Genomic DNA, 139,857 nt, shown 5'->3' with positions numbered 1-139,857 from the left:
CTGCTTCTTCACACACCCAGCCGACCACTCAGGAAGAGACGGCCCCACCGCGACCTGCTCCCTCCCAGGGTGTAGCTGCTGGTCACACCGGAGCCTGGTCCAGGCAAGGAGTGCCGGCCTCAGTTTCCCCAAGGGCAAGGCAGGATTCAGGTTTAGTCCGAGATAGGAAGGTCCCCTGGAGGGGTGGCTCCCAGTGGCCACCCCGAGCCTCCCAGACTAGGCTGGGTGGGAGCAGTAGTGATCTCGGCCCAGCTTCCTGCAGCCTCCAGGAGCCAGGCACGCCCAGCATTCCAGCTGTCACGGGGCCCAGCTGGCTGCACTGTGGGAGCACCCAGGAGCGAGCCCAGGTGAGGGAAGGCGGGAGGCCAGGCCCCAGGGTGCAGCCCCAAAGACAACAGTCATTAGGCCAGATGCAGAAGGCCAGGGAGGGGTGGAGGAGGTTCCCACAAAGGACAGGAGGGTGGGGCCCTGCCGAGGCCTGAGCTGGGGTGGCCTGGCCCTCTTCCCTTCTCCCTCGGCTCCTGTCCTCCCCAGCCTGTCCCCCTTCTCCATCCTCAGGAAGCCCCCTGCCCCAGCCAGAGGAGACCACAGGGGTCGGGGAGGACTGAGCCGTCACTTGAAACAGGGACGCCCTGGCCCAGCCTCAGTGGGGCACCCCCCCGGGACGTCAGCCTCCTCTGGGGACTCGAAGCCTGGCCCACGCCGAGCCAGTGCAGAGCTACCTCTCCCTGCCCAGAGAGCCCGCGTGATGGCTGCGCAGAGCCTGGTGAGAACTCACCACAGCCCTTTCGCACCCTGCACCCCAGCTCCCATGCCTCTGCCGTGACACCCTCTGTGTGCCCTCACCCCACTGATTTCTCCTGCTCGGCTGTCTCTCCAGTGGGGGCCATGCCCCAGCGACCATTGCCCCGGGGGCAGCCTGCAGGCGGATCCCACCAACCCCACAGCTCTGGGCGGCCACGTGTCCCCTCAGCCTGAGCCTGAGTGCAAAGGACACGAGAAAGCTCACAGGACCAGAGACCAAGGCTGAAGGTGGCCCTGCTGCCCCCTACCCCCCAGCCTCCACCCCAAGAGAAAGATCCCAGGGCTGGGAAGTTCTTCCATTTCCTCCGGGACAGAAGCCCTTCTCGGAGGCAGGGGAATGGCCAGCATGACCTCTATGCAGCTCCTCCAGCACAGGGTGCTCGCCGGGTAGGACGAGGTTTTCCGTGGCCTCCCCATGTGGCAGAATTTCACTTCCTGCCCTCTGTACCACCCACCAGGCCCCTGTGACTCCAGCCTACATCAGGCCCAGCTAGGGGCCCCCTAGAAGCTTCCAATTCCCCCCAGATCCTGGAGGCCCGGTGGCCCCAACAAGAAGTGTGGGGCCTGGGGGCCGGCGCCGTGGCTCACTTGGTTGGTCCTCCGCCTGCCCTGCCGGCATCCCATATGGGCACCGGTTCTAGTCCCGGCTGCTCCTCTTCCAGTCCAGCTCTCTGCTGTGGCCTGGGAGGGCAGTGGAAGATGGCCCAGGTCCTTGGGCCCTGCACCGCATGGGAGACCAGGAGGAAGCACCTGGCTCCTGGCTTCGGATCGGGTAGCTCCGGCCGTGGCGGCCATTTGGGGGGTGAACCAACGGAGGGAGGACCTTTCTCTCTGTCTGTCTCTCTCACTGTCTAACTCTATCTGTCAAATAAAAGAAAAAAAAGTGTGGGGCCTGGCTGCAGCTGCCTGGGCTTAAGCCCAAGTGTTTTCTCTGCTCCTTTCCAACAGGTAACTAACTGGCTACTGGCCTCATACAAGCTGAAAACAAGAACCACCCAGGGGGCCGGCGTGTGGCATAGCAGGTAAAGCCATCACCTGCAGTGCCCAGTGCACATGTCCAGCAGCCTAGAAGCCTTGGGTGGAGGCCGCATTGGCACCTTGCAGGGGGCTGGTAGAAGCGTCACAGCCTGGGGCCAGCCAGGGCCCAGCTCCCTGGGAGGAAGGGACCTCAGCCCAGCCTACAGAGGGAAACAGAAACTGCTCACGCCCCACCGCGGGCGCCTTCCCTTCCCAGCACGGCAGGCCCGGGGGGCCCCTGCGCCGGCTACGCGCCATGAGTCACGGCCGCCCCGCCTCGGCCTCCTTGCCTGAGAAGCGGCCGGAGCCACACTGCCTTGCCCGGCTGTGAGGGGAAGCAAGCGAGCCAGCCTCCGGGAAGGCATTTTGGAAACTGTGAGGGGCCGGCCACGTGTAAAGAGCCCAGGTCACGGAGGAACAAGACCCACCCGTGCAGGGAGGTGAGCAGCCACCACCCACGTGGAGCCCCAGCCCACTCCCTCCCCAGGCACCGGGCCGCCCTGGGGCATTCTGCATCAGGAGCCCACTCCTCTCCCAGCCGAGGGCCAGCTTCACCCTCGGGGCTCTCCCTTCCTTGATGTCCCTCTGTCCCTGGCCCTGGGATTCCCCCCAACACTGGCTCATGGGGTGGCCACCTTCCTTCCGGGGAGCACCCACTCACAGGCCCCGCCTCTCGGCCCAGCTACACTTCCCTTCCTTGTCACCTTCTCCTGCCCTGCTAACAGAGCCCTGCTTTCCACAACCAAAGGCCCCTGCCGTGAGCCCAGGCCCGGAAGTGGCTGGGATCAGAAAGAAATGTTCTGGTTGCCTGTACCCCGGCGGGGTCGGGGTGGGGGGTGGTCTCTCAGGGCTCAGGCGCAGCATACGCTCCATCAGGGCTTGCAGAGCAGGGCGGCGTGGGGGCACCGGGGTGGGGGGCGTTCAGGGGTCAGCCACTCCACCTGGCGTGCCCCAGCACACCTGGCACTGCTCCAGGTTCCCAGGAGGCTGCCAGGCCCAGAGATGAAGGCCCATGGAGACTGCATTAGGATGGCACAGGATGGCTGTGAAGGATGGGTCACGCCCCTCTGTGCCTGGCTCCACCCACTTCGAGCCCGCCCCTCCAGCAGATTTGTCTGGCATCCACCCAGAAGCCACCCCAGGGGTAGCGCATACCATAGAGAGGGCCACAGGCTGCAGGGTCCTCTGTCTGAGGAGCAAGCCTCAGGCGTCAGGCTCCGGGGACGCCACGGCTGCTCTGGTCCCTTGCACACTCATCTCGCTCTCTGCTCTGTGTGGACACAGCCTCCCAGGTTCCCGCACCCTGGGCTTCCTGAGGGGTCAGCCAGGAGCCAGCAGCAGGCGGAGAGAGGGGAGAACCTCGGGTACCTCTGCCCCAGCTCCCCCCCCCCCACCCCGCGCCGTGACCTCAAGGTCTGGGCCAAGGCCAGGTGCCTGTGGGACTCCAGGGCTCTGAGGGTGCCCTCCCCTCTCCTTGTCCCCCCAGCTAAGTGTGGCAGTTGCTGTGTGGGCGAGGGCAGAAGTTGCACCCCTCGGGGAGTGGAGCCCAACACCCCACACGTTGTCAGCACCGGCCCTGCAGCAGCTACTGAGTTTCTGAGGGCGATACCCGGCCCTTTCTGTGGCGTCCCTTCTCTCCTGCCACGAATCCCAGGGCCCTTAAAGGCTCACAGAAAACGCAACAGTACGGGGAAGCTGTGCATGGGCTTCCAAAACTGTTTGCATCAACATAAACTCCTCTCACAACTGCGTTTTCCCACAGACTCGGAAGTGCCCTGCTGAGCCTGACTTACTCAACAGCAGCTGTGTTCCTTGGTGGTCTCGGGCTGGAAACGGCTGACGGCCCCTCCTCGATCCCCCTGTAGTGGCTAGAAGGAACTTTAAAAAATATATTTATTGATTTATTTATTTCAAAGGCAGAACATCAGAGAGGGGGGGAGAGAGAGAGAGAGAGAGAGAGTGTCCAAACGCTGGTTCACTCCCCAAAGGGCCCCCAGTGACCAGAGCTGGGCCAGGCTGAAGCCAGGAGCCTAGAACTCCATTCATGTGGGTGCAGGGGCCCAAGCACTTGGGCCATCCTCTGCTGCTTTCTCAAGCGCATTAGCAGGGAGCTGGATCAGAAGCGGAACCGCCAGGACTGGAACCAGATGCGGCGTCACAGGCAGCAGTTTAACCCGCTGCACCACAACGCTGGCTCCTGGAGTGCATGTCCTAAACTATAGGATTGCCCACGCCACACCACAGCACACCCTATTTGAAACTCTTCACCAGCACCCAGGTGTACAAGCAGGAATTTAATCTGGCTGACAGAACAGAGGTTCAGGGTTCAGTGAGCGTGCAGGAGCTCAGAACTGGCACGGAGGCCCCCGTCTTCAAAGCACCCAGGAATCCTACTCCTTCCATCCTGTAGCTCCGCTGTTTATAGTCTCCATTTCCAGGGTGGCTGCTCCAGCTCCCCCTTTCACATCAACATTCCAATCAGCAGAAAGCTGGAAGGAGGGCACTTCCGGAAAGTAGCACCATCGTTTTTGTGCCAGCCAGAACACGTCACCCAGCCACACCTGACCGTCACCCTGGGCAGCTTCGTGCCCGGCTGAAATTCCACAGTCTGTACCACAGCAAGCAAGCGTGTCAAAAATCTGATGCCATCTGACACTCAGGCAAGGTAATGGGAAGGCGGAATTCTGGGAACACTGGAAACAGAAAGACAGAACCCATCTCTACGGCAGCGAGTATCTGAGCCGCAACAAGGCAAGCAAGCCACACACACACGCACACACGCGCGCACACACGCGCACACACGTGCGCACCGGGGACAGCGGCTGTGCTTTATTGAGGGCGTGCTAGCCTTCCCTGAGAGCAAGAAAGAGCCGCAGGAGGAAGGAAGAAACCGTCCTTACGTGCACAACATGAGCCTGCCTGCCCGGAATCTGCAGATGCATCCCAACCCAATCACACACAGAGCTTTTACTTAACTTATTTGAGAGTCAGAGAGAGAGAGAGGCCTCAATATAGGCAGCTGGGAACTCAGCCTAGCCCTCTCGTGTGGGTGGCAAGGACCCAAACACTCGAGCCTTCATCACCTGCTGTCTCTCAGGGTGCACGCTGGCGGGAATGGGACCCCATCCCAGGCACTCTGATTACAGGGTGAGTGGAGGCATCCCCACTGATGTCTTAACCCAGTACACCAAACATCTACCACTGCAAGACTTTTTAATGGGCCCTGACAAGCTGGGGCCCTCCACAAAACAAGTGAAGATGCACTTTTAAATTAAGAGCAAAGATGGGGATTGGACAGCACTGTGGCGTAGCCGGTGAAGGCGCTGCCTGCAGTATCGGCATCCCATATGGGCACCAGTTCAAGTTCTGGCTGCTCCTCTTCCAATCCAGCTCTCTGCTATGGCCTGGGAAAGCAGTAGAAGATGGCCCAAGCGCTTGGGTCCCTGCACCCGCATGGGACACCTGGAGGAAGCTCCAGGCTTCGGATCCGCCCAGGCCCAGCATTGCAGCCAACTAGCGGATGGAGGCTCTCGCTCTCTCTGCCTCTGTCTTTCTGTAATCTGCCTTTCAAATAAATCTTAAAAAAAAAAAAAAGAACGTTTAGCCCAGCAGTTAAATGCTGGTTGAGACGTCTGCATTCCGGATCAAGAGTACCTGGGTTTCATACCCAGCCCCAGCCCCTGACTCCAGCTTCCTGTTAACACAGACCCTGGGAGGCAGCAGGAATGGCCCACATGATTGGGCTTCCATCACCACCTGGGAGACCTGGGTCGAGGTCTTGGGTCCCTGAAGGCATCTGGGAGTGAACCAGGGGGTGGGGTCTCTCTCTCTCTCTCTCTCTCTCTTTTTTTTTTTTTTGACAGGCAGAGTGAACAGTGAGAGAGAGAGAGACAGAGAGAAAGGTCTTCCTTTGCCATTGGTTCATTGGTTCACCCTCCAATGGCTGCCGCGACTGGCATGCTACGGCCGGCGCACCGCGCTGATCCGAACGCAGGAGCCAGGTGCTTCTCCTGGTCTCCCATGGGGTGCAGGGCCCAAGCACTTGGGCCATCCTCCACTGCACTCCAGGGCCACAGCAGAGAGCTGGCCTGGAAGAGGGGCAACTGGGACAGAATCCGGTGCCCCGACCGGGACTAGAACCCGGTGTGCCGGTGCCGCTAGGTGGAGCATTAGCCTAGTGAGCCGCGGCACTGGCCTCTCTTTCTCTCTCTCTCTCTCTCTCTCTCTCTCTATCTCTCTCTCTCCATCTTTCTCTCTGCCTCTCAAATAAATAAATATTTATAAAAGAAAAGAACAACGAAGACGGGGCTGGCGTGGGGCTTGGAGGATTAAGGACTTGGTATAAAAACAGATGATGAGAGTGAAGTCATTTTAGCAGGGTGGTTCCAGCATGGAAATAGAAAAACGGATTCTTGGAACCAGTCCATAAGTCCAACCACACAGTTAGGGAGAGGAGCAGCATTTCAGGCGCCCACGGAGCAGTCGCGGGCTTTTGCCATCCACGGCAGTAGCACAACTTATGTCTGAGCCATATTTTATATCACTTACAGAAGCACTCTTCATGCGGATTGAATCACTTGAAAAAAGACCAAACCTCACGAGGACAGGGAGAATGTAAGCTATAAGTCGCCGATGGCTTGGGGGCAGAGAAGGCATTCCTCGGGCACAGCACAAAACACTGAAGTCACGTGGGGAAAGAACTGAGACACCCGACCTTCTGTCAACGACAAGTGCCCGTCCGGTCAAGCTGGCCTTGAGCAGAGGGACAGAGCGAGCACCGGATGTGGAGGAAGTGCCCAAAACACAGAAGATTTTAGAAACGAGCGGGAGGGCCAAGGAGTGCCTGCTGCATGCCCGGCACAGGTGCTGCGAAGCTTGGCAGGAAGCCACAACACGCCTCCTGCTGTCCTGCCTCTGACACGGTAGTAGGGCGGGGGAGCCGGCAGTGAGGAGGTGGACATGCGTGTGTCACGGGGCAGTTACGGAGGAAGATCAAACACGCAGGGAGCCAACACTGTGGAGAAGAGGAACGGTGTGAGGCCATCCAGACCCCAGAGAGAAAAAGCTACGCACGACAGAAAAACGGGCAAGGACGTACAACACAGACTCGCTGGCCACGGCACGCAGCAGCCCTGGGCCGGCCACGAAAGCTGTGTGATGGGGCGAGTGGCAGGTGTTCCGGTGGGCGCTGGCAAGGGCAGACACACGAGGAATCTCACGCCCTTTTGTTGGGAGTGTAAATTGGTATTTTTAAAAAAAGATATTTATGGGCCGGTGCCGCGGCTCACTAGGCTAATCCTCCGCCTGCAGCGCCAGCACCCCGGGTTCTAGTCCCGGTTGGGGCGCCAGATTCTGTCCCGGTTGCCCCTCTTCCAGGCCAGCTCTCTGCTGTGGCCCCAGAGTGCAGTGGAGGATGGCCCAGGTCCTTGGGCCCTGCACCTGCATGGGAGACCAGGAGAAGCACCTGGCTCCTGGCTTCAGATCGGCGCAGCACGCCGGCCGCAACGTAGCGGCCATTTGGGGTGTGAACCAACGGAAAAAGGAAGACCTTTCTCTCTGTCTCTCTCTCTCTCTCTCTCTCTCTCTCACTGTCTAACTCTGCCTGTCAAAAAAAGAAAAAAAAAAGATATTTATTGAAAAAGCACAGCCATGGAGAAAGGGAAAGACAGAGAGAGAGAGAGCCAGATCTTCCATCTGCCGGTTCACTCCCCACATGGCCACAACCGTAAATACCAACAGCAGGCCCAGGGAGGTGACTCAGGACAGGTGGGCAGAGAAGCCACCAGCAGACCTCTCGGCGCCTCTTGGAGGAGGATTCCACTGGGAGTGACTTCTTCCACCCCTCACCTGCCATCCTCCTAGACTCCCATTGGGCCTCACTGCCTCCAGGAAGCCTTCCAGGATCTGCAGGCTGGAGCAAGGGCCTCTCCCGGGACCTCCCAGAGCTCCCGCTAACCCTGTGCCATTCACGGGCCTCCGCACAGCCATCCCTACCCCGACAACTGGGCCTCCTAGAAGTCAGGGAGTAGGCCTTGCAGGGGAGGGGATGGACCAGCCGACTCAAGCAGGCTGTCTAACGTGAGTGTTGGATGGACAGCCAGCCAGTGAGCTAATGGCTGTGTTCCTCCTTCATCTGGGGGTGAGCCCTTGGGGGAGCCAGGGGCCCTCGTGAAGATCCAAGGTGCCTGTCTCAGAAGTCAACATCCTGTCCTCTGCCACCCACCGCCGCCCACAGCCCAGGGGTCAGAGTGCGTGATGGCCTGGCGGGGAGCCGGCAGGGCTGGGGGCGGTCTGGTTGTGAGCAGGATGTGACAACTCCCACGCAGCCCAGGGTCTTTTTCCGCTGCTCAGAACACGCCGCACCAGGTGGCCGCCTCCGCCGGGAGCCACCTTGCTTCTCACGGCCTCCTCTCACATCCTGTTTCCACTGCCTGACACTGCCGGGGGCCCCAAGCCCTGGGCGCCCGCCCCTACCTGCTGGGTTTTCACAAGGCCTTTCCTGGGTTGCTCTGGGGGCACACACGCCTCTTATTTTTAGCTCTTTGGTGGTTGAATGAGTTTACACCCAAGTCTGCTCTCCTGAAGGGCAAGGAGGCTGCCTACTGTGTGGTCCCCGGGGCTCCGCCTCAGCCTGGGGAGAAGGAACAAGGCCCAGGTCGGGGTCAGTGTGGGGAGCCTGCTGGCACCTGCTTCTGTCACCACCATCGCGTGAGCTCAGGCAAGCCCAGGTCGCTGAGCCCATCTCGGCCACCAAGGGCTTAACCGGAAGGGGCTGCCACTGCGGCACGAGCCAGAAATCAGGACGCCCCAGGATGGGCCAGAGAGGCCCTGAGGTTCCCCAGTCAGGGTGAGAGACCCCCCACAGGACAGGAGCCTCGTCCCCCACCCCCTCTTATTCTCTTGGCTCAGGACAGCTGCTTTCCCGGATTGTCCCAGAGACCCGTCCACTCCAAAGGGAGTATGGGACAAGCAGCGGAGGGACAGTGAAGGGCCCAGGATGGCACAGCCTCGCCCGCTGCTCGCGTCCTTTCCTGGGCGAGCCCTCGGCAGCGCACTCAGCACAAGGGCGGGATGGGAAGTCGCAGCCTGCTGCTTGCCGGGAGGTGGCCCTGGCCCTGCATGGGATACCCCTACCCCCCTCAGGCGGCCCCCCAGGGCCCTACATGCTCCCCCTGCGTCAGCGTGCCCCAGGGCAGGGCAGTGTGTGGGGGGGCACAGCAACACACACCCGGTGGAGGGCTTGCCTGGGGGTTGCTGGTCTCCAGATCCCAGGTCTGCCTCGTGCGCTGAGGCCAGCCCTCCTCAGAACCCTGCACTCGGGTGCCACTTCCGGGCTGAGGCACCGAAAAAGCCCCGTATGCTTGTCCTAGCTCTCGCCCCCTGCTGTGCTATGATTTAGTCATTTATTTGAGAGGCAGAGTTACAGAAAGGGGGAGAGAGAGAGGGGGGGGGTCTTCCAACTGCTGGTTCACTCCCCAAATGGCTGCAATAGCTGGAACTGACCCGATCAAAGCCAGGAGCCAGAAACTTCTTCCGGGTCTCCCGTGTGGGTGCAGGGGCCCAAGAACTAGAACATCTTCTACTGCTTTCTCAGGTGCATTAGCAGGGAGCTGCATCAGAAGTGGAGCAGTCGGGACTCAAACCCATATGGGATACCAGCACCACAGCTGGTGGCTTTACCCACTATGCCACAGCGCCAGCCCCCAAAAGATTTGTTTCTATATTTATTTGAAAAGCAGAGTGATGCCCACAAGAGCCAGGCTGAAGCTATGAGCCAGCAGTTCTATCTGGGTCTCCCATATGTGTCCAGGAACCCAAGTACTTGGGCCGTCATCTGCTGCCTCCCAGATGCGTTAGCAGAAAACTGGATCAGAAGTGCAGAGTAACAGGGGCTCCGATACGGTGCAAGGTGTCCTGAGCTGTGGCTTCATCTTCTGTACCCCAATGCCCACCCTCACCCATACCTAAGAATGGAATGGCTAAGTCACAGAGTAGGAGTATGTTCAAATATTTTTAAATACCCCTGCTATTCCTTGGTTAATTTTATTTATTTTTTAATTATTTGAAAGGCAGAAAGACAAAGAGACAGATAGACAGACAAAGAGAGTTCCCAACCAGTGGTTCACTCCCCAAATACCTGAAACAATCAGGTCTGAACTGGGCTGCAGCTGGGAACGGGGCTGAGCCTCGAGGGGGAAGTCAGTGCCAGCGTCCCAGGCACATTAGCAGGGAGCGGGATTGGAAGCGCAGTAGATGGGACATCACAAGTGGTGACGTAACCCACTGCCGCACCATGCCAGCCCCAAAGGGAAAAAGATTTGAAGAATTCCAGTGTATCCATTTTTTAATTTTTATGTTTCAGGCTTTTTGTGGTCTAGGAAAACTTTGTCTAATTCAAGGCTGTACGTAATCTCTCCTGATACACTTTATAGTTTTGGATGTTTACATATGCAATCTGTCCCAGTGGATTTTGTATGTGGTGTAAGGTAAGGGTCCGGACTGGCATTAGGATGTTTTCAATGATGCTTTGTTCCCTTTATTACGGATGTTCACGCTGTGTCTCGTGTAAGACATGAGAGTGCCATCACTTTCTCCCCACCCCTTCACCCTATCCCCTCCACTTTACAGGAAAGTTTTGTTTTTGTTTTGATTTTGGTTTTGGTTTTGGTTTGGTTTGGTTCTCTGTAAAAACACAGAAAGGTTGTGTTAATGCGGAGGTGGCCAGCGTACCTTTTTGGATTCAGTATTGCCACATTGTTTTCCTCCATCTTAACCAACACTTGGTATAGTCTGGTTTTTACTTACTTATTTTTGAAATATTTCTTTTTTTAAAAGAATTATTTATTTGAAAGCCAGAGTTATTGGCCGGCGCCACGGCTTACTAGGCTAATCCTCCGCCTAGCGGCGCCGGCACACCGGGTTCTAGTCCCGGTTGGGGCGCCGGATTCTGTCCCGGTTGCCCCTCTTCCAGGCCAGCCCTCTGCTGTGGCCAGGGAGTGCAGTGGAGGATGGCCCAAGTGCTTGGGCCCTGCACCCCATGGGAGACCAGGAAAAGCACCTGGCTCCTGGCTCCTGCCATCGGATCAGCGCGGTGCGCCGGCCACAGCGCGCTGGCCGCGGCGGCCATTGGAGGGTGAACCAACGGCAAAGGAAGACCTTTCTCTCTGTCTCTCTCTCTCACTGTCCACTCTGCCTGTCAAAAAAAAAAAAAAAAGAAAAAAGAAAGCCAGAGTTACACAGAGAGAGAAGGAGAGGCAGAGAGAGAGAGAGGTCTTCCATTCTGCTGGTTCACTCCCCAAATGACCACAACAGCCAGAGCTGAGCTGATCCGAAGCCAGGAGCCAGGACCTTCTTCCAGGGGCGGGGGTGGGAGCGGGGCAGGGGCCCAAGGACTCGGGCCATCTTCTGCTTTCCCAGGTCACAGCAGAGAGCTGGATCAGAAGACAAGCAGCCAGGACTCGAACCGGTGCCCATATGGGATGCCGGCGCTGCAGGCTGGAGCTTTAACCCACTGCACCACAGTGCCGGCCCCTGAAATATTTCTTAAAGATTTATTTATTCTTTATTTGAAAGAAAGAGTTACAGAGATGGTGGGGAGAGGGAGACAGAGACAGAGAGAAAAAATGATCTTCCAACTACCACTTCACTCTGTAAATAGCTGCAACAGCCAGGACTGGGCCAGGCCAAAGCCAGGAGCCTGGAGCTCCATCCGGGCCTCCCTTATGGGTGGCAGAGGCCCACGTATTCAGGTCATCATCTACCGCTTTCCCAGGAATGAGCCGGGAGCTGGATTGGAAATGGAGCTACCAGGACACAAACCAGCACTCACGTGGGACGCCGGCATTGCAGGCAGAGGCTTAACCCACTGTGCCACACCACCAGCCCTTGGAATATTTATTTTCCACGTATTATTCTTATTTTTAAAATGTACATACTTCTTTGGCAAAAATAGAGAAAGAGAGACAGAGACAGATCTCCCATTCGCTGGTCCACTTCCCAAAAGCCCTCAACAGTTGGGGCTACCCCAGGCTGGAGCCAGAAGCTGCGAACTCCAGGTCTCACATGTGCAGGAGAGGGACCCAAACACTGGAGCCACCAGCTGCTGCCTGCCGGCATGCCCGTCCGCAGGAAGCTGGCATGCAGAACGGAGCTGAGATGCAAGCCCGGTACTCTGATAAGGCACGCAGATGTCTAACTGCTAAGTCAACCGTCTTTCTCTATTTTTAATTTTATTTCTCTATTTCGGAGGCCAATCTGGATGGCGTAAAGTGATAGCTCACGCATTTAATCCGATCTCTGTAGTTACCATGGAATTTAATAATCTCTTCACATACCTGTTAACCATCTTAATTTTTCTTACAGGAGGTGCTCAATATGGACATCCACTTTTCTGTTGCTATTTCTACAACTCCTCGAGTTTTCTTATGCACTTGCAATGATTCCTTGCATATACCAAAACAGAATTCCTTAATAGTTCCTTTTACTTATATTGAAAGTACACAGAATTTTGCCAGTTTCAGACATTATAAACATCTTTGGCATTGTGGCACAGAGACTAAGGCTGTGCCTCCAACACCGACATCCCATATGGGCGCCGGTTCATATCCCAGCTGCTCCATTTCCAAGCTAGCTCCCTGCTATGGCCTGGGGAAAACAGTGGAAGATGGTCCAATGCCGGTTCAAGTCCTGGCTGCTCCACTTCCAATCCAGCTCCCTGCTAATGCGCCTGGGAAAGCAGCAGAAGATGGCCCAAGTCCTTGGGTCTCTTCCCCAATGTGGGAGACCCGGAAGAAGCTCCAGGCTCCTGGCGTCAGCCTAGTCCAGTCCTGACTGTTGTGGTCGTTTGGGAGTGAACCAGCAGAAGGAAGATCTCAATCTTCTCTCTCCTCTCTCTGTAACTCTGACTTCCAAAATAAATAAATCTAAAAAAAAAAAAAAAAAAAAAAAAAAAAAAGCTTGGGGCATAGCTTGCCCACCAGAAAGTGACAAGGCGGACTTCCTGCGTGTGCTCACAGGCCACTGTGCAGCGTACGCGTCCACCTCCATAAAGCAGAGCGGTACGGAGCTACCGGTGGCCCCACCATTACTCTCTGGCCTGTCTGAATCTGAGCCTGATTTTCCTGGGCTGAGCTCCTGCGTTACCCTTGGTGTGGTCGGCAGGATTCGCAGACCAGTGTGGAGCCTTCTGCCCCAGTGGAGGGCATGATTCTGGGAGGCCAACCATGAGTACGGGGTCCATGGCAGCTATGGCCTTGTCTGCCTGAGCACCCCCAGGAGTGGGCTGAAGTGGATGCCTCACCAACTGGTATAGAGAAGGAAGATGCCTGGGCAGTGGCAGGACCCATGGGGTAGGTCTTTCTAACTCCCTTGCGGGCAGAAACCAATGCTAGGTTGCAGGTGGAGACCTGAGAGAGGGACTTGCAGCAAACCCTAGAGGAGGAGAGAGAATCAGAAGGCAACAGAAGCTACCATCTGCGCTGTGGAAACGAGGGTCACTGCCCTCCAACTACGCCCAACATCAGAACTAAATCAGACCGGTGCCGCAGCTCACTAGGCTAATCCTCCGCCTGCGGCGCCGGCACACCGGGTTCTAGTCCCGGTTGGGGCGCCGGATTCTGTCCCGGTTGCCCCTCTTCCAGGCCAGCTCTCTGCTGTGGCCAGGGAGTGGAGTGGAGGATGGCCCAAGTGCTTGGGCCCTGCACCCCATGGGAGACCAGGAGAAGTACCTGGCTCCTGGCTTTGGATCAGCGCGGTGCACCAGCCGCAGCGGCCATTGGAGGGTGAACCAACGGCAAAGGAAGACCTTTCTCTCTGTCTCTCTCTCTCTCTCACTGTCCACTCTGCCTGTCAAAAAAAAAAAAAAAAAAAAACCTAAATCAGCGGTCGTGTCCTCCAAGGATGAGGGTGTGGCTGGGCCTCTGGTACTGTTCAGTACCGGCCAGTAGCCACCCTGAGCAACACGGAGGTCCTCAGGGCACCCTCAGCACCACCCCCCCACCCACTCCCCCCGCAAAGCGGAACCAGTACAGATGGGATCCTGAGTCCGTTGCAGCTTGGCTGCTGCCATCATGGGATGTAGGGGTGGGCCAGGTCTCGCTCCTGAGCCCATGCAGGGACCAGAGCCCTGGACTCATGCAACAGCAGCTGTGCCTCAGCTAGGTGTCCCTATTCTTCAGGGCCCGTGCCAGCACCGTGCCCACCTCCTCCCCCATGCCGCACTCCCCGCCCCATCACTGGGGACCGGGGAGCCCACCAGTTCGATTTTGTGTGTGTATAGTTTCAGCAAAACTCCGAGGAAGCTGCTCCTTTTTGTCCACTGTAGAGATGATGTGATTTTTTAAAAAGATTTATTTTTGCTATTTAAAAGAGTTATAGAAAGAGGTAGAGACAGAGAGGGAGATCTTCTACCCGCTGGTTCGCTCCCCAGGTGGCCGCAATGGCTGGAGCCTAAGCCAAGAGCCATGAGCTTCTTCTGGGTCTCCCACGTGGGTGCAGGGGCCCAAGAAGTTGGGCCATCTTCCACTGCTTTCCCAGGCCACAGCAGAGAGCTGGATCAGAAGAGGAGCAGCTGGGACTAGAACCGGCGTCCATATGGGATGCGGGTGCTTCAGGACAGGGCTTTAACCCACAGCGCCACGGCGCCGGCCCTGAGATGATGTGATTTTAACCTGGGACTCCCCAGCAGGTTAGGAAGCTGCTCTGCCCACTTCGCAGAGCCATCTAAAGTCACGCAGCGGGGCAACGAGTCCAGAATGCAGGGACAGGGCTCTGTCAAAGTCTTAGGGGTTGTCTGTTCGGCTGAGGCGAAGGCAGTGAGAGGCAAAATCCAGGCCTTCTGCACCCCAGCGGCCGTGAGGCAGTTGCAGGAGTCTGTAGGCTTGTTGGGCTATTGGAGAGCGTTTATCCCACACTTAGCACAAAGCCCGAGGCCCCTACACCACTTGGTAAAGAAGGGCATCGGGTAGAAGTGGGGTCAGCAAGAGCAAGCGGCCTTCACGGCGGCCAGGTGCAACGTGCGGGCCGCCCGGCCCTCGCGTGTTTGCTCCGACCCTGCAGTGGGAGCCGGGCGTCCCCGTCTATGCAAAAGGCTTCGCTGCACCTTTGGCAGCTGCACGAAAGGCTGAGACAGCCCCTCGGGCTTTGGTCCCATTGTGGAATCAACTATGACGCCAGCATCTCATATGGGCCCGGTTTGAGTCCCGGCTGCTCCACTCCCCACCCAGCTCCCTGCTAATGCGCCTGGGAAAGAAGTGGAAGATGGCCCTAGTGCTTGAGCCCCTGGAGACCCAGATGGAGTTCGTGGCTGCCGGCTTCAGCCCAGCCCCAGCTATGGTGGCCATTTGGGTGGGGAGTGACGTGGCAGATGGAAGGTCTCTTTCTATCTCTGTCTCTCCCATAAATAAATCTTTTTTAAAATGTTACCTCTGGTAACATTACCTCTCCTTTGGCAAAAAAAAAAAAAAAAAAAAAAAAAAAACAAGAAAGGAGGACATGGGGAGAGCATGGATGACAGGAAGGAAGCCCAGGTAGACAGGGAGAGTTATCACAACACCGCCTGTGTGGGAACAGTGAGCTCCGTTGGCAGAAGGGGTGGGACTGATTTGTGACAAGAACACAACAAAGTAGACAGATGAAAAGCCAAGGACTCGCTCTAGGAAAACAAGAGCTGTGCAAGAAAGCAGTGCAGTGTCCTGCCTCGTCCATGAGGAGCGTCTCCCTGCTCATCCCAGTCCGGAACTGATTGGCTGGAACCACTCTGGGAGGAGGGGTTGGGAGGGGGGGCGGGGAGAAAGACATCTCCATACAATGCCTAACAGACACAGCAAAGTGTAGCAGTGTAGGCGCATTATTTAGAGACCTAGAAGTAGAACATCCACTGGCAGAGGTGAAATTGGCCATCCCTGGGGAGAGTAGGCAGACTTTGTAAGAACTATTTCTTTTTAAAATTGTTTATTTAATTATTTGAAAGAGTTACAAAGAAAGGGAGAAATAGAAAGAGAGAGGGACATCTTCCATCTGCTGATTCATTCCCGAAATGGTCACAATGGCCAGGGCTAGGCCAGTCCAAAGCCAGGAACCTGGCGCTCCAGCCGGGTCTCCCACAGGAATGCAAGGGCCCAAGCACTTGGGCCATCTTCTGCTACACTGCCAGGTGTATTAGCAGGGAGATGGATTGGAAGTGGAGCAGCTGGGACTCAAACCAGCTCCCATATGTGATGCTGGCAGTGCAGGCACTGGCTTAACCCACTATACCACAATGCCAGCTCCAGCTACTTGATTTATTAAACCACCCAACTTGAATACCTGGAGGAGATACAAGGAAAAAGAAAAAATGCTATGTACAGATGTAAGTTTAGAAAAATCTCTGGTTTTGGGAGTTGTACAGATGATAGCTAATTCTTTACCTTTTTATGTATAAAGTAAATGCATAAGTGCATTACCTTTTAATGGCTTGATTATTACCACAGAAAACAAAAGAATATGAAGGCAACATCCTAAGGAGTGAAGAATATTCTGAAGGGTAAACCATGATAGCATGACATTAGTTATGCAAAGTTAATTCAAAACATCCATGGAGGGCAGGCGCTGTGGCTCACTAGGCTAATCCTCCACCTTGCGGCGCCGGTACACCGGGTTCTAGTCCCGGTCAGGGCGCCAGATTCTGTCCCGGTAGCCCCTCTTCCAGGCCAGTTCTCTGCTGTGGCCAGGGAGTACAGTGGAGGATGGCCCAAGTGCTTGGGCCCTGCACCCCATGGGAGACCGGGAGAAGCACCTGGCTCCTGCCTTTGGATCAGCGCGGTGCGCTGGCTGCAGTGCGCCAGCCGCGGTGGCCATTGGAGGGTGAACCAACGGCAAAGGAAGACCTTTCTCTATGTCTCTCTCTCACTGTCCACTCTGCCTGTCAAAAAAAAAAAATCCATGGAAAAATGACATTAAAAGAGGTTTAGGGGCTGGTGCTGTGGCACAGCGGGTTAAGCCAATGCCTACAATGTCAGCACCCCATATGAGAGCTGTTTTGGATCCCAGCTGCTCCACTTCCAATCCAGCTTCCTGCTCAAGTGTCTGGGAAAGCAGCAGAAGATGGCCCAGTACTTGGGCCCCTGCAGCCATGTGGGAGACCTGCATGAAGCTCCTGGCTCCTGGTTCCGGCACTTAATCCTGCCCAGTCCCAGTCATTGAGGTCATTTACGGAGTAAACCAGAGGATGGACACTCTCTCCCTTGGCCTCTCCCTCCCTCTCTGTAACTCTGCCTTTCAAATAAAGGACTAAACCTTTAAAGACAGAGAAGTTTATCTGGATGCAAACATGTTTGTAGTCCATGCGTCATTTTTTAAAAAAGATTTATTTATTAATTTGAAAGAGTTACAGAGAGGGAGAGACACAGAGAGAGATCTTCCGTCTGCTGGTTCATGCCCCTAGACGATCACAATGGCCATGGCTTGGCCAAGCCAAAGCCAGGAGCCAGGAGCTTCTTCCAGCTCTCCTCCATGGGTGCCAGGGCCCAAGGACTGGGCCATCCTCCACTGCTTTCCCAGGCTACAGCAGAGAGCTGGATCAGAAGTGGAACAACCAGGGATGAAACTAGCACCCACATGGGTGCCGGCGCTGCAGGCGGCAGCTGTACCTGCTACACCACAGCACCAGCCCCTAGGGCTCATTTTTTGGTAACACGTTTTTCCCGGGAGCTTTTTGAAGACACTTCACTTGCATGGACTTCAAAGACTTTTGGGGATCCAGATGGACTTGTCTGTAGGCCTGGTACGTGGAGTCGCGGTTCGGGCCATCTTGCTCTATCCCTGCCACGCAGGACAAAGCGGCGCCGGCCCAGGGCTGAGCTACTTCTGTCTAGTTCGGTGCTGTCTCCCCAGCCACTTTGTGGTTCTTTTGAAAGTCTTCAGGCACACAGTGGGCCGCAGGAAATCCCGGCTGACTGTTGCCTCATCACGCTGTCTCTCTGAGACGCTGCAATACGGGAATGGCTGGTTGACCACCACGGGGCCCTCCTTTTGGCCTGCCCGTCCTGGCTAGATGTGGAGGAGCTGGCCCACTTTCCAAGCCTGGAAACTGGACTGGTCACCCCGAGCAGAAAGACAGTGAGGGAGCAAGCAATAAGCAGGCAGTAAGCACCTCTCTCTCTCTCCCCTGGTTACCCGGCTGGCATATGCCAACCTCCCAGTTGCCCAAAGGGACAAACCCCTCTTCCCACCAACCGACTATATCCGCCCACACAGGCTGTGGTCGTCTGACCCACTTCCTCTCATTTATTCACAGGACTTGATGCAAATCAGGCCTTGGAGGGGATGGGGGTGCCCACACTGACCTGTCAGTTCCTTGGAGCTGTAAAATCCTTCCAGCCCAAGGGCCGCCTGCACAACACTGCCCTCTGTTGTTCAACCCTGAGGCTGCAAGACAGGCGGCTGTGGCCAGGCTGGCAATTCTTACTGGCCCAGCCAGCATCCTCCCGATACTATGTTGAAAAGTCGCTTCTTAAGCTGGTTTTTTTCTGCAGCTCTTGCCTCACTATGGTTTGAATTTCACAGGGAGACTTTTTTTTTTTGACAGGCAGAGTTAGAGAGAAAGATCTTCCTTTTCCGTTGGTTCACCCCCAAATGGCCGCTACAGCTGACGCTGCGCCGATCCGAAGCCAGGAGCCAGGTGCTTCTGGTCTCCCATGGGGTGCAGGGCCCAAGGACTTGGGCCATCCTCCACTGCACTCCCGGGCCACAGCAGAGAGCTGGACTGGAAGAGGAGTAACCAGGACTAGAACCCGGTGCCCATATGGGATGCCAGCGCCGCAGGCAGAGGATTAACCAAGTGAGCTGCGGCGCCCGCCCCACAGGGAGACATTCTAACCCCCAGCACCTCAGCACATGGCCTTGCTTGGGGACAGTCATTACAGATATAATAATTAACACAAGGTCATAGTGGAAGAGGGTGGGCCCTGCCCCATATGACTGGGGTCTGCTAAAGGGGAAGTCTGGGCAAGGCACACACCCGGGGAACGAAGGCACAGAGCCAGGTGGTGCAGCTCCAAGCTAAGGAACGGCAAAGATCGGCAGCCACGGGAGCTGGGGGGGGAGGCCTGGAACATTCCTCGCTGCCCTCAGAGGAAGCCACCCTGCCTACGCTCTGATCTGACTTGCAGCCTCCAGAACTGTGATACAACCCCAAGTCACGCAGCTTCTGGCACTTTCTGACAGCAGCTGGTTCTCACCCCTTGTCTAACCTGCTCTTTTAGGGTAGTGGGGGGTGTTTCCCAGCATGCACATTGTAAGTTCTAAAGATTTCTTCAAAGTCTTCGCCAAAAAACTGCACAGTGAAATGGGAATCACAGGGCTGGCCACTGCAGTCACTCAGCCAGGCCCCAGACCTGCCCCCAGTTCTGCACAGCTTGCCACTTCTGTGTTTTCTGATGGAAAGGGAAAACTGGACAGATTTTAAAAGAGGAAATCAAATCCCAAAATGGCACTCGTATTGGGTGAGGACAAAGAGCCCAACTGGGTGCTGACACCAGAAATTTCCCGTATCCTTATCCCTGCTCCCACCGCCCAAACTCTTCCAGCCGCTGCTGCCCCTGGCCGAGGTGACTGTGAGAGTCGGTGTCCAAGCAGAGCCAGCTGCCCCTGTGAGTCCTGTCCTGCAGGCCTGGGTGAGCCCCGAAGTGTGATGCGGGACGGTCACAGCAGTCCGCAGTGGCCTGGGCAGCTGCGTCCCTTGCTCCACTTGCCTCGAGGAGCAGGAAGTGACGTCAAGTGCTGCTCAACCAGCAACCGGATGTGCCGGTGCCAAGTGGGCCACTTCTACCAGGAAGAAGCTCCTGGCTCCTGACTTTGGCCTGGTCCAGACCAGGCCGTTGCAGCCATTTGGGGAGTGAACCAGAGATGGAAGATCTGTTTTCCCACTGTACTCTTTCAAATAAACAAATAAATTCTTAAAGATTATTTATTTGAAAGTTAGAATTCTGGGCCGGCGCCGCGGCTCACTAGGCTAATCCTCCGCCTGTGGCGCCAGCACACCGGGTTCTAGTCCCGGTCGGGGCACCGGATTCTGTCCCGGTTGCCCCTCTTCCAGGCCAGCTCTCTGCTGTGGCCCGGGAAGGCAGTGGAGGATGGCCCAAGTGCTTGGGTCCTGCACCCCATGGGAGACCAGGAGAAGCACCTGGCTCCTGCCATCGGATCAGCACAGTGCACCAGCCGCAGTGCGCCAGCCGTGGCGGCCATTGGAGGGTGAACCAACGGCCTGTCCAAAAAAAAAAAAAAAAAAAAAAAAAGTTAGAATTCTGACAGAGAGATACCTCCCACCTGTTGGTTCCCTCCCCAAATGGCCCAACAGCTGGGGCTTGACCAGGGCAAGCCAGGAACTTATCTGGGTCTCCCATGTGGGTGCAGGGCTACTCTGTGCATGATTAATGCAGGGAGCTGGATCATAAGTGGAGCAGCTTGGACTTGACCCAATGCCCTTTTGGGAGGTAGGCATCACAGCCAGCAGCTTAACCTGCTATGCCACATTGCTGGCCCCTAAGTAAATAAATCTCTAAAAAAAAGATTGTTGGGGGCTGGTGCTGTGATGTAGCGGGTAAAGCCGCCACCTGCAGGGTTGGCATCTCATATGGGAGCCAGTTCGAGTCCTGGCTGCTCCACTTCGGATCCAGCTTTCTGTTATGGCCTGGGAAAGCAGTGGAAGATGGACCAAGTGATTAGGCCCCTGCACCCACGTGGGAAACCTGGAAGAAGCTCTGGGCTTCAGATCAGCTCAAGTGTGTCTGTTGCAGCCATTTGGAGAGTGAACCAGCAGATGGAAGACCTTTCTATTTGTCTCTACCTCTCAATTTTCTTTAAAGATTTATTTATTTGAGTCAGAGTTAGAGAGAGGAGAGGCAGAGAGAGAGACAGTCTTCCATCCGCTGGTTCACTCCCCAGTTGGCCGCAATGGCCAGAGCTGTGCCAATCCAAAGCCAGGAACCAGGAGCTTCTTCCAGGTCTCCCACGCAGGTGCAGGGACCCAAGGACTTGGACCATCCTCCACTGCTTTCCTAGGCTGTGGCAGAGAGCTGGATCAGAAGAGGAGCAGCCAGGTCTCCAACTGGCGCCCATATGGGATGCCAGCACCTCAGGCTAGGGCATTAACCTGCTGCACCACAGCGCCAGCCCCAATAAATTTTTTAAAATGTTATCTCAGGATGTCAAGAGTACCCCATCCCAGGGCCAGCATTATGGTGCAACAAGTTAAGCTATCATTTGTGACCTCAGTATTACAAATCAGAGTGCAGGTTTGCGTCCAAGCTGCTTCACTTCCAATCCAGCTCCCTGCTAACACGCCTGGGAAAGCAGTGGACAGCCCCTTCCACCCATGTGGGAGACAGGATGGAGTTTCTGGCTCATGGCTTTGCCTTGGCCCATCCCTGGCTGTTGCAGCCATCTGGGAAGTAAACCAGAAAATAGAAGTCCTTTCTCCATTTGTCATCGCTCTGCTTTCAAATTAATTAATTTGGGGGGGGGGGAACCACATCCCTTTATAGGAAACCATGTGTCCCTGGGCCTGGTGTACATCTTGCAGTTTTCAGGAGGAAAATGACAGTGATGTTCAAGCAACTGGCCAACCACTGGTGTGTGTCTAGAGGGTGGGGGGCCCCTGGGGAGAAACGTAAGATTTAACACGGATGAAGTCTATGATCCGAGCTTGAGAACAAGCCAACTGCACTAAGGGAAGGAGTTCAGCGTTGCATTTATGAGACACCACCCTAAGTTGTAAGCCATGCTATGAAGTGCCTTGGGAGAGGTTAAAGCTAGACCTGCATCCTAGTTCACTTCCTGTGGAGCTGGAGCAAGCACACGTCTTCGCCTCTGATGCCCTCATCCGTGAAACAAGGCTGGCTGCTACACATCCACGGGGCTGTTAGATGAGTGCACGAACCTCAGTCCTTGTGCAAGTGCTTCGTAAGGGCTGCTATTATTGGCTAATCCTGAGCTCGACGGAAGCTCTGCACCTCTAAGGAGACTGCCACCCTTCCACTGTCTCCCTCCGAACACATTCTACAGCTAACACTTTCACACCATGTGCTGTGACTCATCCCTCAGAAAGTCTGATGGCAGTAGGTGTTGGGCCACAGGGTACCCAGCACTGGGGATGCCCACATCCCATCCTGTATCACAGTGCCTGCAAGTCTTGCTTCTGCTTCCAATCCAGCTCCCTGCTAGTGCACCTGGGAGGAAACAGATGGTGGCTCAATACTGAGTACCTGTCATTCACATGGGAGACTTTTTTTTTCTTTGACAGAGTTATAGACAGCGAGAGAGCGAGAGACAGACAGACAGACAGACAGAAAGGTCTTCCTTCACTCTCCTAATAGCTGCTATAGCCGGCGCTGCACCAATCCAAAGCCAGGAGCTGGGTGCTTCCTCCCGGTCTCCCATGTGGGCACAGGGACCCAATCACCTGGGCCATCCTCCGCTGCTGGCGTCGTGGTTCACTTGGCTAATCCTCTGCCTGCAGCACCAGCACCCTGGGTTCTAGTCCCAGTTGGGGCGCCAGGTACTAGACCCGGTTGCTCCTCTTCCAGTCCAGTTCTCTGCTGTGGCCCTTTTGGGTGCTGGTTCGAGTCCCAGCTGTTCCTCTTCCGATCCAGCTTCCCGCTAATGCCCCTGGGAAACCAGTAGATTACCCAAGTGCTTGGGCCCCTGCTACCAACATAGGAGACCTGGAAGAAGCTCCTGGCTGGCCCAGCCCTGGCCATTGCGGTCATTTGGAGAGTGAACCAGTAGATGGAAGACCTCTCTCTCTGTCTCTCCCTCTTCTCTCTGCCTTTCAGCTTGGTCCAATCCCGTGTGTTGCAGGCATTTGGAAAGTGAACCAGCAGATCAAAGATCTGTTTCAAATAAAAAATGGAAATTTTTTCACAAAAAAACTCCAATGCCAAATGAGGGTAACCACACTTTGGGAACGTGCAATGTTCCCAGGCACAGCCCAGTTTGAGAACCACTGGACGATGTGGACATTGTATGAAGCACAGGTGAAGCTGCGTTACAAAGGGCAGGCCAGGTTTAGTCGAAGAGTCGGGCAGGTGTTTGGCCTAGCAGTTAACACGTCACTTGCGATGCCACATCCTGACCCCAGCTTCCTGCAAACGCAGGTTCAGGGAAGCAGAAGTGATGACTCAGACCCGGGTTCCTGTCACCCATGCGGGAAACCTGGATTGTGTTCCCAGTTCTCAGCTTCTGCCCCAGGCTCCCCACAGCATCACAGGCATTTCAGGTGATAAAGCTGAAGGTGACAGCTCTCTCTTACTAAAAATACATACATACAAGTGGGTTCCATAGCAGAGTGGACCAACTACAGTTCACAATGTTTATATTTATATAGAACAAGCACTCCTAGACTCAAAGAAAAGGAAATGAAAATGCTAATTAACTGATTTGATCAGTTTATGCTGTATATTATGTGTTGAAATACTGCGCTGTTTCACATAAGAATGTCTAAGAACTACATATTGAGCAAAACTAAGCCAAAAACATACAACATGTAATTATTGGACCCTGGATTTGCGGGGACTATGGAAGTCAAGTGCGAGGCAACAAGAGAAATTTTCAGGTGAATGGCATTATCAGACACTGTAACATTGTTACTTATCTTGTGTACTAGTGGCACTGTGGTCATGCAGGAAAACATTTTAAAAAACAGCACTGGGGCTAGGGCTAGGGTTTTGGTGTAGCGGGTAAAGCCACCACCTGCAGTGCCAGCATCCCATATGGGGGCCAGTTTAAGCCCCAGCTGCTCCACTTCCAATCTAGCTCTTGGCTGTGGCCTGGGAAAGGCAGTGGAAGATGGCCCAAGTCCTTGGGCCCCTGCACCCACATGGGAGACCTGGAAGAAGCTCCTGGCTCCTGGCTTCAGATCCACACAGCTCTGGCAATTGTGGTCATTTGGGGAGTGAACCAGTGGATGGAAGACATCTCCCTCTGCCTTTTCATAACTCTGCCTTTCAAGTAAAATAAGTAAATCTATAAAACAAAACCATGCTCCAGGGGCTGGCATTGTGGCATAGCAGGTTAAGCCACTGTCTGTGATGCCAGCATCCCATGTGGGGGCTAATTCGTGTCCCAACTGCTCCGCTTCCTATCCAGCTCCCTTCTAATAACCTGAGAAAAGCAGAGGAAGAGGGCTCAGGTGTCTGAGCCTCTGCCACCCACGTGGGAGACCCGGATGAAGCTCCTGGCTTTGGCCTGGCTTAGCCCTTGCTGTTGCGGCCATCTGGGGAGTGAACCAGAGGGGAAGATTGGTCTCTTCCTCTAATTCTTTTAAAACAAATAAATCTTAGAAACAAACAAAAAATGTATGCTCCAGAGTTTAGAGGAGGTGAGACAGTGATGCTAACAACTTGCTTTCCAAGGATCGTGAAAAAGTTTTACCTAGAAAGAGAAAACACACACCAAAGTGTTACCGACCAGTAAGGGCAGGGCAGCTTTTGAAAATTCACCTTTTCAATACATAGGTAATTTATCCAAACAAAACCCCCATGGCAACAGTCAACCCACAGCCACCACACTGAATTATGTGATGGCTAAGCCCACACTGGCTTGAAAGCAACCCTGCATTTCCGCCACACGGTGTTCCTGTTCATAGCACGGGCGGCAAGGCTGGAACACGACACGTGCTCCCAAGTAACTGCACTACACAAAAACCACACCCAGGGCTTGTGGAGAAGAGGGCGTAGGTGCCCAACTTTCAAACTTTGTGACACATAAAGAGGGTAGCAGTTTCATGTAGGTCAGATGGGTGAGAAATCGACAGGCAAGCACTTTGCCTTGAAAAACACCTGCAGTTCACTTGCCGGAGTCTGCTGGCCCACCCCTTGGCTCCCACACCCACCACCCTGTGTGGCGAGGGAGAGAATGAGAGATAAGACAAAGTGAGAGGTGTGGAGCGGAAAATCTGAGCAGACTGAGAAGAAAGGGGACTAGGGAGGGGGTGCAGGGCAGGCCCAGGACTGGGGTCACTGGAAAGACAGCAACTGTGATGGAGGGGTGGTTCCCTGACCTCAGAATCAAGGTGTGTGTGCCTCAGGGGAGGCTTGGCTCAGCTAGGTATGCTGCTATGTGTCCAGTGTTTCCCACAGGCAAAACACACAAGCTCAAAACTCAGCCTATGCTCAGAGCACTCTCTACTGTCAGTCCTCTCGGGATAAATGCATCTAGCAGAACTGCCCATGCGCAGCCCCCTCCTCCCAGGCCTCTCAGATGCTGAGCTGGCTCTCCTGGGCTCCACACACTGCACTTGCTCCTTCCTGTCTCGCCTGGTCTTCCCCACAAAGCTCTAGCACTGTTTCCTACAACTGGATCCTTCTTTAGAAGCAAAGGATATGGATTAGTAGATCAAAACCCACAAGTAGGGAGCCAGCGCTGTGGCGTAGCGGGTGAGGCTTCCGCCTGCAACACCTGCATCCCATGGGGCCGGCACTGTGGCGTAGCGGGTAAACCCGCCACCTGCAGTGCCAGCATCCCATATGATCACCAGTTTGGAGTCCTGGCTGCTCCACTTCCTATCCAGCTCTCTGCTGTGGCCTGGGAAAGCAGCAGAAGATGGCCCAAGTCCTTGGGCCCCTGCACCCTTCTTCTGGGAGACCCAGAGGAAGCTCCTGGCTCCTGATCAGCACAGCTCCGGACACTGTGGCCATCTGGGGAGTGAACCAGCAGATGGAGGACCTCTCTCTCTCTGCCTCTCCTTCTCTCTGTGTGTAACTCTTTCAAATAAATAAATTAAAAAAAAAAAAAAAAACATATCCCATACGGAAAACAGTTCAAGTTGCGGTTATCAAGTTCCAGTTAGGCCAGCGCCGCAGCTCACTAGGCTAATCCTCCGCCTAGCGGCGCCGGCACACGGGGTTCTAGCCCTGGTCGGGGCGCCAGATTCTGTCCCGGTTGCCCCTCTTCCAGGCCAGCTCTCTGCTGTGGCCCGGGAGTGCAGTGGAGGCTGGCCCAAGTGCTTGGGCCCTGCACCCCATGGGAGACCAGGAAAAGCACCTGGCTCCTGCCCTCGGATCAGTGCCAGCCGCGGCAGCCATTGGAAGGTGAACCAACGGCAAAAGGAAGACCTTTCTCTCTCTCTCTCACTGTCCACTCTGTCAAAAAATAAATAAAAATTAAAAAAAAAAAAAAGTTCCAGTTAATCCACTTCTGATCCAGCTCCCTGCTAATGTGCCTGGGAAAACAGATGGGCCAAGTGCTTGGGCTCCTGCACCGACATGGGAGACCTGGATGAAGCTCCTGGGTCCTGGCTTCAGTCTGACCCAGTCCTAGCCATTGTGGTCATTTGGGGAGTGAACCAATGGATGGAAGATCTCTCTGTCTCTGCTCTCTCTGTAACTCTGCCTTTCAAATAAACAATAAATAAATCTAAACAACAACAACAAAAGACCTACAACTGGAAACAGAGGGTTTACTTTCAGTTGCCAGAGTTACCTGCAAAGAGCTCACAGTGTAGCAGTGTGTGTCAGCCCCCACCCACCAAGGAAGCACAAGCCCCACTGCTGCCCCCTGCCAACTCTCAGAGAAACACTCCTTCTCAGCGTTGTAATCAGGAAGAAATGATAAGCTCATTATCACTAGTAAGATTTTCCTACCACCATTTGTCCAAAAACACTTTTTTGTATCAATCTTTGTAATTTTATTCACACCTGATAAAAATGTCAGAGTTAGGAGTGAAATTCCAATGACGTAAGGAACTGTACAGACAGACCCCTCGTGCAGAGTCAAACTGCCTTTAAGTCAGAACATGGAACCACCACAACTCCTTAGCACCTGTGCATACAGACGCGCAAATACACACACACACACACACACACACACACCCTCTCCTGCACACACCCATACACAATTACAGGTGCTAAGTTCGGACATAAACCAGGGAGTCCCTCTTCCCTGGCATGTCGGGTCCTGGGAAGAAGAGAAAATGATTAATGAAAAGAAGCTGGAGCTGGAACTGCTCGACACATCTCTCTGTTCTGCCAATGACCCAGAGACGTCATGAAACCCCGGGGCAGTTATTCCTTGGCACAAAACTGAATAGGCAAGAAGAAGGTCAAGGTGGGGTTTAAATTAGTCTCAAGTTTAGATCCCTTTTAACACCACAAAAGGAGAGCAAGCAGGGGGAAAAAGATGGAAAAATTTAGCTAAATATTTACACTCCAGGAAACAGGGAGGAAGAAGACTTAAATGGTGACACTTGATCCCCATTCTCCCAACAGGCTGCAGCATGACCAACGCAAAACCAGCCCAGCCAGGCTGTTCGTGAGCTTTTCTGAATAGCACGGTCTGCTTTTACTTTAGCTGGAAAGAGACAACGAAAAACATTTTAGAGGAACAAGAGGGTCATTTAAACCGCATCCCCACTATATCAGTATTTGGGGCAAGATTACATCTACTTGTTCACACAGCTTGTCTACAGTTCTGAGAACTCGGAGCGGGTGGCCCAGCACCCATTCCTCTGCCTTTAGTCTTCCCAAGAGGACAAGTCAAACCTGTGTATGGAAAATAATGACTGGATCAAAGTGTGCTTTATATACAGTGGGACTATGGAGAAATTCCTATCAGCTCCGCAACGCCTCATTTTTGACACAAGTTTAAAAGATTAAAATGTTAGTGTGTTTTGAGACTCTCCACTGACCCTATCAAAACACTAATGAGATAGAAAGCTACTGTCCCCTAGGGTTCCTCTCCAGTGCTCTTGGTAAACAGTGAGATGAGGAAAGGGGCAATGATCTCATGAACACAGGACACGGACACAGAGGAACTTGCTGACCCCAAGGAAATTACTTTGGGTAAGACGAGAGAGACAATGGGGTAGAATTTTGCAGGCAGGAAAGAAATTTCTCTGTACAAACTCCATGTCCCTAAAACAAAAGCAAGGTAAAGACAAGGCACTTAACACCGCCAAGTAACGCTCACACCCATTCACACTAAGACTGTTACCAAGAGCACCCCAGTGATCCCTGGCCAACTACACTTCCCAGGTGCACCCGCAGAACTGAAGGAAACCCAAACTCGCATAACTGATGGTGGGATTCGGAATGTCAGCGGAGGAACTTCGGAGGAAGCAGAGACAAGGCGTTCCCTTCTGGCCTGAGGTGAGAGGTTTGTTCCAGATTAGCCCAGTGCAACACTGACTTTCAACATGGTTGGCCTGAGAGCATGACAACGCCTTCCTGGGTGCTGCCGCCTTCTCTCCATTTTGATAAAGAGCAGTAACGGCTCCGAATGAAATCAGACACCGGTTATTAAATTCTCTCTCACTGGTGGTTACAGCAAATGTCTTCTAATAGATGCGGCTTGTCCCCAGTCTGTGACAGAGTGACGGAGGACTGAGACAGGGCTAGAAGCACCTGTTCTTTCTCAGCCCAAAGCCCTTCAGGCATACTCGATCCGAGCAGGGCCACAGCTACCCTCATTCTTCCGCTCGGGGGACTGAGCCGTGGCCTTGGCTTCACTACTCATTTCCAGAGGTTTAGCAGAGATGTAGTCCTTCACTTTGATCTCCATGTTCTTGGCTTTCAGCGTGGCCATGTGCAGCTTCTCCAGGAAATCTGGCATGCCTGTCAGGAGACAGGGGAATCTGGTTAAGCTGATATGCAAAACAGCAGTAGGCTCAAAATCAGGGCCCAACGTCTTTGATGAAACACAGCCAGTTTTTCCTTATAGAGACCCCAGCCTGAATGACAACTCTGAGCAACAGCTGTGTTCCAGAATGAGTTCCTATGTGTGGATTGCAAAAAAAATCAACCTATGATCCTTTGAAAAAGGGGTACTAGGGCTGGAGCTGTGGTGTAGTGGGTTAAACTGCCACCTGCAGCGCCGGCATGCCATGTGGGCACTGGTAATTCCAATCCAGCTCCCTGCTGGTACACCTGGGAAAGCAGCAAAGTATGGCCCAAGTCCTTGGGCCCCTGCACCCACATGGGAGACCTGGAAGAAGCTCCTGGCTTCAGATCGGCACAGCTCTGGCCGTTGCAGCCATTTGGGGAGTGAACCAGCAGATGGAAGACTGCTCTCTGTCTCTGTCTCTCCCTCTCTGTAACTCTACTTTTCAAATAAATAAATCTTAAAAAAAAAAAAAAAAAAAAAGGAGAGAGGAAAGGAATACTGATCAGACCATTTAGGCCCCCAAAGGCTCTCTTTCAGGCGATGAAAATGACCCAACAGTGGCTAGCTGAAATAGCTACCAATTCTATTTAGACAAATGTCAAACCAAACTAATTAATCTCTCATCTCCCCTGAGGTATAAGAAACTGCCTATAGCGAAGAAAGGAAATCCTACGGGGGTTCTTTCAAAGACAAGGAGTTGGAAGGGGAAGGTGCAGGTTCAGCTGTGACATACAGCCTTTGTTAAGATAGGTGGGAGCCCCTTTTCCTAGGTGACTGACCTACAATCACCACATTCTCCACCCTAGATCTTAAACAGTATCAAAGAAGAGTTTTAAATGTATCAATGTAAACAGTTTGTATTTAAAGCACCAAAGCAAATGTTTTGTTTTTTTTTTTTTTTTTTGACAGGCAGAGTGGACAGTGAGAGAGAGACAGAGAGAAAGGTCTTCCCTTGCCGTTGGTTCACCCTCCAATGGCCGCCGCGGCCGGCGCGCTGCGGCCGGCGCACCGCGCTGATCCGATGGCAGGAGCCAGGAGCCAGGTGCTTTTCCTGGTCTCCCATGGGGTGCAGGGCCCAAGCACCTGGGCCATCCTCCACTGCACTCCCTGGCCACAGCAGAGGGCTGGCCTGGAAGAGGGGCAACCGGGACAGAATCCGGCGCCCCGACCGGGACTAGAACCCGGTGTGCCGGCGCCGCTAGGCGGAGGATTAGCCTAGTGAGCCGCGGCGCCGGCCGCAAATGTTTTAATAACTCCTGTGTTGGGGGGGTGGAAGCACTGTGGCATGCCAAGTGAAGCTGCCACCTATGACACTGGCATCCCATAGGGGCAACGGTTCCAGTCCTGGCTGCGTCACTTCCATCCAGCTCCCTGCTAATGACCTAAGAAAAGCAGAAGATGCCCAAGTGTTTGGGCTTCTGCCAGCTATGTGGGAGATCTAGATCAAGCTCCTGGCTTCAGCCTGGCCCTGCCCTGGCACTTGAAGCCATCTAGGGAGTAAACCAGCAGATGGAAGATTTCTCTCTCTGTAACTCTTTTTAAAATAAATAAATCTTGGGGGAAATTAAAAAAAAAAAGAGAGAGACCAACCTCCAGGCACAAGCTCCATCCTGGAACCCTGTACTTTTCATGCCTTAAAATCTCACCCAGAGGCATGACATCTTTGTAGTATTCAAGAATGAGTTGAGGGGGATGGCACTGTGGCGCAGTGGATTAAGCTGCCGCCTACAGTGCTAGCATTCCATTATGGGTGCCAGCTTGAGTCCTAGCTGCTCCACTTCTGATCCAGCTATCTGCTAATGCACCTGGGAAAACAGTGGAGGATGGCCCAAGTACTAGGGCCCCCTAAATCCATGTGGGAGATCCAAAAAAAGCTCCTGGCTCCTGGCTTCAGCCTGGCCCATTCCTGGCTGTTGTGGCCATTTGGGAAGAGAACCAGCATATGGAAGCCCCTTCTCTGATCTCCCTCTCTAACTTTGTTTTTCAAATAAAGGGGGGGCCGGCGCTGTGGTGCAGTGGGTTAATGCCCTGGCCTGAAGCGACGGCATCCCATATGGTTCTAGTTCCCGGCTGCTCCTCTTCCAATCCAGCTCTCTGCTGTGGCCTGGGAAAGCAGGAGAAGATGGCCCAAGTCCTTGGGCCCCTGTACCCACACAGGAGACCCAGAAGAAGCTACTGGCTCCTGGTTTCAGATCGGCGCAGCTCCAGCAGTTGTGGGCTGCTGGGGAGTGAACCAGCAGATGGAAGACCTCTCTCTGTGTCTCTACCTCTCTCTGTAACTCTTTCAAATAAATAAAATAAATCTTTAGGGGCCGGCGCTGTGGTGCAGTGAGTTAACGCCCAGGTCTGAAGCACCAGCATCCCATATGGGTGCTGATTCTGGTCCCAGCTGCTCCACTTCCGATCCAGCTCTCTGCTGTGGCCTGGGAAAGCAGTGGAGGATGGCCCAAGTCCTTGGACCCCTGCACCTGCATAGGAGACGTGGAAGAAGCTCCTGGCCCTTGGCTTCAGATCAGCACAGCTCCGGCCATTGTGGCCAATTAGGGAGTGAACCATTGGATGGAAGATCTCTCTCTCTCTCTCTGCCTCTCCTCTCTCTCTATGTAATTCTGACTTTCAAATAAATACATCTTTAAAAAATAAAATAGAATAAATCTTTAAAAAAAGAATGAATTGAGAGGCACTGTCAATTTCCTCAACAGAGCGCCAGTGAGACAAGTATTAATCCTTGTGCTGCCATTAAGATGGAGAAAAACAAAACGCTCAGCTCTGGTTACAGGTCTTGTGTGTATGTCACTACTCACCACTGGAAACCATCCAACTAACACAGTAGCGAGGGAACACGGTCTGGGGATTGTCACTGTACGTTAACATGTAGTCGAAGCCATTCTGGAAAAGAAAAACAGCCAACATGAGGCTATTCAAATTATTCACACCACCTCCACATCCAGGGCTACAGAATCATCACGATCCAATTCTGAAGCAGGGAGTGCCCAGTCTTTACCCTGCTCAGAAACAGCTCCCGCTGAAGGCCTGGGAGACTGCTATTCAGGGAAAGTCCTGCTTGCAAGGCTGACCCTCGGCCCATCTGGCTCCCAGTCAACAGTTAACGGATAACGGTGGCTCCCCGTGTCCAGACTATGCAAGCAACGTGGTTTATGCTAAGTACAGGTTTTCCTTCAGATGTCTGGAATTTGCTGTGTGCTAAGCAGAAAGTGCTATTGACCAGCTCCCAATAAAAATTCTGGGTGCTGAGTCTCTAACTGGCCTTCTCAGGTAGAAACATGGCACACGTATTGCTGCTGCATTTTGCTGCCAGGCACGGAAGCCTCCCATAGACTCCTCCTGAGTCTTTTTTACTTACGATCCAGCTGTGTAGCTTTACTATGTTATTGTCAAAAATCCTGGCTAAGAAATGTTACTACATACAGAGTCCTGTCAGTACTTCCAGCAAATCTTCAAACATGAGGGTAGTCGTGAGGACCCTTAACACACATCCCCAGTGTTTGCCATTTAAAGTTCTTAATTTGGGGGCTGCGTTGTGGCACAGTAGGTTAAGCCTCCACAGGCAACATCAGCATCCCATATGGGCACCAGTTTGAGTCCCAGTTGCTCCCCTTCTGATCTAGCTCCCTCCTAATGCACCTGGGAAAGCAGCAGAGGATAGCCCAAGTACCTGGGGCCCTGAACCCATAAGGGGAGATCTAGATGAAGCTCCTGGCTTTAAAAAAAAAAAAAAAAAAAAAAAGGGCAGTATGAATGAACCTCAATGCCTGGATCTTATTTGGATCCTGATTCAAATAAACCAACTAAAAAAATCTGTAGGTTATCAGGAAAATTTGAACTTGATAGTAAGGACTATGACCAGTTATTCTGGGTGCAATTATGGTACTAGGCTATATTTTCAATAATTCCTTTTTGAGATACACCTTTCCTTCCCAAGCACCTGAGTCTCTAGTCATATCCTTGGCTCATTTCAATCTTTTGTCTCTGCTTGAATTTCTTCTTCTATCCCCAGAGCCCTTCTTATTCTCTTCCATTTATTTAATCTGCATTTGTACAGAAATTAACTGAAGTCCTACCTTTTTCATAAGGGCTTGCCATAAATATACCAGAAGAAAATTATTTGGTAATTCTTTTCATTTTCCCACCTCAACTAGAAGAAATATTTATTGGGTGCCTACCAGACACAACACACTCTGTTAAGTACTAAATTGGGCCTTAGCTATCTCAGGGTCATGGTTTCTAAAGACAACAATGTTGGAACTCAAATCACATTTTTTCAAACAGAAAAACACAGACACAGCCCAAATTTCAAGAGCAACATAAGGGAATACAGCAGGGCCTGTCTCCCTCCCACACTGTTCCCAGTCTCTCTTTCCTAAAGTTAACTTGACAGCAGGCTGACTTCCATCTTCTAAAACAAAGGACTTGCAAGTATTTTTTTTTAAAAAGATTATTTATTTGAAAGGCAGAGTGACAGAGAGGGAGGGAGAGACGGAGATCATCAATTCATTTAAACTGGCATTCTGATGTGGGATACTGGCTGGCACTGCAAACAGCAGCTTAACCCACTGTGCTGTAACATGCTGGCTCTGCAAGCGTTTTTAATTGCAGATAACCCTTTTTACATTGCAACCTAGTATGCGCGCGCTCTCTCTCTCACACACACACACCTGTGACACCAGAATCCCATATTTAAGTCCTGGCTGCTCCATTTCCTATCCAGCTCCCTGCTAATGCACCAAGGAAAACAGCAGAAGGTGGCTCTAGAATGTGGGCCCCTGCCACCCACACAAAGACCATGATGGAGTTCCTGGTTCCTGACTTTGGCCTGGCCCAGCCCTGGCCACTGTAGCCATTTGGGGAATAAACAGCAGATGGAAAATTTCTCAATATCTCTCTCTCTCTAACTCTGCCTTTCAAATAAATGCATACAAAGACATCTTTAAAAAAAAAAAAAAAAGCTTTGGGGCCAGCACTGTGGCATAGTGGGCTAAGCCTCCACTTGGGGCACTGCCACCCCATATGGGTGCCAGTCTGTGCCCCAGCTACTCCTCTTCTGATCCAGATCCCTCTTAATGGCCTGTAAAAGCAGTGGAAGATGGTTCAGGGACTTGGGTCCCTGCCACCCACATGGGAGAGCCAGATGAAGTTCCTGGCTCCAGTTTTGTTTTTTTTTTAAAGATTTATTTTATTTTTATTTGAAAGTCAGAGTTACACAGAGTGGAGAGGCAGAGAGAGAGAGAGATAGAGGTCTTCCATCTGATGGTTCACTCCCCACTTGACCGCAATGGCCAGAGCTGCGCCGATCCGAAGCTAGGAGCCAGGAGTTTCTTCCGGGTCTTCCACGGGGGTGCAGGGGCCCAAGGACTTGGGCCATCTTCCACAGCTCTCCCAGGCCATAGCACAGAGCTAGATCAGAAGTAGAGCAGCCGGGTCTCAAACCAGCACTCATATGGGATGCCAGTGCTTCAGGCCAGGGCGTTATCCTGCTGCACCACAGCGCTGGCACCCTGGCTCCAGTTTCAAATTGGCCTAGCCCTAACCACTGTGGTCATTTAGGGAGTGATGAAAGAAGATGGAAGATTTCTCTCTAACTCCGCCTTTCAAATAAATAAATAAATCTTTAAAATGGAAATACTTTATTATGTTTATTTTTTAAAAATTTCATTAAATACATCACAGTTTCTTTTAAATTTATTCTTTTTTTCAACTGTTTATAACCCCCACAATTAAAACATTGAGCTCGGGGCCAGCACTGTGGTGCAGTAGGCTAAGCCTCTATTTGTGACGCCCGCATCCCATGAGTGCTAGTTCTAGTCCCGAGTCTTCTCCTTCTGACCCAGCTCTCTGCTAAGGCCTGGGAGGGCAGTGGAGGATGGCCCAAGTGCTTGGGCCCCTGTACCCACGTGGGAGCCCTGGAAGAAGCTCCGGGCTCCTATCAGCTCAGCTCCAGCCATTGCGGTTATTTGTGGGGAATGAACCAGCAGATAGAAGACCTTTCTGTCTCTCCCTCTGTCTCTACCTCTCAAATAAATAAATAAAATCTTTAAAATAAATAAATAAAATATTGCACTAAGTTTAAAGAAATATTCTTTTCAAAGAAAGCTCACAAAATTTTCAAGAAGGCAGAAAGCATTAGTTCAACCCCCCTAATTTCATAGACAAGAAGCACAAATCCAAAAAGGTGTTTGGTGCTCTGCCCACTGTGATAAAATGCTGATGAATGGTACTCACTCTGGTTCTTGAAGGATACCAAGGGTATAGACTCAAGAGCCAGTGGCTATTATCTTCCAATAACTATTCTTTCAGATAAAAGGGACCCAATGGATCATCACTTCTTTGTCCTTGGGGATCCTCCAGATATTATCTCCAAAGCAGGGGTTTCTAAAATAGGGTCCCCAAACTAGCAGCATTAGCCTCTCCCTAGAAATTTTTTTTTAGGATTGATTTATTTATTTGAAAGTCAGAGTTACCGAGAAGGAAGGAAGGAAGGAAGGGGGGGGGGGGGGAGAGAGAGAGAGAGAAATCTTCATCCACTGGTTCACTCTCCAAATGGCCAAATGATTGGGGCTGGGCCAGGCCGAAGCCAAGAGGCAGGAGCTTTTTCTGGGTCTCCCAGGTGGGTGGCAGGGGCTCAGGGACTTGGGCCATTCTCCACTACTTTCTCAGGCACATCAGCAGGGAACTGGATCAGAAATGGAGCAGCCAGGATGCAAACCAGACCTCATGCAGGATGCCAGCACTGCAGGTGGGTGGTTTAACCTACTACATGAGAGCACTGGCCCCCTGAGGATTGTTTTAAAAGCAAATTTCTAAGCCACATCCTAGACCTGCTGAATCAAAAACAGGTTAGGGCCCAGCAATATATTCTAACAAGTTCCACTTGATTCTGACACACCAAGTTTGAGAACCTCTCTCTTTTAACACCGTACCCTCCCCCCAGTTGCAGTAAAAGGCACTCCTTGAGATAACTGTAAAGCTAAGAGCACATTATCTCTTAGATGAAGTAAAACTCACCTCATCAAATGACTTGTGGGGACGGATAACCATCTGGGATTCGTACGATCTGACCCTGACAAATTCCGGAGACTCTGGCACACTAGGGTGCTCCACAGCACTGATGGGGGAAAGGGGAAGCAAACTCTTAGTGATATCTGGATACGAAACAGAGAAGAGAGAGTCCTGAAGAGCTGGCTCCAACTATAAAGGTACTCGGAACAGAGGAGTCACAGAGATGAACGCACACAAACTTCTAAAAGTGAAGTGAGTTCCTCTGGTATTGGCAACATATAGTTCATTAGGCTTTGTGTCAAAGACAACACTTCTTTTTAAAATTACCAACATTAAGGAACCAGTGGAAACTATTTAACAATTGTTCCTGTTGAAAAGTTCACCTCTCTTCAAAATTCAGACAGAGCCCCTCATCTTCAAAGGCTGGACAGATGGGTGCTGGCCACTCGGAAGCCTAGGGGGACTCACCAGGGCCTGAGAACATGCAAACTGACAGACACATAAGGGAGAAGGGCACGGCTGAGGAATTCGGCCAGAGCCACAGGTAGCCACACATACCGTGACACCAACACCATCACGTTGTTTTCCTCATCTACGCTGTACCGCCGAACATAAACGTAATCCCGTGAGTACATTGGATACTAAAGAAACAGAGAGGCAGGATTAGGGTTCTGCATCACAGGACCTGACAGAAGTAAATCTAGAAGTGAAAGCACTCACAGGAAAATGGGTGACCCAGTGAAGAACCTCAGAGCCACTAACCACGTCCCTCTCGATCACCTCCAGCTTGATCACCAGGGCATCCCACTTTTTTCTGTACTCCGTGTCCAGCTGCGCAAAGGAAAAAGACAAGATCAAGATCGCAAACAAAGTGATCTGACCTAACAGTGCCAAAGTGAGAAAAACAGGGCTGTTGACATCTGGTTATTCTTCTCAAGTCCCTTCATATTGGTTAGTATCACTACATTCAAAGTCATTCTTAAAAAAGAAAAGGCAAGCCAAAGAAGTATGTAAGAAAAAATATTGTAATAGACACGTCTGGGGAAAATACAGTTATATAGTGATACAAACATAAGGGTGAGAAAATTCTAAAAAGTATTAAACAGACACCTCACATAAAAAAATCCAAGTAGTGTATTTTTCTTTGAAGTTTCTGGCATCACTAGCAACTGAGGGACTTCAAATTAAGACCAACATCTAAACCAACAAAAATTCAATACAAACTGATGAAATTCAGTGCTTAGGGGAAAGCACACTTGCATATTACCACCAGGTGTTACAATCAACTATTTTTACTAGTTACTGAAAGTCTGAAAAAACAAATGAAAACTCTAGTAAAAAAAAATTTTTGTAGAACTCTGTGTCCACTTCCCTTTTTCACTTTTGTTTTAAACATTTCTCATTATTCCAAAGATGAAGGCAGTTTTGAACAGACACTTTTCATCTTTATTAAATAAATACCTTCACTAGGGAAATGTTCCAGATCAAAAGCGGTTAAAAAGATGTGACCAATAATATAACCCAGATTGGTATCTGTTACCAGAGGAAAATGCTATAAAAGATACTACTGGGCCAATGGATAAAACTGGAATACAAAGAAAAGATTTCACACAAGTAATGTATCAATGTTCAATTAAACAACTTTGATAATGTTACCATTAAGAGACTATGTCTAGTTTCAGGTAATATAAACTGAGGGATTTAGGAATAAAAGACTATGATGTATTAACTTACCCTCAAACTGTTCAGGAAAAAACCAGTAATACCTCATGCAGTGAAGGGGCAGGCATTTGGTCTAGTCCTTAGAGGCTGGGTAACACACTCGTGTCCCACATCAGAGTACCTAAGTTTGATGTTTAGCTCCCAATTTCAGCCTCCTGCCCAGGCAGATCGGGAGGAGGGGACAGCAAATGATGGTTTGGATAGTTGGGTCCCTGCCACCCATGTGGAAGACTGAGTTTCTGGTCCCTGGCTTCAGCTTTACCTCTTACGGCCACATGAGTGAAACAGCACATGACAGCTGTCTCCGTGTTACTCTCTTGCATTAAAATTTGTTTTCAATAAACATTAGTAAAATGTTAAAATATACTCCTCTGTCTGACCTTCCCAACAGTCCTATGAAGGGGCTAGAATTAGTCTCATTCCATGGAAAAGATAATGAAATGTGGTTACCCAGAAGGTACATGATGCAAGAAGATAGGTTGGGAGACAGAGGACGTCTTGAAGTCAACGTCACCTGAATCAGAGAAATTATTCACATGACAGCGGTAACCGGCTTGCCAGGAGGTTCAAATTTGGAGAGAAAAATTAACTCACCTGAACATTGAAGAATTGCCGGGGCGTCACATCTGTGTATGTTCCGAAAACTAGAACGACAAGAAAGAAGAAGGGACGCTGGCCACGCTCCTGTGACCACCTATTCCTGTCACCTCACTGCAGTTCAGCTCTCAGGACTGACAGATCCTACAGGCAGGTTCAGAAACTGCAGGTTATAGTGAGGCAGCAAAATAAGAGATTAAGAGATTATCAATAGCAAGGAAGACACAGTGACGTCTGTCTTCTGGGGAAAGAGAAACAACAAAGAGAACAGTTTAGAGAAGCCAGAAGTATGAGCAACAGATGTCCTATGAGCCGGGGCCACCGTGGAACACACTTGAAAGGCAGTCACGCCAGGCTCACCTCGGTACTGGTAAAGGTGCGTGCCTGCAATTGGGCGGCGCCACAGCTTAAAATGTTTCTTATCCATCACCATCTCCCAGGGTTGCTCTTCTTTGTCTTTCGAATCTTCATTTCCGCTTGTTTGGGATTTCGATTCCGGAGGGTGGCGCTCGACTGCAGAACTCTGAAATACATTTGACATTTCCTCCAACCGTTTCATCTCATTAATGGACCTGAGAGAAAAACAGACACGGTGCACAGAGCTATCAACCCAGTGAAATGAAGCATCCATACAAACAGCTGTATAACAATTGGAATAGGTTTAAAATAGTATTCACAAATAAAATTTTTAAAGGCAGGGGCAGGGCAGGGGCAGGCTTGGCACAGTGGCAAGGACAACACTTGGGACACCCTGTATTCTACTTCTGAGGGTCCAGGCTGAATGCCTGGCTATGGCTCTAATTCCAGTTTCCTGCTGATGTGACCCCTGGGCTCATGTGGCTGGGTCCCTGACACCCACGTTAAAGATCCAGATTGAGTTCCAGGCTTCTGGCTTCAGCCTAATGCAGCTACAGCTGCTGCAAGCTTTTGGGAAGTGAACTAGCAGATAAGAAATCTCTCTTTGCCTTTCAAATAAATCAATACCATTTTTTTTAAAGATGTATTTATGAGGCTGGTGTTGTGGCATAGTAGGCTAAGCCTCTGACTGTGGCACTGGCATCCCATATGGGTGCCAGTTTATGTCCTGGCTGCTTCTCTTCAGATCCAGCTCTCTGCTTGGGAAAACAGTGGAAGATGGCCCAAGTCCCTGGGCCTCTGCACCCATAGGGGAGACACAGAAGAATCTCCTGGCTCCTGGTTTTGTATTGGCCCAGCTCCAGCCATTGCAGCCATCTGGGGAATGAACCAGCAGATGGGAGACCTCTCTGCTGTTTTTCAAATAAATAAATCTTAAAAAAGAAAAAAATTGGCCAGCGCCACGGCTTACTAGGCTAATCCTCCGCCTAGCGGCGCCGGCACACCGGGTTCTAGTCCCGGTCGGGGCACCGGATTCTGTCCCGGTTGCCCCTCTTCCAGGCCAGCTCTCTGTTGTGGCCAGGGAGTGCAGTGGAGGATGGCACAAGTGCTTGGGCCCTGCACCCCATGGGAGACCGGGAGAAGCACCTGGCTCCTGCCATCGGATCAGTGCGGTGCGCCGGCCGCAGCGCGCCGGCCGCGGCGGCCATTGGAGGGTGAACCAACGGCAAAGGAAGACCTTTCTCTCTGTCTCTCTCTCTCACTGTCCACTCTGCCTGTCAAAAAATAAAAAAAAAAAAAAAAGAAAAAAATTATACTCAGTGTAGTGAATAAAAACTGAGTTTCTGGAATTTAAATACTAGTCTAATAATCTTTAACTAGAATCTTAAATTCCTTAACTAGTTTCATTTTTTTAAAGACTTACTTATTTTAAAGTAAAGAGTTACACAGAGAGAGTTAGACAGAGAGTGAGAGAGGTCTTCCATCCACTGGTTCACTCCCCAAATGGCCACAATGGCCAGGGCTGGGTCAGGTCAAAATCAAGAGTCAGGAGCTTCCTCCAAGTCTCCCACGTGGTTGCGGGGGCCCAGGTACTTGGGCCATCTTCTGCTGCTTTCCCAGGCACATAAGCAGACAGCTGGATTGGAAGTAGAGGCCAGATCTTGAACCAGTGCCCACATGGAATGTAGGTATCACAGGCAGCAGCTTTACCCATGAAGTCACAGCACCGGCCTCTAGTTTCTATTTATAAATCTATAAAATGGGGATTAGTAGGCTAAGCCTCCACCTGTGGCACCAGCATCCCAAAGGGGCACCAGTTCTAGTCCCAGATGCTCCTCTTCCAATTCAGCTCTCTGCTATGGCCTGGGAAAGCAATGGAAGATGGCCCAAGTCCTTGGGCCCCCACACCTGCGTGGGAGACCTGGAAGAAACTCCTGGCTCCTGGCTTCGGATACACTTAGCTCTAGCCGTTGTGGTCATTTGGGGAGTGAACCAGTGGATGGAAGACTCCCTTCCTCCCTTTCTCCCTCCCTCTCTCTCTCTCTCTGGCTCTAACTCTCTCTGTAACTCTTTCAAATAACTAAAATAAATCTTTAAAAAAAATAAATCTAAGAGTTTATTTCTGGATTGTCAATTTCATGCCAAGAATCTGTATGTCCATCCTTATGCCAGTACCATAACATCCTCCTTATTGTAGCTTTGTAATTTTTTTTTTTTTTTTTTTTTTTTTTTGGAAAGGCAGAAATACAGAGAGGGGAGAGATAGGGGAAAAATAAAGAGAGAGAGAGAGAGAGAGAGAGAGAGAGAGAGAGAGAATCTCCCACCTGCTGGTTCACTCCCCAAACAGCCACAACGGTCAGGGCTGGGCCAGGCTGCAGCTAGGAGCCAGGAGCTTCTTCTGGGTCTCCCATGTGGTTGCAGGGCCCAACTACTTGACCATTTTCCACTGCCTTCCTAGGTGCATCACCAGGGAACCAGATCAGAAGTGCAACAGTGAGGACTTAACCCAGCGCTGACACTGTAGGCAGAGGCTTAACCTTCTATGACCCGGCACCAGCCCCTGTAATATTTTTGTACAGATTTATTTGAAAGGCAGAGATACAGAGATCTTCTACCTTCTGGTTTACTCCCCAAATGTTCTCAACAACCATGTCTGGGTTAGGCCAATGCCAGAAGCCAGAAACTCCATCCTGGTCTCCCACATGGGAGGCAGGGGCCCAGGTACCTAACCTACCTTCTGCTGTCTTCCTAGTAGGAAGTTGGATTGGAAATAGAGGAGCCAGGACTCAAGTGCCAGCATTACAAGCAGCAATTTAACCCACTGCACCACAAAGCAGACTCTCATAGTGTTTAATTATTTATATTATTTATTTGTAAGGCGGAGTAGGGGGAGAGGGGAAGAAGGAAGGGAGTGGAAGGCAGTGACAGATCTTCCACTAGTTTACTCCTGAAATGCCCCCAACAGTTCAGGCTAGGCCATGCTGAAGCCAGGAGCTAGGAAGTCAATCCAGGTCCCCCACATGAGTAGTAACGACCCAACTACTTAAGCCATCACTGGCTGATTCCTAGGGTGCACATGAGTAGGAAGCTGGAATCAGCAAAACCAGGACTCAAACCCAGCCACTCCAACACAGGATATGGATGCCCCAAGCAATGTCTTAACGGCCAAACGCCTGCCCCTGCAATAAGCTTTTAATCAAGAAAGGTGAGTCTTCATGGGATGTGGTACACAGCAAGGTTAAGTCACTGTACGGAGAGTGTGTTCAAGTCCTGGTTGCTCTGCTTCTGATCCATCTTACAACTAATGTGCCTGGGAAGGCAGAAGAATATGGCCCAAGTACTTGGGCCCCTGTCACTCATGTGGGAGTCCAGGATGGAGTTCCTGGTCCTGCTTTCAGCCTGGCCCAGACCTGACTGTTACAACCACTTGGGGAGTACACCAGTAGACTGAAGCTCGCTCTCTCTCTCTCGCTCTCTCTCTCTCTCTCTCTCTATCTCTCTATCGTTCTGCCTTTGAATAAATGAATAAACCTTTTTAAAAAAAAGAATGGTGAGTCCTCCAATTTTGGTATTTTCCAATCAAGACTGTTTGGATTATTCTGAGTCTCATCTCTGAGTATTAGAATTTGTTTTCTTCTGCAAAATAACCTGCTAGGATTTTGATAAGAATCGCAATGAATTTTGCAGATAAAATGAGTTAACAATATTAAGTGTTCCAATATGGGGCCGGTGCTGTGGCATAGAAGCTTAAGCCTCCGCCTGCATCATCCAACATCCCATATGGGTGCTGGTTTGAGTCCTGGCAGTTCCACTTCCAATCCCACTCCCTGCTAATGCACTTGGGAAAGCAGCAGAAGATGGCCCAAGTATGTGGGCCCCTATACCCATGTGGGAGACCCAGAAGAAGCTGCTGGCTCCTGGTTTCAGCGTGGCATAGCCCCGGTCATTATAGCCAATTTGGGCAATGAACCAGCAGATGGAAGATCTCTTTCTCTGTTTCTGGGTTTCCTTTGTAATTCTTTCAATTAAATAAATAAATCTTTAAAAAATAGTGTTCCATCCATGGACACCATATGTCTTCCCACTTGTTTAAGTCTTCTTTATTTTTTTAAAGATTCATTTATAGTAAAAAAAAAGATTTATTTATTGATTTGAAAGGCAGAGTGACAAAGAGAGATCTACTGACTGCTGGGTCACTCCCCAAATTTTTTTTTTTTTTTAAGATTTATTTATTTATTTGAAAGGCAGAGTTACACAGAGAAAGAGAGAGAGGTCTTCCATCCGCTGGTTCACTCCCCAACTGGCTGCAATGGCTGGAGCTGCGCCAATCCAAAGCCAGGAGCCAGGAGCTTCTTCCAGGTCTTCCATGCAGGTGTAGAGGTCCAAAGACTTGGGCCATCTTCCACTGCTTTCCCAGGCCATAGCAGAGAGCTAGAAAGGAAGTGCAGCAGCTGGGACTCAAACCGGCACAGATATGGGATGCCAGCACTGCAGGTGGTGGCTTTACTTGCTACACCAAAGCGCCGCCCCCCCCCCCCCAAATGGTTTTAACACCTGGGGTTGAGCTAGGCTGAAGCCAGGAACCAGAAACTCCACAGGGTCTCTCATATGGGTGGCAGGCACTCGCGTATTTGAGGTGTCACCTGCTGTTTCCCTGGTCCACTGCAGGAAGTTGGATCAGAACCAGAGTAGGTAGGACTCCAGCTGGCATTCTGCTAAGGGATGCAGGCATTCTAAGCTATGGGTTAACACTGAGCTACAATGCCCTCGCCTATGTCTTCTTTAATTTCTTTCAGTCTTTTAGAGGTAGTGTTGTGGCACAGCAGGTTAAGCTGCCACCTGCAACACCGGCAGTCCTGGCTGCTGCACTTCCCATCCAGCTCCCTGCTGAAGGCCTGGCAAAGAGCAGAAGGTGGCCCAAGTGCTTAGGGCACTGTTCCCACGTGAGAGACCTGGAAAAAGCTCCTGGCTTTGACCTGGCCCAGCTGTTGTGGCCATTTGGAGAGTGAGCCAGTGGATGGAAGACCTCTGTCTCTTCCACTCTCTAACTCTGCCTTTCAAAAAAAATAAGCAAATCTTTAAATTAAAAGTGGAGGAGGCAACACTGTGGTGTAGGGGGCAAAGACGCCATCATCCCAAATGGGCAATGGTACGAGACCTAGTGGCTCCACTTCCGATCCAGCTTTCTGCCATGGCCTGGGAAAGCAGTAGATAATGGCCCAATTGCGTGGGCCCCTGCATCCACATGGGAGACCCTGAAGAAGCTCCTGGCTCCAGACTGGCCCAGCTCTGGCCTTTGCGGTCATTTGGGGAGTACACCAGTGGCTGAAGATTCTTTCTCTCTCTCTCGCTCTCTTTCTGCCTCTCAAATAAATAAATCTTTAAAAAGAGAGAGAGAGAGAGAGAGAGAGAGAGAGAAAGAGAGAGGCCGGCACTGTGGCACAGCGGGTTAATGCCCTGGCCTGAAGCGCCGGCATCCCATATGGGTGCTGGTTCGAGATCCGGCTGCTCCACTTCTGATCCAGCTCTCTGTTATGGCCTGGGAAAGCAGTAGAAGATGCTCCAAGTCCCTGGGCCCCTGTACCCACATGGGAGGCCCAAAGAAGCTCTTGCCTCCTGGCCTCAGATTGGCACAGCTCCGGCCATTGCGGCCAAGTGGGGAGTGAACCATTGGATGGAAGACCTACCTCTCTCTCTCTGCCTCTCCTCTCTCTGTGTAACTCTGACTTTCAAATAAATAAATCTTTAAAAACAAATAAGAAAAAGAAAATTGTTTCACCCTTTAAAAGAGTCTTAAATTAAAAGTTGCAAAACAAATTCACAGTTGGCATTGCAAACTGGTTAAGTACAGAAATAGTGATGGAACCTTTGAGTACACAATAAAATCTTGAAGAAAAGAAAGCAAAAGCAAAACGACAGCTAGATGTGTCCAGAGAACAATTCAGTCATCACGTGGCATCAATTATGGCATTTTTTAGGGTGAGCAGAGCATCCTTGCATAGTAAGTAAGCAGCACTCCTCAGTGTCATTCTTATCACATTATAAAGACAGGCAAGGCCGGCGCCGCGGCTCACTAGGCTAATCCTCCGCCTAGCGGCGCCAGCACACCGGGTTCTAGTCCCGGTCGGGGCGCCGGATTCTGTCCCGGTTGCCCCTCTTCCAGGCCAGCCCTCTGCTGTGGCCAGGGAGTGCAGTGGAGGATGGCCCAGGTGCTTGGGCCCTGCACCCCATGGGAGACCAGGAAAAGCACCTGGCTCCTGGCTCCTGCCATCGGATCAGCGCGGTGCGCCGGCCGCAGCGCGCCGGCCGCGGCGGCCATTGGAGGGTGAACCAACGGCAAAGGAAGACCTTTCTCTCTGTCTCTCTCTCTCACTGTCCACTCTGCCTGTCAAAAAAAAAAATAAAAATAAAAAAATAAAAAAAAAAAAAAGAAAAGAAAAAAAAAAGACAGGCAAAAATATTTCCACTGGTGGAATATCTTATTAAAATATCAGGGTGGGGCCGGTGGTGTGGCGTAGCGGGTAAAGCCGCCGCCTGCAGTGCCAGCATCCCATATGGGCGCCAGTTTGAGTCCCGGCTGCTCCACTTCCGATCCAGCTCCCTGCTATAGCTGGGAAAGCAGTGGAAGATGGCCCAAGTCCTTGGGCCTCTGCCCCCACGTGGGAGACCCGGAAGAAGCTCCTGGCTCCTGGCTTCGGATCGGTCCAGCTCTGGCCATTGCGGCCCATTGGGGAGTGAACCAGCAGATGGAAGACCTCTCTCTCTCTGCCTCTCCTTCTCTCTCCGTGTAACTCTTTCAAATAAATAAATAAATATTTTTTAAAATATCACGGCTCATACAAGAAATTACATAGTCAGTAAGGTTTTAAGAAAATTAATGACTATCATTGACAAACTTCTAAGACCCAAGGTGACACAGAGCTTCCGACCTACTCCTATATCAGGCTCTCCTATATAATTAAAGATCACTAGGTGGCTTTGATTTAAAATTATGAGGCTAAGTCCCTGAAGAGGGATGGATAATCATTTGTGAAGGCATGACATTCACTCCTTGAACAGCACAGTACAAATGCTGGAGCAAGACTGCATCACAAAAATGTAAATGATTAATACTGCTATTCTGTCCCAAAGTTTAAGCGTCCTTGAAAGGTCTCAACTTCTAAACGCTAACATGATAGACATGCTTAGTATACAGGAACATGGTGACTCATTATCATCTATGTGGAGACAAACAGAGCCTCTCACTATACACCCTTTAGCCTGCTGTGCCAAATCTTGTTTGGGTGGCATGGGTGACTAAACCTTCACAACTAAGAGACTTAGCTAACAAGGAGAGGAATGAAGGACAAAAGAGATTATTCCCAAAATAGTAATGAAATGAGCAGATTAGCAAAAGGATGAAGCAAAGACAGTCAGTGCTTCCCTCTCTTTGAAAGGAAAATCATTACAATATTTGAGACAGGTTGGAGTGAAAGCTATGGAAACTGGAGGCACCCAACAAAGGATAGTGTTCAGCACATCTAGGGGTCCTGCCCCTCAGCACAGGGCTTGCTACAAGGCTCCAAAATGACTCAAATAAAGCCATTCCCACAAGCAGGAATTTCAGTAAGACAAATGCCTCACTTCCCAGCATCCCTCCCCCAAATTTCAAACTGATGTCACAGTCAGGGATTCTCATGTGCTACTGAGAGAGAACACACCTAGAAACACCAACTAGTTCGCGGCAATAATACCCTGGAAGACAGAAATGGGAAAAAAGCCAGCTTTCCTTATGAAACTTTATTGGCACATACTCCAATTTCTAGAGCAATGAACTGTAACTTTAAAAAAAAAAAAAAAAAAAGAAGAGGTTAATGGAACATTTTCTCCCAGCCTTTATTTCTTAACATCCTTCCTCTTTTTGTTCCTATAATTTTTTTTTTAACTGTTCCAAAGCAATCAAATTGTACGGCTGTATTTTTCCATAAGATTTGCCTTGGGCTCACAGAATGCCAACAAGCACCAAAAATAGTATTGAAGCTATTTTGTTCGACTGTTTAATTGAAGCCAACTGGTAAGAATACTAGAGCAAGTATTAACAGATCTGGTTTCTACATCTGGCCTCAGCAGCAGGTCAAAATCACTTTGTACAGATAACTACTTCTCTTGGATTTTCTTGCTGTTGCATGATCTGTAAGATCCTATTTGGTAGAGATGTTCTTACAAAAAAGCCAGGTTACTGTTTTTCATTCTGAATGGAAACTCTATTGGAGTGTTATTTACATAAGAAAATCTCAAGCCACTTTAAGGCATACATTCAAGAAGACACCCTGAACACTCCATCCCTTGTCTAACCAGGACACCAGGACAAGTGGGTACAGAAACAGCAGAGATAAGCCAAAGGCTGTGATTTAGGGGCCATGTGACAATCATGTTCTTCTTCCATCAAGAATGACAGAAATGCATTTGACCTGAGACATACATCTAACTGTGCTCCATTCTCAAAGCTACTCCAAATCATCTCATAAAATAAAATTTAGTAATGTTCTAAAGTGTCCACCTCAGTAGTGTTTAAGCAAACAGAATACTTAAACACCAAGCAAAAACTTAATCTGTGCTCAGAATGTTTTACCCAATAAAATGTAAACATGACAAGCTATCAAAGTCCTAAGGAACTATAGTACAACCAAGATCTATAAGGAGGCTTTGAAATGTTCATGGAAAATGGAATTTAGAAAATGAGCTTATTTCAGTGCAAAAAAGTTCTCAAATCCATACAGTTTTTTGTAAACACATTTTCCATGAACTTTTTGAAGATCCCTCAGGGCTGACTTGCCTATCAAGGTGACAGATGTGTTAAGACCCTTCCAGATGGACAATTTGATCAAATTTTAAGTATATGAACTGGACAGCAGTGTCAAATGAAGGCCTTGACTCTAACAACCTGAGGAAGGTCAAGAGGCAGCTGTCAGTGTTCTCACTGACCTTCATCTAAACTCTGGAAATTCCAAAACTGCTTAACCCAGAACAATGGTTCTTTAATTGGTTTAGAACCAAGAGTACTGGGGCCAGCGTGTGGCTTGGCAGGTTAAGCCTCTGCCTGCGACACCAACATCCCATACAGGCGCCAGTTCATGTCTCAGCTGCTCCACTCTGATCCAACTCCCTGCTAATGTCCTGGAAAAAGCAGCAGAAGATGGCCCAAGCGTCTGGGCCCCTGCCACCCACGTGAGAGACATGGATGAAACTCCCAGCTTCAGTTTGGCCCAGCCCTGGCCCTTGCAGCTATTTGGGGAATGAACCAGTGGGTGGAAGATGTCTCTCCTCTCTCTGTAACTCTTTCAAATAAATAAATCTTTTTTTAAATTAGGATTCATTTGTTTATCTGAAAGGCAGAGGCACAGAGAGGCAGAGGCACAGAGAGAGAGAGGTCTTCCATCCTCTGGTTCACTCCCCAAATGGCTGCAACAGCCAGAGCTGGGTTGATCTGAAGCCAGGAGCCTGGAGAGTCTTCCAGGTCTCCCATGTGCATGCAGGGGCCCAAGGACTCAGGCCATCTTCCACTGCTTTCCCAGGCCATAGCAGAGAGCTAGATTGGAAGTGGAGCAGCCGGGACTTGAACTGGTGCCCATATGGGATGCCAGCACCACACGTGGCGGCTTTACCCGCTATGCCACAGCACCAGCCCCCAAATAAATAAATAAATGTTAAAAAAAAAAAAAGTTTTCTTTCCAGGGTCAGCTTTGTGTAAGCCCACCGCTTACAGCGATGCTGGCATCCCACATCACAGCACTGGTTCAAGTATGGGCTGCTCTGCTTCCAATTCAGCTCCCTGCTAATGTGCTTGGGAAGGCAGAGAAAGATGGTCCAAGTACTTGGGCCCTTGCCACCCATACTGGAGACCTGGATGAGAGCTTCTGGCTCCTGGCTTCGGTCTGGGCCAGCCCCAGCCATTGCAGTCATTTGAGGAATGAACCAGCAGATGGAAAAACCTCTTTCTCTGTCACTCTAGCTTTCAGACAAATAAATCTTTAAAAAAAAAAAAAAAAAAGCTTTCCATTATTTTATTTCTCACATCTGGGAATATTTGATTAGAACAAATGGGCAAGTAGCAAAGAATGCTAACAAAAACTAGGCAGAGTAACTATCATCTTTAATATCTTGCCTTTTTAATGAGTGAGGGTGCTTGTGGTTATGATTTTAAACTGCCTCTACAAGTCGCCTTTCTTGCCAGGTGAGGTAGTCCCAGTTCTCAGGATAGACTTGTATTTACCCACAATTCATAAGGTTGTACAGCTGGCATCTGGCTGCTGCACTTCCCACATGGCCACGGTATAAATTTTATTGAGGTATTTCCATTTTTAACCTAACAAAAAATGTGGACTAACAGGTTGTCTCCCTGTTAAAGAAATACCTAGAACAGACCCACTCATTTGAGATCTATCTGGGGGAGGAGGCTGTCCCTCATTCCTAAAATCACAGTTGTAGATTAGAGTGGAGTGTTTGTGTGGAAGGGAGTCACCATTTAAGGATGCCTGTTAAAAAGAAAATGCATTTTAAAACAGGGGCTAAAGAAAAAAAAAATTCCCCACGAGATTAGCTACCAAATGCAATCAACGATACTGGGCTTTTCAAGAGCAAGTTCAGAATCTTAACAACACAGTGTCCCCCAAAGTTCCAGGTACAACAGCACAAACCTGACCTAATTCTTAACAGTTTAAAAGGTCTGGGCTACTGATCTGTGCAAGCAGGGCAAAATCCTTCGCAGCCTCTTAATTCTGTCACACCGGCAGAGTGACAGAGCGCTCTGCGGGCGTCTCTCACAAGGCCTGCCTCCCATCTGGAGTGCAGTCATTCCAAAACTGCAGACCTACACCGCAGATCGGGATGAAAATCTGTTGTGGATCCGCGCCTTTCCAGGCGTGTTAAAGATCATGTGGACAATGGCCTCGCTGTCTCCCATAGCGAATTGCAATCTCGTTCCGTGGAAGTGTCACGCTCCCCACTGTGGTCTCCCTCCTACCCTCACCCACGCTTCCAGTTCGTATTTCTACCCCGACAAAACAATAAACAACCCGGTTTGCTAAGTCAGGTTTAACCTACAGCACGCCACTTAAAGGACCACAGGGCATCGGGCGGCGCTGACCACCGGGCAGCCTCCAGGGTTCACAAGTTCCAACTCCCTGCCCCAGCCGACCCCCAACCCCACCGCCCAGGCACCAGCGACCACGCCGGCGGGCCCACCTCTGCAACTCCTCCTCCTGGATCCTCTCCTCGTCCCACACGAAGACACCGGCGAGCGCCGCCATCAAGGCAGAGGCATGGCCGGGGCGGCCGCGCAGCCGGCGCCACAGGCGTCCGAGGAGGACGCAGCGCGAGCTGTCCGAGTAGAGGCGGCCGTAGAGCTGCGCGATCTGCTGCGCGCGCCGCACGCGCAAGCCCGTCACGAAGCGGCACTGATTGGCCAGCAGGCCCAGCAGGCCCCCGCCCCGCGCGCCCGCCAGCCAGGCCGCCAGGGAGGCCGGCGGCCTCCGCGGGAACATGTCGCCGGCCCCGCTGTCCGCCGCGAGCCAGGAGCACGGGCGTGCACAGGCAGCCGTCCGCCGAGTCCCCCTAGCTAGCGGGCCCCGGGCGCGTCTCACGGTCCCGCGGCCAGGAGCCGCCTCTCATCTCTCTGCAGCCACCGCTGGAGGAAGAGTCCCCTCGGGAGACAGAGTGGCCCGTGGCAGCCGCTGCAGGTGATGGCCCTGCGACTGCTGCATGAGGAGCCCTCTGGCTCCTCAGCGTCGCCCAGGGGACATCTGGGGCCGTGGTGCAGGACGCGCGGGAAGCGGCGAGGCGGGAGGCCCTAGCCGGGCAGTAGGCAAGGTCCTCGGCGTTCCGTGTCCGCCACACGCGCCGCTAGCTCGCAACCTACTCTTGGTCTCCGCTGCTCGGGCACTGATTGGACGCGGCCTGTGCTTCCGAGTGCTTATTGGCGCTTCCAAGTGCTCGTCACCTCGCGCTCCCACCCCTTCGCGCCGCGCGCTGAGGCCGCCCACCAGCAAGGTAGGTGGCGCCGCGGCGAGAGCCAGTCAAGGGCGCCTGGGAGAGTGACCCTCGGGACCCTGCCGCCGCCGCCGCCGCCATTTCGGACCGCCCCGACCCCGCCCCTCGGAGGGGCGCGACCAGGTGCCTGTTAGAATCTTGCTGGGTGTTCAGTTCTGAGGGGCGGGGTCCGTCTCCCCAATTTCTAGTGAGAGGCCAGGTAGGGGTGGCGCTTGCAGGGCGCTGGGAGCATCCCGGGCTGGGGTGGGGGCGGTGGTGACGTCTCCGAGGACCCCACTCAGGCCTGGCGGGGATTGGCATCCAGACCTGGCTCTGCCTCCCCGCCCGGAATATCCCCGGCGCCGAAGTGGTTCCGCAGGATGAGGATCGGGGTTCTGAGCACTCATCTCTGGCGCTTGGAACCCCGCGGCCAGAGAGGGCACCGGACACATCCTGAGGGCGCAGGACACGGCACAGCCAGCCGGCCACGTGGGCAGGTGGCCTGGCGCAGTTTGAAAATGCGGAAGAGCCCTGTGGCAGGCAGGAGGAGGATCGTGGCTGCCCCTCGCCTGCTGACCCAAGGTGACAGCGTAGGACTGTAAACAAGTTTCTTAAAACTTGCCTGGAATCACACATGCGCAGACTGGCCCAGTGGTTTCCAAGGGTGTTGAGTTACTCTTCTGTATCCAGCCACGTTGAAACACAATTGCTGGGTTTCCAAAACGAAAACCTGGCAATACATTGTTTCCCTGTGTTTTTTTTTTTTTTTAACAGTTGTAATTTAAGTATTATATTGACAAACAAACAAAAAAATACGGTAAAAAAGGGTTTCTTGGTATGAAAGGGACTGTGCTTGTTTCAAGGTATTTGGGGATTTTATGGTACCTATAGGTTTGTGCAAGTGTAGATGTTCTTAATAAAAGTAGATATTTCTCCAAAGAGAGAAAAAAATGTTGTTTTGCTGAGTGCTGAAATTTAGGTCTTTCTTGCCCTGGATATTAGAGGTTGGTTTTGGTGTCTAGCAGGTGAGGAGAAATGTGACAGTAGTATCTGACAGCTTTGTTGAGCCAGGCTTTCTTTTAAGTTGGTGAGGTGGTGCCTGGTGGGGAGGTACCTTCCCTGCCCGTCCTCTTCCCTGGATTTAAAAGAGCTATTGAGGCTTGCGCAAGCCCGTGCCCACCCATGGTTTGGGGTTGCTATCCGCCTCATAGAGCAAAGTGGAGGGTTTGTTCTCTGGGAAGACAAAGTTGTCTTCTCTGACAAAGCCTCCTACACAGCGGCTTGGGCAGTCGCTGGAGTTCCAGGGCCGACTGAGGCCTGCTGAGGCAAGGTGTCCAGTCGAGGCGGAGAGAAAATACTGTGGTGGCAACTTGGAAATCAGAACCTGCCTACAGAACTCAGCCTGGGTTCCATGTGAAAAGGGAATTAAGAAGAGAAAAGTGTGCGGGGGCCAGGCCCTCTGGCTCATGGGTTAATCCTTTGCCTGTAGTGCTGGTATCCCATATGGGCGCTGGTTCTAGTCCCAGTTGCACCACATCTGATGTGGCTCTCTGCTGTGGCCTGGGAAAGCAGCAGAGGATGCCCCAAATCCTTGAACCCCTGCATCCACGTGGGAGACCTGGAAGAAGCTTCCGGTTCCTGGCTTCGGATCAGCCCAGCTCTGGCCATTGCAGCCATGTGGGGAGTGAACCAGCAGATGGAAGACCTCTCTCTCTGTTTCCTCACTATCTGTAACTCTACCTCTCAAATAAATAAATAAAAATCTTAAAAAAAAAAAAAAAATGGGGGGGGGGGCGGCGCTGTGGCGCAGTGGGTTAATGCCCTGGCCAGAAGCACCGGCATCCCATATGGGCGCCTGTTCGAGACCTGGCTACTCCACTTCCAATCCAGCTCTCTGCTATGGCATGGGATAGCAGTGGAGGATGATGGCCCAAGTCCTTGGGCCCCTGTGCCCCCATAGGAGACCTGGAAGAAGCTCCTGGCTTCAGATCGGTGCAACTCCAGCCATTGTGGCCAATTGGGGAGTGAACCATTGGATGGAAGACCTCTCTCTCTCTTTCTCTCTCTCTAACTCTAACTCTAACTCTGATTTTCAAATAAATAAATAAATCTTAAAAAGAGGGAGAGAGAAAAGTGGGCAGTCTAGTTGTCTAGTGGCGCTTTACTTTGTTTTTCAAAACAAAGTCCCGGGAACTCCCGCTGAGCCCCTCTCATTTGTCTGTCAAAAGAAGGCTATGTGGGGAAGCACTGATTCTTCCTCCTTCCTTTCACAGCTAAGATTTTGTTTTTGAAAGAATAGTATTCTGTTTCTGCGCATTCCTGTGAGATCGCCTTCAATTTAAAACCTCGGTTCTCGCGCCATTCTATCACTTCATTTTTTCGGGTCCTAACAGTGCCTTCTAGCATGACATCCTTTCAAATCCATTATCACAAACTTAGTTCACCAGTGTATCCCTAGAACAATGCTGAAAATTCTGTTTACTCTTTTTTTTTTTAAAGCTTTATTTACTTGAAAGGCAGAGAGACTGAGAGAGAGAGCTTTCATCCACTGGTTCACTCCCCTAAATGGCTGTAATGACAGGGGCTGGACCAGGCCAAAACCAGGAGCTAGGAGCTTCTTCCTGGTCTCCCATGTGGGTGCAGGGGCCCTAGTACTTGCCCTACTGCTTTCCCAGGCACATTGGCAGGGAGCTGGATGGGAAGTGGAGCAGCTGAAACTCAAACTGGTGCCCATGTGGGATGCCAGCACTGCAGGCAGAGGCTTAACCTGTGTCACAGTGCTGGTCACCAAAAGAAATCATAAAAAAGTAGGAAATTTTATATTTTTCCCTTACTTGTCTATATCCCCACAAAACTTTAAACTAATGAAATATGTTTACAGTATAAGCTCTTTTCCTCTTCTGTTATACACTGATATACACAAAATAGAAATTTAAAACTTTTTAAAATTTCTGTGTTCATTAGTTTTTTTGTTTGTTTGTTTGTTTTTGACAGGCAGATTTAGACAGTAAGAGAGAGAAAGAGACAGAAAGGTCTTCCTTCCATTGGTTCACCCCACAAATGGCTGCTACAGCCGGTGTGCTGCGCCAATCCAAAGCCAGGAGCCAGGCACTTCCTCCTGGTCTCCCATGTGGGTGCAGGGCCCAAGCACTTGGGCCATCCTCTATGCCTTCCCGTGCCACAGCAGAGAGCTGGACTGGAAGAGGAGCAACTGGGACAGAACCGGCGCCCCAACTGGGACTAGAACCCGGGGTACTGGCGCCGCAGGCGGAGGATTAGCCAAGTGAGCCACGGCGCTGGCCCATTATTTTCTTTCAGTATTTTTTCTGGACTGTGTTTTCCTTTCCATTATTAGTGTACATTAGAACAGTAACATGCATGTATCAAATGTCAATAAATAGTAAGGATAAAAATTTCTTAGATATAATGGACATAGTAATAATATAATAATTCATTAGACATAATGAGATAGACAGTACTGATAGTTCTTTTAAATTAATATATAATATATTAATTATATAATTATATATAAAAATTATAATAATATAATTCATTAGATATAATGAGATAGACAGGACTGATAGTTCTTTTAAATTAATATAAAATAATATGTTAATTATATAATTATATATAAAATTATAATAATATAATTCATTAGATATAATGAGATAGACAGGACTGATATTTCTTTTAAATAATATTCGTTGAATATTACTTGTATCTAGGCTAAAAAATAAAGTGTAAATCACTAGATATTTTCTAATTTTTCATTTTTATTGATGTAGCACCAAGAAAACTCACTCCCCTAAATAAATATTGGTAATGAAAGATGATTCCTTAAATTCTGTGTGCGTGTGGCACATTGTTCTGTTGTCAACTTGGTCAAGCTGCATATTACCCAGAATTCCCTTCCATATAATACAAGTCTTGTATGAGATTTGGGAGGCAGAGGGAAGCATTACTTTGAAACTTTGTGGTCAGATGGGATAGGCAAACACAGAGGTAACTGGTGGGTCCTAGCTTGTTCTCACTGTCTTTTGCTCTGCTTCCAGGGCTTCTTCCTGTCCATGGCCCTAATGACAACAAGGGTCCCAGCCTCAGCACCTGGCTACAGACCCGCAGAGGCAACAGCTTCTCACAGCTTCCCATGACTTTCCAGCTCCTGGTCCTCAGCTCAGGAAGTCAGCTGGACTCCCCTTGGGTCCCCCTGCCCGTGCTGCAGAGCGGACAGTTAGTCAAGGCAGCACACTGGGCAGAGGTTCACCGACACAGGCATGCTGTGAGGCATTCTGTTGCCATCACTCCGAACAGGTCCCTGGGCCCCTGCGTAGCCAGTGCCTTTCCCAAGCACCATTGATTGGCCTCTCACTGTAGTTTTACCTTTGCTTTGAATTCCATGTGAATGAAATCATGTAGGATGTATGTTATATCTGGCTCCTTTCTCTTGAAATAATGCTTTTGCAATTCTTCCATGTTATTGTGTGTTTCAGAAATTTGTTCCTTTTTATTGCTTAGTATTCTGTTGAATGGATACACTGACATTTGTGCATCCCTTGAATGTATATTCCTGTTGTTTCCAGTTTGGGCTGCTGTAAATATTCCCATAGGCGTCTTTGGAGTAAACACCTAGAAGAGGAATTGCTAGATTGTGTAAGTGTTTGTTGAACCTTTTACGACATTGCTGTTGTCCAAAGTAGTTGAACCATTTTGTATTCCCAGCAGCAGCAGCAGCCGTGTATGAGAACTCTGGTTATTTTAGATTCTTGCCAGTACAGGCACACCTCGTTTTAGTGTGCTTTGCAGATATAACCGATGGAAGGTTTGGGGCAACTTTGTCTCAAGCTTGTCTAGGGGCACCATTTTTCCCTCAGCCCAGATGATCTTCAGCATGATTTAGCAATAAAGTGTTTTTCAGTTAAGGTATATACATTGTGTTTTAGACATAATACTATATTGTACACTTAACAGACCAGGAAGTGGTATAGTGTAAACATCACGTTTATATGCACTGGGAAGCTTGCATTATTGCCATATTCACTTTATTGCAGTGGTCTGGAACCCAGCCCACACCATGCCTGAGGTATGCCTGTACTTGGTATTGCCAGTCCTCAGTGTAGCCATTCTCAAAGTGTATAGTGGTAGCTCTTTGTGGTTTTAATTTGCACTTCCTTGTTAACACATCATGTTAGCATCTCTTCATGTGCTTACTGAACATTTGAACATTTGTATGTCTTTTGTGACTTGTGTTTTGAAATATTTTGCCCATTTTAAAATTTAACAAAATTTTGTAATTTAAATTTTGTATTCTGGGTCCACACCTTTTGTTAGGTAAATATCTGGCAAATATTTTCTCTGATTCTGGGCTTGCTTTTTCATTCTCCTAATTATAAAGCATAAGTATTTGATTTTGATAAAGTCCAATGTATCAAGTTTTTAGTGGTTTATGTCCTAAGAAATCTTTGCTTGTCCAAATGTCACAAAGATTTCCTCTAGAAGTTTTATGGTTTTCACTGTCATGCTTATGTCAATGGTGCACTGTGAGTTAATTTTTGTGTACCTTGTCAGGTAAGGATTGGGATTCCCCTTACCCCTTAGATATCAAGGTATTCTAGCACTTGTTGAAAAATTATCCTTTCCTCCCATTAAATAACTTGGTACCATTGTTAAAACTCAGTTGCCCAAACCTGTGTGGGCCTATTTCAATACTCTAGTCTATTTCATTGATCAATATGTCTGTCCTTATGCCAGTACCACACAGTCTCGATTAATGTAGCTGTAAATTAAGTGTTGAAATCAGTAAGTGTAGGTCTTCCAATTTGGTTCCTAGTTTGCAGAATTATTTTAGTTATTCTGGAAGGCAGCTATGCTTACCTCCATAGCACCAATGCCAATTGTTTTAGTTATTCTGAGTTCTCTGTCTTTCCATATAAATTTTAGAATCACCTTGTCAATTTCTACAAAAATGCCTCATGAGATTTTGATTGGGATACATTGACTCTGAATATTTGGGGAGAATTGATATCTTAACAATATGGAATCTTCAGAATCCATGAACAGCATATAGTTCTCTATTCAATTACTTAAATCTCTTCATTTCTCATAGCAATGTTTTTCAGCTTTCAATGTTTAATATTTACAGGCCTTGTAAATATTTTGTTAAATTTATCCCTACGTATCCCAATTTTAATGCTATTACAAATATATTTTAAATTCCAAATTTTAATTCTTCATTGCTAGTGTATAGAAATACACTTGTCTTTATGTTGACTTCGTATCCTGCAATTGCTAAACTTACTTATTCATTCTTGTAGCTTATTTTTGTAGATTCCTTATAACTTTTTACATACATGCTCATGTTTTATGCAAATAAAGACCGTTTTACCTCATCCTTTCCAATCTGTACTTGTTTCCTTTTCTTGCTTCACTTCACAGACTAGAAACCCAGTACAGTGTTAGATGGAAGTAGTGTGAGCAGACACCCTGGCCTTGTTCCCAGTTTTAAAGACTAAGCATTGGGGCCAGCATTTGGCTTAGCAGTTAAGACACCTGCAAGCCATATCTGAGTGTCTAGGTTCAATTCCCAGCTCTAGCTCTTGAGTCTGGCTCCCTACCAGTACCAGTCCTGGAAGGCAGCAGGTGATGATTCAAGTAGCTGGATTCCTGCCACCCATGTGGGAAACCTGGAATGAGTTCCTGGCTCCTAGCTCCAGCCGGTCAGCCTGCCCAGTACTGGCCGTTTGGGGTATTTAGAGAGTAAATAGTAGATGGGAGTGTTCACACTCTCTCTCCCCCACCCCCAGAATAAATTTTTAAAACTCAAAAAAGTTTATAAAAATAAGAAAAGGGGAAAGCATTCAATATTTTACCCTTTTCCAGTCATGTTCCTTTACTGTAGATCTGCAACTCTAGCCACCTCTCCTTCCACGCAGAAGTAACAACCAGATGCTCTACGTCCAGGTCTGCCCCCTGGAGGATTTCCTTTGATTGCGCTGTGGTTGGTTTGAGGTTCATGTGCTGGAAGCGTGGTCCCTAACGTGGCAGTGTGAGGTGGTGGAACCTGGAAGAGGTGGGGCCTCGTAGACAGTGGTTACTGCTGTGGTGCTGCTGCTCTTAGGATCAGTGTAGTTCTCATGGGCCCTCACAAGGTTGCTCGAGAAAGGATCACTATAGAAAGCAAACCTGGCCCGAGTCACCACGGCTTCCTGTCCCACTGTGTGATCTCAGCCCCTTATCCTAAGGGACAGCCGAATGCCTTCGTGTCTGACTTGGGACCAGATGTGCCTCTCACAAGAAGCTTGTTATACTGGCAGATGCCCTGCCAACTCTTGTCTCACCTCCATCTGGTTTATTCCTACCAGGATAGCTTGGTCAAGTGGGATACGAGTGGGACACAACAAAATGCAGGAAATAAGAGAAGCAGTGTATTTCTTACAAATCCCAGAGAGAAGAAGGTGTGGCTTCCCTGGGCCAGTGGGAAGGGAGAGCCGCCCAGGACATTCACACTCTTGTCAGGGAACGAGAGAGGGGCCAAGGGACCAGTGGGCCAAGACCTTCACTGGTGTCCAGGGCATTACCTAAGCAGGTTTCCTGAAGGGAGCTGTAATTGGAAGGTTTCCAGCAGACATAAGTGCTGTGGCGTCACACTGTGCCTGAGAGCTGGTGCCTGCAGCACAGCTGGCACTCTGTAGGCTGAGAGGGTCAGGTAGCTGATACCAAGGCGTTCCATAGAGAAGTGGCCACCAGCAGGTGCTAGGACAAGGCAGGTCCCTGGAGGAGGCACAGTAAAGCTCTGGGGGGCCATGGAAAGCCGAAAAGTGTGTAAAAAGTGCTGGGCCCTCTTCTGCGATGGGACAGAGCTGACTTGTATTCAGAATGCATGTCGGGGCAACCTCAAATTCCAATCATTCACCAGAGACGGCACAGCTTGGCTCAGAGTCCTAACAGCCTGCCCTGTGGTCACACAGCCTCCTCTCCGCCACTGCCACTTGCAGCTTCGTCACTTCTGCTGGGTCACAGGCCAAGTGCGGAGCAGCTTGCTGAGCAGGCACTGCCTTCTTTTGTTCTGGGCCCTGTGCAAAACTGACAGCCTTTCAGTTTATTCAGAAAATGGGTCAGACAAGAACATCCACATGAGATCTCACCTCCAGTGTCTAAACCTACTGCCTCTCTCTGAGTGCCAGGAGGGGGCAGCTGCACTTCTCCTTCACCTTGAGAGAGATAGCCCGACATGCCCCAGGCCGAGTGACCCCCAGAAAGCTCACTGAGCGTGTGTATGTGTATGTGATTTATAACCCACTCTCTGGCAGACATTTGCTTCATCAAGTGGCTAGAGTAGCCGTTCCTTCCAGTCAGCATGACATCATCAGTGTATTAGACCTGTGTGGTGCCCTGTGGGGTGAGAAGAGAACCAGACTAGATGATGACAGATGACCAGGGAGCGAATACAGTCCTAAATTTAGATAAGCAACAGGGATTACTGGCCCGGCTAGCTCAAGGCAAACTGCTTGTGATGTCTTTACTGAAACTCATCAAGGGGAAAAAAATGTTCATCAGATCAATAGCGGGATGCTTTGTTCCAAGGGAGGCATTGATTTGTTCCAGCTATGAAACCATACCTGAAACAGCAGCTGCAATTGGAGTTACAACCTAATTAAGCGTAGAATAATGCACATCACTCTCTAAGATCCTTCTTGGGTCTGCACAGACCAGGGAGCTAAGCTGAATGGGAACATGGTAGAAATCCTTCCCGTTGGTGACTAGTGGGGGCACTGAGTCGGCAGTCCTCCAAAAGGAATGCCACGTTGCTTTGGGTTTACCATTTTGGTAATCAGAGGCTGATTGATGTTGATGGGTCCTCTTCTTCCACCCTTCATTTTCCATTTCCCCTCCCAGTTGAGTAGTTTGTCTTGTTTCTGAAACTTACACTTCCTCATCTGTAAAGTGGGTGGTGACGCCAGCCCTGCCTGTGTTGAGGGTTGTTGTAAGGCTCGCATGAGATTGCAAAAGACGCATTGTAAACAGCAGAACCCTCTACAGGGTGTCAGGAATAATTGCTGTAGTTATTATTACCTCTCCTCTCCCACTTACATAGAAAACTTGAGGTCCTAATCCCCGGGTTACTATTTCAGTCAGGATTCTTTTTATTGCCTTTTCTTGTTGCAAGTACTTGGAATCCACTCAGAGTAGCTGAAGCATAAATAGGGAACAGAACCTGAAACACACAGAAATGTCTCAAGAAACTCATGATTAAGGGGCTGAAAATGAACTAGAACTTCATGTGGTACTGAAGCAGGAACTGGAGAAGCATTAAGACCGTAGTGGTGCTGAGAGTGCACTTCTCAGATCTCTGGCTGTGGTGAGCACGATTAAGCTGCAGCCTCCAGCCCAGCCGCGGGGCTCTGAAATCCGTGGCCACATTGGCACTGAGACCTCCCTCCCCGAAGGCGGCTCCCGCCCAGTGCCTGCTGTGGCAGGGATACTAAGGCGGCCCGTTCTCGGAGGTGAGGGACTCCTCCAACGTTGGCTCAGCATCAGCTTTGTCACAGCCTTGTTGGAACTGCACAGCAGTCTCGGACCCCACCAACCGCTTCTTTCCTGCCTGCTCTACAGGGTCAGACCCACAGCGCGGCTCTCCTAAGCTCTCCTGGCGCCATAGTTCCTTCCTGTGTGTTCTCCCAGCACATAGCTTGGACATCCCATCCTGTCTGGGCATCTCCTCAGATGATTCAAACTAACACAGGAACCTTGATCTTTGCTATCTGACAATCCCAGGCTAGCTCGTCTCTTGTCTCTTTTCTTTATACTTTTCTGCTTTCTGCTTTATTCCTCACTCACCCAACCCTTTCCTGGTCTGCTGTGCTTTTTCATCCATACAAAGATGTCTGATCCAGTTTCTAAATTTACAGATCCTCCCAGTTTGAGCACTAAGGGATACTAATATCTTTGAATCCTGATTTTTAAGCTTGGAAAACTGCAATGTCCTCACTTGGATTGGGAGCCTAGCCCTGCTCCTATGGCCAAGGAGACAGAAATCATAACATAAACATTATTATTAAAACCCATTTCTCTTCTCTCTGTAACTCTTTCAAATAAATAAAATTAATCTTTAAAAAAATAAAGGGTATAGGGTGTCTTCATAAAACAAACAAACAAACAAACAAAAACGGGCCGCAAAGCGGAGTTCCCCTTCTGAGATCCCCTTCTGTCTGCATTGTTCAGCAAATGTTACTGAGAGCGGCACCAAGAAGGGACGATGACCACAAAGAAGAGTTCTCAGCACGCCAGCACCAAGCCTGCAGTGCTTAGTGCAGCGTGTCTGGGTGTGGGAAGTTAAAATAAGGACGTAGACAATGGTTTGGACATTGTAACTGGAATAGAATTCATTGTGTGGTTAGGAAGCTCATAAACAAAATTTTAAATAAAGAAAATATATATTAGGAAAAAAAAAGACCCATTTCCCAGCAAATGACTGCCTTGTTTAAATGAGAAAATAGGAAAAATCAGAAAGAACTACTTCATTTTCCCACCAGTAAATCTACCAATATATACCTGTGTTGTTTTTTTGTTTTTTTGTTGTTTTTTTTTTTTGTTAAAGCTATATATAACCTAAACACTCTTTTTAGGTAATTTTTGAAGCATTTTAAAATATTTATTCATTTATTTATTTAGAAGAGTGAGCAAGAGAGAGACAGGGAGAAGGGAGAGAGGGAGAGAGATCTTGCATCCACTGTCTTACTTCCCAAATGGTTGCAACAACTGAATGTGGGCCAGACCAAAGCCATGAGCCAGGAACTCCATCCAGGCCCTCACATGGGTGGTAGGGCCCCAAGCACTTGAGACATCTGCTGCTGCCTTTCCTAGTGCATGAGCAGGAAGCTAGATTGGAAGCAGAACAGTCAGGACTCAAACTGGCATTCCAATATGGGATGCTCACATTCCAAGTGGTAGCTTAACCCATTGTGCCACACCACCAGCCCCTTCAAATGTTTTTACTTATTCTGTTAGAGAGATCTTCCATTTGCCAATTCACTCTCCAAATGCCCACAACAGCCAGGGCTAGGCCAGGCCAAAGCTAAGATTCAGAAACTCAATCCCGATCTCCACGTGGTGGCAAGGTCCCAAGCAATTGAGCCATCACCTGCTGCCTCCCAGGGTGCACATTTGCAGAAACAGAGTGAGGACTCAAACCCAGACATTCCAATATGGGATGTGAGCATTCCAAGCAGTTACTTAACCACTGCACCAAACACCCACCCCTACCTCTACTCCTAAATTGGAACCCAGGATGACTATGTTCTGTGGGAAGGCCTAGAGGAGGCTTCATTTACATAGCAGTAGGAGAAGCCAGCACTGTGGCATGATGGGTAAAGCCGCAGCCTGCACCCCAGCTGCTCCACTGTCTTCAAATCCAGCTCCCTCTAATGGCTGGGAAAAGTGCCAGAAGATGGCCCACGTGTTCAGGCCTCTACCACCCATGTAGGATGAAGCTCCTGGCTTTGGTCTGGCCCAGCACTGGCTGTTGTGCATGTCTGGGGAGTCAACCAGCAGATGGAAGAAGCTCCTGGCTCCTGGCTTCGGATTGGTACAGTTCTGGCCATTGCAGCCATTTGGGGGAATGAACAAGCAGATGGAAGACTTTCCCTCTCTCTCTGCCTCTGCCTCTCTGTAACTCTGTCTTCCAAATAAATAAATGTATCTTTTTTTTTTCTTTCTTTTTTTTTTTTTTTTTACAGGCAGAGTAGACAGTGAGAGACAGAGAGAAAGGTCTTCCTTTGCCGTTGGTTCACCCCCCAATGGCCACCGTGGCCGGCGCACTGCACTGATCCGAAGCCAGGAGCCAGGTGCTTCTCCTGGTCTCCCATGGGGTGCAGGGCCCAAGCACTTGGGCCATCCTCCACTGCACTCCTGGGCCATAGCAGAGAGCTGGACTGGAAGAGGGGCAACCGGGACAGAATCTGGCGCCCAGACCAGGACTAGAACCCGGTGTGCCGGCGCCGCAGGCGGAGGATTAGCCTATTGAGCCGCGGCACCGACCAATAAATGAATCTTAAAAAAAAAAAAAAAAAAAAAAAAAAAGAGTTCATCTACCATGAAAGAGACACTAAACAGGGACTAGCATTGTGGCATAGCAGGTAAAGCCAGCGTCCCATACAGACACCAGTTCGAGTCTCAGCTGCTCCACTTCCAATCCAGCTCCCTGCTAATGGCCTGGAAAAAAGCAGCAGAGGATGGCCCAAGTGCTTGTGCCCCTGCACCCACGTGAGACACAGGAGAAGCTCCTGGCTCCTGGCTCTGGTTTGGCCCAGCCCTGGCTATTGTGGCCAGTTGGGGAGTGAATCAGCAGATAGAAAATTTCTCTGTCTCTTCCTGTCTTTTCTCTGTAAATCTGCCTTTCAAATAAATCAATATATCTGAGAGAGAAACAGACTAAACAAAGAAGTAGACAAAATGATCCAGTCAAGTTAATGTCAACCACATGCTATTGGCCACCCCAGTACTGGCACAATGGGCAGTGAGTGGGATAGTCATGGTGGCAGGGGAGGGGACAAAGCATGGACCCCATAGCATAGGCTCCCATTCAAAGACCGATGTACCTACTGCCACTACTCAAGGTCCAGACTGGCAGCAATGAAGTCAGTGCTGTTGCTCCAAAAACAGCAGCATCCCTCAAGGACAGCAGGTAGCCGCGTCCATGTCGAAGAAGGCAGCATTTATTTGGACTAGACTTAACGCATTCTGGATATGGTTTGCCTTTTCTGCCTGCAGAGCCATGGCCAGCACCAATGTCTGAGGGCTTACTGAGTGTTTCACGCATTGACCCAGGATCCCACAGAACGTCCTGTGACCCCTGAGGAAGGGTCTGCTGCACAGCCTAGGAGACACGATAGTGGCAGGTGACGAGGGAACCCACTGCACCACCCTGGAGAGCCCTGCTGAAGGAATAGCTGAGGCGCCAGCTTAGAGAGGATGCTTGTTAAGGCCAAGACATCGCCTTCCAAGACACAGTTTATACTCTATCAACAACCAGCTGGGTGTCATGTCCCACTAGGAAGAAGACTGAGGGCTAGGAACCAAGGTGGGAGTGGCTCCACTCTCTATTCGTCCCAAAATGGAGTGTTTCTATCACTACAACTTTGAAGTCTGAGGGTTTTGAGGTCCTGGTTTCCGAAGAGCAGAAGTATGCCAAGGGACCAATAAGCAGGAGTCACCATCCTGGCAGGAGTCATGTGTTTTAAAGATTATTTAGGGGCCAGCGCTGTGGCATAGCAGGTAAAGCTGCTGCTTGCAGTGCCGGCATCCCATATGGGCACCAGTTCGAGTCCCGGCTGTTCCACTTCCAATCCAGCTCTCTGCTATAGCCTGGGAACAGTGGAAGACGGCCCAGGTCCTTGGGCCCCTGCACCCACAAAGGAAACCCAGAAGTTCCTGACTCCTGGCTTCAGATTGGCCCAGCTCTGGCCGTTGCAGCCATCTGGGGAGTGAACCAGCATATGGAAGACCTCTCTCTCTGTCTCTGTCTACCTCTCTGTAACTCTTTCAAATAAATAAATAAAATTTTTAAAAGATTTATTTATTTATTTATAAGATGTGTTTGAAAGGCACAGTGACAGGGAGAAAGGGAAAGAGACAGAGAGAGATCTTTCAACCACTGGTTCATTCCCCAAATGGTTGCAACAGCCATGGCTGAACCAGGCCATAGCCAGTACCTGGAGCTCCATCCTGTTCTCCCACATGGGTGGCAGGCATCCAAGTACTTGACCCTTCATCTCCTGCCTTCTCAGGCACATTAGCAAGAAGTTGGATCAGAAGTGGCAGAGCCAGGATTCAAACTAGCACTCTGATATAGAACGCTGGTGTTCCAAGCAGTGGCTTAAACCACTGTGCCACAACACCCACCCTTGGCAGAAATAATTGACTCTAGGGGGTGGGAGGGCAGGTGTTGGGGGAAGAACCGCTATAATTCGAAAGTTGTACCTGTGAAATTTATATCTGGGCCAGTGCCATGGCACACTAGGTTGATCCTCCACCTGCGGTGCTGGCATCCCATAGGGTCGCCAGTTCTAGTCCCAGCTGCTCTTCTTCCTATCCAGCTCTCTGCTGTGGCCTGGGAAAGCAGTGGAGGATGGCCCAAGTGCTTGGGCCCCTGCACCCGCATGGGAGACCAGGAGGAAACTCCTGGCTCCTGGTTTCGGATCAGCACAGCTCCGGCCCTTGCAGCCATTTAGAATTAACCAACAGAAGGAGGTTCATTGGGAAGTGAACCAATGGATGTAAAACCTTTCTCTCTGTCTTTCCTTCTCACTGTCTGTAACTTACCTCTCAAATAAATAAATTTATATTTATTAAATGAAAACTCTCTATAACAAAAAGAAATAATTGATCAGCACGAAGAGGCAGGGCTTCAATTATACAAAGAAATCAAAAAGGACTGTTTGGCACCCGCCTGACTCACCCAGGTGTTTTTGTATGCCCTTGCTCCATTTTGATGATCGATGGACCAGTGCCGCAGCTGTGGCCTGAGAAGGTGATGGTGGCCAGGGGCTCAGCAGAAGTGAGAGTAAGTGAGGGTGGGGAGATCTAAACCGGGTGGCAGACAAGGGAGAGGGTGAGCTCTGTAGCTGCCTCCGGAAAGCTGTGGTGGTGGAGACTGGCTCATCTGATGCACGTCATTTTCCCCCAGAACTCGTGCCAAGGAGTGCACCTGCATGGCACATGGTGGTGAACGCCCACATCCCCTCGTGACGGAAGCACCGCTGCCCAACTGCCTCTTTGGGAACTGCACCCCAGTGAGTTTACTCAGCCAAGGTCACACACCTCCCCTCTGGGGACAATGACTGGCCCCTCGCTTGTACTCAGGACAACTCTGAAGGCCACCCCAGCTTCAGAGCTCTGTACAGGGCAGCTGAGGTGGCTATGAAAGTCCTCTTCAAACCAACTTCTCCTTCCAATCCCGGCTGCCTCCTTCCCTTCTGCCACAGGTGTTGAACTTGAGAGCACTTCCTGCATGCTGGTCTCCAAGACTGCTGCCGGAGGACCCGGCCTGAAACAGACTCTGTCCCAGAGCTCCAGCGTAGCCCTTGATCCTGGGCACCCTCTGCCTGGTCAGTGGGGAGGCTCAGCACACTCCCTCTCCAGTGTCCCTTGCCCTCTGTCCTGCGGGTCCCAGACTAGAGAGTGTGTCAGCCAGTTTGAGCCTCGGGCAGAGTTAGTAAGCACCTATGTATTGTCTTAGCAGCAACATGCCTAGAAATCACTTCTCAGGCATTACCCCCAAGGGCAGGCATTGCACCAAGGGCTAAATGGGCCTGCTCTCAGTTATCATTAGCTCTGATGCCTGGGCCTTGGTCCCTTTCCAACAGTAAGTTGTTTGAGTCTGATGCAACCCCTGGTCTCCAACTATTAGGCCAAAAGGCAGCAATAAGTGCCTTTTCTTTCCTTCAAAATGTGTATGCAACCCAAAGCTCTATCCATCTATTATTCATAATGGAAAGTGTTCACAATCTTCATCCACTTCTCCTCACTATGTGAAATCTCCTCAGAGCAGGCAATTTGCTCCAAATTCAGAATCTAAAACTTTTTGAAAGATTCTGTTTTCGTCATCAAGAATGAGGTTATACATGAACTGCAAGGCCAAAGACACCTCAGGTCGACTCCTCTCAGAACCAGGCCAGAACATCTAGTGATCAGCTGTTGTGTGATGGGCCCCTTCCCCAACACCTGGCTGAGACACTGGGCCTTGGGGGCCAATGGCTACCTTCCCCTTCTACCAGGTCCCAGGCCCTCCACACCACTAGCCCTCGGGAACAGTACTGGTTGCCTTCCACGTGCAGGGAGCTACACTAGGGGTGATGTCCCTTCTTCTCTCTATCCCTTGATTGGCCCAGGGAAAGCGAAAGATGACTACTCCAGTAGGCAGGTGGGGAGGGGGAGACTGGTCTTGACAGGCAGCTCCAGCCCTCCTTCCCCTTGGGAGTGGGCCGCCTGCAGGGAAGAGAATCCCACTGCTTGGCATAGGGGTGCAGTCCTGCAGAGGTCAGACTTTCTCTGGTCGAGTGCTGTCATGTTACGGGCAGGAGGCGGGGGGAAGTGGCTTAGCCTGCCTTGTGATAGGACTGTATGAGCAACCCACAAGCTGACAGACCTAAAGACAGGGCCTCCAACCCAGCCCATCTGCCACTCCTTTACTTCTCAGGGTCTTCAAAGAGACCCCAGGATAGCTTTCCTGACCCCTTCAGCCTTGCCCTTAGAATCCATGGCATTTCGTGGCATGTCTCTAGTATGAGTTTTCACCGTTTGGGTAGCCACCTTATGCCCTTCCCTTGCCAGCTGAGATCTCGAAGACTCGGGAGACGCCATATGATGACTGTGCCAATGGAGGCTGAAGAGCAGCAATGAGCAGTGGGGGGAGCGCTCGGGGGCATGCGGTGGCTTCACATCGCCGCTTCCGGGACATGTGTTGTGCCAGCATCGACTCCCCAACAAGGAAGTGAACCCCAGGGAAGCAGCTGGGCTACGTGGTGCACCTCACCAAGAAGTGAAGGTCCTTTACGGGGCTAGCCGCCATTTTCTAGAAACAGAAGTAAGGACAGAACCTTCTGAACAGGGCTGCTCATGGGCTGCATCCTCAGGGACTCACTCAACCCCTGAAACAAGATGGATCCACAGTTGTCTCTCAAGTTTCTTTAAAAAATCTATTTATTTGAAAGGTAGAGTGACAGGGAGAGGAGGACAGACAGAGGGAGAGAGATCTTCCATCTGCTGGTTCACTCCCCAAATGGTCGCAATGCCTGAGGCTGGGCCAGGAGCCTGGAACTCCTTCCAGGTCTCTCATGTGAATGGCAGGGGCCCAAACACTTGGGTCATCTTCCGCTGCTTTCCCAGGCGCATTAGCAGGGACTTGCACTGGTGCTCACATGGGGTGCCAGTGTCACAGGCGGCGGCTTAACCGCTGCACCATAATGCCAGTCCCTGAAAGTTCTTCCATTGCCAAACTCCTCAGATACATGGTTGGGCAGAGGGGCCTCTCCCTCTCTAATGCCTGCCCGCCCACCCAAATGGGCAGCCAGCCCAGCCCAGCAGTGTCCACTGACATTCTCCTGAGGAAACTTCCCTCTAGCAGCAACACAGCCTAGCATTTTCCCCAAAGCTTCCAGAGAAAAAAGGGTGTCTTAGCTCTCGAGCCAGCGTCCTTCACACAGTGCCTTCACTTCACGTGACTACAGGAGACATTTTTTTGTTCCCACCCCAATTACAAGGCTATGCCCACAAAAAATGCAGAGGCAGAGGAAAGACTGTAGTCTTTGAGCTCAAGGGCCACGGGCTTCACTCGTCCCTGGAGTCTCCACACAGATCCTCGTGTCCCCCGTATGCAGCGGCTGAGTGTGCGGACACCATGGGTGAGATGCCAGTGGAAGGCTTCCTCATTATCCAGTGGAGACCACCCCCCTACACACAATGCTCCTGCTCCCCAAGGGCCTTCCCTTGCTGCCCTGCACATCCCCCAGCTTCAAGTGTGGGAGCCACCCTGGGCCTGCACAGCCAACTCCACCTTACACCTGTTGTGTAGATCCCTATGGCAGCACCCAGCAGAGACACTGGGTCTTGGGGGCCAAGTGTGACTGCTCTCTTCCCCTTCTACCTTGTCCCCTCTGCCGCTCTGTAACTCTTTCAAATAAATAAATGTTTAAAGAAAAAAAAAAAAAAAGCTGAGCCCTTTTTCCTTCTCAAAACCCTTCCAGGGCTTCCCTCACCTTTCCAACCTCCTCCCTCAACCCCATCCTGGCCAATGTGCTTTTGTTTTGCCATCACCTCAGTGGGTCCTCCCAACCCCCAAATACTCTTCCACATCAAGCCCTCGGGGAAGCCTTTCCTAATCAGATCAGAAGTAGCACAGGGGTCTGCACTGTGGCAGCAGGTTAACGCCCTGGCCTGAGGTGCCAGCATCCCATATGTGTGCCGGTTCGTGTCCCGGCTGCTCCACTTCCGATCCAGCTCTCTGCTATGGCTTGGGAAAGCAGAGAGGATGGCCCAAGTGCTTGGGCCCCTGCACCCGCATGGGAGACCAGGAGGAAACTCCTGGCGCCCGGCTTCAGATCGGCCCAGCTCCAGCTGTTGCAGCCAATTGAGTGAAACACTGGATGGAAGACCTCTCTCTCTCTCCCTCTCTGCCTCTCCTCTATGTGTAACTCTTTCAAATAAATAAATATTAAAAAAAAAAAAAAAAAGTAGCACAGCACTTTCCCATTTCACTCTGCCTCCAGAGACAGGTCCACCTCCTGAACCAGGGCCATAAAAGCCTCACAGACAGGGCACCCATCAGCCACGTCTTTCTTGGGGTAAACTAACAGTGCTTTATGCACAACCAAAGGGGCCCTTCACAAGTGTCCGAACGGACCTGCAGTGACAGCAGGCACGTTCCCGGCTCCTGCAAAATGTGTGTATTGTCCCAGGAATGGAAACAGAATCCCAAAGTGGGCTGCTTCGAAAAGGAGCCCTAAGCCCTTTGACCATAGGCTTAGTGTGTGGGGGAGTGCTTGAGGGAGGGACCGGGGAGATTCTGGGCAACCACTGAGGTTTGACACTGCCCTGGAAGAGCTCTGCTACACATCACACTCCCACAACGGTTTTTACTCCCATGCCTTTCCCAGTATCCACTCCCAATGTTTCAAAGAAGGGATGGAGCACCAGGCACAGCCTGAAGAAGTCCACTGCCTCCCATACAGTGGCTACAGTTTGAAAGCAGCGGTCTCCTGCAGCTAACCTGGGAATGCAGAGGAGCTCAGGGTTTAAAGTTGAGAACGTGGGCAGAGTCTACTAAGTTGTGGGTGCTAGAAACTTCCTGTTGGAAGCTGTCAGGATCAGGGCACTCCTGGAGGTGAAAGTGGCGTGCATGGAGGGGTAGGTGTTTGGTTTAGTGGTTAAGAAGTAGAGGAGGGTGTATGTCGTGTAGCTGAGGACCTGGGTTTGACTCCCGGCGCCAGCTCCTGACTCCAGCTTCCTGCTAAAGCAGACCCTGGAAAGCAGCAGTGACGGCTCAAGCCATCAGCATCCTGCCACCCGTGAGGGAGAGCTGGATTGAAATCCCAGCTCTCCACTTCAGGCCGCCAGTCACGGAAGGTTTTTGGGGAGTGAAACAGCACAAGGAATGCTGTTTCTCAACCTAAAAAACTGTAAATGCCCTGCACGGAGAAGGCACAGGTACATGCTGATTATGCTTTAAATCATGAGCCGCTTGTCTAAGAGTTAAAGAACAAACCAAATCAGGAGATATGACAGAAAAATGACAGACAGCCATTGGAGTTTACATTCTCATTTGTGGTTTCTGCTGTTTTTGTTTTGCTTTTTAATTTTTTTCCTAGAAAAAAAAAAAAAAAAACACAACCAGGGGAATTTATATGACAAACTATCGGTGTCAGGATGGCTGGGGAAGAGAGAAAGAAAGGCCCGAGGCATGGGAGGCAAATAAAAACCGGGTTCTGAATCACGTGGAACGGTCCACAGGGTCATGTCCAGGTCCTCGTGAGATGACCGGGTCACTTTGGCATGCGTGTTTGGTGCCTGGTCTCCTGGCCTGCCCACTCAGACACCCACAGTCAAAGAGAGCTGGCCACACCTCAGGAATCTGCCAATGACAAACTCAGGGCTTCACAGAAAGTCAGACTTCATTCAGCTCCGTGGCTCTGTGCGCGCCTATCACAGGGCATCGTTCCTTGCCTGACAGAAGAGTCTGGAAGAGCGGAGAGTCACCTTGGGACACACTTTGGCATCACGGCAGTGAACTCCAGGCAGCCTGGTCATCATCACCCACGTGGGCATCTGTCCAGACACCTCCTGTCACGTGGCCAAAGACAGACAGGGGCGGGACAGTCCCTTTCCAGCCACAGCTCAGCAGCAGTGTCCATTCTCCAGTCTTGCTTGAACTGCCTGTTGCCTTAAGGGTTGGAGGAGACCGGAATCTGTCTCCTTTCAGCTCAGCACTGGACGTGGATCCCAAAGCCAGTAACTGAACGAGGACAGCTTGGCCATCTGGATCCATATTGGAGGTCTGTCAAGTTGCTCCCACTGTATGTCCCAATGTCAGGGCAGAGAATTCTGCCAGACTTGGAGCTACAGGGCAGCCAGAGTGATGGCTGGGCAAAACAGATCCAGTTCCACACTGCTAGGCCAGAGTACATTTGAGACAGGGAGAGGGGCATGCAGCAAGCTGTAGCCCCCAGTGACAGTCTAGGGGACATGTGAGACCGAAGGCTACGGCCACGCCTGCTTGTCTGACGGGGTGGTTCTGACACCTCATGTGTGGGGCCCGCTGGTTGTGGTTCCTATGTGGAGAATGGTGGGTTCCTGCCCTGCCATGGCCCCTGTTCCTGAACTGAGGCCAGGTTACATCTCAGTGCCGCAGTTCTGAGGAGCACCACGCTGGCCGGCCAGCCAGGCCACAGTCCTCAGCCCCTCGGGGGCCACGCGGCTCTGGGTTCCACAGGAAGGCCCCAGGGAGCCACAGTTAGTGTGGGGTTGGGGGCAGGGACGAACCAGGGAGGAGGGCACACACTGCTGGGAAAGACTCGGGGAGGAAATACTATGGGCTGGAAAGGCGCCGTGGCCCAAAATACTGCAGAGCCAGAAGGAATGGGACACATTTGTGGAAAACAACAGCCTTGTCCCTATTTTAAAAAGAATATTATTGTCGCTGTTGCTTGGTTTTGTTTCCTTGTAAAACCACTCACATTTTAAAAGGCGAAGGGGCTGGGGAGATCAAGCCCCCTTCGCTCTGGTCACGTGTAGGCACCAGGAGGCCTCGGTCTCCTACCAGGTTCTCCTGCCTGGCTCCAGTCACACAAAGCCAAGGGCAGGGCAGGGCAAAGCAAGCGACTGCCCTGCTTCCCAACGGCAATTCCTTCTCCCCATAGAACCAGAACACTTGTGAGGAGAAGTCCAAAGGCTAAAGTGCAGAGAATTCCAAGGAACGGGTGGCCTGGCACTGGGGCACGCAGAGAGGGAATGGTAGGGGGACTGGAGCAGGGGACAGAGCAGGGTCACCCCAGAGCTGCGGCTGTGGAACAAACACTGGTCCTTGTGAAGGAAGTACCCCTTCCCCTGGGCCCTGGTGACACTTTTCTCTGGGGTGTTACTATCAGCAGCTTCCCAAGGAGGGTCTCGGCCCCCCCGATATGGCCTGCAAGGGGAGGAAACTTGTCGGACTATGCCTGGTTGGTAATGACTAGTGAACATGATGGGAGCAGAGGGTGGTAGGAGGGGAAACAGTGCATTATATAAAATCGATGAATCCCAGGTTTTAAGAGCAGGGACACATAGACAACCCTAAAGGCAAAGTCTCTCCTGGGGAAGGTGTTGTGGTGGACATGGTCAGGATCCTACCCGTGAGGCCTGCTGGGACAGGAGCTCCCCTGGGAATGGGAGGAGCTAGAGTTGGGGGAGGGACTGCCATGGAAGAGAGCTTCTGGTTGGCATTAGGGAGTGTAGGCTGGGGGCGGCTGGAATTGGTTGATGACCTCATACTCCGCCGGGTAGGGCTCATTCTCCTCCATCTCAGAGAGCAGCTCCAGCGCCTGCTCCTCCTCCTCTGTAGGGTAGTGGCGCAGGAGGTTGGCTGCTGTGGCCAGGATTGAGGCTCCACCAGCTCCTGCCACCAGGTAGAAGCTGACAGCAAAGGTGACATAGACCTGGGAGCCGTGGTACTTCTTATGTTGCTGCTGCTGGGCCAGGATGAGTTCGGAAGCCCAGTAAGAAAAGCCGATGACGGTGGCACACTGCAGGACTAGGGGATGGAGCGACAGCACAGAGGGCATTAGCCTTTAGCCGGGATGCTTGCTCTCAGCCTCTCTACCCAAACCCCACTCTCAGAGAACCTGCCTGGCTCTAGATCCTGGAAGGAACCCTTGGGACTCCTGACCTGACTCTGGAGACAGCCGTAGGCCCCTACCAGGCCTGTCCCATCTGCCTTGAGAATTTGCAACTGGGATATGAAGGCTGCCAGGTATGCCTGGGTACTTAAGGGGAACGGACAAGGTCATAGGTGCAGGAGCTGGACTGGGCACCACCCCAAGTCCGATGGACATGCCAGCCCAGTCATGAGAGAGACAGTTGGCTGGTTTCCAGGGAAGCAGCCACCCACCCACGTACTCCAGGGGAGACAGCCTGGCTCCTCCCTCATTCCAGGCCCTGAGCTCGATTAAGCTGCAAACACCATGTTTGGAGTGCTGTGAGATTCCCTGTGGGATTCTAACACCACCCCCCTTCTCCACAGCTGAACTGAATACGTTTGTGATCCTGGCAAGTGTGCAAGCAAATGACTGAAGCAGGCTGCCAACAGCCCCGGTGCTCCGTGAAAAGCTACCGCCTGCTCCTACAAACCAGAGTCCCGCCTGCTGCTCCCAACAGTGTGCACCTCCCAGGCAGTTCCTCCCCACTACAGGCAGGCCCCAGGCTTACCGGTGAGGATATGGGCGAAGGCATAGCGACGGGTGATCTTCAAGGCTGGATGCTTGGGCCCAAAGACATCCAGAAGGAAGGCAGAGAGACTACACAGGATGCCCAGGAAGCAGAAGGCGGCAATGACCCGCAGGAGTAGTACTGTCTGAGGATTCATGCAGAAATCTGGGGGGGGAGAAGCAAATCTTCAGGGCCTCAGGTAACACCCTGATGTAGGCAGTCCCACCTGGGCAGGGGTTGGGGGCCCCCAGCACAGTCCTGGGGGGCTGGGGAGTCCTGGACTGCACTCTCCTAGCACCTGCTCCCAGCTGCTCTGCAGGGGAGCTGGGACAACTTCCACGGGGGCCTTGGTGCAGCCCCACCCACCTCAAGGCTTTCTCGGGCGACAAGACCAGTCTGAAGCAGGACTCCTGCCTGTGCCTACTGTGCTCTTTCAAGCACTTTTAAAGATCCTGAGGATTAACCAGGCAGGTTAACCCACTCTGCCCCAGGATGCTGGGCTGGCCCAAAAGGCTCGCTGACTTCTAAGCCATGACAGAGGTGGCTATAGCCAGAAATCAAATAGTGCTGATTCTCCATTCACTCATTCACTCCCTTTTTGCTCCGAAATGAAAGCTGAACTTGACACTACGTTAAGCGAAATAAACCAAATTCAGAAGGGACCACTCGTGAGCCAGCCAGAACAAATTCATACAGACAGAAAGTAGAATGCTGGTTGGCAGGGCCTGGGGAGGTATCATTGAAGGGATACAGTTTCAGTTTGGGATGATAAAAAATTGTGAAAATGGATGGTGGCCATGGTTGTACAACAACGTGAACACACTTAGTCACTGAACTGGGCACTTGCAATGGCTAAAATGGTAAATGTTATGTATATTTTACCATGGTAAAAAAGAAAAAAAAAGTTGAAGCAGTTTAGAGAAATGTATACCTACAGGAACGCATTAAATATATTAGGAAAGATGGTAGATTGGACCATCTCATTTCTTTTTACTTCCTCCCTGAGCCCTATTAGAACAAAATAATTTCTTAAAGAATTATTTTATGGGGCTGGCACTGTGGCGTCGCAGCTAAAGCTGCTTCCTGCAGTGCTGGCATCCCATATGGGTGCTGGTTCGAGTTCCAGCTGCTCCACTTCCCATTCAATACTCTGCTGTGGCCTGGGAAAGCAGTACAAGATGCTCCAAGTCCTTGGGCTCCTGTACCCACATGGGAGACTGGGAAGAAGCTGCTGACTTCAGACTGGCACAGCTCCGGCCATTGCGGCCATCTGGGGAGTGAACCAGCAGATGGAAGACCTCTCTCTCTCTCTCTCTCTCTACCTCCACCTCTCTGTAACTCCGCCTTTTTTTTTTTTTTTTTTTTTTTTTTTTTTTTTGACAGGCAGAGTGGATAGTGAGAGAGAGAGACAGAGAGAAAGGTCTTCCTTTTGCCGTTGGTTCACCCTCCAATGGCCGCCACGGCTGGCACACTATGGCTGGCGTACCACGCTGATCCGAAGGCAGGAGCCAGGTGCTTCTCCTGGTCTCCCATGGGGTGCAGGGCCCAAGCACCTGGGCCATCCTTCACTGCCTTCCCGGGCCACAGCAGAGAGCTGGCCTGGAAGAGGGGCAACCGGGAAAGAATCTGGCGCCCCGACCGGGACTAGAACGCCGCTAGGTGGAGGATTAGCCTATTGAGCCGCGGTGCTGGCTAACTCTGCCTTTCAAGTAAATAAATAAATTTTTTTTTAAAAGGATTATTTTATTTATTTGAAAGGCAGACTGACAGGGTGGGGGTAGAGAACCACTGTGCCACAACACTGACCCCAAGAAAACATTACAAAAAGGCATAAAACCATATGAAAGGAAAAAGAGGTACAAAACAAAATTCTGAAAACTGGAAAGAACAGACCTAGACTTGATAGAGGTGAGGAAAAAAGCCAGCAGGGGAAAAGCAAAGCATCAGCTACGCTTGTACCATAAAGCTCCAGAAGGCTCAGGAACTGACAGCACCGGGGGTGCTCACTCCACCAAAACCAGGAAGGAAACCCAGAAGCAGAAGACACGCCATTCAAGGCACCCCAAGGCTGAGGTGAAGGGAGAGCCCCAGGATGGCACACACACACCGTTCACACGGGGCAACCTCCGTGCCTTTCCAGGACTTCAACAGCATCTTTTAAAATTTTTTTTTCCGAAAGGTACAGTTACAGAGAGAAAAGGAGAGAGAGAGGCTGAGAGATCCTCTATCTGCTGGTTCACTCCCCAGATGGCTGCAATGGCTGGAGCCAGGCCAATCTAAAGCCAGCAGCCAGGAGCTTCTTTCGGCTCTCCCATGTGGGTATAGGAGCCCAAGGACTTGGGCCTCCTCTACTGCCTTCCCAGGCCACAGCAGAGAGCTGGATCAGAAGTGAAGCAGCTGAGATTGAACATGGCACCCACATGGGATGCTGGCACAGCAGGCAGAGACTTAACCTACTATGCCACAGCACCAGCCCTGATTTTTTTTTAAAGATTTTATTTATTTATTTGAGAGATAGAGTTATAGACAGTAAGAGGGAGAGACAGAGAAAAAGGTCTTCTGTCTGTTGGTTCACTCCCCAAATGGCCGCAACAGCCAAAGCTGAGCTGATCCGAAAAGCTAGGAGCCAGGAACTTCTTCCAGTCTCCCATGTGGGTGCAGGGGCCCAAGGACTTCGGCCATCTTCCACTGCCTTCCCGGGCCACAGAAGAGAGCTGGATTGGAAGAGGAGCAACCAACCAGGACTAGAACCGGCGCCATATGGGATGCCGGTGCCACAGACGGAGGAGTAACTACTGTACCACCACACCAGCCCCAATTTTTTAAAAAAATTTTTTAAAGATTTATTTGAAAGGCAAAGTTACAGAGAGAGGTAGAGACAGAGAGACAGAGAGACAGAGAGAGAGAGAGAGAGAGAGAGAGAGAGAGAGAGAGGTCTTCCATCCGATGGTTCACTCCCCAGATGGCCGCAACGGCCGGAGCTGCGCTGATCCGAAGCCAGGAGCCAGGAGCTTTTTCCGGGTCTCCCATATGGGTGCGGGGCCCAAGGACTTGGGCCATCTTCCACTGATTTCTCAGGCCATAGCAGAGAGCTGGATCGGAAGAGGAGCAGCCAGGAATCGAACCAGCGCCAATATGGGATGCTGGCACTTCAGGCCAGGGTGTTAAGCTGGTGTGCCACAGCGCCGGCCCCCCGTTTTTTTTTAATTTCAACAAAACACACTGTTGGTCTCCTTTGATGCTTATGCAAACTGCTACAGCTCCCGGAAGTCTACAATAAAGGGTGATCCAGGAAGAAAGCGGGCCAGGATTAAGTATTTCAAGCCTTAATGAAAGTAGGAAATGGGCCTTCATTTTGTTCCCTCCTGTCTTCCAACCTGTGACAAGCTCTCCTCTCCTCAGGCCCGTGGGTCATCAAGTGATTTAGGAAACTCGGGAAAGGGCTGGCAAGATTCGGACTACAGGTTTCTTTCCCAAATCCTGACCTTGGGCTAAGAGTTGGAGCAGTGATGAGGAGTTTAGTGCACATCTGAATTATGGGGGTGACAGCTGAAAACATGTTCCCTGATCCCCAGACAGTCCGACTGTAGGTCTGGAGCAGGGCCTTGGAATCTAGAGTTCAAAATGCAGTCCAGGTAATCCCCTGCAGGTGGTCCCAGCCTTATACAGCAAACAAAACAAAACAAAAAACCCCACTGATCCCAGACTCCAAAGATGAACTGATGTAAAGTTCAAGAACCTGGGCAGAGGACCTAAACCTAAGCAAGCAAACTCAACACCAGGGTGTCCTGCGTAGGAGGAGCCCCTGGACCTGTGTGACCATGCATGTGGAGCCTGCCTCAGGGTTAAATCCATCAGCAGATGCTGCCTGGGCTCAAACAAGGTCCTCATGCTTGTGTCTGGCACCAGGTCCCCCATTCTTGTCTACGGACCATCTGTTTTGGGACCAGGCATCCAGGCTGAGCAACTGCCTACTGTCAGGAAGCTTGCCTGTGCGGGAGCCCCGCCAGCGCCAGCGCCAGCGCCAGCACCAGCCTTTGTTTAATCTAACCCCACACAGCCTCAGTGCTATGGGCCTGCACAGTCCAGACACCCACAGGTCCTCACTGGAAGAAAAGCTCTAGGAGACAGGACTAACCCCTGCCTTTACTTGGAACATTGTTAAAAACTCCCTGCGATAGTTCTTCCTGGGGCCCAAGTGGCACGTGGCAGGTACCAACAGAACCAAAGTGCCCACTCAGTGCCTCTGAGCATGACCGGCCAGAGGCAGGCTGCACGGGCTCGCGTCACCCGCTGCTCTGCGGCTGGCTGGGATGGCATTTGCCTTACTTAATGCCCCCTGGCACTCTGAGGATGGGGACATGTGGGACTTCAGAAGGCCTGTACTTGGATTCTTCTGCTAGGTGGTGAGCACAGGAAGTCTTTGTTGTCCTTAAAAATGTACACTTACGATATACACTGTGCCACTTATTTTATTTTTATTAAAGATTTATTTATTAATTTATTATTTCCCACCCTCAGAGTGACAGAGAGAGTGGGAAAGACTGAGAGAGAGAGAAGGAGAGCAGGAGGGAGGGAGGGCGAGAAACTTCCATCCACTGCTTCAAACCCCAAAAAGGCCACAACAGCCAGCTCTGGGCCTGGTAGAAGTCAGGAGCCAGGAGCATCCTGGACTCGCATCTGGGTGGCAGGGGCCCAAGCACTTGGGCCATCGTCTGCTGTCTTCCCAGGCGCGTCAGCAGGAAGCTGGATCTGAAGCAAAGCAGCCAGGACTGAAACTGGCGCTCCAATATGGGAGGCCAGCACTGCAAGCAGCAGCTTAGCCCGTCTCTCCACAATGCTGGCCAGTAACACACTTATTCCAGTGGAGGACAGATACACGGTACAAAGCTTCACAGGTGACGTCCCTCTCCTTCCAGGTGTCCTCTGACCGACCCCAGAACAAACACTGCTGGAGCTACTTTGCACACACAGATCAATCAAAAGTTTGGGGTGGCCGGCGCCGCGACTCCCTAGGCTAATCCTCTGCCTAGCGGTGCCAGCACACCGGGTTCTAGTCCCGGTCGGGGCTCCGGATTCTGTCCCGGTTGCCCCTCTTCCAGGCCAGCTCTCTGCTGTGGCCAGGGAGTGCAGTGGAGGATGGCCCAGGTGCTTGGGCCCTGCACCCCATGGGAGACCAGGAAAAGCACCTGGCTCCTGGCTCCTGCCATCGGATCAGCGCGGTGCGCCGGCCGCAGCGCGCCGGCCGTGGCGGCCATTGGAGGGTGAACCAACGGCAAAGGAAGACCTTTCTCTCTGTCTCTCTCTCTCACTGTCCACTCTGCCTGTCAAAAAAAAAAAAAAAAAAAAAAAAGTTTGGGGTGGATGTTGTGATGCAGTGGTTATGCTTAGGACGACCACATCCCAAGGAAGAATGCCTGGTTCAAGTCCTGCTACTCCACATCTGCAATGCACCTTCCCACTAAGGTGCCTGGGAGGCAGCAGATGATGCCCAAACACTCGGGTTCCTGCCACCCACGTAGGAGACCTGGATAGAGTTCCTGGCTCCTGACTTCAGCCTGTCCTATCCCTGGCTGTTGTGGGCATCTGTGCAGTGAACCAGCGGATGGAAAATCTGTTCTCCCTCTCTCTGCGTCATTTTGCCCTTCAAATAAATAGATAAATCTTTTAACAAATGCTATTTTTAAAAAATGTTCCTGGAGCCTGCATTGTGGCATAGTGGGTTAAGCTGCTGCCTGCAACACTGACATCCCATATAGGCACTGGTTCAAGTCCTGGCTGCTCCGATTACAATCCAGCTCCCTGTTAATGGCCTGGAAAAGCAGTGGATCATGGCCCAAGTGCTTGGGCCTTTGCACCCTTGTGGGAGACACAAATGGAATTCTAGGCTCCTGACTGTTGTGGCCATTTGGGGAGTGAACCAGCAGATGGAAGATAGATCTCTCTTTCTGTAAGTCTTTCAAATAAACAAATAAATCTTAAAAAAAAAAAAAAAAAAGTTCTCTCTGTGAATCCTTGTTGTCCACTCTGGCCGGGGCGGGGTGTGGGGTGTGGTTTATCACACAGCTCAGATGAAAGCCAACTCTAGGAGATTAGCTTGACTTTGTCAAGGTCACACAGAGTTAGACTCCAAATGTCAGTGAGGGCTCCCCTGTACTGAGCAGCTCCGAATCACCCAGCCCCTGAGCCAGCCACTTTATTTTTCCCTGATGGAGAGAACCAATCAAGTCCTCAAGAGCTGTGTTTGAACAGCCAGAAGCTGATACCGTCAGAGGCAGCCGCAACCCGCAAGGCCAGCAGCTGCTGAGCTTACAAAAGGAACCGTGTGGGCTATGAAATCTCACACACACACACACACACACACACACAAAAGGCAAGAAAGGTCTGGGCCACTGTGCAACAAAGAATGTCCACATGGGCAATTACTGGACGAAACCTATTGGGGTGGTGTTGAAGCCTGGGCAGCACTCAGGCCCTCCAGTCCAGCTCCGGAACATGCTCAGGACACCAGCAGAGCTCTGGACCTGGAGCCAAGTCCTCGGCTGGCCACAGGCTATGTGTTACCTTGAGCAGGTCACTTTCTGGGAGGGTCAGCTGACGCGATGCTGTGACACAGCAGCCCCCTGTACTGGGACTGCCCCGGCCACTGGTGTGCCTCTACTTGCTGCCCCAAAACTTCAACGACACACATCAATCAGTGTGGGCCAGACAAGGGGCCCACAAAGCCAGACTCAGGGGCTGCCCACCAGACTGAAAATGGGGTACCGAAAAGCGACTTTTGACCCAAAACTCCAACACATTTTGTTTCAACGTTAAACTGCTTTCCTCTGTTCCAAAGCTGTGACTTAAACAAACCCTCCGGTTCAGTAGGGAAAGCAAACAGGAAATTCCCTCTGGGGGTGCTCATGGATGCCCCAGAGCCTGCCCGCTAACAGGCGGGCTTTCCTCAAAGGATTTCTGTGCACCCAAGAAGGCCAGGCAGTTCCCGGGGCGTACAGGACGCAGCTCAGAGCCTCCCCTGGGCTCAGCAGCTCGGCATCTTTCTCCCCTCCCTTCCCGGACAGCAGTACAGCAGGGCAGGCCACAAACACCAGCTCCCTTGAGAGCATGGCTAGACAAACAAAGCCCCAGAGGTGCTGCACGGGTGACTTTACTTGTGGGACAGAAATGGTACACAGGGCTGGGTCTGTAAATTTGACCTGGTGGTTCAGGGGACAACACTTGGGCAAGACGCACGGCACACCCTCTCCTCCAGTTGTGCTCCGGCCTGTTTATTTTGGTGCACATGGCTTGCCGGTCCCCTCCAGTCATCAGGGAAGAAGGCAGCTACTGTGTAATAGGATCCCATGGAACTGACTTTGCCCAAGGTCACTGGTGAGTCACCGGCTGGGTTTGTTTTGAAGGCCCTGGCTCTTCCTGTCTACCTGTCCCTTGCTCTAACTCATGCCTGACCCACATAGGCTGCGGCAGGAAGGCAGATGTGGCTCCTGACCAGCTTCCTGCTTCTGTCCCATCTCCTTGCCTCCTTGCTGGGATCCCTGTTAGAGGAGCTCCCCCACTGCCCCAGGCCTTCTCTGTGTATCCATCCCACCTGCACGGCCCTCCCACTGTGACTCCAGCTTTCAGACAGGCCTCCGACACAGGCCACCAACAGGGCCATCTGGTGCCAGCTCCGTAATCCCGCAGATACCAATGGTCTTAATCTGGAGACAGGCCTTGCAGGCCCTGGAAGTGCCAGCTGCACCTGTCACCACCCTGCAGGCACACAGGCCCTCCCTGGAAGGCCCTTGATCTTCCAGAGGCTACTGACAAGCATGAGTCACCTGACTTCAAATCCAGCACTTCCTCATTCTCCAAATATGCTTCCTGAGGCTGTTGGTGGCACTGTCATTCGCTGGTGGCACTGTCATTCGCCGGTGGCACTGTCATTCACCGGCCACACTGGAGCAGCAGGTAGGGTGTGGCGCTCCCCCTCCCCAGGACCACTGGAGACCCCAACAAGTCTCTGGACCTGGGCTGGGGTGAAAGATCTCTGAGAGACACAAGCACGCCTTTAGGGGAGAGGGAGAATTCAGAACGGAGTCTTTTAAGCCAGCCTGCGTCTGCTACAGCCTTGGAGGCCTGGGAATGACAGTGGGAGGGTGAATGGCTCTGCCTCCAGATTACCAATCCAAGCCCAAACATGGAGGCCACGTGCAATAAAACAGAGTTCGGCTTCTGCTGGGCTTGTGATAAAAGCTCAATGAGAACAGAGAAATGAAGAGCCTTGGGCAGCTCTAAAGGAAGGGCAAAGCAAGCTGGAGCATGCTTGGCAGGGTGGTCAGGGGATGGACTTCAGAGCAGTTGTGTGCTACGGAGCTCCCTGAGCCGAGACCTTCACAAAGCACAGCTGAAGGCAGTAGCTACCAAGTCAGGACGTTCTGTAGGAGCGACAGAAAGCAGGCAGGAACGTGCTCAGCACCATGTCAACATGGGCGTTCAGGCAGGGGCTGAGCGGTGACCGGCTAGCCTGCCCTCCCTCTGGAGCGTCTGTAGGAGCCGTGTGCCCCCAGCTCTGCTCCCTCAGGCTTCCAGGTCAGGACATCTCTCTGCCCTGCAGATTAGCACAGCACACAGGACACCCGTGTCTGAAGACCGTATGCCTGGGCACTCAAAACCCAACAAGTACAGAGACAAGGGGGAGGAGAAGCAGTTAGGGACCTCCTGGGTCCCCAGCTTCTCCTGTGATAGCTTGGGGGGCACCAGGGTCAACTTTCTAATCAATGGGCACCAAATGTTCCTAGTGTGCAACCGCCAAGGAGAGGGCCACAGCTGCCCAGGCAGAAACTACACAAGGGCTAATGTGAACAAATGTACTGTCAAGGTTAAGGCCACGTGCTTTATGAAAGACAGAGTCCGACCTGAGTAATTTCTTAGAAAGGGTACATAGATATGTGAACAAATGAGAGGCTGCAGCGAGAGTTCACTTCTATTTTTAATATGGCTTTGACAAGGATGCCCTTGCACACCTAGGTGGGATGCCCACGAGCTCACTCTTCTACAGCTGAGGTGAATCAAAGGGTAGGGACCGTGAGTGAGACGGCATCACTTCATGCTGGCATGAGAGATGCGAGGGAGCCCCAGCTACGCCAACCCCAGCTGGGTGGCCGGGGCATCACTTTGTTTTTCTGAGCCCCAGCTCCCCAGATCTCAGAAATAACGATGAGACCTGATCGCCTCTTGCTCCATCACAAGAAACTTCCAGGGACGATCTGCCAAGGAGGGGCGTGGTGAACGGTCTCCCAGCTCCTGGGTGACACTGAACTCTCAAGCACTGAACCACCAGAGACCGATGCCGAATTAACAGACGGTGGCAGCTGTGTTTCAGGGAAAGCCAAGTGCAGGGAACTGTGCTGAGGGAAAGCCGACCAGACGCACTCCAACTCCACGGCCTTTAAGCTGTCAGCTACATGGCAGAGAAAAAGCTGCCAGCACCAAGCCTCCTTCACGGGCCTGATTTCGGCTTTCATGAGCCAATCCAGCCAATGGTATCATCCAGGTGAGATCTGGGAACAAACCAGAAAAGCTCCCAACCTGTGCTCCGTAAGATCACCCTAAAGCTTCTAGAACTCTAGAGAGAAGCAAAATGTTGAAAGAAGGCTCAGAGACAGACAACATGGGGAAGGAGATGAGGCTTTTCCGCCTTCTTCACCTTGAAGAGGTGGGATATAGCCCAGGGCACAGAGAGGCACAGGGGCCGTTTTGCCAATTCTAGTGCCTGAATCTGTCAAAAGGCAACATGTAGATATTTCACAGGAAGGGCTTCCAACATGCAGGGCAGCGACATCTGGAATGCCTCCTCGCCAGTGACAGCACAGGTGGAAAGCAAGAAGGCCTTCAAGAAAGGCTCAAAAAGACTTCGGGGTGATGAACTGCGCTGTGACTAGGGGCTGTGTGGGCAGCACGCACCATTTTCACATAAAAACCAGGTGCTGCCACCCTGCCCTCACCCGGCCTTCACCCTCACCGAGGGACGCGGGACTGGGCAGGATGGGCGCGGGGGCTCCCAAGGATCCACCTTCCCGAAGGCACTGGCCTCCCCTTCAGTAAACTGAACACTTTCCTCTGCCTACCTGGTGCAGAAGCAGGAGGACCACAGTCAGGCACACCTGTAATGGTTGCAAAGACTCACGTCCAACTCTTACTGATGCGGGCAACGGAACTGAGTTCTGATGACCTAAAACGCCACGAGCTCTCTCGTTCCTCTAGTAAAAATCCAATCACCATACAACTCTAAAGTATCTTTTTAAACCTGTTCATACTGGAAGCTCCCTTGTCTCCACCCATCAGTCCAGAGCGGCTTTCCTGCATCCCACAGGTTCCTTAGAAGGGAGCAGCTGGTTGTGATACCCAGCGCCCTTCCTCCCGCAGAAGCCTAAAATAGCAGCAGTCCGGATTAGCATGGCTGTGAGAAGGTGCATTGCTGAATAACATCAGATTTAATGAGGTGCCCGGACCCCAAACAGAGCCACCTGGTGGGCAGGAACACAAGGCAGGAATGGGGCCGTTTCCTTCCACCAAGTGCCTGGCCCTGGTCAGCTCCGCTCCCCACCCAGGCCCGGAGCGCCCTCACCTTTCAGCAGGTCCGGGTGCACGTAGCCCAGAACATCCGAGACCCCCAGCTCTTGGCGGGAACAGGTGCCTCCGTGGATGTGCAACCAGGCGGGCTCGGCGAGAGCAGTGCACAGCGCGGTGATGGACAGGGCGCCAGGCAGGGCCGAGGCCAGGCTACGCTCCGGCTGCTTGGGCACAGAGCTGCCTCCCGGGCTCCTCCGCCGGCGCCCGCCGGGCAGCCCTGCGCCTCCGGGGGCGTACATGCCCGGGGCCGCCCGCCGTCGCTCTGCGGTCGCTGCTGGTAGCCGCCGACCTCCGCGGGGCGCGCAGAGCCTGCCTGTCCCGGGAAGAGCAATGCGCTAGGTTCGCAGCCGGTGAGGCCGGCGGAGGGCTGTCAGGGCCGACCCGGGAGGATGGGGGTTGGAACCAGGGATGAGAGGAGAGGGGAGGGCTGCGGCGATTTGGGGGGCGGGGACAGAGGACTTTGGAACAGGGGTGTGGGAGGAGGACCTGCAGAGGGCCAGCGACCAGGTTGGGTCTTGGCAAACTACGGTGACGGGGAGGAGGTACCGGGGCTCGGCTACGAGGAGGCAGAAGACCCGGACGCGGGGTCTCGGCCAGAGGGTGCTGGGAGGGGGCGGAGGACCAGGCTGGGCCGCAGGGACTGGGGATCTGGGACCGGCACTTTGGGGTGCCACCTGAGCAGAGGAAGGACCCTCCCCAGGCGACTCCCTGTTCCTCACCGGTCAGCAGGCCTCAAGGCTGGGATGGCGCCGCTCCGCCCCGTCACGGGCTCCTCTGCTGCCCGGGGCCGAGCGATCCCAGGCCCCAATCCCGCAACGCCCGGACCGACCCAGCCGATCCACTTCCGGCTTCCTCCTCCTCTGCCTCCGCCTCCTCGGGCTCCCCGCCCCGGCCCTCGCGCGCGTCACGGCCCGGGCGCGCCGCCGGCTCTGTGCGCAGGGCCTCATGGGACTGGTAGTTCGGGGCGGTCCCCCGATGGTTTCCGGGGGTAGGGGTGAGGAGAGCGACTACAACTCCCAGAGGGCCATGCAGCCGCGCAGCGGGCGCTGTAGTTCCTGGTACGGCCCCGGCCCCCGGCCGGAAGCGGGACCTGTGGGTGACTGCGGGCGCTGGAGTGGGCGTCGCGGAGGCTCGCGCGCCTGTAGCAGCGGTCAGCGCGGCTGACTGCCCACCTCTTCCTAACCCTGCGCCCTGTCGCCATGAAGGATTCTCTGGTGCTGCTGAGCCGTGTCTCGGCGCACCCGGACTCCCGCTGCTGGTTCCTGGCCTGGAACCCTGCAGGGACTCTGCTGGCCTCGTGCGGTGGCGACCGTAGAATCCGCATCTGGGCCACCGAAGGTAAGGCTGGCCTGCCTGTGCGACCTGCGCCGAGAGCGCACCGACGAGGCCGACCCCGAACGAATTACAGACCGCGGGATGGGCGACCTCCGAGTCAGGCGTTAGGCACCCTTAGAAGGGTTTTTCGTGCAAAGGAGGCAGCAAGTGCTGGACGCGAAATGCCGACAGACAGGCTGGAACTCTTGCGGAATGGTAACAGTTGCGGAGGCAGCAAGATGTGGAGACGCGGTGGCGGGAAAGTAGCTCGCGGGAACCCTGGCACCCGCTAGGTGAACTTTGCCTTTTATCCCGAGGGCATTTGGGAGCCATTGTCAGTTGTCAATCAGGGTGGTGACTCCGTGGGAAGCAGATTCAGTTACTCTTTGAAGAAGCTTGTTTAGGGTGGGCGTTGTGGTGCAGCAGGTTAAGCCGCAGCTAACACCGGCCTCCCTTATGAGCCCCGGCTGCAGTCCCAGCTGCTCCTGCTAGTCCAGCTCCCTGCTGATGTTCCTGGGAAGGCAGCGGATGATGGCCCAAGTGCTTGGAGACCAGGATGGAGTGCCGGACCTAGCCCTGGCTGTTGTGGACATTTGAAGAGTTGCTTTGGTTTTCTTTTTTTAAGATTTATTTATTTACTTGAAAGGCAGAGTTATAGAGAAGCAGAGGCAGAGAGAGAGAGAGAGGTCTTCCTTCTGCTGGTTCACTCCCAATTGGCCGCAACAGCCAGAGCTGGACCAATCCGGAGCCAGCAGCTCCTTCCAGGTCCCCATGCAGGTGCAGGGGCCCAAGCACTTGGGCCATCTTCTGCTGCTTTCCCAGGCCACAGCAGAGAGCTGGATCGGAAGAGGAGCAGCCAGGACTCGAACCAGTGCTCATAGGGGATGCTGGCACTGCAGGCCATGGCTTTACCTGCTACTCTACAGCGCTGGCCCCTGCTCTGATTTTCAAATAAGTACATAAGCCTCTTTAACAAGAAGAAAGAAAAAGAGCATGTTGTTAAGTAGACTGATGGAGCCTTATCCCTACAACTTGGCCCCGCTCCTAGCCCCATTGTCAGGCATTGGTGATGCCTCCGCGCCTCCTGATGACCCCAGCTCCAGAGCCTATCCTGTCCTCTGCTCTTAGGTGACAGCTGGGTCTGCAAGTCTGTCCTTTCTGAAGGCCACCAGCGCACCGTGCGGAAGGTGGCCTGGTCTCCCTGTGGGAACTACCTGGCCTCTGCCAGCTTTGATGCTACCACCTGCATTTGGAAGAAGAACCAGGATGACTTTGAGGTAAGCATGCTGGAGGGGACCTTGCTCCTTAGGGCGAGTTTAGGAACCTCAGCCAACCCTTCTCAACCCTCCTCCCTTTGCAGTGTGTAACCACTCTTGAGGGCCATGAAAACGAGGTCAAGTCAGTGGCTTGGGCCCCATCTGGCAACCTCCTGGCCACCTGCAGCCGAGACAAGAGTGTGTGGGTCTGGGAAGGTGAGTCCCGGGTCCCTGCAGGAGTCAGGACCCAGCTGACAGCCGTTCCACGGTGGGCTTCCGGCTTCCCTTCCTTTTGTCTCCCACAGTGGACGAAGAGGATGAGTATGAATGTGTCAGTGTCCTCAACTCCCATACACAGGATGTCAAGCACGTGGTTTGGCACCCAAGTCAGGAGGTAACCGTTGGCCAGCATGGGCTCCTGGTGGGCGGGGACCCTGGGGAGAAGGTGGGCGCCCAGCCTTTTTCTGCTCCTCAGCCTCAGCCTGCCAGTACGGGGTCTCTGACCAGAAGACCCTGGTCTGAGCCCTGGGACTGTGCTACTCGGCACACAGGCACTTCCTGGGCCACACAGGCGAGTGCTGGGTCTCTCCCCTCCCTCCCCCCAGCTGTTAGCCTCTGCCAGCTACGACGACACAGTGAAGCTCTACCGGGAGGAAGAGGATGACTGGGTGTGCTGCGCCACCCTGGAGGGCCATGAGTCTACTGTGTGGAGCTTGGCCTTTGACCCCAGCGGCCAGCGCCTGGCATCCTGCAGTGATGACCGAACCGTGCGCATCTGGCGCCAGTATCTACCAGGCAACGAACAAGGTGCGGGTCCAGTAGTGGAGCTACAGGAGACACGAGAGGCGTGCGGTCTGCTGGGACACATGCCTGATGGTGGCGCGTTGGAGTAAAAGGAGCGTGTGCCAGGAGAGGGCTCCAGATAGAACACTCAGAGGAGCTGGGGAAAGCTGCGTGAACAAGGGGTCATAGGATGGGAAGGATTTGAGGAGGAGTCGGGTGGGTTGGCTCAGCTGGTTGCGTGGCCTTCGAAGGCAAGCTGCTAGGTGGGTACGCGATAGTCTGCGGCAGGACAGGAGTATTTCCTTCTTGGAGTTCTGCTCCAGGAGGACCCGTGTGGCCACAGTGTGTGCTGCGGGTCGGTGAGGATGGCGGCACAGGGATGGCCTGAAGTCTGCGGTGCGCAGCTCCTCCGCCGAGGCCTCGGGCTCAGAACCGGTCTGTCTTGCAGGGCTGGTGTGCAGCGGCTCTGCCCCCAGCTGGAAGTGTGTCTGCACTTTGTCTGGCTTCCACTCCAGGGCCATTTACGACATTGCCTGGTAAGACCTCCATCCCCACCCCACTCCTGGTAAAGCAGGGATTTGAGAGACATCGTGACCCTCTGTCCTGCTACCAGCGGGGCACAAGAGAAGAGCCGCCCTGTTTCTGTAGATGAGGCCCCCTGTCCACCATGCTAGAGCCGGCCGGCCTGCGAGTCCCAGGGGCAGGACTCAGCCTTAGACCCAGGAGCCCTGGTTAGGAGCGCAGGCTCTGAGGGCAGCACCAGCCCCGGGATTCACGCAGTGCCAGTCCGTCCAGAGAGCAGGACTGAATCTGTGGATCGGTGGTTGGGGTTGTTACGGTTTGGAAACACAGAGGGAGAGTTAGGCAGAAGACAGTTCTGGCCCTGAGAGGGAGGCCTAAGAATTAATGCTAAACAAAGGAAAAAGTTCATAGGCGTCCAAGCATAATTAGTATTAGCAAACAGTTTGGAGTAACGCATACGAGTATGTTGCAAAAAAAGTGGACTTAAGCAAATAATGGTAAAACTCAGTAGCCTGTTCTATCAGTTAAAAAAGACTTCAAAGCATGGGAAACCACTTATGCTCAATGAGAAGTGTGCTCTTCAGAGCTGCTTGGGGTTTTTAGGTTAGTTATAACTGGAAGGAGTATGGAGGCATCTGCAGACCGAGGGAGGTGCTGCTCGTGGCTCTGTCTTTGGGACACTCCCCGGTAAGACTGAGCTGAGGCCTGCAGCTGGGAAGAGAACAGGCAGGGACTGTAGAACAGCTCTCTCTCTTGCCCAGTTTGCCAGACTGGGGAGGGAAGAGCAGTCTGCACACCTCCTGATGGCACATTTCTCCCAGGTGTCAGCTGACCGGGGCCCTGGCTACAGCTTGTGGGGACGATGCCATCCGAGTGTTTGAGGAGGATCCCAGCTCGGACCCGCAGCAGCCCACCTTCTCCCTGACGGCCCATTTGCGCCAGGCCCATTCCCAGGATGTCAACTGCGTGGCCTGGAACCCCAAGGAGCGGGGGCTCCTGGCTTCCTGCAGTGATGATGGGGAGGTGGCCTTCTGGAAGTACCAGCAGCCTGAAGGCCTCTGAGCTGCCTTGACTTCGGCATCACAGTTCCTGAGAAAGTGTGCTGAGACTTTGCCAGTCCCAGGAGGGCCTGGAGGAGCATCCTTGACCTTGATTCAACTTGGCTGGCTTCTCTGCAGACTCAAAAAGAGGCATGGAGCCACAGGGTGGCTGGCTTTTCCCCTCCTTTGACACGAGGCCCTCAGTAAAGAGCTACAGAATGCCAGTCCATTTTTGTTAACTCAGAGTTTGCTTGCTTTGGGACACAGTGTTAAATTTGGGTGGGTAGGGAGTGTACTGTGTGTGTGTGTGTGTGTGTGTGTGTGTGTGTGTGTATACAAGGGTATGTCAGAAAGTTCCCAGAGATTGTATATTGTGAAAAGATCATGGGTTTCAAAAAAATTTTTGCACCAAAATAAACATCTTTTAATTCCATTTTCCATGAACTTTTTGAAGTTCCCTCATATATATGTAGAAGGGAGAGTGTGTCTCAGACCTTTCCAAAACTGTAAACTTTACAAAAATAATACATTTGAGTCCAAAGTCTTATTTTATAAGAACAGTCACAATTTAAAAAATTCCGTGGTAGTGGCTGGCACTGTGGCAGAGCAGGTAAAGCCACCACTTGCAGTGCTGACATCCCATATGGGCGCCGGTTCGAGACCCGGCTGCTCTGCTTCCGATCCAGCTCTCGGCTATGGCCTGGGAAAGCAGTGGAAGATGGTCCAAGTCCTTGGGCCCCTGCACCCGCGGGGAAGACCTACAAGAAGCTCCTGACGCCAGCACCGTGACTCACTAGGCTAATCCTCCACCTGTGGTGCTGGCACACCGGGTTCTAGTCCTGGTCGGTGCACTGGATTCTGTCCTGGTTGCTCTTCTTCCAGTCCAGCTCTCCGCTGTGGCCCGGGAAGGTAGTGGAGGATGGCCCAAGTGCTTGGGAGACCAGGAGGAAGCACCTGGCTCCTGGCTTTGAATCGGTGCAGCACGCCGGCCTTAGCGGCCATTTGGGGGGTGAACCAATGGAAGGAAGACCTTTCTGTCTGTCTCTCTCACTGTCTAACTCTGCCTGTCAAAAAAAAAGAAGCTCCTGGCTTCAGATCAGTTCACCTCTGGCCGTTACGGCCAATTGGTGAGTGAACCAGCAGATAGAAGACCTCTCTGTCTCTCTGCCTAACTCTTTCAAATAAATAAATAAATAAATCTTAAAAAAAAGTTCTGTGGTAATTCCTTGTCTGAAATAGGTTCTGCTTTCCCAGTTTCTGGGTAAATTTCTGTATTTAAGACATTCTACTAGGGGCCAGCATTGTGGCACAGCAGGTCAGGCTACCGCCCGCAACACTGGCATCACATACGAGCGGTGGTTTGAGGCCCAGTTTTTGGTTTTGTTTGTTTTTTAAGATTTATTCATTTGTTCAAGAGGGAGAGACAGAAAGAAAGGTCTTCCTTTCTCTGTTCACTCCCCAAATGACTGCAATGACTGGAGCTGGGCCAGGCTGCAACCAAGGGCCAGAAGCTTGTTCCAGGTCTCCTACCTGGATGCAGGGGCCCAAGCACATGGGCCATCTACTGCTTTCCCAAGCGCATTAGCAGGGAGCTGCATTGGAAGTGAAGCAGCCAGAACTTGAACTGGAGTTCATATGGATGCCGGCTTGCAGGCTAAAGCTTGACCTACTGTGCTACAACGCTGGCCCTGATCTACAGAGTTAGAGGCAGAGGCAGAAAGAGCTAGAGAAGTCTTCCATCTGATGGTTCACTCCCCAAATGCCCACAATGGCCTTTGCTGGGCCGGCCAGGAGCTTCCTCTGAGCCTCGTGGGTGCAGGGGCCCAAGGACATGGGCTATCTTCTCCTGTTTTCCTAGGCCACAGCAGATAGCTAGATGGGAAGTGGAGCAACCAGGACTTGAACTGGCCCCTATATGGGATGCTGGCACTTCAGATGGCAGCTTAACCCACTGTGGTACAGCGCTGACCCCAGATAAAATCTTAAAAATAAGTTCAACCAATGTTAAAGGAAAATTTTTTTTTTTCCAGACAGAGTTAGACAGTGAGAAAGAGGAGAGAGATTTATAGACAGTGAGAGACAGAGAGAAAAGTCTTCCTTCCGTTGGTTCACTCCCCAAATGGCTGCTACAGCTGGCGCTACACCAATCCAAAGCCTCCCGGTCTCCCATGCGGGTGCAGGGCCCAAGCACTTGGGCCATCCTCCACTGCACTCCCGGGCCACAGCAGAGAGCTGGACTGGAAGAGGAGCAACCAGGACAGAATCCAGTACCTCAACCGGGACTAGAACCCAGGGTGCCGGTGCCACAGGAGGAAGATTAGCCAAGTGAGCCACAGAGCCCATATGGGATGCCGGCACTGCAGACAGTGGCCTTAACCACTATGCCACAGCACCAGCCCCAAATTACAGTATTTAGACTTGGCTATTTGGCTAACCATTTTCTGAAAAATTAATGGAATAAACCTTTTACTTCCCAGTAAATAACTGATAAAAGCTTTCAAGCAAAAATTTGCATTTCTGAAAACTTGCATTTCTGCCATGAGCTTTATTGATGGTGAAATGTATACACATTTCATAGAAGTGTGTATTTCAATGATCCAACATTTTCCAAATGACCAATGCACGACATTACAATTCATGGGTAAAATTCACTCATAGTGTAAACAGGGCCAGCATCATGGTATAGCAGGTTAAGCCATAGCCAGCATCTCGGGTAGGTGTCAGTTCTAGTCCTGGCTGTTCTGCTGCTTACCCAGCTCCTGACTAATGCACCTGGGGAAGCAGGGGAAGATGGCCTAACTGCTTGGGCCCCTGCCATCCATGTGAGACCTGGATGGAGTTTCAGGCTCCTTGCTTTGGCCTGGCCCAGCCCCAGCTGTTGCAGTGGAGTGAACAAATGGATAGAAGATCTCTTTCCCTCCTAAAGACTGCCTTTCAAATAAATCTATTAAAAAAAAAAAAAGAGTAAAGTCAGGTTTAACAGAACTGAATAGAAGCCAGGTGGGGCTGGTTTTGTGGCATAGCAGGTTAAGCCACTGCCTGCAATACTGGCACCCCATATGAGCTCCAGTTCGAATCCACCTGCTCCACTTCTGATCCAGCTCCCTGTTAACGCGCCCAGGAAAGCAGTGGAAGATGGCCAAAATGCTCAGATCCCTGCACCCACGTGGGAGACCACAATAAACCTCCTGGCTTCAGCCTGGCCCACCCTGGGCTTTTGTGGCCATCTTGGAAGTGAACCAGCAGATGGAACATCTTTGTCTCTGCTCTTCTCTCTGCCTCTCAAGTAAATAGATCTTTAAAAACAAACAAAAAGAATGGGTGAAGTTTCAGATTCTACATTGCCTTTAAGAAACTACTACCTTGGGGGCTAGCGCTGTGGCGCAGTGGGTTAATGCCCTGGCCTGAAGTGCCAGCATCCCATATGGGTGCCGGTTCGAGTCCCAGCTGCTTCTCTTCCAATCCAGCTCTCTGCTAAGGCCTGAGAGAACATTTTTTCTCTCTCTCTGCCTCTCCTCTGTGTAACTCTGACTAAATAAAGTTACTACTTGAAGAATATTAATGCAGTATCAAAAGAATAGCCATAATTATCTGAACAGGCTTTTTTTATTTTTTTGACAGGCAGAGTGGTCAGTGAGAGAGAGAGAGAGACAGAGAGAAAGGTCTTCCTTTTGCCATTGGTTCACCCTCCAATGGCCGCTGTGGCCAGCACACTGCGGCCAGCGTACCACGCTGATCCGATGGCAGGAGCCAGGTACTTATCCTGGTCTCCCATGGGGTGCAGGGCCCAAGCACTTGGGCCATCCTCCACTGCACTCCCTGGCCACAGCAGAGAGCTGGACTGGAAGAGAGGCAACCGGGACAGAATCCGGTGTGCCGGCGCCACAAGGCAGAGGATTAGCCTAGTGAGCCGCAGCGCCGGCTCTGAACAGGCTTTTTTAAAACTCCTTCCGGGGCCAGCACTGTGGCTCAGCAGGTTAACGCCCAGGCCTGAAGCGCCGGCATCCCATGTGGGCGCCAGTTTGAGACCTGGCTGCTCCACTTCCGATCCAGCTCTCTGCTATGGCCTGGGAGAGCAGTGAAAGATGGCCCAACTCCTTGGGCCCCTGCACCCACGTTGGAGACCTGGAGAAGGCTTCTGTCGCCTGGCTCCGGATTGGTGCAGATTGTGGCCAGTTGGGGAGTAAACCATCAGATGGAAGACCTCTCTCCTTCTCTCTCTGTGTAACTCTTTCAAATAAATAAATCTTCAAAAACAAAACAACTCCTCCCTTTTCTAGCTCTATGTTTGTGAAGTCAGCTTGCTTCACCTCAAACCACATAGAAGATTGTAGAACCAGTTCAGACTCCAATGGTCATTAAGCCAGACCTTAGAGATTTGCAAAACCATACATTCTGCACTTTTCCCTGGGTTTGTTTTGAAAGTCATTTTAAAATAAAACATAGTGAGGCCGGCGCCGCGGCTCACTAGGCTAATCCTCCGCCTAGCGGCGCCGGCACACCGGGTTCTAGGCCGGGTTGGGGCGCCGGATTCTGTCCCGGTTGCCCCTCTTCCAGGCCAGCTCTCTGCTGTGGCCAGGGAGTGCAGTGGAGGATGGCCCAGGTGCTTGGGCCCTGCACCCCATGGGAGACCAGGAAAAGCACCTGGCTCCTGCCATCAGATCAGCGCGGTGCGCCGGCCGCAGTGCGCCGGCCATTGGAGGGTGAACCAACGGCAAAGGAAGACCTTTCTCTCTGTCTCTCTCTCTCTCACTGTCCACTCTGCCTGTCAAAAAAAAAAAAAAAAACCATAGTGGCTAATTTTGTGACACTGCATTAAGTCACCTCTTCAATGCCAGCATTTCAGGTTAGAGTGCGGGTTCAAGTCCCAGCTACTCCACTTCTGATCCGGCTTCCTGCAAATGTGCCTGGGAAGACAGCAGGTGACCCTGCCACCCATGTAGAAGACCAGGATAAGTTCCGGGCTCCTGGCTTTGGCCTGTCCCAGCCCTGGCTCTTGCAGCCATTTGGAGAATGATGGAAGAAGATCTCTGTCTCCCTCTTTGTTGCTCTTTTAAATAAATGAATAAATAAGTCCATCTTTAAAGCTAACATTTTAAAATGAAGTTAACTTCTAATGAGTGAAATAATAGTTATTTCAATTTTTTTTTTTTGGCTTTTTTTTATTTGAAAGGCAGAGTTACAAAGCAGCAGAGGCAGAGGCAGAGAGAGATCTTCTATCCACTGGTTCACTCCCAAATAGCTGCAACAGCCGGAGCTGGGCCAATCTGAAGCCAAGAACCAGGAGCTTCTTCCCAGTTCTCCCATGTGGGTGCAGGGGCCCAAGCACTTGGGCTGTCTTAGACTGCTTTCCCAGGCCATAACAGAGAGCTGGATCGGAAGCGGAGCAGCTGGATCTCAAACTGGCGCCCAAATGGGATGCGGGCACTGCAGGAGGCAGCATTACAGGCTACCCCACAGCGCCAGCCCCAGTTATTTTAATTTAAGGTGTTTTTATTCTTAATAAATACCAAGAGGCATAACCTAAAGGTTCTTTGGGCTTAATATTTTGCAGAAAGAGGTCTTTGGACCCTAGGGAAATTGCCCTTCAGAATCATCTTTGGTTTTGTGCAGTTATTCATAAAGAACAGAAGGTAGGAATTTAGAAAATCTAAAGATGTAGGTTACAGTCAGTTTACCAAGAATGGGTCACATCTCCCTTCTGCGCTGCCTCCCTCTAGGAGGGGACGCTACCCATCTCCTCCTCCAGGCTGAGATGGGCACAAGTGACAGTCCCAGTTTTGTTCCCAAAGGGCCTGATTATAAGCAAGTTCAGTAGCTGACATAACAAATGTCTGTGGCAAGGCCTCAGGCTGGAAGAAGAATCTTCTGAACGGACTAATACGAAGACAAATGGTTTCTCCAAGTCATTTTATTAGAACGTCTGACAAACTGTGAGGAACATGCCTACAAACGCTGTACACGGTTTATGCTTCACGTGACACCTGCAGACACCAGGTCCACAGTGTGGACTGTGAGCTCGTGAAAGGAAAAAGGGGGGGTGGGCTGAACCGGTGCCAGGCCCACAGATCTAATCTCCATGGCCAAGATCCCTACAACTGGGTTCCTAGTTCACGTTCAACTATCCTTGACGTCTCGGGATTCAATCCGAGTCGCTGTCTGTCTCGGCTTCTTTCACATCCACACTGAATTTGTACTCCTGGTCACAGCCCATGTAAGCGTCACTCATGAAGTACAAAGTGTAGTTGTGGGCCCCAGTGGCGGGGGCCACGAAGTCCAGCTTCACCTAGAGAGAGCAGGCAGAAATCAGATGCCATGGACCCGGGGGAGGAGTTCTCACCCTGCCCTGCCTGAGGACAAACGCTGGGCCAGTGCACTCACCTTGGCCTTCTGCTGCAGGGTCAGCCTCTTGATGGAGATGAGGCTGTTGGACTTGGCATCTCCGATCACTACCCACCAGCCCTCTTCACGTTTCTGCAGTGACGAAAAACCAAGAATTTGTAAAACTTGATGGCTACAGCTGACCGTGAGAACGGTTACAAAAGCAGAATAACAAAAACCAGACAAAGCTTTCCAAATTTCTTTCTTCCTGAAATACAATTTGATATACCTAAGATTTTGGAACTACATGTCTCAAATGGACCCAGTGAAACATTTTTTATTGTTATTTATTTGATAGGCAGAGAAATACGAGCTCCTATGCACTGGCTCACTCCCCAAATGTCTGGGACTGGGGACTCAATCCAGGTCTCCATGACCCCACTATCAGGCCACTGCTGCTTCCCAGGATGTGCATTGGCAGGAAGCCAGAATCAGGAGCAGAGCCAAGACCTGAACTCAGGCCCTCCAATATGGGATGCAGGCATCTTAACTGCTAGGCGTGTGCCTGCCCCCGCCCCCTGCCCCCCTAATTTTTGGGCGGTGGAACAACTCATTGGTTGGCCCCTGTCCCAAGGTACTTCTATTTAGCGCTTGCCACTGACTGTACTGTTACAGATACAGTCTAGGTGCTGGCAGCTTCGAGTTCCTCAGGGAGTTTAAGTACAAGGCTATGTTCCTGATGAGAAAACTCCCTGCCATGGGGGTGAGCCTGCAGCCGAGGAGCCAAAGCAGGCCCTGCAGAGGGCTCATTTCAGTGAAGCCTTGCCTCTCTACTGGCCACTCCAGTCATAAAGCCTAAGTCTCCCAGTGTAAAACACTCTTTCCTCAGAGCCTGCTGAACTTGTTCTGGGCTCCAGTTCCTGACTCCAGCTTCCTGCTAATACACACAAGTAATACACGGTGGGGAGAGGCGGGGGCAAAGGCGATGGCCCAAGTGATTCAGTTCCTGCCACCCACAGGGGAGACCTGGATCATGCTCCCATGTCAGCCCAGCTCAGTATCAGCCCTTGGTGAGCGTTTAGGGCGAAGCAGTGGCAGGAAGCTCTGTCTCTACACAGAGTGAAACAGAGTATGAAAGAAATATCAACTAGAAAAGCCCCAAGTGTCCTAAAAACATTTAGACAAATGAATACACACATACCATACAGACTGACAACACAGCACAACTGATGTGTGGAACACGGTCAATCATCTGAATTATTTAAAGGTATGTAGGAAAATAAAGAAAACAACTCATGGCTCCAAGATTAATTCTGAGCCTGTAAGTTCACTGTCACTTTGAATTCCTATCCCCCAGTGCACTGCACCCTCATCCCCAGGTAGCCAGTGGATAGGGCCTCAAGTCAACACCTGGGGAAGCCAGCTGCCAGGACATACCTGTGGGAAGAGAGGTGCGATAACAGGGCCCGTGACTTCCTCCTCTCGCTCCAGCTGCACCAGCACCACAACTGGTCCGCCACTGTTGGGGGGGACGGGGAGAAGTGGGCAGCACATCAGCAAGGCACACGGTCATGCTCTGCCCAGCAGGGACCCCGGGCAGGCCGCCTGGCCCTCTGGCTCACCTGCGGATGCTGTCCTTATCCACCACTTCGTAAGACAGCTCAATGTTAGGGTAGCGGTTGCAAAAGCGGGCCACATCAGCGATCTGGCTGTCAGTCAGCTGAAGCAATGCATTTCGTTCTTCATCCTCCATCTCCATGATGTCGAAAACACTCTCCACGCCCTGCATGGGGTATTCAGAAGTCAGAGAAGAGAATGCAGACCAAGAGCGAAGGGCAAGGACCCACGGAGCTGCTCACTGACTTCCCATGCTAGGACATCATCTAAAGCAGTGCCGCTGGAAGCTCCTCAAGCACCTCAACACGGACACCCCCAGAGGGTCAGATCTAGAAGTCTCCCCGACTAGGACTCACCCCTGCAACCACCCCCAGTCCAGCACACTCGGATCTTGGTCCCCCACCCAGTCACCTTGTCTGTGCAACGTTTGATATGCTCTGAGGTGAAGTGCGGCAGCTGCTTCAGGTAAGAGTCCTTGGACCACATGGCCTGGGTGACCATCTGGGCCAGTTCCATGGCTGCCAGAGCAGGGCTGAGCCACCCATTGCTGGAGAGGACGTCCACACAGGCCTGGATGAGCCTGATAGCCTGAATGGGGACAGGATGGTGAGAGCAGGCAGGGCTGGCCCCAAGCTTCCTAGGCCTCCACTCCACACCCACACTCTACCTTACTGAGGATTTCCTCTGTGTCTGACTGCAGCTCAGCACTCAGCTGCATGCGCGACAGGTGAGCCTGCAGAAGCAGGTTGGTCTTGACGTGGGGATCATTGAACTTGGGATTATTCAGCTTGTGGGGAACCTTCTGAGCCAACTAGAAAACGAGAAGGAAAAAAAATAGCTGCTGATGAACAGATGACCCTATGTGAGACCAGCTCAGGCCAAAAGCATCACGTGGCCCGGGCCCGCAAACTTCCAATACCCAGAAGTACGTGGGAGGAAGATGGTGGATAGAGTCGTGTGGGAGTGACGTACAGAGGTGGGGGGCCATAGAGAGGGGTGTTGGTAGCACGGATGCCATGAGGTCTGAGCACACTGGCCAAGTCTGACTTGCAAAGGTGCTCTCCTAAAGCCGACGTCCTCACCTGCCGCAGGAGGTTGTCCTCGTGGTGCCGGATGGGAATGTTCTCATACTCTGCTGCATTGGAGATGATCTCGATAAGCCCTCGCACCTTGGTCTTGGCATTCAGGGACATACTGAAGAGCTCTGACAGAGAAAGAGGAAATTTTGGAAAAGACGAAAGCAGGCAGAAAAGGGGCAGGGAGAGAGGGTTTCCTGCCAGGGCTGCGCTTTCCTGCAACACCACCCCTGTGACATACAGAGAGCCCTGACATCTCTTCTCCCAGCAGGCTCCAAACCCTCCGGCAGAAGGCTCCCACAGACTCAGACCCAAGCAGCCAAGGCCCCTCACCAATGGTGGTGTAGTTGATATAGTAGTAGGCGGCGATCATGCCCAGGTTCAGTGGCGCCACGTCCATCTCATCCTCGATGCTGATGCACTTGGACTGCTCCAGGTCGCTCAGGGTCTGCTCCACCAGTTCTGACAAGTGGTCGGACAAGTGACGATGGGAGATGCCTGTGCAGGTCAGAGGCAAGGTGGCAGGTTTAGGAGAAGCCCAGCAGGGCTGGGAAAACCAGCACAGCATGCATCTGACCCAGGCTCCACTGACCCTGCAGGTTGTAGTAATTGGGGTTCTGCGTCATGCGGCGGTACAGGAAGGTCCAGGTGAGGTAGTCCACAGCGTCCTGCTTGTTCTCGATGGTCTTAGTGACAATCTCCGCATTGAAGTGGTCGTGCATACAGTGGTCCAGGTGAGACTCCACTGGCAATGGCTCGTATAAGAACTTCTTGAAGAAATCCTGGATTGGGGGAGGGGACGTAGTAATGAAGTCACTGACAACATGGTCACAGAGAAGGGCCTCAGGCAAGTCAGTAGAGAATGCTTCTTTGTAGACACACGAGTAATACAAAAAAACAAGAGAAACACGTCCAAAATGTGGCATTGCTGGCTATAATCTACAGCAGGAACGGGACACACTAAGTCACATGGGCAGAACAGTAAGCAGTGTGTGAGGAAAGATGGTGCCATCCAGTGGGCAAAGACTTCAACAGAGAGTGGCAACAGCAATAGCAAATTAAAAGGCAGCAGAGCTCCATGTGGCTGAGCGGCTTATGAGAGAATCCATGTGAAGGTGGTGTCGCCCAGGCCAGCACTGACCTTTTTGGAGCCCTGACACATGATAACACAGCGGCCCTCATCGTCCTGCAGAGGGCGGTTGGCGTGGCCCACCATCTGAAGCACGTCATATATGGGGTAATCCACGTAGCTGTGATGGGGAGAGCAAGAGATGCATCACCAGGGGGACTCCTCAGAAGCCTGCCTGCCTTCCACATCAAAGTGCAAACATGGGGACATGTGGTCAAATTATAGCAAGACTCTTTATGAACTTTTTATGGATGAAATTAGTTTCATTTGATATTTCAGTTTTTAAGTGTAAGGGTCATGTATTTGTTGCTTGAACCAAAGCTACAAACCTATCTAATGTCAAAAAGCAAAATATGGGGCTGGCACTGTGGCGTAGCGGGTAAGGTTGCTGCCTGCAGCGTCGGCATCCCAAATGGGCACCGGTTTGAGTCCCAGCTACTCCACTTCCAATCCAGCTCTCTGCTAATGTGCCTGGGAAAGCAGCTGCAGATGGCCCAAGTGCTTGGGCCCCTGCACCCACTTGGGAGATCTGGAAGAAGCTCTGCTTTGGATCAGCTCAGATCTAACCACTGTAGCCACTTGGGGAATGAACTAGTGGATGAAAGATCTGTCTCTCCCTCTCTGTAACTCCACCTTTCAAAAGAAATAAATCTAGGCCGGCACCGTGGCTCACTAGGCTAATCCTCCACCTAGCGGCACCGGCACACCGGGTTCTAGTCCCGGTCGGGGCACCGGATTCTGTCCCGGTTACCCCTCTTCCAGGCCAGCCCTCTGCTGTGGCCAGGGAGTGCAGTGGAGGGTGGCCCAGGTGCTTGGGCCCTGCACCCCATGGGAGACCAGGAAAAGCACCTGGCTCCTGGCTCCTGCCATCGGATCAGCGCGGTGCGCTGGCCACAGCACACCAGCCGCGGCGGCCATTGGAGGGTGAACCAACGGCAAGGGAAGACCTTTCTCTCTGTCTCTCTCTCTCACTGTCCACTCTGCCTGTCAAAAAAAAAAAAAAAAAAAAGAAAAAAAAAAAAAAAAAAAAAAAGAAGCAAAATATTTCCCCACTGAAGGATCAAGTGTGCAAGTCAAGGTTTCCAAACACAACAGCTGTGTATTTTCTGAGTTATCAAGCTACCTGACTTAAACCCAAACCTAGCAGCAGATTCAGGCATTAAAAATGAAGCCATAAAATAAAATAACCTGTATCTTAAGGAAAAGATTAAATTATTCAGACATTTTCTAAGAAAGACTGAACTTTCTACTTGCCACTACACAGGGTGTGGGCATGACCAAGTCTGTGAAGTCTTCCTAACCTATAAAATAGATTAACAACATAACCTGTAGCATTCCTCCTGGCTTGCTATGCTTTGAGTAAGATCTTCCTATCCAACTCACACAGATGTTTAATCCCCAAAGTTGTAAACCTTCCTCTGTACACCCTTCATGCCCATCAGATGCCAGACCAAAAGAGATGCCCAATCTTGGTCTTTGAACCTCCAAAACTGTTAAATAAAATTAACTTCCTGGGTCAGTGCTGTGGCATTGTGGGTTAAGCCTCTGCCTGTGCACCAGCATCCCATATGGGTGCCGGTTCAAGTCCTGGCTGCTGCATTTCTGATCCAGCTCCCTACTAATGGTCTGGTAAAGCAGTGAGAGATGGCCCAAGTGCTTGGGCCCCTGCACCCATGTGGGAGACCCCAAAGAAGCTCCTGACTACTCAGATAGGCCCAGCTCCAGCCCTTGTGGCCATGTGGGGAGTAAACCAGCAGATAGAAGACCTCTCTATCTGTAATTCTGCTTCTTAAGTAAATAAATAAATCTTAAAAAAAATTAACTTCCTTCATAAGCAGATTCTCTCAGGTAAGACAAAGCTAATCAAATGCATAAAGCTAATACATGGCTCTAACTTCCTGGTTCTCCCACACGCTGAAATACGAAAAGACAATAACTAAAAACCAAATGTGCAACTAGTCCCAAGACAAAATCCTCACAACACATGGCTGCAGTAGAATGTCAGCTGCGTATTTATTTCCCTTATACTTTTTCTTCATAGTATCTTCATTTCTGCGTCTGCAGACTAAGTTCACTTCAGGAGGGAAGTTTGTTAATGCAGAGCTCAACCATACTCACGCATGGATCTTGCCATTGTAGTACTGGGTGTCCATGATGATCACCAGGTGGGCAGCCACACTCATGCCCCAGCAGAGACTCCGAGAAGCCACCACCACCTGGATAGCCCCTGAGAGCAGAGGGGAAAAGAAGACTCAAGGCAGGGCTCTCTGGACAAATCAGGATCTCTGTCTCATGCACAGGCAGCTGTTTCAGAACTCAGAGCTAGGCTGGTGGGGATTGAGGTCTGACATGACTCAGAGACCTAACAGCGCTACATGAAAGGTAACCCTGCTACTGCTGCCTTGCTCCAAGGACCATCCCAGAGGAAATGAGGCTATCCTGGAACAGAATCCAAAGGCTAGGGAAAGCAAGGCTTATACTACAGTGGCAAGTACTAACACCAACTCAGCCACAGGCTAGCTCAGCAAAAGGAAGCAAAATCGAACTAACCATGAGCATGCCCCAAGCTAGACAGGCTCAAGTGTGGAAGAGGGACAGTGATTCTGGCAGGGCCACTGCAGGTCCACCAGGCAGTATCAAAGTGGCACCACTCTGAAACGCCATAGGTAAACAGGGGACAGTGACCAAGAGACCACTGAAGGGACAATCAGAGCTCTACTGCATATTAATGTCTGAGATCCACCCACCTTAGGGAGTCAGGTATCCATGGAAAACCAGGTGGTGCTGAAAGTCTTAGACTTTAACACCTTAGATGTGCCTGTTTCCTCATCTACAGAGTAGGGATATTTGTCCCCCCTATACCACAAGGTTCTTGAGAGGATCAAATAAGGTGATGGAATAATCCCAACAGTACTTCAAAAACGAGTGTGCTGTGGGAAAACATCACCCACATCCTGAAGTCTGACACATGCCAATTGGTAGGAGCCTTGGACATGATCTCACTCCACACCATGAGGTATTTTTTTTTTTTACCTGAACTGAAGAGCTGTTCCACCAAGCGTCGCTCCATGGGGCTGAGCCCCTCATGCAGGTAGCCCACCCCGTTTAGCAGTGTTTCCTTGAGTGTGCTGTCACTTAGCTTCTCCAGGTACGGGATCAGATCCTTCTCCGTGCAGTGCAAGAACCTGAGTAGCGTAAGCACTGACTCAGCTCAGAGTGGCTCGGTTCTGAGGCAGATAGCTACCAGCCAAGCAGCCCTAGCCCCAAATGTGATGGGGCTACCGCCGACCCTCATCAACAGAGCACCCTTCAGGGTGGGCCAACTTCCCTCACCCTCACCCTCACCCTCCCCCAGGCCCGGGCCCACCTCTGCCGTTGGATGTCTGCTGCACATGTGGTGAGGATGTCGATTGCAGTGAGGCGGGTCTGCTTGCGTGATGGGACAAAGACAATGACAGGCTTCTTGGGGGAGTGCTTGGTGATAGCGTGGTACACAGGCTTGGCCATGGACAGCAGGCGAGTCTGTGTGTGGCTGATGTTGAAGCCCTGGAGACCAAGGAAGAAACAACACACACAGGCTCCCAAACCTGGGTAAGCTGGGAAATCTGAGGCCACGGAGGATGGGGACAGTGGGTCCTACCTGGATGTGCAGCTCCAACGGCACAGGGCGCACGTTAGGGTGGAAGTTGAAGGTGGAGGTGGCACTGCAGCCCAGCCAGTGGGCCACATCCTTAGCATTGGAGAGCGAGGAGCTAAGTGCCACAATGCGAATAGGCCGCTCGATCTGGGAGGAGATGTAGCGCATACGGGAGCAGATAACTTCTAAGACAGGCTGGAAAAGAGGGAGGAGTGTCACTCCAGACCCAGGTTCCCCAAACTCTGCCCCTAGTGCCCCTCAGTACATCACCCAACAGCCTCAAAGTGACCTCCTAAGTCTTCCTCCTAACTAGGGGCTCTCCCGCCTCCCGCCTTCTCCACAGGAGCCAACATTCACTATGCCACGTTGGTTTCCGAGAGCTCTACAAAGAAATCTCACATCAGCCGTTTGGAATGAGGCAGCAGGCAGAATCCTGAGTCTCCAGCCTCGGATACAAACACAGGGCCCAGTGCACCCCGTCAGTCCCAGCCCCGCCCGTAGCGCGAGGCCCGGGCCTACCCCATTCTCTCCCCCGATCAGGTGGACCTCGTCCACCACGAAGAGGTGGATGTTCTGGACGTTCTTGCGCTGCTTCCACCGCCGGGAGAGGATGTCCCATTTCTCAGGGGTGCTGATGATGATGTTGCCTTTGCCCAGCAGCTTCAGGTCCGTGCTGGTCTCCCCTGTCAGCAGCACCACTTTCTTGTTGAGCCTGTCCTGAAACTTCTCATACCAGTCCATGTACACCTGGAGAGCAGGGTGCAGGAGGCCAGAAGAACATTAGGTCACGCCAGGTGTCTTCCAACGTATTGCAAAGTACGCCTGAAGCTAAGCAGAGAGACTTGCTCTGCAGCGCTCATGCAGCTCTCCTACCCCAGACCAGCCTTGAAGTGCGGGGCAGGCTCTCTTTAGAATGTAAACTCTGGAAATCACCCTAATTATATGAGGGCTAGAAAACCATGGTGTGGAACAGGACAACATGGCTTCTGGGGAAGTGCACCCGCCAGAGCACCCCACCACACACCTGTTCTGCCAGGGCCTCCATGGGGGTAATGTAGACGCAGCGCCCCTCCGAGTTCTGCAGCAGCATCCGCAGGATGGCAAACTCTGCACAGATGGTCTTCCCACTGCCCGTGGGGGCCCCCACAAACACGTTGTCGTCACTGTTGTACACAGTGTTAAACACTGGAGAACAACAGAGAAGTAGTGTGAGTAGCGGAGAGGAGACAGACTGGGACGAGGTTAGTCAGCTGTGGGGTGCAGACAAAGCGCTGATGGCGCAGGCGCCTCCAAGGCGGGCTCAGCCTGCTGTGTCCTCTGAAACCTTCAAGGCCCCCGGAGATTTGTGGGACAGCCAAAGCAAAAAGAAGCCAAGCATCTTTCTTTGCTTCTCAGGGACTAGGATGCAGAATAAAGGGAATGGGCTAGCTTCTTCTGTGCCTTCAATACTTTCCTGCATTTCCTGCAAATAGTCTAACATGGAAGGGAAGACTATGCCCTGACATCAAGACTAAATTAAGGGGCTGGCACTGTGGCATAGCAGGTAAAGCCATTGCCTGCAGTGCTGACATCCCATGTGGGCGCTGGTTTGAGTCCCGGCTGCTCCACTCCCCATTCAGCTCTCTCCTATGCCCTGGGAAAGCAGTGGAAGATGGCCCAAGTCCTTGGGCCCCTGCACCCACATGGGAGACCTGGAGGAAGCTCTTGGATCCTGGCTTTGGATCAACCCAGCTCCAACCATTGCTGGCATTTGGGGAGTGAACCACTGGATGGAAGACCTCTCTCTCTCTGCTTCTGCCTCTCTGTAACTCTGTCTTTCAAATAAACAAAAAAATCTTTAAAAAAAGAAAGAAAAAATATGGGACCAGGCACTGTGGCATAGTAGGTGAAGTTGCCACCTGAAGTGCTAGCATCCCATGTGGGTGCCAGTTCAAGTCCTGGTTGCTCCACCTCTGATCCAACTCTCTGCTATGGCCTGGGACAGCAGTGGAAGATGGCCCAAGTCCTTGGCCCCTGCACCCACATAGGAGATCCAGAAGCTCCTGGCTCCTGGCTTCGGATTGGCCCAGCTTCAGCCATTGTGGCTTTCTGGAGAGTGAACTGGCAGATGGAACACCTCTTTCTCTCTCTCTCTTTCTGCCTCTCTATGACTCTGCCTTTCAAAGTTGCATTATGTATTAGCTGGTTTATTCGGGGTACCTGTTCATGCATATTTCCTCATTTATAAAATGGGACCCCAATGGCAGAAGCTCAGATGGTAAACCCCTCAAAGGACAGGTAGAAGGACTAACAGAGAAAACAATGGTGCTGTACTCAGCCAAGTACTCAGAGCACAGTGCATGCTGTGTGAACGCACTGTTACTCATAATGATAGAGGAAGCCTCCATCAACGCCCCATGCCCTAGTGCAGTGCTTGAACATCAGGGGCAGGATCTAACACCCTGAGCCTAAGAAATGACAGTACACATGGAAAGGCCTTGTTCCTCTCACCTCAGTCTCCATGCAGAGTGGCAATGCAAATCCAACAGGGGCCAAGGAGTTTTCAGGAAACAGAAGGTCCTAGTGGTTCCTGACAGGCTGCTGGGTTGCCAAGTCTACCAAGAACTTGAACACCTGGTTCCCTACCTGCTGCAGAACACACTGCTTCCAGGTACTCTTCAAATGCCTCTGAGGGGAGTAGGGGCTTAGCCTAGAGGATAACATGCCCACATCCCACACCGGAGTGCCTGGGATCAACTCCAAGCTGCTGACTCCAGTACCTGGATTCCTGTACCCTACAGGGGAGGCCTGTACTGTGCTCTCAGCTCCTGCCTTCAACCCTGGCCTAGCCCCACCTGTTGGAAGCATCTGGGTGTGAACCAGTAGATGCTAACTGTTTCTCTATCACTCAAGTAATTTTTTTAATTAAAAAAAAAAAAAAAAGAAAGAAAGAAAAAAGGCCTCCAAGGGGACCCACTATCTGGGAATGAGAACACTCACCTTGGGTCTGGATGGGATTGAAGAAGGGAAATTTATCCTGGTAAAGGCTCTCAAAGGCACTGTTTCTGAGAGCAGACACGGGCAAGGGCTGCAGGTCCAACAGCTCGGTGGGAGGAGGGTACTTCTCTGGCAGGATCAGGTGCCTGAAGGACACAGGCAGCTGCGTCTCACAAGCTGCCAGAAAGAAACAGCAAGGAGAGTAAGCATTCTGTCTTCCCCCAACAGCCCTCCAGCACCCCTGTGAACGCAGAAACCCTTGACAGCACACACATCACTCTCAAAAAAGGGCAAGCCTGGCACAAAGTCCAAGACCTCCTCTTGTCCTCAGAGGGCCTGTTCCTAGGGGACACTCACAGAGCCAGCGGTCAGACACCACCCGGATGAAGTACTGAGGGGGCAGCGGTTCAAAGACAGGCACGAAGAACGTAATGAGATGCTCGTCCTGGGCATACTTGGCCTTGAGTAGAAAATACTCATGATGCAGGATCACCTCACTGTCCACATCCTCCACCAGAATCCAGAATGCCTCTGACGAACCGTGGACCTGCCAGCACAAACAGGTAAAAGGACTTGAGCCTGGTGGGACCTCAGCACCTCGGGTCCAGCTCCCTCACCATCTCCCTGCCCCTGTCCCTCCCCCTCCCCACCTCCCAGCAAAGCCTTACTTTTTCATCCCACTGGAAATCTGGTGTGATGGTCAGCTCCACTTTCAGGGTGGAACGTGTGATGGGCTGCAAGTGCACTGACAACTCCAGTTTGGGAAACAGGTGGACGTATTTGTGGATAGTCTTCCCCATCTTCGGCATGCGGATAAGCTCACCTAGGAAGAAATGAGAAATAAGGGCTGCAACCCAGCTATACTAGCCTATCTATAAACCAGGCTGAAGACCACTGTGGGAAAAGGGTAGGCTCACCCCCTTTACTCTGTGGAGCCCAAGACCAAGAGCTGGCCTATAGTTCAAGGGCATGTGGGAAATGAACACAGGTCATTGGCACAAGCCCCAGGAACTGGAGAGTGAAGGCTAAGAAAGAAGCCCGGGCTGTGAGGAGCAGAGGATGAGAGCTTCTCACACACCTATCTCATTATGATTCAGATCATACAGACGCTCAAAGGGAAAGTTTTTCTTCTCAATCTTCTTCACTACTTCCTCGGGGAGTTTCCGGAACTGGCGCAGAGGACACATCGACTGCCACCTGCCCAGGAAGGCGACAAAGCTGTTGGTCCCCTCTGTAGGACCGTAGCAAATTGCCCTCATTGTCATTTCCAACAGGTTAGCCCCAACCTCACAAGATACTTTCTCATCAGAGAAAGACACTGGAAACTGTGACAGCAGTGAGACCTGAGAGTCAACAGTGACCACCGTCCCCACTACACCCAGCCCCCCAGAGGGCTTTCCTTCTCCTTAACTTTCACCCGGGTTCACGTCACCCTGTAAGTATCAGGACTAGAGATCAGATGCACTCCAATACATTCAGTCTGGGACCCCAACAGTGATCAGCCTCAGGCTTGCTGGGCCCTTACATGCGCTTGTCAATCATCTTGCAGAGGTTCAAAGTCTTGTCCGTAAGCTGTGCCCAACCTCGGTTCAGGACAATTTCAAAAATCGCCCGCATCAACCGGCCAGCTGACTGGGGAAAGAAGATTCCCAGTTATGTCTCCATCATCCCTGGGCCTTGTGAAGCTACTCTACCCATGGTTTAACCGCCTCCAGCTCTGATGCAATCACTCATACCAGCCCAGAAACTCAGCCCTGTGGAGTCACTGCTTTCTCCTTTCTAGAAGGTAGATGCTTGTTGAATGCAGACCAATTAGGAAAGTGCAGCTCAAAGTCACAGCACATCTTAATCTAACATGCACTGCATGATTTTAAGGCTTCTGACTTACTTAGCATTTAGGATTCCAACGTAAGTGAAAGAACTGGTGACCTACCCTTAATGGTAAAGACAAAGGATAGCTAAGAAAATTGTTTCATGTATGAGCTCTGCAGCTGCAGTGGCAAATCCCTTCTCTGTTGGAAGTGGACATTGCCCTCTTTCTGAAGGCAGACGCAGTCTCCTAGCGTTCCCTCTGAGAGCCTAACCTGTCCCACGTGTTCAGGAGCAGTACAACAGAGTGGCTATACCACATATGCATTAACCAACTAGTCAATCCAGGCAGAGCAAAGCATTCCTTCTAACTCACTAGCGCCGGGCTTCCTTTCCCCACAACACCCACAGCACACAAATGACTGAGAATGTTTGCCCCCTTCTCACAGCCTCAGCACAACTCTGCCCTTACCTGGGTAACATACACCATGTCAGCCATCAGAGCAAAGCCCTCCAGCTTCAGCTGTGAGATGAAGGCTTGGAGAAGCACATTGATCTGGAAAGAAGCAAAGAGGCCAGCAGGAGGCCAATCACAAATAAGCCATGGCAGCAAATTACCTTTCTGCTCTGGCTCCATGCCAGGTCAGATCTTCTACAGCTCTTGATGTACAGACAAGAAATAACTGTTACTACATATAAAAATGTGAGAAAGATGCAAAAACTGGGAGAACTGAGTCGGTTACCAGACACAAGCTCAAATTCAAGGTTCAACTTTTGGAAGATTATGCAAACTGATCCTTATATCCTGATCCTTATCCCAAGCAAAGAGCAGATGGGCTCACCTTGGCACTGGGCTCCTCAATGCTTTCCTTTACAGGAATGGGCACCCTCTCCAACAACTTCTGAAGCTCCAGCTTCTCCTCCTACCACAAGGAGCAAATTGGTCAAGGAACAGCTAAGTGGCCAAGGAGAGAAACCAAGCGCCTTGTCAGTGAATCCCAACTCCCCATTCCAGCACGCTGCACAGGCTCACCTCTCGCACGGTGATGTTCTTGAACTCTGAAGACAATGAGAAGACTCTGAAAAGTTCAATCTCACTCAGGGTAGGTTTTAGCAACTGGTTGTAGGTCTGCACTGTATCATTGGTAATGTAATAGTGGCTGGCTATCCGGCCCAGTTCTGTCACCTGGAGACAAGGGAGACTTGATCAAACACCAATGATTAATGAACTCCAAGCTCCAACTGTGGACAGCAGGTTAGTGTTTTAAAGGTAACTGTTCTAATTGGACAACTGGATGAACTCATGGCAGTATAAGTGCCTGGCCCAGGAACATGAAGACGGCATGATAAACTGACCTATATTGAAGTGATGTCATACAAACCAGACAGCTGAATTATCTACCTAACTCAAGTTATGGGAAAAGAAGCCATATTTTAGAAATCCCTAGTTTCAAAGATTACAATCCAATCCCATCATTGCCAGGCAGAACTCAGAGAGGGCATGTGAAAACCCTGCATCTTTTGCTGAGACCTTCTTCTCAAAACCCTCACCCCACTCACCTGGAAGTTGCCTGTCTTCTTATCATACTTGACCAGGTTGTTTTTGTCCAGCATCAAGGCAGCAGTGTGAACCAGATCCAGTCGGCGCTGGTCCAGCAGGGGATCTCCCTTAAGGTCATCATGAGAGATGCCATAGAGAGTAGGGGATCGGAGCATTCGGATGTACAGGTAGGCGTAGCCCAGCCAGTTCACTGCATCCTGTAAGAGACAGCTTGCGGTTCTTACCACAGACAACTCCTGATGTCCAGATGAAACGCTCCCATGGATCGCTTAGAGATTCCCAACTACGAAGCTGTACAGCATTTTCTGAACACTTAGAATACGTCACTATTAAATGACAAGAGTCCTTTCTAAGCTCTTGGTAACAAGAGAACTATCTGTCACAAACCTGAGAAGCTGACACTGAAGACGTGGGGCAGGCAGTGGAAGGCCCTGGATACTGCTGCCCTGAAGCACATGATGATGCACATCGCACCCCAGCGCCGCAGTCTCCCTGAGGCACTTATGAAGCACCAAGGGCTCTCTCCTACCTTTGCATTCTGGACATTTCCCAGCACGATCTCTGCATTGAGCATATCCGGCAGCTTTGACACCATCTGACTCTCGATAGGAAGCTGCTGATTGAGGAGGGACAGGTAGTACTGCAGCTCGCCATGAGACGTGATGAGTATGCCTTCACCCTTGGTGTCATACTGGGGTCGTCCAGCACGTCCCAGCATCTACGTCAGAGACAAGAACCAAGAATGCTAAAGCAAGACAGATTCTGTTTTAGTGTCTCACAATTAAATAAATTAAAAATAAGGGGTGGCGTGGGGGTGCTGAAGATGCTTGCCCTAGCTGTTAAGACGCCCACATCCCACACTGGAACGCCCAGGTTAGATATGTGGCTTCACTCCTGATCCAGCTTCCTGATAATGTAGACCTCAGGAAGCAGCACACAGTGGCTCAAGTAATCGGTTTCTTGCCACTCCTACCGGAAACCTGGATTGAGTTCCTAGCTCCAGTCTGTGGCTCTCATTAAGAGCTGCAGTGGGCATCTGGGGAGTGAACAATGGATGTGAGCTCTGTCTCTCTCTACCTCTCAATGAAATAAAAACTTTAAAAAGGAGAGGCATTGTGGCACAGTGGGTTAAGCTACCACCTACAACACCCACATCCCTTATCAGAATGCTGACTCATGGGGGCAGGCGCTGTGGCGCGGTGAATTAAAGCCCTGGCCTGTAGCACTGGCATCCCATATGGGCACTGGTTCAAGTTCCATCTGCTCTACTTCTGATCTAGCTCCCTGCTAATGCACCTGGAAAAGCAGTGGAGGATGGCCCAAGTGCTTTAGCCCCTGCACCCACGTGGGAGACCCAGAAGCTCCTGGCTCCTGGCTCCGGATCAGCTCAGCTCCAGCCATTGAGGCCATCTGGGGAGTGAGCCAGTGGATAGCAGATCTCTCTCTCTCTAACTCTTTCAAATAAATAAAATAAATCTTAAAAAAAAAAAAAAAAAATGCTGACTCCTGTCCTAGCTACTCCACACTATTCCAGCTTCCTGCTAGTGTACCTGGGAGGCAACCCATGGTGGCTGAAGTGCTTGGGCCCTGCCATCCACAAGGGAGACCAAAGTGGGAGTTCCTGGCTCCTGGCTGCAGCTTGACAAGCCCTGGCTGTTGAGGGCACATGAAAAGGCTAATAGCAAATGAAAGGTCTCTGTCAATGTGCCTTTTAAATAAATAATTATTCCTTTAAATAATAATAATAATAAACACAGAGAACTCTTATGGCTGGCATTGTGGTGCAGTGAGTCAAGCTGCCATTTGAAGGGCTGGCATTCCATACTGAAGCACCAGGTTGAGTCTCAGCTGCTCTACCTCCAATCCAGTTCCCAGATGATGTGCCTGAGAAAGCAGTGGAAGATGACCCAAGTACACAGCCCCTGCTACCCCTGTGGTAGTGCCAGATGGAGGTCCTGGCTCCCAGCTTCACCCTGCCATCGCAGCCATTTAGGGAGTGAACCAGTAGGTGGAGGATCTCTTCCCCTGTCTCCCTCTTTCTGCCACCCTGCCTTTCAAATAAATAAAATTAACTTTTTTAAGGAACAAACAAAGTTCTTCTGGTTTTGATTCAGGGATTTTACATCACTGAACTTGGCCTCTGAAATGCTGTGCTTCCAGCATCCTGGCAATTCAAGCACATGATACTTCTCCCCACTGAGGATAAACTCAAAGGCTCAGTACCTGCAGGATGTCCAGTGCTCCAAGTTCCGTCCAGCGCCCCTTCTCTGGACTGTACACCTGGGTTCCTTTGATGATGACTGTATGTGCGGGAAGATTCACACCCCAAGCCAGAGTTGCTGTGGAAACTAAAACCTACAAAAGCAAGGCAAAGTACAAAGGCAAACAGATGTGGCACCCAAGGGTTGGTCCCCCTGGTTTCTCCAGGAAACTTGCTTCAGAGCTTTTAACAGGACTGGTGGGGATGGGGCCAGGACTGCAGGATGGGGTGTAGGGTCAGGATTTACCCTTCTGACACCAGAATCAAGAGGAAAGGGTTTCTTATCTATTCAAGAACTAACTTTTCAAGGTTCCAGAGGTACCCATGAGTCAAAAGTACGGACCTACATTAATCACTTAAGACTAACACTAAGATACAACATACCCTGAAAGAGGGAACAAACAGGGTCCTGACCTTATGAGGCAGTGTGGAAAGTGCTAGGAGAGGGGGCATGAAGTTTTATTTATGGTACTCAGCACAACCTGCTGAATGGGCTACCTGGACCAGGAACAGACTTAGGGCACAAAGTCTGCATCACCTGCTCCCCAAGAGCTTTGCTCGCCCTCACCTGAATATGTTTATCAGCAAAAAGATCCTCCACGAGTGTTCGGTCAACTCTGGTCATGCCTGCATGATGAATAGCAAAGCCATAGGGCAGAAGATCCTTCAGCTCCAGGTTCTGTGCAAGAAAGAACAGAGAATGAGGTGAGTCTTCCTGTGCGACTCTCCCAAGGACCAAGGAAATAGTGTCACATATGATGCTGTCCCTCATACCCCATCCCATGTAACCATATCCAATCAACGTTCACCTAAGTAATGTAAAACAACAGCACTGACGCGGCAGTTCTAAAGGAGCCAGAACTAACCTCGGATGGAGCCAGTTACGAGGGAGAAATAAGAGAACCAGGCCAGACCCTCCTCACCTTACACTGCTCAGCTTCTGTCCTAAGGACTTCCGTGGAGGCTGAGCCCTCTCTGAGAAACAGCCCCAGAGTGTCCTTCTCTAAGCACATGTCTCGGATGGCTCTGGCTGTCTTTCCAGTCTCCTTCCGGGAGTGGACAAACACCAGTACCTAAAAAGAAACCAAAACCAATTTCCTACAGTCAAAAGCTTCAGCACCAGCAGCATGAAGCAGAGTCTATACCATTATAACCAGAAGCCACAGCCTTGGTAGGGAACACAATGGGCAGAAGCCTAAGTAGGGCTGGCAAGAACCAAAGGGAATGAACCCCCAAGCACAGTGACAGAGTCCTAGAGCTGGGAAACTAAAATAAGCTTAACACCCTATCTTGAACAGAAACATACTAGAAAGCAAATACAGGAATTTGTGTTAAGGTACCTAACAAGTCTAAGCCACATGAATATGTTTCTGCAAAATAACAGCTAAAATTCTGTATCATTTATAAAAGGGCTTAGGAAGTAAGTCTGAGACTAGTAAAATTTCATACGAAATATAGTCCTAGTATTTAGTGCCAGGATGACTTCTCTATTTGGTCGCATTGTAGCATAGCAGGTAAAGCTGCCGCCTGCAATGCCAGCATCCCAAATGGGTGCCAGTTCCAGTCCCGGCTGCTCTATTTCTGATCCAGCTCCCTGCTATGGCCTTGGAAAGCAGCAGAAGATGGCCCAAGTGCTTGGGTCCCTGTATCCACATGGGCGACCAGGAAGAAGATCCTGGCTCCTGGCCTCAGACTGGTCCAGCTCTGGCCATTGTGGCCACCTAGGGAGTCAATCAGCAGATTGAAGATCTCTCTCTGTCTCACACCACTCTCTGTAACTGCCTTTCAAATAAATAAATCATAAAAAAAAAAAAAAAGTTTAAAAGAACAGTGTTGAAAAACACAATTGACCATGCACAGACCTGATTTTTCCCAGCATGCTCCATAATTTTCTCATAGACTATTTCATTCATGATCTGGAAACGCTTGATAGCTTTTTTCTCTGTGATACCCACATAGGTCTGTTCCAGAGGCACTGGGCGGAAGCTGAAAGTTCAACAGTGAGACAAATGAGGCTTTTGGCAGGGACTACTGAGAATAAACACTCCTTCTCACTGCCCAGAAGCAGTATCCTCTTGTCTGGATTCACCCCTCTAAAACCCAAAGACCGTTCTAAAACCCAACCCAGTAGTGAGTGCTCCTTGGAAAAGGGAAGGATGGCAGGAAAGTCACCTTAGCTACAGTTCTCCCAATCTTCTTATACCTGTTGTCAAAGTAGAAGAGGCCCTTGGCAGGGTCAACACGTAGAAAAGTGGCTACATCTTCATAGTTGGGTAGGGTGGCGCTGAGACCAATGAGTCGGACATCCTCTTGAGTCATCTCAATGTTTCGGATGGCCCTGGCCACCAACGCCTCTAACACAGGGCCTCTGTCATCGTGAAGAAGATGGATCTCATCCTAAAGAATGGGAGGGCAGCAAATTACCTCCAGGACTAAGGAAATGTGGCCCCTTCCCTGAGACTTGCAGGCATCTAACCAAACACACAGAATAAAGATAAGAAAGGGTGGGGGCAGAACTAAGCCAGAGAAACATAAATGAAACAGCATTCACCATGAAATGCTTTGCTACAGTTAATAGCAAGAAAATCTGGTATTTCCGTAAATGAGTTCCTAATTTTACTTGAAGGTAAATTTCTGCATAAAAAAATGAAGCTTCTGATCAGATCATATTTATATGAAATAAGGCTTCACCCCTGGTCAGGTATTTTGACCAAGAAAAAAAGATATCAAGATATCACCTGCTTCTCAAATTTTAGCAAGCCAAAGCAGACAGTGATCTTGTTCAAATGTAGATTTTTTTCCAGAAAGTGCAGGGTGGGGCCAGGGCATTTCTAACAAGCCTCTCTCCCAACCTGCTGCTGTCCCCCTGTCAATCAGGATTTGAGTGGCCAGGCTCCAAAGCAGGGGCTGCCAACATTTTCTTAAAGGCCAGAAAGTCAAATTCTAGACTTGTTGGCCATGCAGTTCCTATTACAAATACTCAACTCTGCCACTGCAGCAAAAAGGCAGCTGTAAACAATACATAAGCCTAGAGACATGGGTACATTCCAATAAAACAACACCCAGCAGCCACAAATCGTTGACCTCTGTCCCAGCACACTGAAAACCAGCACGTGAAGTCACTTCTGACTGTGCCAGACACCTCAAAGAAACATCAATCAGACTGAGAGGCCCTCCTGTCTGGATGACTCTGGAACAATATCCTGGACTCTTTACTTGTTCCCTTGCAAAATGGATTACTTATTCAATGTTCTGGGAGGACAGGATTAGTTTGCGGTCAGTCTATTTGCACTTGTTTCAAAATATTTTAGACATATAAGAGATATAAAGAATAAGGCAAACATTAAGCACCTACTGGGAAATTTTCCTATTATGGGCAGATTCTCATTTAACAGCAACAACAAAGCTTTATCGCCTACAGAAAGGCATTGAAGGAACATTCAGCACTGAAACCCAGCAAACCTTCCCCGATCATGACTGGTCTCTGCAGCCCCAAAGTGCCCCCACTCACCAGAATGATGAGCCGCACCAGCTGGGTGTAGGTGCGCTCCCCACCCTTGCGGGTGATGATGTCCCACTTCTCAGGGGTACAGACGATGATCTGAGTGGCACTGATCTCTTCCTTGCACAGCTGATGGTCTCCAGTGAGTTCAGCAACAGTGATCCCATAAGTGGCCAGGCGCTAGGTGGAGGAGACCTATGTCAGGCAAGAATGCACGAAGAGGCCTAGACACCACACCTGAGCGTGGAGTACTGGGAGCAGGTGATTATCAAGTCAATCACTCCTTTTCCAAAAGCAAACCCAAGTTTCACTCAGGCAAATGAAGCACACAAAAGGGGGAAATGGAGCTCTGGGAGTTCTGCACACAAAAGGAGAAAATGGAAACTTGTGGCTAATGTGACCTAGAATAAAACCACTAGGTCTACTGTCAACTATATCCATGTGCCAATTCATAAACACTTCAATGACGCAAATGACAACAACTACAGAAAATCATCATGGAGAACATGAACAAAAAATGGCAAATAAACCCTAGTAAAAGACGGTTTAGGATATTCTTGCTTCAGAAACCTCTCTGCCTTTGAAAGTAAAACACCACAGGAGGCATTCCAGGGATGCCCTAACACGAGAAGCAGTGATGTGCAGGACTATTCACAATCCTGACAGCTGCACCCAGTACTCACCAGAGGAAGCTCTACCCCCTTACCTTTCCAAAACTGCCCACCATCTCCTGCACCAAGGACCGCATGGGAGCAATGTAGATAATCTTGAAGTCATCCACATTGATAGTGCCATCCATGTTTATGTGTTTGCCTATCTCTCGGAGCATACACATCAGGGCCACGTTGGTCTTCCCAGCACCCTAAGAGAGCAGTCAGGGATGAGACGGCCTACTTACTAGTAACAATCACTCCTCCAACTTCCATGGGCTTATCTCCAAAACAGAGGACACCGCATGGCCTGGGCATTTTATCCCACCATTTAACATTTGTTCCACTCAAGAATAAAGAACTGGAGGACAGGGTGAAGATGAAGAACACTCTTGCCACCAAAATGACAGAGCACCACCTTCACAAGAAAAGCAGGCAGGGCAGCACTTACGGTAGGAGCACACAGCAGCAGATTCTCATCTGTTTCCAAGGCGGCACGGTACAGTTTACTCTGGATCCGATTCAGCGTTTTGAAGCCCTCGAATCCAGCCTGGGCATACTTTGGCAGCTTCTCCACGGGGAGCAGTTGCTAGAAAGAAAAAATACAATTCACAACAGGCTAGCAGCATCTTTGTGTAAGCAAACTGTTTCTGTGGCATTGCCAGAATTTTGTTCCTTGGCAACCTCCCTGCTTAACTCTCTCCACTAAAGGCCAGTTTAGAGAGGTCAGTATCATTCCCTGGGCTCAAAACCAGGATGGGAAAACTGCAGCAGCATCTACTTTTGAAGCAAAGTAACTATGAGAGCAGGCTACCTTCTGGGCAATGGGTGAAATCCAAACAGGAAAAGAAATGAACTGAACAGAGAACTGAGAAAAGCAATTCACTCACTTCTTCAGAGCCAAATGGCTTGGGCTTCAGGGCAGGCACATGCACCTCTTCATAGCCCTTACGTTGGCGACGGAAAGACCCATCAGGAAGCTGACAGCGTTTGTTGGCCATGAAGTGGCTCCCTTGGGTAAAAACCAGGTCCTCCAAGTCCAGAACCTGCCGTGGAGCCAGTGCCTTGAATGCGAAAAGCAGTATCAAGAAGTCAGAGAGCTGGCAAGTAAGTTTTCCATCTGTCACAGCCTGGGAAATGGCTCGCTACCTACCTCTCCACCCTGGTCCAGATCCATGGTCTCCAGATCTGTGTCCATTCGTGACTGACGCACTCGCTCCCTCCGGGACCTCTCCTCCTACAGGTGGAGAAAGGTAAAAAGTACAATGCAAATTCATCACTGTCCTGGGTTCTGACCCCTTGTGGTCTCTGGTTGTGCTTGACTCACACGTGCTCACCCATATGAGGGCACTTCAAAAAGTTCCATAGAAAATGGAATTAAAAGGTTAAGTTTATGAGTTTATTTTGGCGCAAAAAAAAAAAAAAATTGAAATCCATGCAGTATTATAACAATATGCATTTTCCATGAACTTTCTGAAGATCCTGTCTATGGATTTCAAAATTTTCTGCCCTAATATAAATTCTTTAATATCATGTATTGAATTTTTTTTTTTTTTTGACAGGTTTTGACAGGCAGAGTGGACAGTGAAAGAGAGAGACAGAGAGAAAGGTCTTCCTTTGCCGTGGTTCGCCCTCCAATGGCCACCGCGGCTGGCGTGCAGCGGCCGGCGCACTGCGCTGATCCAATGGCAGGAGCCAGGAACCAGGTGCTTTTTCCTGATCTCCCATGGGGTGCAGGGCCCAAGCACTTGGGCCATCCTCCACTGCACTCCCTGGCCACAGCAGAGAGCTGGCCTGGAAGAGGGGCAACCGGGACAGAATCCGGCGCCCTGACCAGGACTAGAACCCGGTGTGCCGGCGCCGCTAGGCGGAGGATTAGCCTAGTGAGCCGCGGCGCCGGCCTGAATTTTTCTTTTATTATTTACTTAAAAGCAGAGCAACAAAGAGAAAGAGATCATCCAAACACTTGTTCACTCCCCAGAAGGCCACAACAGCCAGGACTGGGCCAGCCCAAAGTCAGGAGCCCAGAACTCTATCCATGTGGGTGGCAGGGACCACCCAAGTACTCGAGCTGTCTTTGCTGCGTCTCAGAGTGTGACCGCAGAAAGCTGAATTAGAAGCAGAAGCAAGGATGTGGCATCTCAAGTAGTGGCTTAATAGGCTACACCACACACCTGCTTCTATACTTTAAAAACAAAACAAAACAAAAACAAAAACAAAAAAAAAACTTTGGAAAGCAGAACAACAAAGTGAGAAGGAGAAATAGCGACAGAGAGAGATCAATCTTTCACCCACTGGTTCATGCCCCAAATGGCCATAACAGCTAGGTCTGGGTCAGGACAAAGCGAAGAACATCATCCTGGTCCCCCATATGGATGGCAAGGGCTCAAGTACGTAGGCCATCTCACTGCCTTCCCAAGTGCATTAGCAGGAAACTGATGGGAAGGTAAGCAGTGGGACTGGCAGTCTGATATGGGATGCTGGCACTGCAACATGATGGGCCATAACACTGGGCCCCCTAAACTTCCTTTTTAACCATCTTTTCCATGAATCTTTAGAAGCACTCTCATAAGGCCTCCCATAGAAAAGATGGCATTTTACATTCAGAACCCGCCACTGGGATCACCAGAATGATTAAAGCATGAACACTTTCAAAGAGATGATACACAGAACGCTGATAATCAGAAGTAGATTTTTACAATTCAGCATTAAGGGCTATCTCTAACGGGTAAAAATGTAGGCTCTGTTAAGCAAATACACATGTTCTGTCCCTATACAGTAAATGCCATGTATAGCAATGAAGGTCCTCAAGGTGCTGGTGAGGCCGACACCCATCGGGGTCCCCAGATAACCCCAAGGTGAATGCGTGTATTCTAATCCACATCCAAGGACAAACACGACACAAAGCACCAAGCAAAGTACTTGAACTTGAACCTCCTCTTTTATGCTGCAATCTTCTAGCCTATGTCCCTTTCCTGCAGCAAACAGTCCCTATCAGGAGTGAGACCGCTCTTACTCGGATCAGATCCTCCTTCTCTGTTTCATGGAGCTGGTAGAGGAACTTGGACAGCTCTGGATCAGCTTCCATCTTTCCCATGATCCTTTCCTTTTCCGCTTCACTCTGTGCACTGGCCAACAAGGTACAGTATAAAACTGACAAAAAGAAAAAGAAAGAGGGGGTGGTCAGGGGATAAGATAAGAATCAACCTTGACTCTTGGTAGAGAACAAAGAAAAATCAGTACTGATGCCATGAGAGCAACACAATCTCTATCACACGCGGGCACACACAGGCCTACACTCATATTGCCCACAGAAAGAGCACACTCTACACTCACTCATCATCCTGTGCTGGCGCAGTACTTTAATAAAATCAAAGGTGTTGAAGCCAAGGAGCAGCACCAGCTGGTTCTCACACTCTCGATCATCGCTGGCAGTCTGGAGAGAAAAGAAAGGCAACATCACCATCTGCTGCTTCACACACGGTACCCACCTGCTGAACACAGAAATACCATCTCGGTCATACCTTCAAAATCTCCAACACTTCATCTGCCTTCTTCTGTGACACGATGGCATCGTCATAAAAACGACTGAGCTGCCGCTGTAGCCAAAATGCATCAATATCCCGAGGGTGCAAATCCTTCTTCTTGGAACTCATCAGTTCTCCGGAGGCTACAAGCTACAAGAGCAACCAGGCACTTAGCTCACCAGGTCCTCCTTCGCCCCAGCTGCTTCTGTCCACTCTGTCACAAAGCAACTTGCCATCACACAGACCAGCTTCTTTAGAGAAGTTCCCAGAGGAGAACAAAATTCTGCTACATCGTTCAGGAGCACAGCACGCTAAGATCTCAATGTGGAAAAGGGAATAACTGACTAAAATCTTGAGTGAATCAGGACATATAATGTTTGTTACCCTGGCTTACCCTCTCAAAAGGTGGCTCAAAAGGACCTAGGCAAGGAGCGCTATATCATGCAATCAGCTGTTCTTGCAATAACAGGAAAGAGACCACACTTACGTTAGCAGAGAGGGTGCAGCGCACAACAGCCTCATCCCCTTCCATGTCGTCATCCGACGCCTCTTCTCGAACCTCCCCGTACACGTCTTCATCACCTTCCTGTGGAAATGGTCACAACCTCAACCGTGATCTGGAGCTGATCCTGTGTCACCACAGAACCTCTTCCTTCCGTCATTCTAAATGAGCTCCAGGATTAAAGCAATGGCTCTGGGATGAAACCAAGGGCTTCCTGGAACCCAGGTGAGCCTTAATCCAGAGCACATCGAACGGAATGACCACTTGGCAAAGGTTCCTGAGACACCCCTGTTCTCTCTTCTGCTTCTGTTTAGGCTGCCATAATGACGACCAAATGGATCAGTCTCTCTTTGATACATACACACTCAGTACTTGAAATAAGAATCATTAGTTAACAAGAAAGAAAAACTATAAAGAAGCATTTACAGGAAAGCAGGTAACAATTCAGAAACATAGAGGCCACATTTAAGTTTGCGCACCCCCGTACTGATTTTTACAATGCAAACCACGTGTACTCAGCAGCGTCACACCAAAGCAGGTACTTAATAAGTATCTGCTAAACCAACTGCTGTAAGTAAAGCATTCTGCTAGGTTGTTTAATTTATGATTTAAAATCCTAAGTTTTAATTAACCATACCATGGGGATGGACTTGAAAGTTATCTGTTTCAATCACTTCATTTGGGAGGAGAAATTCAGACAAGATGACTTGCCCAAGGGCCAAGCTTCGGCACTCTCAGCTCCCAGTTCAGTGCTTTCCCCTCTAACTCTCCTGTGCTACCCCTCCTTCCTGTCCTGGTATATATACATAATTTCCTTTTCAGGAGCCAAACATACCCAATGAGAACACTGAGACAACACTACAATTTTTTTCAGGTACCCTACTTGATTCTATTGAGTTACATTCAAGAATTTCTGATTAGATGGCAAACATTAGCTCCAGTGGCTGCTACAACTGTTTAAGCAAACGTGTAAATTTTGCCCACACATTTGAGCAAATTTGTGTCCTTTTGAAGCTGGTAGTAGGACACAGTAATGAAAAAATTAGCACATACAGGCAAAAATGCAGTAAAGCATAAGGAAAATACAATCTCAATGAAGGTATATATGGTATTTTATCTTTTGTCTTTCTGCTGATCTGCTTGGTTTATTTTATTTTTTTAAAGATTTATTTTTTTGGAGCTGGCACTCTGGTGCAGCGGGTTAACACCCTGGCCCGAAGCGTCAGCATCCCATATGGGCGCCGGTTCTAGTCCCGGGTGCTCCACTTCCCATTCAGCTCTCTGCTCATATGGGCGCTGGTTCTAGTCCCGGGTGCTCCACTTCCCATTCAGCTCTCTGCTATCACCTGGGAAAGCAGTACAAGATGGCCCAAGTCCTTGGGCCCCTGCATCTGCGTGGGAGATCCAGAAGAAACTCCTGGCTCCTGGCTTCGGATCAGCGCAGCTCTGACCGTTGCGGCCGATTGGGGAGTGAACCATCGGATGGAAGACCTCTCTCTCTGCCTCTTCTCTCTCTGTGTAACTTTGACTTTCAAATAAATAAATAAATAAATAAGTCTTTTAAAGAAAGGACTGATTTATTTATTTGAAATGCAGATTTACAGACAGGCAGGGACAGAGAGAGGGAGGGGTCTACCATCTGCTGGTTCTCTCCCTAAATGGCTGCAAGAATTGTAGTTGGGCTGATCCAAAGCCAGGAGCTTCTCCCGGGTCTCCCACATGGTTGCAGGGACCCAAAGACTTAGGCCATCGTCTACTGCTTTCCCAGGCCACAGCAGAGACCTGGATCGAAGTGCAGCAGCCAGGACTTGAACCGGCACCCATATGGGATGGTGGTGCTGCAGGCGGCAGCTTTACACACTAAGCTACAGCACCAGCCCTTGCTTGATTTATTTTAAAATTTTATGTCACATTAATTTCCTTAAAAAAAAAAAACCCTAAAGGTAACTATAACAATTTTTTTAGCAAAATTACACTTATTGCCGGCGCCGCAGCTCACTAGGCTAATCCTCCGCCTTGTGGCGCCGGCACACCAGGTTCTAGTCCCGGTTGGGGCGCCGGATTCTGTCCCAGTTGCCCCTCTTCCAGGCCAGCTCTCTGCTGTGGCCTGGGAGCGCAGTGGAGGATGGCACAAGTGCTTGGGCCCTGCACCCCATGGGAGACCAGGAGAAGCACCTGGCTCCTGCCTTCGGATCAGCGCGGTGCGCCGGCCGCAGCACGCCAGCCGCAGCGGTCATTGGAGGGTGAACCACTGGCAAAAGGAAGACCTTTCTATCTGTCTCTCTCTCTCTGTCCACTCTGCCTGTCCAAAAAAAAAAAAAAAAAAATTACACTTACTGACACCTATATAACACCATAAAGTTATTCTGGCTTAAGCTCAGTGGTCTCTTAAACTAACTTCAAAGGGTCCCTTCGCCTTATTTCAAAAAAAGCAAGAATACACGGGGTCTCTCTGCTTTATTACTCACCTCCTCGTCAGACTCAAACTGCACATTCACACCGTATGTCTCATCAATGTTGTCATCTGAAAGGAAGAGGGAACAGTAAGAGGGCAGTGGGCAGTGAGTGCACTCGGGGGCCCACTTCCTCCGCAATGCCCTGCCTTGTCTCTCCTCAGCAAACACCGAAGTGCCACCTGTGCTGCCACTGCCAAGGCTTTCTCCGACCCGCCAACTCTGGAATCAGCCCTGCTGTGCCTGCTAAATCACTTGAGCACCCACACTCTGCGCAAGTTTCCGAGTTTCCTCTCATCTTCTACACAGTGACAGGGTCTCAGAGTGAGAAATGACTGCGGGCATCTGGGATTCTGATACCCATCAACTTCACCCCTCAGTAAACACGGAGTAGGCGATGGGAGCCCACTGACACTCAGATTTTTAATGAATGACGCAAGAAGATGCCCACTTAGGGGTTAACCACAACCAGTAAACAAGACCAAGACATAGAGAGCGTAGTCACCCATGTTCTGGATTTCCTTGTCTCCACCATAGTCTGTGATCTTCTTGCCCAGGTTCACTAGCACGTGGTATCTAGTGTCATCTGTCTGCCCCAGCAGCAAGTCAATCTCCTTCCGTCTTTCCTTGTCCCGCAGCTTTTCATTCTTCAGGACAGCTAGAACTTCATCTGCTGCCCCGCAAAGGATATCACGAGGCTGGTGGCAAAAACCAGCAACATTTAGAACACAAAGAACAGCACCAACCAGCTTTTTATATTATTATTATTGAAAGGAAGTGGGGAGGGTAATCTTCCATGTGCAAGTTCACTCCCCAGATGGTTGTAATGGTCAGGACTGGGCAAGGCTGAAGCCAGGAGCCAGGAGCTTCACTCAGGTCTCCCACGTGGGTGCAGGGGCCCAGGCACTTGGGCCATCTCCTACTGCTTTCCCAGGCCACGGCAGGAAACTGGATCAGAAGTGGAGCAGCAGGGACTGGAACCAGCGCCCATATGGGATGCCGGCACTGCAAGCAGAGGCTTTACCCACCACGCCACAGTGCTGGAGACCACCAACCAGATGTTTGTGGCACTAGGATGTGAAGAGCCACACCTCTTCAAAACCTGCCGCATACCAGGTTTAAACCACTTTCCTTAATGTTGATTACAAATGCCACTGAGGGGCTTGGGCCCCTGCCACCCACATGGGAGACCTGGATGAAGCTCCTGCTCCTGCCTGACCCAGAGGTGGCTGTTGCAGCCATTTCGGGAATGAACCAATAGATGAAAGGTCTCTTGTTCTTGCTCTCTCTGTCTCTCCCTCTCTTTCTGTAACTCTTTCAACAGAAATAAATCTTAAAAATAAATAAATAAATAAAAATGCTGAGTTACGGGCCGGCACCGTGGCTCACTTGGCTAATCCATCCCCTGCACCCGCGTGGGAGACCAGGAGGAAGCACCTGGCTCCTGGCTTCGGATCAGCGTAGCTCTGGCCTTGGCGGCCATCTGGGGGATGAACCAGTGGAAGGGAGATCTTTCTCTCTGTCTCTCTCTCACACTAACTCTACCTGTCAAATAAGTTAAAAAAAAAAAAAAAAAAAAAGCTGAGTTAGAAAATTGAAGGAAGACTCATCTTTTTTTTTTAAGCAATTATGGAGGTGATCTCAGGATACAGGACAGAGCTTCTACAACTTGGCAGTCTTCCCCTAGCCTGCCACATTTTTGGTAATTATTTGTCCTCACATACTCTAGAATCCATCCCACTAGAACCTCTCAGACTCAGAAAAGGCCTTAATTTGTTCTCACACATATAATAGTTAAGAGCACAGATGGGATGGGATACTTGGATTCACAGCCTAGCTCTGCTAAATACTACTTCTGTGACTTAGCAAAATTACATAACTACTATGTGCCTTGCATCTCCCTTTATGAAATGGAAAATGAATATTCATAGCACCTAGGGGTGGGCACTGTGGCAAAGCAGGTTAAGCCAACGCTTGGGATATGCACCTGTGCATATCTGAGTGTCAGTTAAGGTCCTGGCACCTCTGCTGCTGCTCCAGCTTCCTGCTAATGCACCCCGCAGCAGATGATGGCTCAAGTGTTTGGGCCCTTCCACCCACATGGGAGACCCCAGTGGAGTTTCAGGCTCCTGGCTTTGGCCTGGCCCAGCTCTGGATGTTGCAGACATATGGGGAGTGAACCTGTGGATGGAAGACCAATCAACTGATAGCTCTCTGTCACTCTCCCTTTCAAGTAGACCAAAAGAACCAATTTTTTTTTTAATAGCATCAATTCATAGAGTTGATGTAAAAGGAGGAAAAAACTATGTAAAGTATTATTTCACTTCAACCAAACACTTTGTAAATACTAGTCACTTCCGCAAGTTGGTATGAGCCACACAGGGAAATCCAGAGACAAGGTTCTTCTGGTGTCCCCCAGCCGTCACCCCCTCCCTTCCCAAGCACAGGCACTCACTCTCTGGCGGCCTCACCTGGTCCCCAAGCGCAGCCTGGATGAAGCTGAGCAGCACCTCATACGTCTCCCGCGTCTCCTTGGTTTTGGGCTTGTAGATGATGCCCACCATCTCGTCAATGCCCTCCGACAGCAGGGTATAACCCTTCATCTTGTTGATGTCATGCCGGTCCTCGTCACGCTTTCTTCGCCTAAGGGACACACAGTGTGACGTTCCACAGGAGAACCTTGCCTCCCCAAGACAAGAAGAGAATCAAGCCCTCCCTCCTCAGTATCACCGTACACCTGCACCGCAACAAATGAGCCCCATTTCACCTTAATCATTTGCACAAGTATTTCTTTGTAGGACACAGTAACAGAAAGGAAAAGTTCACTAAATGTTACAAGACAGGGTTATCATTCATTTAAAAACACGAGTAGGCATGCAGTACAGCACTCAGTAAGATGCCACTTGGACATCCACAGCCCATACTGGAACATCTGGCTTCAATTCTAACTTCACTTCCAACTTCAGCTTCCTGCTAACACACACATATCCTGGGAGGCAGCAGGAGACGGTTCAGGTGTGTAGGTCCTTGCCACCACACAGGAAACCTAGGTTGCCTTCCAGTCTCCTGGCCTCAGCCTGGACCAGCCACAGCTAACATGGGCATTTATGAAGTGAACAAGCAGATGTGAGTTCTCTAATCGGCCTGTCTCTACCTCTCAGATGAAATAAATTCAAAATACACAGGGGCCAGTGCTGTGGCCTAGCAGTTATGCTGCCACCTGTAATGCCAGCATCTCCCATCAGAGCAATGATTCAAGTCTCTGTTACTCGGCTTCCAATTCAGGTCCCTGATAATGTGCAGGTAAAGCAAGGGAAAGTGGCCCCAAGTACTTGTGTTCCTGCCACCCACATGAAGACCCAAATGGAATTCCAGGCTCCAGGTTTCAGCCTGGCCCAACCCCAGCCATTGCAACCACGCAGGGAATGAACCAGCACATGGAAAATCCCTTTCTCTCTCTTTGTTACTCTGTTTTTCAAAAATAAATGTCTTAAAAAATTAAAAACCTACTGAGATGAGAAATACCAAAGGTCTTAAAGATACCCTCAAGAAAATTAAGATGTTTATGGACCAGAAACACAAAAAGGTACCAGTATTTTCCACTTGGGTGTACTTTTATTTATTTATTTTTTTAAGGTTTTATTTATTTACTGAGAGATATAGTTACAGACATAGAGAGGGAGAGACAGACAGAAAGGTCTTCCAATTCGCTGGTCCACTCCCCAAATGGCCCCAATGGCTGGAGCTATGCCTATCTGAAGCCAGGAGCCAGGAGCTTCTTCCGGGTTTCCTACTCGGGTACAGGGACTTGGACCATCTTCTACTGCTTTCCCAGGCCAAAGCAGAGGGCTGGACTGGAAGATGAGCAGCTGGGACTAGAACCAGCGCCCATAATGGGATGCTGGCAGAGCAGGTGGAGAATTAACCCACTGCGCCACAGCGCCAGCCCTCAAAGTGTATTTGTTAAGGCCGAAGAATCTTCAAACTCTCATGTTCAGCTTTTACCTTCACCAATCTGTTTTAACGCCACTGCTGTCCAATCTTGCACCACGCACTTCAACAAAAACACTACTAATTGCTAAGGAAAAGACAGACTTCGGTTCTGAAGAAAAATAGGACTCCATTGGTACTTACTTGGCTCTTCTTTCCTCCTGCATCTGTGGTTTGGTCCGTTGTGCCTTATCTCCCATTCGGGTGCCCTCCAGCTTCCCAACCAGGGACAGCACCTCTCCGGTGGGTTCATCTCGGCGGGTTCGGTCAATGAGAGACCGGTCAGCTTGGAGCACAAGATTCGAGTTCTGAAAAGATCAGACCACTGCCGAAGCTCTGACATACGCGAGGCCAGTTCCTGCAGCACCCTGATCCCAGCTCGAGAGTCACAATGAGCGTTAATAACCACTAGCCGGAATATAAAGGTATATAATTTGAAAAGAAATAGCAACACATAACGCTAAGCACGAGCACAGGGCTGATAAGCCCTACGTGCCGTCTATCAGTTGAACAATGCTGGCTTCTAACCATAACAACCCACACGCGAGAAGTACTGAGCGAGTGGAGAGGGACAGGTGAAGAGGCGGGTTTAACCCTGAAAGGCTTGGTAGCTCGGTCCCACAGAGCTCCCAGCCTTGTCCTGCCCGCCCCAGGCCCCGGTGCGATAATCCGTATCGTCGCATACCCAAACTTTCGCCCCGATCCGATTTCGCCTCCGATTTCGTGGCTTTCCTGCAGGCCTTGAGACTGAACCTTCCTCCCGCAGCTTCCCGCCTCCCCTATACACTACACTGCCTCCCCCGAGTCCTCCCCTAAGCCCATACGCACCGCCTTGTACTCGTACTGCAGGCTTCGGGCGGTCACGTCCGCCATGGCGGCAGCCGCTCCTGGCCCTCAGAGATCCACTCCTCCTCACCGCACGCTGAAAACCGCGCTGCTCTCGGTTGAGGACTTCAACAACGCAGGAGAGACGCAACGGAGGGGAAGGAGACGGACTAATTTCCGCTTCCGGGTCGCGCGCCGGAAGTGCGGGGCGGGCCGGGTTTCTGGCAGGCGCGCGCCGCTTCCCGCTGCCTTCTGGGTGGAGCGGTTGGGACTTGTGCTTCCGGGTCTTGGCCCTTCAGAGCTAGGGGCGCCACAGTGCTTAGGGGTCCGGCCTCGGGTCCCGGCCAAGGCACCTTCCACCGTATCGGGATGCACGCCTCCTTTGCGCCTATCCTATGCGCAGCCTCTTTTATATTTATTTATTTATGTATTTATGTATTTATTTATTTATTTGAAAGAGTTAGAAAAACAGAGCAGTCTCCCATCGGCTGGATAACCCCAGGTGGTCGCAATGGCCAGGGCCGGATCAGGCTGAAGCCAGGAGCCAGGGGCTTCTTCCAGGTCTCCCACGTGGGTGGCAGGGACCCAAACATTAGGCCATCTGACAGTGCTTTTCCCAGGCCACTAGCAGGGAGCTGACTCGGAAGAGGAGCAGCCGGACAGGAACCAGCGCCGGTGTGGCAGGTGCGGCTTTACCCCCACCCCAGGCCTTTTTCTCCATCTGCTTCCGCTGACTCTGGCAACAGCCCTGGGAAGGCCCCCGGCAAGGAGAGGCCAGTTAGCCTTCCATCTCTGGAAGAGGAAACTGAAGCGCTAGACGGCAACAGAATCGTGTGTGTTTCTCTTTCGCATGGAACAACAGAGAAAGCTCCGTCCCCCACCTATCCCACTAACCCCCATGCCCTCGAGGCCCTGGTTCTTGCCCAGCGGAATGAACAGGGCCAGATCTTTTTGTTCAGGGGTCACATTCCGTGGCAGGGCCGTCTCCACCTCACCGAGGAACTTGGGTGAATGTGGCAGCCCTCCTGGCGGGAGTAACTCCTTGAGGACAGTAACAGTTTCTTCCCAAAGCCCGGGACTGGTAGGCACCGCCCCCTCACCCACCCCTACCATGTCTCACAGGTGGAATGGCAGCTTACAGATGAATGCTTGCATGTTTGCTTCTGAAAAAATGACTGAATAGTAGGATGGGTATTGGCCGGCGCCGCGGCTCACTAAGCTAATCCTCCGCCTGCGGCGCCGGCACACCGGGTTCTAGTCCCGGTCGGGGCGCCGGATTCTGTCCCGGTTGCCCCTCTTCCAGACCAGCTCTCTGCTGTGGCCCGGGAGTGCAGTGGAGGACGGCCCAAGTGCTTGGGCCCTGCACCCGCGTGGGAAACCGGGAGGAGGCACCTGGCTCCTGGCTTTGGATTGGCGCAGCTCCGGCCGTTGCGGCCATTTAGGGAGTGAACCAATGGAAGGAAGACCTTTCTCTCTGTCTCTGCCTTTCACTGTCTGTAACTCTACCTCTCAAATAAATAAATAAAATCTTAAAAAAAAAAAAAAAGATTTACTTATTTAGAGGCCAGTACTGTGGTGCAAGTTAAGCTGCCTCTGTAGTGCCGCCATCCCATGTGGGTACCAGGTGGAGTCCGCCTGCTCCACTTCCAATCCAGCTCCCTGCTAATGTGCCCAAGAAAGCAGCAGAGGTTGGCCCAAGTGCTTGGACCCCTGCACCCACATGCAAGACCTGGATGAAGCTCTGAGCTCTCTTTTATGTGTTTATTTGGAAGTCAGAGTTACACATAGAGAGAGGAAGAATCAGAGAGAGAGATCTTCCATCTACTGGTTCACTCCCCAAATGGCCACAATGGCCTGGGTTGGGCCCAGGAGTCAGGAGCTGCTTCTAGATCTCCCACATGGTTGTAGGAGTCCAAGCACTTGGGCCATTTCCACTACTTTCCCAGGCGCATTAGCAGGGAGCTGGATCAGAAGTGGAGCAGCTGAGTCTTAAACCAACCCCCATATGGGATGCCAGCTTCACAGCTTCACCTGCTATGCCACAATGCCAGCCCCTCCTAAAAAAATTTTTTTTTAGTTGTTTTTAAAGTTGCTGCCCAGGATTTGCAGGATTTTGCATCCATTTCCTCAACCTGAGTAAGAATTTACCACACACTGTTTAGAAAATGAAAGAATCATGGTGGTGTCCAGGGAGAGTTGAAATGGAGTGGGAAGACTTAGGTTACAGAGAGAATTCAGTGAAGGCATGGAATTGGTACAAAAGGAGATGAGATGGAAAATGTGTCCCTGAAAAATCTCAGACCCCTATCGGTAAGGAGATTGGCTTATTCCCATAACACGTAGGATGAGGCTTGAGCCCACCCATTCTAAGATTTTGTAGAAAGATCATAGGTGAATGGATTAGAATCCAAAGTCAGGAAATAAACCCATACATTTATGGGAAAGTGATAACAAGGATACCAATATATTTCAATGAAGGAAGAAGACTCTTCCTCAAATGGTGCTGAAACTATTAGGTGTTCATGGGCAAAGAGATGAATGCACATCCTTACCTCACGTCGCACTCAAAGTAACTCAGAGTGGCCTGTAACCTAAATAGAAGAGCTAAAACCCTAAAATCCTTACAAAAACACAGAGGTAAATCTTCATGACTTTGAATTAGGCAATGGTTTCTTAGCTCTGACACCAAAAACACAAGCAATGAAAGAAAAACTAGGGAAATTAGACTTCATCAAAATTAAAAATACAGGGTGGGTATTGTAGTGCAGAAAGTTAAGCCCTGACATGGCACACTTGCATCCAATGCTGATCCAGCTCTCTGCTAAGGCGTACCCTGGGAGGCAGCAGATGTCTCAAGTGCTTGGGCCCCTGCCACCCATATGGGAGACTCAGCTGGAGTTCTGGGCTCCTGGCTGTTGTGGGCATTTCAGAAATGAACCAGCAGATGGAAAATAGATATTCTCTCCCTCCCTCCCTCCCTTCCGTCCCTCTCTGTGTGTTTGTGTGAATGCGTGTGTGCACGCCTCTGTCTTTGATGCAAGTGGGTGAAAATAAGTAACAAAACATTAAAATCCATTAACATTTTTAAATGCTTGTACTTTTATACACCATCTGGAAAGTGGAAAGAATGCGTAGGATGTAAGAAAATATTTGCCAGTCATGTGTCTTATAACAAACTAGTATAGATTATATTAAGAACTTTGACTGGAGTGAGCATTTAGCCTAACTTTAAGAAACTGTGTTCCGTGTAGGAGTACCTGTATTAGATTCCTGGATCAGATTCATGACCCCAGCTTTCTGCTAATAAAGATCCTGGGAGAAATTGGTGATGACAAGTGATTGAGTTCCTGCCACCCACATGGAAGATAATGAATTGAGTTCCCAGCTCCTGACTTTGGCCTTGGCCTTGGCCTTTTCCCAGCCTTTGCAAGCATTTCGGGAATGAACTAGTTGATGAGAGCTCTATTTCTCTCTGAAATAAATAGGCTTTTCTTAAAAAAAAATTTATTTGAGAGGTAGAGTTACAGAGAGAGGGAGAGACAGAGAGCCTTCCATCTGCTGGTTCACTCCCCAAATGACCACAAGAGCTGGAGCTGGACAGATAAGACAAGAGCCAGTAGCTTCCTCTGGGTCTCCCACATGGCTTCAGGGTCCTAAGTACTTGGGCCATCTTTCACTGCATTCCCAGGCCACTAGCAGAGAGCTGGCTCAGAAGAGGAGCAACCAGGACTTGAACCGGCGCCCATATGGGATGCCAGTGCTGCAGGCACAGCTTTACCTGCTACACCACAGCACCAGCCCCTGAAATAAATAGTTTTTAAGAACTCTAATAGGCTGGCGCCGCAGCTCACTAGGCTAATCCTCCGCCTGCAGCACCGGCACCCTGGGGTTCTAGTCCCGGTCGGGGCGCCAGATTCTGTCCCAGTTGCTCCTCTTCCAGTCCAGCTCTCTGCTATGGCCCGGGAGTGCAGTGGAGGATGGCCCAAGTGCTTGGGCCCTGCACTCCATGGGAGACCAGGAGGAAGCACCTGGCTCCTGGCTTCAGATCAGCGCAGTGTGCTGGCCACAGCAGCCATTTGGGGGTGAACCAACGGAAAAAGGAAGATCTTTCTCTCTGTCTCTCTTTCACTGTCCACTCACTGTCCACTCTGCCTGTAAAAAAAAAAAAAAAACTCTAATAAAGGGGCTGGCATTGTGGTGTAGTGGGTAAAGCCTCCTGCAGAGCCAGCATCCCATATGGGCACTGGTTCGAGTCTCGGTTTCTCTACTTCTGATCCAGCTCTCTGCTATTACCTGGGAAGGCAGTAGAAGATGGCCCAAGTCTTTGGGCCCCTGCACCCTCGTGGGAGACCCAGAAGAAGCTCCCAGCTCCTGGCTTTGGATCGGCCCAGCTCTGGTCATTGTGGCCACTTAGGGAGTGAACCAGGGGTTAAAAGACCTCTTTCTCTCTCTCTCTGCCTCTATAACTCTGCCTTTCAAATAAATAAATAAATCTTTTTAAAAATAACTAGTAAGAATACAGATAAAGCAATTATAAAATGGGCAAATAATTGAAACAGATACTTCTCTGAAGAAAATATACAAATGCCCAATAAGAGCATAAAAAGGTGATTAACATCATTAGTCATCAGAGAAATACAAGTTAAAGCTATTACAAGATAGTACTTGATATCCACTAGATGAATAAAAAAAGGTGGACAGTAACAAGTGCTGTAGGGATGTGGAGAAATTGGAACCCTCACATGTTGCTAGTGGAAATGCAAAGTAGTACAGCCACTTTGAAAGGTACTACTTTGGCTGCTTCCCAATGAGTCAGATACAGGTGTGGGCGTCATGGCACCGAGGGTCAAGCCATTGCTTAGGTGCCTGCATCCCATAGTCCAGTGACGGGTTCAAGTCCTAGCTACTCGGCACTTCAGATCCAGCTTCTTGCTAATGTGCCTGAGAAGCAGTGGATGATGGCCCAAGTTCCTGCCACCCACATGGGAGACCTAAATGGACTTCCTGGCTCCTGGCTTCAGGCTAGCCTATCTTCTAGTGGCTGGAAGATTCATTCTCTCTCTCTCTCTCTTCTCCCCCTCCCCCATCACATTTCAATATTTTAAGTAAATATTTTCTAAAATTTACACATAAAGATGGGTGTTTGGTCTACCTCTTGAGATGCTGCGTATGATGCCCACATCCAGCCTCCTGTTAATGCAGACCCATGGAGGCAGTTGTGATGATTCAAGAAGTTGGGTTCCTGCCACGCGTGTGGTAGACCTCAATTGAGTTCTCAGCTCCTGGCTTCAACCCCAGCCCAGCCCTAGCCAATGTAGGCATTTGGGGACTAAACCAGCAGATAGGTTCTTTCTCACTCTGTTTCTGTCTCTCCACCTCTCAAGTAAGTTCTTTTAAGTTAAACGTAAAGTCGTATGACCCAGCAATTCTACTTCTAGGAAACTACCCACAAGAACTGAAGACAATATGTCAGGGCCGGTGCTGTGGATTAAAGCCCTGGCCTGAGGTGCCAGCGTCCCATATGGGCGCCAGTTTTAGTCCTGGCTGCTCCTCTTCTGATCCAGCTCTCTGCTGTGGCCTGGGATAGCAGTAGAAGATGGCCCAAGTCCTTGGGCCCCTGCACCCACGTGGGAGACCCGGGGGAATCTCCTGGCCCCTGGCTTCGAATCAGCACAGCTCCGGCCATCTAGGGAGTGAACCATTGGATAGAAGACCTCTCTCTCTGTCTCTACCTCTCTCTGTAACTCTAACTTTCAAATAAATAAAATAAATCTTTTTTAAAAAAGACAATATGTCTACCCCAAAACTCATACACACATGTCTATATCAGCAGAATTCACAATAGCCAAAAGAAGAAACAACCCAAATGTCCAGGAATCTACCTGGTGAATGGATAAAAAAAGTTTAATATTCATACAATGAAACATTATTCCACCACAGAAGGCAATGATGTATTGATGCGTGATGCAACATGGATGGATCTCAAAAGCACGCAAAGTGAAAGAATCCAATCACAAAAGACCACATATTGTAGGAGTCCATGAAATGAAATGGCCAAAGTAGGTAAATCTTTGGAGACAGAGAACTAGTGGTTACCTAGGATGGGAGGTGGAGGAAGAGAGAGAAGGAGTATCTACTACTGGAAACAAGTTCTTTTGGAGGTGATGAAAGGGCTCTAAAATTAGATAATGGGATTGGTACACATTAATGATAATTGGCATCCCAACGGGTATCTTAACAGGTAGGTCAAACACTCACCTCTGTGTTTAACTTCTTGTATTTTCCAAAGTGATTGCAATGTTTTACATCCCCACCAGCAATGCATGTTGTAGTTTTGGTTTGCATTTTCCTGAAAATCATTGAATTGGGTGGGCATTTGGCCTGGTGGGTAAGATGCAGGTTAAGATGCTTGTGTCCCTTGTTAGAATACCTGAGTTTTATTCATGGTTCCAACTCCTGATTCCAGCTTCCTGCTAATGCAGACTATGGGAGGCAGCAGGTGATAGTTCAAGTACTTGGGTCCTTGCCACCAATGTGGGAGACCATGATTGAGTTCCTGGCTCCCGGCTTCAGGTCAGCTCAGTCCTGGCTGTTGCAGGCATTTGAGGGATAAACTAGGAAATGGAGCTCTCTCTCTGACTCTTGTTTACTGTCACTTCCCTTCTCTCTCTCTCTCTCTCTCTCTGCTTGAATAATTTTTTTAAAATTGAACTGTACAATTTTTTAAGCAAATTCATAATTATGACTTTTTAAAAATTTATACTTCTGTATTTGTAGAGAGACAGAGACAGTACAGAAGAGGATGGAGAGAGACCTTCCACCTGCTGGTGTCCTTTCCAAATGGCTACAACAGTCAGGTCTGGGCCAAACTGAAGTCAGAACTCCATCCGGGTTTCTCACATGGGTGGCAAGAACCCAAACACTTAGGCCATCATCTGATGCCTTCCTGGTGCATTAGCAGGAAGCTGGATTGGAAGCAGAACAGCTGGGACTCTAGCAGACCCTTTGATATGGGAGGCTGACATTACAAGAGACTGCTTGACCTACTGAGCCACAGCTCTGGCCTCGCCTCTCAAATATTTCTAAACCAAGTGAACACTTTTAGGGACTGGAAAAAAGTCAGACACAATATAGACTCTTGAGAAGTTACAGTCTTAGAAAAGTAAAATGCATAAATGGTGGCAATTAAAAAGTAGAATGCTGTTGGTGCCACTAGGGGGCATTGTAGGAAAGCAGAGACACATTTTTGCTTTGGGTGACTGGGTGAAGTTTTGAAGTTGTGATGGAAAAGGTAATTGGGGTTTCAGTAGGGACAAGAAGGGGAATTCCAGAGGTACACAGGAAAAACAAGCATGACGGTGGGAAGACAGAGGCACCACTAAGCACCTGTCAGCTGAGTGTGAGACAACTCCAAGGAATGAGGGATATGATGACAGCTACAGTCTGTTTAAAAATTGCTGTTGTTAAGAGTTTGTACTGGGGCCAGCGCTGTGGCATAGTGAGCAAAGCTGCTGCCTGCAGTGCTGGCATCCCATAGGGGCACTGGTTCAAGTCCTGGCTGCTCCACTTCTTTCTGCTATGGCCTGGGAAAGCAGTAGAAGATGGCCCAAGTCCTGGGACCCTACACCCGTGTGGGAGACCCGGAAGAAGCTCCTGGCTCCTGGCTTTGGATTTGCACAGCTCTGGCCATTGCAGTCAACTGGGGAGTGAACCAGTAGATGGAAGACCTCTCTCTCTCTCTCTCTCTCTCTCTCTCTGCCTCTCCTTCTCTCTGTGTGTAACTCTGACTTTCATATAAATAAATAAATCTTTAAAAAAAAAAAGAGTTTGTACTTTAGTTCGGAGATAAGAGAAAGCCTTAGCAGATTTCTTGTTTGGGGGACTTAATGTGTTTTATTTACAGCTTCATAGCAGATATTTGACTAGAGGGACCAACATTTAGATTAAGCTAAAATTTACAGGGCATTTTTTATGTGGCAAGCATTTTTTGCAAAGTTCCGCTTTAGCATACATTAATCCCTTGTGACACTGAACATATTCCGCTTTTGTCGTCATTGTCACATATGTTATAACAACGTATGTTGTCACATGCGTTAACCCAGTTAACCCTAGTGATGTCTCAAATGATGGTGCCTCTGCTGGTCTTCCCATTCCTTCAGTCTCTGACACCACCCCCCCCCCCCCAGGCTTCACTGTGACGGCGGAAGTGGTGCTGTGTGTGCAGGCACCACTAGCTCCTGCAGCAACCACAGCACCAGATCCCCATAGCTCATCTCTTCGTCTTAGTTTTGCCACAGAAGGAGCAAGTATAGTTGGCACGCTGGCTGATCAAAATTTTCTTCACCACTTTCCAGAGGGAGGCACCACAGCCATCCCATGTCTATCTACGATCTAACTATTCTTGGTGTATTTAGCTTTATTGCTGCCATCTAGCCCTGAGCCCAGAGAGCCACATTCTTCTTTCAAATTGCAAAAATTATATGTCTTTTGCCTCTAGAACTGAGACTGTAGGATTTAGGCAGTCAGTGGACCTGGGAGCAAGAGCAGGGAATCTGAAACAGTTTGTTCACTTGTGCCTGTTTGCTGAGGATGTTCCAGGAAGGCTCATCTTGCAACCCTGGACTCACAGGAGGCCAGACCACCACAAACAAGACGAGATGCCAGAAACCGGCTGGAGGCAGATTGTCAGACATAAATGTATGAAGGTGTGTGTTGAAAGCAGGAAGGGCACTCCACTCCCCCATTTTTACATCCGGTGCACACCCCTAGCCCTTGCTATAAAAGCCCTGGCAGCCTGCTGCTTGGGGCAACAGTTTCTTTAGGAATTATAACTTCCTACCTTCCCTTTTATTTCTCGCAAGTAAAATTCTGCTTTGAACAACTCCCACTTGAGGCTGGTTATTTGGTGATACCCCAAGCAAACAAACCCCTTGCACCAACTAACAAAATTGACAAGCCCAGGTGGAACTGCTCCTAGCCTAGGACGAGGGTGACTGGGAACCAGGAGGGAAGCAGTCGGTGGCAGCAGCTTGTCCAGGACTTACTTGCGCTTGGGTAGCGGTTGCTCCATCCTGTTGGCATGGAAGGTTTTGCTTGGTGCCTGAGCTCCCGACTCAGAGATTGAACCAGTGAAGTGGTTACCTGCACCTTTTCTGTCCAACACCTCATGAAATTAAAGATGGAGTAATGATTGTTTCTCCTAAATGTCTTAAGAGTTGCTACAAGTGGGGGCCAGCACTGTGGCATGGTGGGTAAAGCTGCTGCCTGCAGTGCTGGCATACCATATGGGTACCGGTTCGAGTCCCGGCTGCTCAACTTCCAATCCAGCTCTCTGCTATGGCCTGGGAAAGCAGTGGAAGATGGCCCAAGTTCTTGGGCCCCTACACCCATGTGGGAGACCTGGAGGAAGCTCCTAGCTCCTAGCTCCTGGCTCCTGGCTTTGGATCAGCGCAGCTCTGGCCAATGTGGCCATCTGGGGAGTGAACCAGTAGATGGAAGACTCTCTCTCTCTCTCTTTCTCTCTATCTCTACCTCTCTCTCTGCCTCTCCTTCTCTCTCTGTAACTCTGACTACTTACAAATAAATAAAATATTAAGAAAAAAAGTTGTTACAAGTGAAAGCCAGGGCAGGAGGTATGCTACCAGGAAAGAATCAGAAACTAGAAACAGGAAGCCTTTTTTTCTGGGATAAAATTGGCAGGTTTTGCTTTGGAAGCTTGAGGATTACAAAAGGGAGGCATGAAAAATCTGTTACTTGATCCTGTCATTTTATCCAGGTGTAGAGATCTGTACTGGAAATGGCTAAAGAATGCTGGAGAACCTCATGTTTAGAACTGATAAAAACTGTGATTGTTTGGTTTGTCTTGCTACTGTTTTTTGGAATTATGCCAAATGGCCCACAGCCTGTGTGCGGTCACGCCATTCCTGATTACCATTGTTCCTCATTCCTACCCCCAGCTGAGCAAGCACTCCTGTGGGCCCCGTTTTGAGCTCTGGTTAGTCAACGACAAGTAAGATCCTCTGGGGGACAACCTAAGACAGGCACAGCCACATACAGAGACCACATGGAAACGGGGTCAACAATGGTATGGCCAAGAATCATGCCTCCCGCTGCTCAAAAATAAAGGAAAAAGGGGAAATGTGGTGGAATGAGAAGGCCATACCAAGATGGCCACTGGCAATGGAAATTGCCTGGCAACAGGCTGTGATTGGATGGTTCCAGAAACCACATGACAATGGAGCCTGACTGACAACAGATTGTGATTGGATGGCTTCGGAAACCGCCTGGCAACAGGCTGTGATTGGTTAGGGCATAGACTGCCACTTGACCAGATTGGCTGCCTTGGCTATTTAAGCTGCTGTACCAACTGAAATGAACAAGTCTGTGGACTGCTCACCTCTGGCCTGCTTTCACCTGACTCCCGGGGTCTGTGTGGTGACTCCGCACTTCTGGCCCCCACCACACTCCTCCTCTCAGAATGAATCTACCGCAAAATCTTAGTATTTTTTATTTCTTTAGATTTATTTATTATCTGAAGTGGGGAAAGAGCTCTTCCATCTGCTGGTTCACTTCCCAAATGGCCGCACAGCTGGGGCTGGTCCAGGCTGCAGCCAGGAGCCTGGGGCTCCATCCATGTCTCTAAAGTGGGTGGCAGTAGCCCAGGCATGTAAACCATCCTCCACTGCTTTTCCAGGCACATTAGCAGAGAGCTGGATCTGAAGCAGAGCAGCTGGGACTTGAACTGGACTCCAGTAAGGGATGCAGGCATTGCAATCAGTGGCTTAACCTGCTGTGCCACAGTGCTGGCCCCCTGAAACAGCAGTTTGACGTGGTGATTGATGCACACTCTTGTGCCAGACTGCCTGGGTTCAGATCCCAGCTTCATTCCTTACCAGCTGTGTAATCATAGTTGTCAGTTACTCTGTGCCTAACAGAGATCGTGTTACCTGCTGCACAGAGTTGGCTGGCACCTAGAACTATGCTAGGAAAGAGTGAGTCTCAGGTATCATCTAACAGGGCTGCGCTTCTGAAACACTGTGCTTAGAGGCATTGAGTCAGTCACACAGGGAAGCGGCCTCATTCTGTATGGTGTTTATCCTTACCCCAGTGGTCTTACCCAACCTGATGGACTTTTCACCCAGCAAACTTGGTTCTGAATGACTTCTGGACAAACCCCAGGCCTATACAGAAGATTATATATTAGTAGCACTGGATGTGTTCAGTAGCGTGACTGTAGGATGGATGGTTCTTCCCAGAATTCTGTGAGCCCTGGCTTCATTATTTTTTTTTTATTTGACAGGTAGAGTTATAGACAGAGAGAAAGACAGAGAGAAAGGTCTTCCTTCCGTTGGTTCACCTCTCAAATGGCTGCCACAGCCGGTATACTGTGCCGATCTGAAGCCAGGAGCTAGGTGCTTCCTCCTGGTCCCCCATGCGGGTGCAGGGCCCAAGCACTCGGGCCATCCTCCACTGCACTCCCGGGCCACAGCAGATAGCTGGACCGGAAGAGGAGCAACCAAGACTAGAACCCAGCACCCATATTGGTTGCTGGCGCCGCAGGCGGAGGATTAACCAAGTGAGCCACGGCGCCGACCCCAGAGCCCTGGCTTCATTATTAGCTTTTTATTTATTTATTTATTTTTATTTTTTCTTTTTTTGACAGGCAGAGTGGACAGTGAGAGAGGGAGACAGAAAGAAAAGTCTTCCTTTTCCGTTGGTTCACCCCGCAATGGTCGCTGCGGCCGGCGCACCGCGCTGATCTGAAGCCAGGAGCCAGGTGTTTCTCCTGGTCTCCCATGCGGGTGCAGGGCCCAAGGACCTGGGCCATCCTCCACTGCACTCCCGGGCCACAGCAGAGAGCTAGCTGGACTGGAAGAGGAGCAACTGGGACAGAATTCGGCGTCCCAACCGGGACTAGAACCTGGGGTGCCGGTGCCACAGGTGGAGGATTAGCCTATTGAGCCACGGCGCCGGCCCATTATTAGCTTTATTATTGCCTCACCAGTCTGATTTGTCAAGACTGAGCACTCATTTTGATATGCAGGTTGTTGTATACTTGTTGAGAGAGAGCAGAGAGAGAGAGATGGAGAGAGAGATGAGAAAAAGAATGATAGGTAGGCTCCTTACAAAATAGCCATATATCAAGGTGTGGGTCATACTGATTCCAAGATGAATTCCATTTGTAGCCAGGCGCAGATGGACTAAGAATTGTGAGAACAGGCTTCTTCCACAGACACAGAACAATCTCCTGTGATAAGCCGAGTCTCCTGTTTGTCCCAAGCAGCTCCCCCTTCAGGCTTTGCCTTCCCTACCATCCCATTCTCTCAGTTTCTATAGCAGCGTGTAGCTTTTAAGATCAGGGACAGGCATTTGGTCTTAGTGCTCAAAACACCCATGCCCCACATTAGAGTGCCTGGGTTCTGTACTTGGCCCTGTTTCCTGACTCCAGCTTCCTGCTAATACAGACCCTGGGAGGCAGTGGTGATAGTGTGTCATTGGCTTTCTGCTACCCACACGGGAGTCTCAGATTGGCAGAAAACTCTGGACTGGAGAGCATTTTCCTTCAGAATTTTGAAGGCATTGCTCTTTCATCTTACTGCTTCTAATGCTGTGTTAAGAATTCTGATACCTGGGGCTGACGGTGTGCTACAGCGGGTTAAAGCTGACACCTGCAATGTTGGCATGCCCTGTGGGTGCCTATTTGAGTCCCAGATGCTCCACTTCTGATTGAGCTCCTTGTTAATATTAGGCCTGGGAAAAGCAGTGAAAGATGGCCCATGTGCTTGGGCCCCTGCCACCTACATGGGAGACCTGGATGAAGCTCCTGGCTCCTGGCTCCTGGCTTCAGCCTGGCCCAACACTGACAACTACAGCCATCTGAGGAGTGAACCAACAGATGGAAGATCTCTCTTTCTCTCCATCTCTCTCTCTCTCTCTCTCTCTCTCTCTCTCTCTAACTTTCAGGAAAAATAAATCTTTTTAAAAAAACATTTTTATTTATTTATTTGAAAGGCAGAGTTACAGATAGAGGGACAGAGAGAAAAGTCTTCCATTTGCTGGTTCGCTCCCCAAATGGCTGCCATGGCCAGAGCTGGGCCAATCCAAAGCCAGGAGCTTCTTCCTGGTCTCCTATGTGGGTGCTGGGCCCACCTGGGTCATCTTCCACTTCTTTCCCAGGCCATAAGCAGAGAGCTAGATCTGAAGAGGAGCAGCTGGGACAGGAACTGGTGCCCATATGGGATGCCGATGCCACAGGCAGAAGCTTAGCCTACTATGCTGCAGTTCCAGCCCCAAGAAAAATAATTTTTTAATAAAACTGGCTGTTTTTTAAAAGATTTTTATTTTATTTATTTGAAAGACAAGTTACAGAGAAAGAGGTCTTCCATTCGTTGGTTCCCTCCCCAGATGGCCGCAACGGCTGGAGCTGTGCCTATCCAAAGCTGGGAGCCAGGAGCTTCCTCCGAGTCTCCCACATGGGTACAGAGGCCCAAGGACTTGGGCCATCTTCTACTGCTTTCCCAGGCCATAGCAGGGAGCTGGATAGGAAGAGGAGCAGCCAGTACTAGAACCAGCACCCATATGAGATGCCGGCGCTCCAGGCCAGGGCTTTAACCTGCTGCACCATAGAGCCAGCCCCAAGAAAAATAAATCTTTAAAAAAATTCTGAGACCATTATTCTAATCCTATATATGTGATTTTTTTTTCTCCCTAGAAGCTTATAAAACTTCTGCTTGTCCTAAGCATTCTGACATTTCGTGAGTGATTTGTTGTGTGGGTTTACTTTCATCCTTGTGCTGGGCACTCAGTTTAAATATAGAAAATCATGTCTTCCCTTTATCGGCCACTTTATCATTTCCTTGACAAGACTGCCTCCTCTCCATTTTCTCT

At 50.7% G+C, this 139,857-nt stretch overlaps 4 protein-coding genes and 2 long non-coding RNA genes across 6 annotated transcripts; 3 read left to right on the top strand and 3 right to left on the bottom strand.

The window, feature by feature from the left end:
- Nucleotides 1-26,458: 26,458 nt before the first annotated feature.
- Nucleotides 26,459-50,049, bottom strand: STARD7 (StAR related lipid transfer domain containing 7). Its single transcript, XM_002709561.6, has 8 exons — nucleotides 49,372-50,049; nucleotides 38,152-38,363; nucleotides 37,789-37,838; nucleotides 36,193-36,303; nucleotides 36,031-36,113; nucleotides 35,479-35,578; nucleotides 31,260-31,344; nucleotides 26,459-28,406 (listed from the first exon to the last, which is right to left on the bottom strand). Exons 1-8 carry the CDS (start codon nucleotides 49,668-49,670, stop codon nucleotides 28,222-28,224), a joined length of 1,125 nt encoding a protein of 374 aa, XP_002709607.4. The 5' UTR covers nucleotides 49,671-50,049; the 3' UTR covers nucleotides 26,459-28,221.
- Nucleotides 50,049-56,540, top strand: LOC108176105 (uncharacterized). Its single transcript, XR_001792781.4, has 2 exons — nucleotides 50,049-50,298; nucleotides 54,207-56,540. It is a non-coding gene; the product is annotated as an uncharacterized LOC108176105 (long non-coding RNA).
- Nucleotides 56,541-64,830: 8,290 nt separating this feature from the next.
- On the top strand, nucleotides 64,831-73,571 carry LOC149128009 (uncharacterized). The gene is made up of 2 exons (XR_016229188.1): nucleotides 64,831-64,940; nucleotides 72,419-73,571. It is a non-coding gene; the product is annotated as an uncharacterized LOC149128009 (long non-coding RNA).
- TMEM127 (transmembrane protein 127) lies at nucleotides 69,448-84,102 on the bottom strand. The gene is made up of 4 exons (XM_002709557.6): nucleotides 83,940-84,102; nucleotides 83,216-83,533; nucleotides 72,604-72,768; nucleotides 69,448-71,929 (listed from the first exon to the last, which is right to left on the bottom strand). The coding sequence occupies exons 2-4, from the start codon at nucleotides 83,457-83,459 to the stop codon at nucleotides 71,622-71,624; spliced, it is 717 nt and encodes a 238-aa protein (XP_002709603.1). The 5' UTR covers nucleotides 83,460-83,533; nucleotides 83,940-84,102; the 3' UTR covers nucleotides 69,448-71,621.
- A 193-nt stretch (nucleotides 84,103-84,295) lies between these two features.
- On the top strand, nucleotides 84,296-88,568 carry CIAO1 (cytosolic iron-sulfur assembly component 1). The gene is made up of 7 exons (XM_002710031.6): nucleotides 84,296-84,558; nucleotides 85,663-85,811; nucleotides 85,895-86,006; nucleotides 86,096-86,184; nucleotides 86,396-86,597; nucleotides 87,022-87,109; nucleotides 87,917-88,568. The coding sequence occupies exons 1-7, from the start codon at nucleotides 84,420-84,422 to the stop codon at nucleotides 88,155-88,157; spliced, it is 1,020 nt and encodes a 339-aa protein (XP_002710077.1). The 5' UTR covers nucleotides 84,296-84,419; the 3' UTR covers nucleotides 88,158-88,568.
- Nucleotides 88,569-94,025: 5,457 nt separating this feature from the next.
- SNRNP200 (small nuclear ribonucleoprotein U5 subunit 200) lies at nucleotides 94,026-126,191 on the bottom strand. The gene is made up of 45 exons (XM_008253830.5): nucleotides 125,974-126,191; nucleotides 125,290-125,453; nucleotides 123,627-123,798; nucleotides 121,661-121,853; nucleotides 121,171-121,226; nucleotides 118,688-118,786; nucleotides 118,198-118,350; nucleotides 118,010-118,109; nucleotides 117,690-117,826; nucleotides 115,827-115,910; nucleotides 115,564-115,737; nucleotides 115,125-115,262; nucleotides 114,730-114,885; nucleotides 114,033-114,203; nucleotides 112,725-112,918; nucleotides 112,384-112,507; nucleotides 111,445-111,594; nucleotides 111,090-111,200; nucleotides 110,485-110,616; nucleotides 108,791-108,979; nucleotides 108,261-108,458; nucleotides 107,734-107,886; nucleotides 107,543-107,623; nucleotides 107,173-107,256; nucleotides 106,417-106,523; nucleotides 105,970-106,088; nucleotides 105,560-105,714; nucleotides 105,249-105,438; nucleotides 104,895-105,068; nucleotides 102,940-103,100; nucleotides 102,435-102,662; nucleotides 101,919-102,110; nucleotides 101,646-101,824; nucleotides 101,312-101,463; nucleotides 100,397-100,505; nucleotides 98,291-98,399; nucleotides 97,742-97,931; nucleotides 97,483-97,647; nucleotides 97,156-97,277; nucleotides 96,741-96,884; nucleotides 96,485-96,661; nucleotides 96,079-96,239; nucleotides 95,894-95,975; nucleotides 94,517-94,609; nucleotides 94,026-94,421 (listed from the first exon to the last, which is right to left on the bottom strand). Exons 1-45 carry the CDS (start codon nucleotides 126,016-126,018, stop codon nucleotides 94,278-94,280), a joined length of 6,411 nt encoding a protein of 2,136 aa, XP_008252052.2. The 5' UTR covers nucleotides 126,019-126,191; the 3' UTR covers nucleotides 94,026-94,277.
- Nucleotides 126,192-139,857: the final 13,666 nt, after the last annotated feature.

This window comes from Oryctolagus cuniculus, chromosome 2 (assembly GCF_051225735.1).
Source record: "Oryctolagus cuniculus isolate XC-2025 breed Fujian yellow rabbit chromosome 2, ASM5122573v1, whole genome shotgun sequence".
Taxonomy (NCBI): Eukaryota; Metazoa; Chordata; class Mammalia; order Lagomorpha; family Leporidae; genus Oryctolagus; species Oryctolagus cuniculus.
The sequence above is the reverse complement of the archived record's forward strand: the minus strand, read 5'-3'. Positions and strand labels throughout refer to the sequence as shown.

Excerpts from the sequence above, each read along its gene's own strand:
- SNRNP200 (XM_008253830.5), bottom strand. The coding sequence starts at position 126,018 with ATGGCGGACGTGACCGCCCGAAGCCTGCAGTACGAGTACAAGGCG. Across the intron at positions 115,263-115,563 it reads AGCCATTTGGCTCTGAAGAA|CAACTGCTCCCCGTGGAGAA; the intron begins GTGAGTGAATTG and ends TTTTCTTTCTAG. Across the intron at positions 108,980-110,484 it reads GAGCACTGGACATCCTGCAG|ATGCTGGGACGTGCTGGACG; the intron begins GTACTGAGCCTT and ends TCTCTGACGTAG.
- CIAO1 (XM_002710031.6), top strand. The coding sequence starts at position 84,420 with ATGAAGGATTCTCTGGTGCTGCTGAGCCGTGTCTCGGCGCACCCGGAC. Across the intron at positions 86,185-86,395 it reads TTTGGCACCCAAGTCAGGAG|CTGTTAGCCTCTGCCAGCTA; the intron begins GTAACCGTTGGC and ends CCCTCCCCCCAG. Across the intron at positions 87,110-87,916 it reads GCCATTTACGACATTGCCTG|GTGTCAGCTGACCGGGGCCC; the intron begins GTAAGACCTCCA and ends CATTTCTCCCAG.
- TMEM127 (XM_002709557.6), bottom strand. The coding sequence starts at position 83,459 with ATGTACGCCCCCGGAGGCGCAGGGCTGCCCGGCGGGCGCCGGCGGAGG. Across the intron at positions 72,769-83,215 it reads GCACCCGGACCTGCTGAAAG|ATTTCTGCATGAATCCTCAG; the intron begins GTGAGGGCGCTC and ends CTCCCCCCCCAG. Across the intron at positions 71,930-72,603 it reads CTTCGCCCATATCCTCACCG|TCCTGCAGTGTGCCACCGTC; the intron begins GTAAGCCTGGGG and ends TCCATCCCCTAG.
- STARD7 (XM_002709561.6), bottom strand. The coding sequence starts at position 49,670 with ATGTTCCCGCGGAGGCCGCCGGCCTCCCTGGCGGCCTGGCTGGCGGGC. Across the intron at positions 36,114-36,192 it reads ACTGGGTCACCCATTTTCCT|TATCCAATGTACTCACGGGA; the intron begins GTGAGTGCTTTC and ends CTGTTTCTTTAG. Across the intron at positions 31,345-35,478 it reads CCCACAAGTCATTTGATGAG|AATGGCTTCGACTACATGTT; the intron begins GTGAGTTTTACT and ends TTTCTTTTCCAG.